At 38.5% G+C, this 144,179-nt stretch overlaps 5 protein-coding genes and 1 non-coding gene across 10 annotated transcripts in view; 3 read left to right on the top strand and 3 right to left on the bottom strand.

Moving 5' to 3' along the window:
- Positions 1-11,237: 11,237 nt before the first annotated feature.
- Positions 11,238-101,621, bottom strand: LOC125239332 (alpha-1,6-mannosyl-glycoprotein 2-beta-N-acetylglucosaminyltransferase). Of its 5 annotated transcripts, XM_048146879.1 has the most exons (14): positions 101,172-101,621; positions 78,177-78,340; positions 69,730-69,789; positions 68,250-68,348; positions 65,286-65,419; positions 43,493-43,636; positions 41,831-41,928; positions 38,263-38,408; positions 37,548-37,708; positions 33,643-33,777; positions 18,809-18,895; positions 15,835-15,965; positions 14,004-14,183; positions 11,238-12,085 (listed from the first exon to the last, which is right to left on the bottom strand). In XM_048146879.1, the coding sequence occupies exons 2-14, from the start codon at positions 78,280-78,282 to the stop codon at positions 12,016-12,018; spliced, it is 1,551 nt and encodes a 516-aa protein (XP_048002836.1). In that variant the 5' UTR covers positions 78,283-78,340; positions 101,172-101,621; the 3' UTR covers positions 11,238-12,015. The 5 variants fall into 5 exon arrangements, with proteins under 5 accessions (XP_048002836.1, XP_048002837.1, XP_048002838.1 ...); XM_048146880.1 differs by lacking the exon at positions 69,730-69,789; XM_048146881.1 differs by lacking the exon at positions 33,643-33,777.
- Trnat-cgu lies at positions 42,907-42,978 on the top strand. The gene has a single exon. It is a non-coding gene; the product is annotated as a tRNA-Thr (tRNA).
- On the top strand, positions 56,557-63,268 carry LOC125239333. Its single transcript, XM_048146884.1, has 5 exons — positions 56,557-56,642; positions 58,171-58,322; positions 58,966-59,037; positions 61,682-61,793; positions 62,942-63,268. The coding sequence occupies exons 1-5, from the start codon at positions 56,583-56,585 to the stop codon at positions 63,164-63,166; spliced, it is 621 nt and encodes a 206-aa protein (XP_048002841.1). The 5' UTR covers positions 56,557-56,582; the 3' UTR covers positions 63,167-63,268.
- Positions 101,622-102,155: 534 nt separating the features above from the next.
- LOC125239455 (EEF1A lysine methyltransferase 2) lies at positions 102,156-120,165 on the top strand. The gene is made up of 4 exons (XM_048147064.1): positions 102,156-102,405; positions 109,728-109,861; positions 111,764-111,920; positions 119,985-120,165. Exons 1-4 carry the CDS (start codon positions 102,210-102,212, stop codon positions 120,149-120,151), a joined length of 654 nt encoding a protein of 217 aa, XP_048003021.1. The 5' UTR covers positions 102,156-102,209; the 3' UTR covers positions 120,152-120,165.
- Positions 120,166-132,578: 12,413 nt separating this feature from the next.
- On the bottom strand, positions 132,579-134,236 carry LOC125239267 (motile sperm domain-containing protein 2-like). The gene has a single exon (XM_048146799.1). It carries the CDS (start codon positions 134,038-134,040, stop codon positions 132,664-132,666), a length of 1,377 nt encoding a protein of 458 aa, XP_048002756.1. The 5' UTR covers positions 134,041-134,236; the 3' UTR covers positions 132,579-132,663.
- Positions 134,237-142,351: 8,115 nt separating this feature from the next.
- The window catches only part of LOC125239298 (adenosine 5'-monophosphoramidase HINT3-like), a 9,017-nt gene continuing 7,189 nt past the window's right edge, over positions 142,352-144,179 (bottom strand). The window contains exons 2-3 of the mRNA XM_048146840.1: positions 143,911-144,104; positions 142,352-142,692 (exon numbers count right to left, since the gene is read on the bottom strand). Of these exons, the coding sequence (XP_048002797.1) occupies positions 142,666-142,692; positions 143,911-144,104 (221 nt within the window). The 3' untranslated portion in view covers positions 142,352-142,665. The remainder of the gene's footprint in view (positions 142,693-143,910; positions 144,105-144,179) is intronic.

The following is a 144,179-nucleotide window of genomic DNA, read 5'->3' on the forward strand; positions in this document are numbered from 1 at the left end:
TCGTAATCCTTCACTTTCCGCCCTTAATAAACAATGTAAGTACCTACTATTTTTAGAAAACCAAATTTTTTTGATCAGTATGGTCAATCTGGTCAGGCTAGAGACTTTCTCTTTAGAGTATGATATCTACTAGGGAATGCAATCCCGACTCGGGATTGAAATTTCGGGATCCCGCGGGATTAGAAATATCAATCCCGCGGGATCCCGGAATTTTCGGGATCCCGACTTGTTTAAAAAAATATAATATATTCGGATGACTGAAGAAGCCAATAACTGCTTGATGTTTGCGATAATTAGGTTAACTAAAATAACATATTACTTGAAAGAAAATAAAAATCTTTATTCTTTAATTTTACTAACTAAATAATTATCAAATTTTACGAAAATTAACATAAGTAAATTAGGTAATCAATACAATAAGCATATTTCAAGTTTCAAGAGAATAAGGAAGTAGTTAGTTACCTACGAGTTATTTTGAAAATGACTCCTTAAAAAACAAAGGGTATTAATTGTGTCATCTGCTAAACGACATCTTCCGTAGCAATGTACCCAGCTGCTGAGAATGCCCTCTCTGACTCTACACTGGTTGGCAACAGCGTGGCGAAGCAATTATATGCAAACTGCAAAAATCGCCCCCTTGTTCCTCCACACTCAAATAAATCCAATTATTTTTTTATGGTAGACTCTAATTTGACCAAGTTCGTGGATATACGTGTAAATGGACTTTTGGACGCTCTTAGAGTTTCTTCTAATTCCTCTTGCAGCGATGTATTAGTTTGTGCAGCACGTAAATTTAAATCCTCTGCAATCACTGAAAGAGGCAAGGCAAGTTTTCTAACGCTGTTTGGCGTACCTGCCGCTCGCGCCCCGAGTGGACGTGTGTAGCGTTGCTGACCACTGCCGCCCAATCCCGTCAATCCCGAACGGGATCTCGTCAAATTATGCGTCGGGATTGATCCCGAAAATTTACACGAGATCTCGCGAGATCGGGATCCCGCGGGATCGGGATTGCATTCCCTAATATCTACATATTTCAGGTTCATAGCAAACTAGATATTCTAAAGTTAAAACACCCAGAAAAATTCAATCTCTTTATTTGATACAAATTATACGTTTTCAGTATTAATATCACACTTTATTCATAGTGGCTTAGCTAACGAGTATTTATAACATTTTATACATTTACAGCTTGACAAAAAAAGAGTAGAAATGTTTTTTTTTATCATAGCAAGGCGTTTTCCAAATGAAATCCCGAATATCGAATTTCACCAGATCTGGGTGTGTTTGAGCTCATTCTTTCCTTGTACGTCACGATTTTAGTATGAACTTACTACGAGCGTGACGTATTGGAAACTCGAATTTTGTATGGAAAATTTGGGACACACTTTTTTATCGTCGGGATCGAATCAGCTCGTGATTCTGAGTAGAATGAGCCCAAACACGTCCAGGCCCCATAGCCGAATGGCATTTCTCCGACGCCAAACGAAAGCGATACGCCGCTGGCTCTGTCGCGCCAATACGCAAGCGCGATAGAGATAGATATCTACTAGCGCTTCGTTTCGTGAGCGTTTCGTGAGCGATTGTGCCATTCGGCTAGCCACCCGTGTCTGGTGAAATTCGATATTGGGGATTTAATTTGGAAAACGCCAAGAAAACGCCCAGCAACACTTGTCTCATAGGAAAGTGACTCAATAGTTGCCACATGCAAAACGGTTTACATAGACAGTGGCGCCCCTATTATTTTCTACTTTTTTGCCAGGCTGTACCTTCATTTCAATCATTTCTATGGACGTGGTCACTTAGAGTTGTTTGCTAGAATTTTTTATTAACCGAGCCTTAGCGTAGGTCTACGCTTTGGCTCTATCAACAGAAGAGCTAGTTACGGAGTGTGAATGATTGTCATTTCGGCTATGAATACAAGTGTAGTTAAATAAACAACTAAAATATTAAAAGCTAGTAAAAGTCCATAGAAATGACGCGTGGGGATACAACTTACAAGGAATGAGGTGTATGAAAATTTAGTTATACAGGGTGTTTTTTAGTCACTTGCGATCATTTACGGGGTGACTAGGTATATAGGTCGTTACTGAGCATCTTTTAAACATATGGGGACAACCTCTAATTCAGGCACCAAAAATGTATGATTTTTTTTTGGGATTTCGGTGTTTTCATGATTTCGTTTTCCTGCCCGCATTGATCCTTGAACAGTTTCATGTGCTCTGCCTACCCCTTTTGGGGATACAGGCGTGATTGTTTTTGGGAGCTTTTCATCCCGTAGTAAAAGTTGATCAGATATTTATCCCTTACATTATTACAGGTGACTTAATAAAACAGTAAGAACAACCTGTTATTATAAATTCTGTGAAGGATTGAGAAAATAAAAGTTTTTCGCGTAATATCTACTAAATAATGTATATATGACGCAAAAAAAATATTTTTGAATTGAGGCAAATTATAAAAAGAAAAATAAAACAAAAGGACTGAATTTGTATAAATTATATTACAATACAACAACCAAAAAACGATAAAAACAATTTTCAAAAAATACCTTTGTGGCCGGAAAGTAAGTCGGGAACATAATATACAACCGATGTTAAGTTTATGTATACTAAGGTTAGACCACATAATCTAGGCACAGGGGGCTCGTTTCTCGAAAGGTACAAGCGTTGTATTACAAGTGCGCGAACTGTCAAATCGTATGGGTTGTCATGGAAACACACTTGTAATACAAGGCTTCCCACAGACAGTCTTAAAAATTCATAATCTTAAAAAAAAATTGTATGCAAATTGACACTGACAGATCTGTCAGTGTCTTGTCAGTGTCAGTTTGAACTGTCAGATTGCATACATTTTTTTTAAGATTATGAATTTTTAAGACTGTCTGTGGGAAGCCCAAGGCTTGTACCTTTGGAGAAACGGGCCACTGGTCTCACCGCGAGCTAGTAAGCTATGGGATATCGGCTATAAAAACGAACAAAAGAGACACGGCGATGTTTATAGCTACTCGCCCAGCGGTGAGCTATCAATGAAGGAAGGAGAACGGACATGCCGGGTGATTTGTATTTCAGAATTTACCCCCCCCCCCCTCGTTGTCAGTTTTGTGACGACAATTAAGCCTAAAATCTGTCTAAAAAAATTTCTTTTTTCACATTCTCATTCTTCAAATCAAGAGTGAACAGGCATCTTCTGAGCGAGCTCACTCCATCGTAGGCCACGTCTTTGCCTTTGGCTAGTCTGTGGTCAAGAGTAAGCCCATTTATAAAAAAAAAAATCTGAATGTAGATTATCGCTTAAAGTTTATGTAATTAACACAAAAACAATATTTTTATTGCAATTTCATGCTTAATTATCGTCACAAAACTGACAGTGAGTTAATTTTTGTTAACGACTTATTTACGCTAATTGGGGGGTCCCAAATTCTCAAAATGGTAGATCGACGCCCCTATTGGGCTATTGGGCAATACACGCGCATCATTTCCATGTCATATTAAACATGTAAAATCGGACACTTTCGGCACAATTGGCGTTGGGTTGTACTCACTCACTACGTCATTCGCTACGGACTCATCCACACCACAGTATTAAAGAGTACTTACAGTATTGCCACTCCCGCTCCCCGCTGAAAGTGCCACCCACCCCCTCTCGGTTACCTCACAGTTACCGCCTGTCAAAAGCGCGAACAGTCGACCTGTCATATCTCACTCATACAAGCATGGTACGCGTTCACCTACACGAGCTTAGAATGTGTGTCGGAACGCGCCTCTTTTATATATTTGATCGCCAGTGTCCAAGATGTATCCACACGGACTACCGGCGTAGTACGTAATACCGTCTTCCAACTAGGGGGCGCTGACCAACCACAATCACGATTAAAATTCGGATGACGACTAGTTTCAATGGGATCCCGTACTTTGGGAAAATGAGGGTAGTTTCGCACCGCCCCTGCCGCCGCCGAGTCTACGGTCGCAGCGAGCTGCGGCCCGCATTTTGCGTCGGGATACCATCGGCATCGCGCGTGCTCAATGAAAATGCTCCTCGTTACGGAGCGAAACGTGTCGAGCGATTTTACATGTTTAATATGTCAGTGTCTCACGGTAGTTTTATCATTTCCATGTCTGTGTACATGCGAACGACCAGCGAGTTGTGTTACAACACAATGTGTGACAACTGTATGCTTAATGAGCTAACTGCGACCCGTCCGCCGGCGGTTTGTCCGCTAGTATTATTATGCCCTGAGTACATACAAAAAAATACTGATATTTGTGGACTCCTGGTTATTCGTATAATACTGGTTTTGTACAAATTTTATTATTTTTTCATTTCATTCTTCAGTATTTCATGTACGGTTAGTCTTTGCCTTAGTATAAGGGCGTTTTCAGAAATCGGCACCCAAAATTAGTGACAGTTGTTAAAAAAAAAAAAAACTAGTTGTCAGTCTTGTGACGACAATTAAGAATAAAATCTATCTAAAAGCTTATAGTTTATGTAATTAACACACAAACAATATTTTTATGGAAATTTCTAGCTTAAATCATTATCGTCATAAAACTGACATTGAGTTAATTTGTGTTAACAACTGTCACTAATTTTGGGTGCCTATTTCTGAAAATAACCATATAATTAAAATAGTCATAACATAACATACAAAGTATAGACAAGTTAAATAATAAAGACTATCTCCATACAAAACATTTGACCACCGGTTCAACCATTTTCAGAAGTCAAGGAGAACAGAAGTCTATATTATTTACCAGTCTTTGGTTAGCAACTGTTAAACAGTTCACTTCACAGTTATTATATTAATTTAGAGATAAAAATATGTTATTAATAATCGGCCATATTAAGGTGTATTTGGGTAATTTCGAACTATTTGTAAACATTTTCGGAATTACCAAAATGTACCTTATGTTAATTTCGGGCATTGGGTACAAGAAACAATACTTTTAAAAAGACTAGTCACCAATGTTTTTAAAACTAAAATCTATATCAATACAAGTTTTGTTCATTACAACGAACGATGTAGAGAAGTGATTTTAGGTTATTTTTAATGTCGAAAATCTTCAATAGTTATGAAAATACAGTCTTGCAAAAATAATTAATTAAAAACCGGCCAAGAGCGTGTCGGGCCACGCTCAGTGTAGGGTTCCGTAGTTTTCCGTATTTTTCTCAAAAACTACTGAACCTATCAAGTTCAAAACAATTTTCCTAGAAAGTCTTTATAAAGTTCTACTTTTGTGATTTTTTTCATATTTTTTAAACATATGATTCAAAAGTTAGAGGGGGGGGACGCACTTTTTTTTCCTTTAGGAGCAATTATTTCCGAAACTATTAATATTATCAAAAAACGATCTTAGTAAACCCTTATTCATTTTTAAATACCTATCCAACAATATATCACACGTTGGGGTTGGAATGAAAAAAAAAATCAGCCCCCACTTTACATGTAGGGTAGTACCCTAATAAAACATTTTTTCCATTTTTTATTTTTGCACTTTGTTGGCGTGATTGATATACATATTGGTACCAAATTTCAGCTTTCTAGTGCTAACGGTTACTGAGATTATCCGCGGACGGATGGACGGACGGACGGACAGACAGACATGGCGAAACTATAAGGGTTCCTAGTTGACTACGGAACCCTAAAAAGTGGCAAAATCTTGTCGTCCCTTTCAAATCAATATGTGTAAAGAAATGGGAAGACACTACTACAGACATTACGATGTTGACACTTTTTAACATTTACTATTTTTAACCCCCGACGCAAAAACGACGGGGTGTTACAAGTTTGACGTGTCTGTCTATCTGTGTGTGTGTCTGTCTGTGGCATCGTAGCTCCCTAACGAATGAACCGATTTAGATTTAGTTTTTTTGTCTGAAAGCTGAGTTAGTCTGGAGTGTTCTTAGTCATGTTTCATGAAAATCGGTCTACTATGTCGCGGTCGGGGGGTTTTTTCAAAATTTTGATTTTGTGGTTAGGTTAGGTTATTATGCAATTTAAAGTAACAAATATTAATTACAAATTATTTCTTTTAACCGAAAATCCCAATAGGTATTCTTTTTACTCACCGCTTCTCTACCTCGCTCAAGTTTAAGTTAAAATCTTGTTTGTGCGATCTACAAACAACACAATTCACCTTATTCATTACAAATTTGCGCTTTGGAATTAAAAAAAAAAGTATATACAGAGATAAGTCATACTAAGAGCCAGTTGCATCACACATTTGACAGACACATCATCGTCACGCAGCAGAGGTCTATGGAACTTCCCATACAATAACATTTAACGGTAACCGGCCCTTAGTTGTCAAAAACTTTGACCAGTGCAACTGTTATTAAAAAAAAAAAAAATTCTTTGCGCATTTCTTTAACTTTAACCCTTGGAAAGGCGAGGCTGTCAGAATCGCTGTCATTTTAACTTGGTACTCTTCTAGATACATATTTTTCCATGCATTCATAAACAAAATATAAACAAATAATTAATGAATACTATTCATATTTATTTAGAAAACTGCAATATAATAAGGAGTCATCCACATATTACAAAATAGCGTAAGGAGTTGGTTATACTAAATGGGACAAGCCATGATAAAGGGATAAAAAAGCGGGACAAAAAAAATGAAATTTTGCGTAACGTAATGTGTGGACGGCCCCTAATCAACACTGATTTTTTTTATGTGATAGATTTTACTGAATGAAGAAGAATGTATTCGAAATCATTGAAAATATAATATTAGGCATTATTCGATGTAAAATTAGGCATAAACACATATTTTTTTATAAATATTGAAATTATAAAATATTAAGTGGTTTAAAACGCTAAATAGTATTTTTGCCTACACATTAAAAGCATAACTAATAATTATTTGCTTTAAAATAGATAATAATTAATGATGAATTTTACTTTTGGACAATATTTACAAAAAAAGTCATATGACAAGTAGATATCACATAAATTTTATAAATATTTTTTTTTAAACGATTTTTGATGTAAAATTAATGTCAAACAGAATAATAGTGATTTATTTGTCAACCATGTTTTTAGGGTTCCGTATTTTATAGTACTAACGATTAACATATTATTTTAGTCCAGTTATAAAAACAATATTTTGCGACTAAATGTCAATATACTGAAATTTTCAGATTCATTATTAATATTTTTGTCATACATATATGGCGTTTGAATTTTGATTAAATTTAAAAAAGTACAAATGGAGGACTTAATGCCTTAAAAGGCATTCTATAGTCAACCAATAGTACCTAGTGTATAAGTAATGTGACTACTTATAACACAACTAAAAACAAAATAAAAAAATATGCGTGTCTATTTCAGTCCTAAATGGGAAAAAGTTTTTCCAGTTAGTGAATTTTTATTAAATTTTTATTTTATAAAATAAGGACAGAAAACAGTTTAATCAAAATACATTCAATACTAAATAAAATATTTGATACTTTAACTGTCGAAAATGGCTTACTAAGATCAGATCTTATTATACCTACAGTATTATAATATATAATTCAGTTTTTGCAAGCCATTTCTTTAGGACGGGATATTAATAAAATATATAGATCAAAAAAATGATTGTAGCAAATATTTGAACTATAATTGCACTCTTATGGCCGGACATAACGCAGGCTTTAACAAAAAAAAAAAACATTTAAACATACAAAACGTTCGAAAAAAAAGATATGGTAAATTATAAAATTAAACAAATACAATAGGAGCATACCACGAGAATGTCGCTTACGACACGCAATTCTTCTAATACTTTTGAAGACGCTAAGAAAGCGAAGTTGTGTCTGACAACCACCTGACAACCCTTCATGACTTGGTTAACAAATTGGCAGTATTTTCTCGAGGTTTATGGATTTGATTGAAATAGCTGCCATACAAGGCAAAAGCATGTCGTAAGCGACATTCTCGTGGAATGCCCCAAAAAAGAATAAAAAAATATAATACTTACAAATTAAATACTTTGAACAAACATTTCATCAATGGCGTTTGGTAACAAATTTTAACAAAACATTTTTTACAGAAATTCAAATCCTAACTACATTAAGTACATTTAATACGTATTATGAATACTTTTAACTTAATACTTTACAAAATTTCTAAATCGAATCTCGCTTTTCAAGCACTAGCTCTCAGTACCTCTAAAAAAACCCTTCGACTGCAAAATCGGTAATTTTGGTATCAAAATTTTATGTAAGGTACAGCGGGACAAATCTCGACTGGGGGGCAATTGTAACTAATACATTGTTTCTATTATTACACTATGATGTTAAGTAAAGCCGGTAATATATTACCGGTAACCGGTGGACGCTATGCAAACATTGTAAAACATAGAAAAAATGGACCAGTTACATTTGTTCCCCAGTCGAGATTTTCCCCGCTGTACCTTAGTGACATATTACATTCGTAGTTTTCTTAGGACCCAAAAACTTTGCTTACACACTGTACAGTCAAAGTTATAAACATACAGCGTGATTTTGTAAGTACTACTCAAACTTTGCATAGTGACTTTTGAAGTCATAATGAACTACTTTTATTATGGAACCAAAAGCTGAAATCGCGAAAAAAAATTTTTTTTCGCGATTTCGGCTTTGGTCCCATAATAAAAGTTGTTCATTATGACCTCCAAAGTCACTATGCAAAATTTGGAAGTAAAGCCTGAACAGAAAAATATGACTACTTGACTACGCGCCATCTTGCGGAATATCATAAGAAACTATTTTCTTCATACTATACTGAACTGTCACCGCATACATCCAGGGGCGGCTCACTCCGCGATTCTATCGCCGCGCTACAAGTACATGTCAGCGGCCGCGAGTTCGCGGCCCATTCATTGGCGACGACCTTCGCGCGGTGCAATAAAATTCAATGTTGGCTGCTCGCGTGCGGTCCGTTTGTTATTGTAGGTAAGAATTTAGAATGGCGGCATTTTGTGAACATCAAAGGAGTGAGCCTTCTGTACTTGTACTATTATATATTCTGTGATACATCAGAATAACCGCGCCCTTTTGGCAATAGTCATATATTTCTGGTCAAGCTTCACCTACAAAATCATTCCGTATAAGAAAAGATAAAAACGTGCAAAAACTCCTTTTTTGTCAACATTTACAATAACATACTTTGACTGTAAAATATAACCATAGATTAAATATAAGAATATCATACTATCCCATACATTAAAATGCGACTACCTAAGAACGCGCATACACTACACCACACATAGATGGCGCCACAGGAAAATGCCTTGTTGCCATCGATTATTTGTAGATTGGCGTTAAGTGTCACTTTCGAATCATAAATCTTAACGCTATTTACAAGTATAATCGAAAGCTACAAGACATTTTTTTATGGCGCCATCTATGTGTGGTGTAGTGTAACGTTCTTAGGCGGTCGCATTTTAATGTATGAGATGGTATGATATTCTTATACTGAATTTATTATATAACCGAGATGGACATGTTTTTATAGTTTTAACTCCTTGGTGTATGAATCAATTCCAATTTACAATTAAGTTATAACTACTCCACATTTTAATGTATGTTACGGTACTTAGTACAAAATCTTAGTATATTATTAGTCCGTCCCACTACAAATGATTATGTACTATACGATAAAGCATTTCTTTTTTTTTGCCACTTTTAATGAAATGTTATATTTTTCAAAAAAAAAACAGCTACTTCTACTCAGAATCACTAGCTTTTTCAATTCTAGTAGTTAAAAAAAACTGGCCAAGAGCGTGTCGGGCCACGCTCAGTGTAGGGTTCCGTAGTTTTCCGTATTTTTCTCAAAAACTACTGAACCTATCAAGTTCAAAACAATTTTCCTAGAAAGTGTTTATAAAGTTCTACTTTTGTGATTTTTTTCATATTTTTTAAACATATGATTCAAAAGTTAGGGGGGGGGGGACGCACTTTTTTTTCCTTTAAGAGCGATTATTTCCGAAAATATTAATATTATCAAAAAACGATCTTAGTAAACCCTTATTCATTTTTAAATACCTATCCAACAATATATCACACGTTGGGGTTGGAATGAAAAAAAATATCAGCCCCCACTTTACATGTAAGGGGGGTACCCTAATAAAACATTTATTTCCATTTTTTATTTTTGCACTTTGTTGGCGTGATTGATATACATATTGTTACCAAATTTCAGCTTTCTAGTGCTAACGATTACTGAGATTATCCGCGGACGCGGCGAAACTATAAGGGTTCCTAGTTGACTACGGAACCCTAAAAAATTGTCCCATACGATTTTTTCTTATTTGGTTACCATTTTCAGTACACGTTGTGTGGGGTAACAAAAGAGGAAAGTAACAAAAATGTATGGAAATTCTGGGACACTTTCTGTCTCTCAGTGAGATTGAAAGTACTCGTGATTCTGAGTACAATTGACCTAAAATTCCCTAAAAAAATCAAAATAATAAAATGGCAAGAAAAAAAAAGAAATGCTAAAGCGACATATTAAATGTCAAAATAGTACATTACAATACAGGTGCGGAAAAGTTTGCGAACATGTATGAAACTGTTGTCTGTGAAAATTCTTGACATTTTTAATAGTAATTTAATTCATTTAGAAATGAAAAATTTTCATCACCAGTGGTCTATTTCACTAAAGTGACATTGACACAACACTTGACACTGACAGTTTTGTGCCTATTTCTGGGTTGATAAGTAACATCAAAGACAATTAATTATAACTCCGTATAGACAGAAAAAGTCTAAGAAAAAAAAAGTAACTCAGTACCATACAGAAAAAGGTACGGTGGCCTAGATAGCATTACACCTTTGGGGTACATACGCTCAGCTATTTGGCGCTAATATTAATATTTGACATTTTAACACATATCAAGCTAAGAGTATGGGCCAAATTGTCAAAACTGAGGTCAAAGAGGATCGAGTATTATAGAGAGTTACTGCCGAAGTAAAATGTGTAATCACAGTGCATAGACTGCCATCTCTTGACACAGGCTTAAAACTTTTGAACCTGTTTTGACAATTTGGCCCATATTCTAGCTCGATATGTGTTAAAATGTCAAATATTAATATTAGTGCCATCTATCTGAGCGTACCCCAAAGGTGTAATGCTATCTAGGCCACCGTACCTTTTTCTGTATGGTACTGAGGTACGTTTTTTTCTTAGACTTTATCTGTCTATACGGAGTTATATATGTCTTTGCCGAGGTTCAAAATTTTAAGCCTGTGTCGAGAGATGGCAGTCTATGCACTGTGATTACACATTTTACTTCGACAGTAACTCTCTATTATACTCGATCCTCTTTGGTAAAATTGTTTCAGCGTCAATATTTCCTTGTTGAACAGGCAAAAAACGGCTAAGTGCGGTCGGGTAACAATTGTCACTGTTGTGAAATAGGCCACAAGTTTCACTCGAGTGGGACAGAGCTATTTCTGTCTCATTCTTGACGCCTAGCGTCTACTTTGACATGTCAAAAAGACTAGCACTACTCACTGCGATTTTCCGTCCTTTTCACACTTCACTAAACAGAAAGGTTATCGCGTCACAAGTTCTTTCAAAACCCTAATTTATGATCGTTAAATTTGAATTTCATACACAGTGGGCTTTAATAACCCGACAAATATAACTTTTTGCTTGTTATAATAATGGCATCCGACTGTTTTTAGATTATTTACTGTTGCATGTACATTTATTCCTTTACGGTATAAAATTACGCAAAAAATATTTTTTTTTACCTGAAGTACTAAATTCACGTTTCAAATTCTTACAAATACAAAAATCAAATAACATTTATAAATAAGTCTAAAGTTTGTCAGGTCATTCTGGCCCACTATGTATAGTCTGTTTGCCTATCTGTATGTAGTAAGGATGAAAACTTATACTTATCACTCATCTTTTTAGGGTACCGTACCAAAAAGGTACAAAAGGAACCCTTATGGTGCGACTCTGACCGTCTGTCTGTCTGTCACATTTTTTTTTTGTGTCGAAAGTGATTTCATGCTTTTTCCATTTTTAATTATAAACTATATTTATGCAAAATACGTATATTTCTTCAACTGCCGTTCTATCTTGGTCATGTTTGTGCACATCTCTTGATCTCTGAAAAAAAAAAAAACAAATGTACATAAATATAAGTAAATAAAATTCCGAAAAAATGAAGCACATAACTTTAATTACGGTAGACAACAGGCGGTTTTATCGCTAAAGAGCGATCTCTTCCAGACAACCTTTGGGAAAAACGATAGGTAGGCAACGTGGAGCGGAAGTTGAATACTGGGGGGTTACCATGACTACTAAAGACGTTCAGTTTAAGTTGAGAGAAAGGGACACAGCTATAGAAGTTACATAGCTCCGTCCCTCTCTCTCAACCTAAACTGAACGGCTTTAGCACTTCATGGTAACCCCCCTGTAAACGAGAGTAAGTTCTATTAGTTAAAAAAACCTGTTTATAAATAAATATTGTGAACTGTATTTAACCATGTCACAGTTTCGTTGTCTGGGCGAATCAACTTTTTGACCGACATTTTTGGTGTCTCTGGCGTTACTCAAAATGTCTCTGGAGTTACCAAGAAATCGAACTTCTAATGAACAAAGTTTCAGTTTATTGGATTTAACAGTTAGGGTTATGTTTTAATATACAGGGTAAAGTGAAAAATACCAATTAAATTCATTATTTAAGGGTGAAATTTCACAACTATGTTAAGAATGTGCGGACAGATTTGAGTCGGTCAAAAAGTTGATTCGCCCGTCTTTCAACCCCTCATTTGCCAAGAGTGGCACTGTAACTTTAGCAGTTTCATGTGCTCTGCCTACCCCTATATGGGAAACAGGCGTGATTGTTTGTTGTTGTTGTTGTTGTTGTATTTAACCCCCGACGCAAAAACGACGGGGTGTTATAAGTTTGACGTGTCTGTCTGTCTGTGTGTGTGTGTGTGTGTGTGTGTGTCTCTGTCTGTGTGTGTGTCTGTCTGTGGCATCGTAGCTCCCGAACGGATGAACCGATCTGGATTAAGTTTTTTATTTGTCTGAAAGCTGAGTTAGTCGGGAGTGTTCTTAGCCATGTTTCATGAAAATCGGATTGAAATTAATATTTGGAACAAACCCCCGACCGCGACATAGTAGACCGATTTTCATGAAACATGGCTAAGAACACTCCCGACTAACTCAGCTTTCAGACAAAAAAAACTAAATCTAAATCGGTTCATCCGTTCGGGAGCTACGATGCCACAGACAGACACACACACAGACAGACACACACACACAGACAGACAGACAGACAGACAGACAAACAGACAGACAGACAAACACCCCGTCGTTTTTGCGTCGGGGGTTAAAAAAGTGGAGAAAACTGCCTCGGGTAAGACTTGAGCTCACTGAATTGAAAAGAGGAAAACGGTGAGACTTTTACTCACTAGACTGTAAAGTGGAAAACGGTGAGCCTCGGGTGAGAATTGAACTTACTGGATTGAAATGTGGAAAATTACTGCCATGGGTGGAGACTTGAACTAGCGGCCTCTCGATTGAAAAGTAGAAATTACTACCGTGGGTGGAGACTTGAACTCACGGCCTCTGGGTTGACAGTATGACTTACCTCCGGTCCCCCCCCCCCCCATTTCCCTTTACCAGCTTCTTATTATGCTTGGCGCCCCCAGGGTTGATGGAGGCCGTCAGTCGCTTTTGGTATAGCAGGTGCTTCGTCGTCTGCAGAAGTTTCTGGACCTGGACTTTCTAAAGCTTAAATATAATATTTAAAAGTGGAATAATTACTACCTTGGATGGAGAAAATTACTGCCTTGGGTGAGACCTGAACTCACGGCCTATGGATTGAAAAAGTGGAGAAGTAACTGCCTTGAGTGAGATTTGAACTCACGGCTTCTGGATTGATGCCTTGAGTAAGACTTGTACTCACGGTCTATGGATTGAAAAGTGGGAAATTACTGCCTTGGGTGAGACTTGAACTCGCAGCCTCTGAATTGAAAAAGTCTGCCTTAGGTGAGATTTGAACTCAGGGTCTTACCTCCGGTCCCCCCACCCCCCGTTTCCCTTCACCAGCTTCTTATTATGCTTGGCGCCCCCAGGGTTGATGGAGGCCGTCAGTCGCTTCGGGTATAGCAGGCGCTTCGTGGTCTGCAGAAGTTTCTGGACCTTGCTGATGACTAGATTCGCGTTGCAGTTCGATTTCTTGTGGTGGAGGCCGCTGGAATGGGAAATGGTACATTACGATACAAGTGCGTAATAACCTGACCACAAAATTAAAATTTTGAAAAATCCCCCGACCGCGACATAGTAGACCGATTTTCATGAAACATGGCTAAGAACACTCCCGACTAACTCAGCTTTCAGACAAAAAAAAACTTAAATCAGACCATCCGTTCGGGAGCTACGATGCCACAGACAGACACACACACAGACCGACAGACAAACAGACAGACACGTCAAATTTATGACACCCCGTTTTTGCGTCGGTGCTTAAAAAAGGAAGTTCGAAACGAGTGGCGATAAATTAAACCACGACCGAAGGGAGTGTTCTAAATAGACACGAGTTACGAATTTCCTTTTCGCACCTGTATCGTACGACGTTATTCAGTACAGATGGCCCTCCGAAATTTCTACCTGACATATAATGAACCATTTCTCACACTAGTGCGTAAAAAAACACCGTCTGTACTGAAAAAATCGTTTTACGTCTGTTTCCCAGAATGCCTAATATTTCGTAATCGTTTGTCCCTTTCTATTACACCAATACATCGGAAAGGGACAAACGAGTCTTATCGGCTTGATAACATAACTAACTTTAGTGAACGTGAAAGTGATAAGTTTATGAATATGCCATACGAATAGACCACGTGACCCCCCCTCTGGCGCCTGGGCCTTTACCAAGTGCCCCCCCCCCCCCGGCACGAAGCTGGATCCGCGCTTGCAAAATGAAATCTCCACGCCCCCCCACCCTCCTAACTACTAGTTAGATAATGCGTGACGTGCATTGATCCCCATTGATAGTGTCTTACGGTCCTGCGCCTCCTTTACAGTGTCATGCGCTCCCCTGGGGGCGCCCCACAGTTTGAACGTAAGGTCATCCACATTTTTGGTTGATCTATCAGTGTAAGTTGGTTGATACCTAATAAATGAAATGAAACATTTGAATGTCAAGTTGTCAACTCACCATTCTCAAATGTGGAAGACCCTAGGGCTCTTACACATCATGACTTTGAACTTGCCCTTCCTGTTCTGAGAGAGATGTAGCAGCGAGTAGACCCAATTGTCGTCGTTATTCATAACGTTGACTAAAGTTAACAAGTCGATAAAAATCCTTTGTCCCTTACTCCCCCCTTTCTATCACACCAATACGCGGAAAGGGACAGTCAAGTGTAAAAATATGGATGTACATATCTTATTAAAAAATATGTCCCATTGCATCTTAGTCCGGTGTAATAAGAGCGTAGTACCATATTTATGAGACGATTATTTCGATACATATTTTTGCACTTGACTGGACAAACGATTGATATCGGCTTGGTCGACGGCTCCTAACTATTAGTTAGGTAATGTGTGATGTGTACTGGTCTGACGGCCCTGTGCCTGCCTTAGCCCGTCCCCCTTTATAGTGTTTGCGCCCCCCCGGAAGGCGCCCCACAGTTTGAACAACCCTGCTCAAGTGCGCTCACCATTCCCCAATGTGGAATTCCATCAAGTCATAAACTATTAGTTAGGTAATGTGTGATGTGCACTGGTCTGACAGCCTGTCCCCCTTTATAGTGTTTGCGCCCCCCCGGAAGGCGCCTCACAGCTTGAAGAACCCTGTTTAAGTGCGCTAGGGAATGTAAGGTCAGTCACATTTGTCAACTCACCATTCCCCAATGTGGAAGACCCTAGGACCCTTACACATCATGACCTTGAACTTCTCTTTGCCCTTTCTGTTTTGAGAGAGATGCAGCAGCGAGTAGTCCCAGTTGTAGTCGTCGTATTCGCAGAACTGATCCTGAAATACAGAATTATTAGTAAAATAAAGGAAGAATCTAGAGCACAGCCCAACTAAGTACCTCCGCCTTACAGAAGACCGCAGCCAAATAGCACTAGACCCTACTCATAGTGTTGTGTTCCTGCCGGTGAGTAAGGCTGCCAGAGCTCAACGAGGGTGCGGTGTGCTGGCGACTTACGGAACTAATTTGTTCCGTCTATTGTCCTTTGAGTCGTCGGCAACCCGAACCCTCCTTGGAACGTGTACACTCTTTTTTGCTGTGTACATACCACCGCAAAAGGGAGTGTACAAGCTTTTAATGTGTTGGCAACGCGCATGTGACACTCCTTGAGTTGCAGGCGTTCATAGGTTACGGTGACCGCTTTCCATCAGGTGGACCGTATGCTTGTTTGCCACCGACGTAGTATAAAAAGATTTTTTTTCGCCCTAAGGCGTTTAAGGATTGAGGGAAGGCATGGATAAATTTGCACACATCCAGCAGGCCTTCGTAGCGCAGTTGGGAGCGGCTGGCTCCGGCAAAGCCAGAGGTCGCAGGTTCGAGTCCTGCCGGAGGTGTGAATTTTTCTATTTTTCCTTTAATTTAAAGATATGTAAAGGAAGAAAAGTTTAAAAAAATGTGATCATTGACTTCACGACAGTATGACCCGGTAGTAACTCTTCTAACAAACTTCACGCCGCGCGGTGTGTCGGAAAAGGTACCCCTCGCACGCAGCGAGTACACGAAACTGGTAAATATTGGGATAGAACAGTCGGGGCCGCGTGGCCGCGTTGCGCGCTGTTGACGTGTTAAGTGCGTGAGAGAGCGGAATGAGGAGGCACACTCAAGGGTTATTACAGATGGCCAGAGATGTACAAAATGGTTTTAAAAAAGCATTTAAATACAAAATGCAAAATACCAAATAGTTTTGAGTTTTGTATTTCAAATGCTAAATGCAAAATAGGTATTTTCAAAATACTTTTTGAAAATAAAATACCTTTTGACCAAATCTCAGATATTTTTATTTATTTTCTTTATTAATAATCATGAGAAATAGAGTCACAATGCCGAACAAAAACGTTTAATAACATAGCTAATGAAAGTAATGAATGACATTTTGGTCATATTTATCAGTAGGCAATCAATAAATTATGTTATGTTATTTTATTTATTAATAACATAACAGAATTTATTGATCGCCTACTATTTTTAGGTATTATTATACCTATTATACCTACTCACTTAAATAATGTAAAAAAACTAGACTAACGAAAAGAGAGCCATGGCTCCATTTTGTTGATTGTGCATCTAGTTCTTATATTTCATACCTATATCACCTAAATAAATGCTCTTTATTTATTTTCATTCTATAGCTTAGGATTTTTACAATAGGAATAATAACTCAACACTTAAAAGTAGGTAGGTAATTAAATCAAAATCAGTCATTAGCACCAAATACTATGTAAACTCTACGAGTTAATACGTGCAGCTTGGTGCCAAAGTTGGCAACATGCGATACTAGCGCCCCTAGCGGCATAAGTTGATCAAAATAGTTTAGTTCATACAGTATAAAATTAAAAAAAGTCACAAATTCTTATTTTTTTGTTTTATTCCGTCTAAAAATGTTAAAGTAGATCAAGTAATCGCATTTTCTATTTTAATTTACTAAAATAAAAGTCTGACAAACTACTTTGAACAACTCGTACCGCTAGATGGCGCTAGTAAAATTGTTGCCGCTCTATTGTATAGGAAACGTCAGAAGCTGCACGTATTAACTCTAGAGTTTATATAGTATTTGTTAGCACTCAGCACCAGCAGTCCAGCAAACAATAAATCCGTTAAATCGTCGGCGTCAGTGGCGTCGCTTTCCATAGATAATATTCGTTTTCGTTTGACATTGACAGTGTCAAATTGACACTAGTCAGTCAGGCGCGCATGGCTAGCAGGCGCCTCTATCGGTCAAATTCGGCAATACAAGCGTCATTTGTTCACATTTTGTTTGACTGGTAATGTTGGCTAAACTTAATTTAATCATAAAGTATTTTGCATTTTGAAATGCATATTAAAAATGCAAAATACATCTCAAAAAGTATTTCAAATAAAATACAAAATGTTTTTTACTAAAAGGCATTTAAATGCAAAATACAAAATAGGTATTTTGCATTTTGTATTTGCATTTTAAATAAAATTATTTCAAATAAATCGCATCTCTGCAGATGGCGCCACCCTATTAGTCCATTGCACAGATAAAGAATTTCATACGTGAGAACGAGAAGATGATATGTTTTCTCTCTCTCACACATATGAATAACAGTGACATACCTAGGCACTTGCACAGGCGCCGCCTGGCGGGATAAAATGTCAGTGTGCCTCCTCATTAAAAATGACGTCAGTGCTGAGGACATTACGTTACTGTAGTATTTATGGGTGTATGGAGAACAGTACTAAAAATCCGGAAATAACATTCTTCAGCATTCCATCCATGGAACACTGTCCATTTATGGTTGTCAGTACATGCTCCAGTCTCCCATATATGGGCCAAATAGCATAAGTGTAAATATAATTGTAATTCAGTTGACATTTTAATTTATTTTGTTTTAATTTTACTTCGAATTAAATTTAATTTTACATCTAATTTAATTTAATTTTACATCTAATTTAACCTAATTTTACATCTAATTTAATTTTATTTTACATTTCATATTAATTGAATTTGTTTGTGTTATTTGTTGTATTTTAATATGGGCTCAAGGTCTGAAATAAATGTTTTTTTTTTTTATTTCTAGGCATCCACAAAAATAAGTGGTTGTTATGTTTTTGCAGTGTTAGGAACGTTATTGCTGGTACATTATTTATGATAGCATACCTGCAGCGACATGATGGAGTTCCACACGGTCCTGTTGAAGACCATCCCCATATTATGGATGCTAGAGTGCCAGGGCGTGATCTCCACCTGAAATAATATAAATTTTATATATATTTTTTAAATAAACGGCTTTTAGTTTATCAAAACAAAAAAAAAATAGCAATCTGAGATGAACAGAGTCACGAGTGTAATGGCCGGTTCACATTATTCCAGCACTGGATTGGATTGCTACTGGAATAATCTCACTGCTCAGCAGCATTCCAGACATTCCAGTCCAGTGACTGGAGACCGTCTACTGTTTCATTCCAGGCCCCGTAGTCGAATGGCATTGCCGAAACGCCGTAGAAATGTAGTCTGGCTCTGTCGCGCATTGGCGCGCTGGACTCGATTAACCCGGTAGATTACTGGGTGGCTAGCCGAATGGCACAATCGCTCACGAAACGCTCACGAAACGAAGCGCTAGTAGATATCTATCTCTATCGCGCTTGCGTATTGGCGCGACAGAGCCAGCGGCGTATCGCTTTCGTTTGGCGTCGGAGAAATGCCATTCGGCTACGGGGCCTGGTTCGTAACCGAATGGAAGAAACGCTCACGAAACGAAACGCTCGTAAATATCTATCTCTATCGCTCGTATTGGCGCGACAGAGCATGACCACCAAGGCTCGGAACCGGTTTATTTTTTACCGGTTAAAACCGGTTTATTTCGATTTTACTCCGAACTTTGTAAAGAACGCGAACGTTATGAGAACTTTATTTTAACCGAAATAAACCGGTTTATTCGACGAGCGGCGCGACGCACCGGCGCCGCATATATACGTACGTTCACGCAGCTACTTTTTTGTTTGGTTAGAACAGTATATTACCTATCATGCTGCGGAATAAACCGGTTTATTTCATTCTATACCGGTTAATCGAACGAAACCTTCATGAAAGTGTTCCCCTAAAAACCGGTTAAAAAAAACGGTTTTTCGAGCGAAACCAAATTTTATACATGATAACATGGTTTGAAAATTTAACCGGTATCCGAGCCCTGGTGACTACCTTTCGCGGCGTTTCGTTTTCGTTTCGCGTCGCAGAAAAGCCATTCGGCTACGGCACCTGTACCGAAATAATGTTACGTTCAGTTCAGACATAATAATGTCAAACTTATACAATTGTTAGTCATTTCAGTTACGAAACTGGCACCTTTCGTAACTAGGATAGAAATGTTTTTAAATACCAAATACTGTCACCAAACGTTCACATTTTCAAATCTGATTTATTTTTTGTTAAAAGGTAATTAAAAGCATGCAGAACCGTTAGTACGGTAAGTAAGATTTATAATAATTTTAGATTATTTTATAGTTATCAGGCAAATGAAACCATGAGAAGTGCATCGCAAGCAGTACAGCAAGCATGTGGCCTTCCTTGCGTAAACTTATTCACTATAAACATTTATGTTTCGAAACTCCGGTTTCTAAGGCTAATTTTAATGTCACCATAGATTAAATATAATATAAAAAGATCATACCATCCCATACATTAAAATGCGACCGCCTAAGAACGCGCATACACTACACCGCACATAGATGTCGCTACAAAAAATGTCTTGTTGCTTTCGATTCTACTTGTAGATTGCATTAAGTGTCACTTTTGACATAGATTTATGGCTCGAAAGTGACACTAAACGCCAATCTACAAGTAAGCGATGGCAACAAGGCATTTTTTTGTGTCGCCATCTATGAGTGGTGTAGTGCATGCGCGTTCTTAGGCGGTCGCATTTTAATGTATGGGATGGCATGATCTTATAAATTGAAATAGATATCATACACGAAAGAAAAAACGACAAGGCCCACTGGTGGCCGAGCCGGGAATCGAACCCGGGTCTTCAGCTTACGCGGCTAACGTCTTCACCACTAGACCACCCGCCCGCCCTACCCGTCCGTCTAGTGGTGAAGACGTTAGCCGCGTAAGCTGAAGACCCGGGTTAGATTCCCGGCTCGGCCACCAGTGGGCCTTGTCGTTTTTTCTTTCGTGTATATCTATTTCAATTTATAATTTATATATAGTAGTGTGACTACTTGAAAAAAAGAACAATCAAAAAATATTCAATAAAATAATTTGATTTGTTCCCTAGTCGTATAGTATGATATTCTTATATATAATCTATTGTGACACTAAAATTAGCCTTGGAACCGGAGTTTCGAAACATATGATCTCAAGTCACTAAGCAAAGTTTGAACGGCCCATTTATTTCACCCTGTATAGGAGCGGTCAAGTTGCTTAAAATATCTGAACAAGTGAACACACCTCTTATCAAGGCTATAAGGCGAGTTCAGATCTTTTTGCGCACTCCGGCCGCTCAGATATTTTTGATAGCGACTCGAAGCATAAGTAATACCCTTTTGTATAGAAAGCCACATTCTACTTAATTATGTTAGCGTGAAGTACACATTTGTTCAGCTGTCCTGGTATGCGAAAGAGATAGCTATACACGTGCAAGATGCTATCTCACTCCCACGCCGGAACTTATAATCCGACTCAACTACGTAAAAGCACTACTCTAATTTCTATAATTACATTTTAAATATAATTTTGATGTACAGGAAATTGAATTTTAATGATAATCTGCTAATTACTAGTTAAGATACTTATAGCAAATGAAATGAGTTTAAAGTACATAATGCACAAAATACAAAGTCATTTAGGTGAGACCGGGTAGGGTTGTATCAAGGTTTAGTCGTAACAGTCATAATAAAGGTGCGTATTCACTATAAACATTTTTGTTTCGAAATATATAGCACACAGTTTTTGAGAAACAATGTTTATAAACCGTGTTTCGAATCAAAACTGTTATAGTGAATACGCACCTTAAACGTAAATTGTGTAACTCAGGAGGTAAGGATTTTGTAAACTCGTGTCTATAACTCTTTCAAGCCTGTCTGTCGCGAGTTATTAACACTCGTTGACAAAATCCTACTTACCTCCCATGTTGCACTATACACTTGACTGTACAACTCGGTTCTTCAATTCGTCTGGATAAAGAGAGTATACAATATCCTGTTTAGGACGACTAAAATGTTTACAAATAGAAAACTAAAACAGAATAATCAACGTTAGGTACAATGTAAATGAAACAGATTCGGGGAAAATATGAGAAAAAATGATGGTTGATTTTTATTTAGAATAATAATATCAGCAGTACATTTATTAAAAGTATGCGTATAACGAATGAATGACAAGCAAGTTATGAATTAGATACTAACTTCTAGAGCACTATAAAAAATAATAGGTAATTTACGATACAAGTGCGGAAAAGAGGAAGTTTGAAACGAGTGGCGATAAACTCGACACGAGTTACGAATTTCCTCTACGCACGTATATCGTACGACGTCTTTTCAATACATATGGCCATTTGAAGTTTCGACATAGGCATAATGAACCACTTCTCGCATAAATGTTTGGTTGATATACAGCTAATCAATCAGTGTGTCCTGCCCGTCTTTCTTTATGGAATGGAAACCACCACATTGACAAATAAATCGGCTGAGAAACTGCGTGTTGCACAAAGAGCCATGGAGCGGTCAATGCTCGGAATCACGCTCATGCACCGAAAAAGGAACGAGTGGATCAGGCAGGTCACAAAACTTAAAGACGTGGTGGAGGAAATTGGACACAGAAAGTGGAGATGGGCTGGGCACATTGCCAGGATGGACCATAGTCGCTGGGCGAGACGAACTATGGTGTGGAAGCCCGCTAACACCCGCGGTCGCGGCAAGCCCCCCCTTAGATGGAGAGACGACATCTGCCAACTAGCTGGCGATAACTGGATGCGGATGGCAATGGACCGACAAGCGTGGAGGAATGGAGAGGAGGCCTATGTCCGAAGACGGGCGCTTTAGAGGCTGCTATAGATAGATAGAGATATACAGCTATGGAATATTTACAAAATGGGCATTTTCGCGAGAACAATCACCAAAAATATATTTTTCAAGGTAGGTAAATTTTATATTTTTCCCTTCACTAGCTCGGAAACACGTGTTTTGTCCTTTAATACCAGCGGGTAAAAACGCATTTTATCCACTAGTGGGTAAAGTAATTTGACCTTGAATAAAGTCAAATGAACCGCTTTAAAATTGATAAAAGTAGGTGAATCTAGTAATAAAGATGATTTACCACCTGTGGAACTACTGGAAGCAGTGATAAACGCATTTTTTGCGTTGTAGTTTCCTCGCTATAGTGAGGGGAAAAGTTTTGTGTTACACTCGGGTGCAAATGTATTTTACTTCTCGTGTGTTAAAAAACTCGCAAGTTCAGGATTCTATTCTCGAACCACTCGCTTCGCTCGTGGTTCAACTATAGGATCCTTTCACTTGCTCGTTTTTCAATTCCACACTCGGCGTTAAAATACAACTTTGCCCCCTGTATAACAAATAACTATTTCCTACTCAGAATCACGAACCCTTTCGATCTATGACAAAAAATAAGAGACAAAAAAATGGTCCTAAAATGTTCTATTATTTTGCATGCTTTCCACTTTGTAACCGCTGTATTTGATAAATGGTAACGAAGTGGAAAAAATAAATTTGGGACGCTTTTTTCCGCCTAGTAGGATGAAAAAGGTTCGTAATTCTGAGTAGGAAAAACGTTAAATTTGCCTATTTTAGAAAAAAAGTTTTTGGATCTTTTTTCGCGAATTTGCCCAAATGCTGATGATAACTACAACTAACCATAATTACTACAGTACCTAATAGTAACTACATAAATGCATACGATCATGGAATGGGTACTCTGGCAAAAAACCTGCGTTCGCCACCATCAACTAAAAAAACATACTATGTTCGTAAGAAGTAATAATAGCACAGATTATAAATGATGAAAGTAAATTAAAAAATAGCATATTCCATTTACGAAAACTATTGGAAATTCGTCCCAGTTTTGCAGCATTTGAACTAGGCATTGTAGAATAAGGTACCAGATAATTATGCTACCGCGAACATATCGGATATACCTATTTTAACTTTTTTTTCAAAAGAAAAAATGGAATTATTGTCCCGGATCTGCGGGCCGATTTTTGAGTCTCACGCGTTCGGATTCAGTAAATTGTCACTGAAAATAATAGGCAAGTCACCGTTTTCAACCGGTATTTTAGTGACAGTGAGACTCAAAAATCGGCCCCCTGTAAGTTCACATTTTTGTCACATTTGTTTTGAAGTACGTTGCGATGTAGCTAAGACGTATCGTTTGCCAAATCTAACGATTAATTTCGAATTGGTTGAATCGATTAGGCCCTATGTACTATCAGCTGCAAAAGTGCATGGAGAAATTATGAATGAATTCATTGATAAATTCGCCATGCACTTTTGCAGCTGATAGTACTTACAAGGAGGCGCTTAAACAAATATACAATTTCTATCAACTTACTGAAATGTCATTTGAATCGAAATGACAGACTCTGCTACAGCACTAGTTCCAAAATAAAAATGAATGATAAATGACATAAGTAAATCCTGCGTGATAAATTAATATCGTAAAATACTCACTAACGAAGATCCGCAAAAATGTAACATGTGTTAGATTATGTTTAAAGTAAGCGAAATATTGTTTTTAAGTACTTGATTTTTTTTAATATTATTACAGGATTTTATTTAAAATTTCATTAGGTTGCGCGAGTTTACGTTTTGTGGACGCTGTCATGTGTCAAAAAGAGGTTCTTACAGCTCTGGGACAATAGCCAACTGATGCTACAGTAAATTTCAAAAGCTTTTTGAAATTTGCTACAGCACACTTATTATATGATACTTTAGCAAATCAATATAGGTACAAATCTATATCATTGAATTGAGCTTGTGCCGAAAATGTGACATTAAGGTATACATTTTCTTCATGCCAAACTTCATTAACAAAAATATGTGGCAGTCCATAGAGATAGAACTAGGGTTGCAAAAAAAAAACGTTTTTTTCTAGCTTGAAAAAAAAAAACATGAAAAAAACCAGTTTTTTTTCTGGAGTATGTTTTTTTTTCTAAAGGACGAAATCTCAAAATTTGCAAAACAGTTAATACTTTTATACGGTTTTTAGACTTTATGTTAACTATTAAACGAATTTACATTTAATAACTTTAATTTCTCGTTTTATAAAACTAATATTTACACAATCTGTAGTTAGTAGTTGTCGCTATTTACTGTTGGCAACACCACCGCCTCTCCACTCTCCACGCCGCATCGGGGATTCCCCAATAAACGTTTTTATACTGAATGTTAATCGCATTAAAATGTACGTTATTGTTATTGAAACGTTACAAATCACGAAAAACCGTTATTGTCGTATTATTTGTTCATTTGGAAAAAAAACATATTTAGAAAAAAAAACCATGGCGCTTGGGTTTTTTTTTTTCATAATTCTGTTTTTTTTTTTCTATTTGCAACCCTAGATAGAACTTTCATAGAAATAAGAGATCAGAATCTTTTAAACAACACTACCTCTAGTTTTTAATTCCTAACCAGAAATATAGGACTATTGTATGACTATTGTCAAGAGGGCGCTGTTATTCTGATGTATGCAGTGACAGTTCAGTATAGTATGAAGAAAATAGTTCCAATAAAATTCCGCAAGATGGCGCGTAGTCGTATATTTCTGATCAGGAATAAAACATAATATACGTAATTTATTGTAAAATGCAAGCGTTTATATGCTCTTACGATCTAGTCTAAGTAGCAAATGCTATATACAATGCAAAGCTATATATTTAATCTATATACTTTTACCGTTATTCATAAACATATTACCGTAAATCCATACTAATATTATAAATGGGAAATTGTGTGTGTCTGTTTGTCCGTCTTTCACGGCAAAACGGAGCGACGAATTGACGTGATTTCTGAAGTTGAGATAGTTGAAGGGATGGAGAGTGACATAGGCTACTTTTGGTCTCTTTCTAATGCGAGCGAAGCCGCGGGATAAAGCTAGTAGTATATAACCAATAATCATACAAGTGCGTACATACACCTACCTATTTCCACATGTATTGTACGTTTTACCATAGATTAAATAGAAGATCATACCATCCCATACATTAAAATGCGACCGCCTAAGAACGCGCATACACTACACCACACATAGATGGCGCCACAAAAAAAAAATTGTAACTTTCGATTATACTTGTAGATGGCGTTAAGTGTCACTTTTGACATAGATTTATGGCTCGAAAGTGACACTTAACGCCAATCTACCATGCGCGGATCTAGTTTAGTCTAGGTTGGCCATACAAATAGACCACGTGACCCCCCCCCTGGGGACTGGGCCTTTACCACGTGACCCCCCCCCCCTGGGGACTGGGCCTTTACCACGTGACGCCCCCCTGGGCACGAAGCTGGATCCGCGCTTGCAATCTACAAATAATCGATGGCAACAAGGCATTTTTTGTGTCGCCATCTATGTGTGGTGTAGTGTATGCGCGTTCTTAGGCGGTCGCATTTTAATGTATGGGATGGTATGATCTTCAATCTATGGTTTTACAGCAAGATAGAAATATTGTTATGTTTATGAATAATAGCGTTAAAGCGTATTATATCTACAGCTATCCCTATTTACAATAAATTGAGATTTTGAGCAATGTTTTAGCTTTACACAGGTATTTAAACAGTAAACAATTCTTGTGTAGATTTTTTTTTAACCCTTTGAAGAAGCTGTAGAAATATTCGTGCGACTTTTAAATCAAAATCGCCCGCCTCATAGTTATTATTAGATAATCTGCGATAATATCATTAATATCGCTACAAAGGTACAAATTGAGATACATCATCATCCTCCTTGCGTTATCCCGGCATTTGCCACGGCTCATGGGAGCCGGGGTCCGCTTTGACAACTAATCCCAATATCTGGCGTAGGCACTAGTTTTTACGAAAGCGACTGCCATCTGACCTTCCAACCCCGGTAAACTAGACCTTATTGGAATTAGTCCGGTTTCCTCACGATGTTTTCCTTTACCGAAAAGCGACTGGCAAATATCAAATGACATTTCGCACATAAATTCTGAAAAACTCATTTGGTGAGAGCCGGGGTTCGAATCCGCGACCTCCGGAACAAAACTCGCACGTACTTACCGCTAGGCTACCAGCGCTTTACAAATTGAGATTATAATCGTTAAATGTCATATACAAAGAAAAAGTGACCAAGGCCTCCAAGTGTTCCGAGCTGGAATCGAACCAGCGTACTCCGTTAACCGGACGGATGCCTGTAAAACCACTCGGCCATCGGATCGGATCCGATTGAAACTCTTTAAACCGGTTCTACATTCCCTACCTACTCATTTTGTTTCCCTAAATCTAATCCGGGTTCGAATCCCGGTAAGGGCATTTATTTGTGTGATGAGCACAGATATTTGTTCCTGAGTCATGGATGTTGTCTATAGAATATAAGTAATTATATATATCGTTGTCTGAGTACCCACAACACAAGCCTTCTTGAGCTTACCGTGGGACTCAGTCAATCTGTGGAAGAATGTCCTATAATAATATTTATTTATTTATTTATATTTATTTAATTGAATAAGCGGTAATAGGCTACTGGGCCCTTTTTTAAAGTCTGTCTTATATGATTAAGCACTGTCCAATTAACCGAAATAAAATATTACCATATTTTATTATGACTTAAAAACAGCAAAATAGTACATTACGATACAAGTGCGTACAAAAGGAAGTTCGAAACGAGTGGCGACAAATTAAAACACGACCGAAGGGAGTGTGTTAAATCGACACGAGTTACGAATTTCCTTTTCGCACGTGTATCGTACGACGTTTTTCAGTACAGATGAGCCTCCGAAGCTTCGACCTGGCATATAATGAACCACTTCTCGCACAAGTGCGTAAAAAAAACACCATCTGTACTGAAATATATTTTTAAAGTATACTTTTACGTAATGAGGCGAAAACAACACAGTCATGTTAATCTATAGATTATCTGTGCATCAGGTCATTCTATTCGAAAACTATATTATTTGTGCCGTTTGTATATCCGAGGTCTTTATAGAGAGTACGTCGTAGACGTCGCATCGGACCGATAGATGGCGCCATCGTTCGTTGTAAGTCGCTCCGGCGTCTCACCGCCGCGATGTTGGTAGTCCCGTTTTTCCCCACCTGCAACACAAGGCCCCCCGCGCCCCGACTCGCCACCAGCCACCCTCATTGTTTCGTCGAACGCCGAAGTGACCGGTTGTCGCGTATTCCGTTCGAACATTTTTACAGCATGGTGTCTCGAAATTAATCTTTTAGTTTCTATTTCCTTGTTATTTCTGGTCAAACCAGAGTTATTCGTGTTTTTATTTAAAAAGTGGCTTATAACGTTTCGGAATTATGAAATTTTTCAATTTCATCCGTCAATTCTTTCTTCCCTTTTAATTTGCGCTCGTTCGTCTTGAATAATGAGATATATTATGCCTCGCTAGCGATCATTATTCGTCTTTCGGGGTTCTCACTATAGAAATGAACGAGCGGTGCTTTATGATTCTACCCACTTTTTTGTAAGAAAGTTCCATGCTGCAAAAATCGCTACCGTTAATCAGTTTTCTTTTTTTAAATTCGCATTTCCGAGACTAAAGTAGGAAGTGTTATCCGCGTATTAAAAGTTTCGCGCGAGAATATAAGCGGTAACGTAGGTAAGTTGCTCCGCCGGGGACCACGTGCTCCGGGGACCACGTGCTTCGCGACCGCGGGCTGCGCGACCTGCGGGCTGCGGCGGCGGCGGCGGCGGCGGGCGCGGTGGAGGAATACCGCGCTTCAAGGAGGTTTGAATTTCTCCGACGAATGGGTGAGCAGATTCATATTATTTTAGAAAGAATATGTTCGGTTTCCGATTCGGTGCGGAGGCCCCAAGCCACGTGTCGGCGCCGAAACTTACTGTAGCGCTGCGATAGCGCCGCTGACCGCGGCAGTGTTGTCCGCCGCGTCGGCGCCGCCGAGGTTGCGTAGAAGTTGCCTCCTCGTTAACGATGGCCATCTCTGCGGTGCCGCCGAACAACGTTGTGGCCGCCGCATAGGCGTCGCATGCGACGCTGTAAGTATGTCTGCTGCTGCCCCGACGCGAGCGCCGTGCCGTTAGTGATCAGTCGTCAATACGCAGGCTACCAGCGCGGCCACCTTCTGCCCCCGCCACAACGCCGCGATCCTGCTGAAGCTGTCCACCAGTATCGCTGGCCGCCACGCTTATGCTGGCGCCTCGATGGTGATGCAGAGCGTGCGTCTGCCTTGACAACGCCGCGAGCCTGCTGAAGCTGTCCACCAATATCGCTGGCCGCCACGCTTATGCTGGCGCCTCGATGGTGATGCAGAGCGTTCGTCTGCCGTGACAACGCCGCGATCCTGCTGACTGCCCACCTGCTGTAGCTGTCCACCAGTATCGCTGGCCGCCACGCTTATGCTGGCGCCTCGATGGTGATGCAGAGCGTGCGTCTGCCTTGACAACGCCGCGAGCCTGCTGAAGCTGTCCACCAATATCGCTGGCCGCCACGCTTATGCTGGCGCCTCGATGGTGATGCAGAGCGTTCGTCTGCCGTGACAACGCCGCGATCCTGCTGAAGCTGTCCACCAGTATCGCTGGCCGCCACGCTTATGCTGGCGCCTCGATGGTGATGCAGAGCGTTCGTCTGCCGTGACAACGCCGCGATCCTGCTGAAGCTGTCCACCAGTATCGCTGGCCGCCACGCTTATGCTGGCGCCTCCATGGTGATGCAGAGCGTGCGTCTGCCTTGACAACGCCGCGAGCCTGCTGAAGCTGTCCACCAATATCGCTGGCCGCCACGCTTATGCTGGCGCCTCGATGGTGATGCAGAGCGTTCGTCTGCCGTGACAACGCCGCGATCCTGCTGACTGTCCACCTGCTGTAGCTGTCCACCAGTATCGCTGGCCGCCACGCTTATGCTGGCGCCTCGATGGTGATGCAGCGAGCTCATCTGCCGTGACAACGCCGCGATCCTGCTGAAGCTGTCCACCAGTATCGCTGGCCGCCACGCTTATGCTGGCGCCTCGATGGTGATGTAGAGCGTTCATATGCCGTGACAACGACGCGAGACGCGACCCTGCCGAAGCTGTCCACCAGTATTGCTGGCCGCCACGCTTATGCTGGCGCCTCAGTGGTGATGCGGAGCGTAATACTGTTAACCGCTGCACAGGCGTCGCAATCCTTCTGCTGCGTCTGCCGTGACAACGCCGCAAGCTACTTGAAGTTTTCCACCGGTGTCGTCGGCCGACACGCTCATGCTGGCGCCTTGATGTCGCCTCGATCGCACGAGGTAAGATTGCAGACGCGGCGACCTTCATCGCGCCACCGAGCGCAATACTACGGCTGCCGCGAAGGCGTCGCTAATTTTCCTGCCGCGTTTGCCGTGACGACGCCGCGAACTCTGTTGATGCTGTTCACCGATGTAGCTGACTGCCACGCTGGCGCCGGTGCCTCCCGCGCTGACGGCGGCGACCTCGAGAGGGCCACCGAGCACGATACTGCGCGACGCGACAGGGCATCGAGACGCCTTTCGAGCTGACGACGGCCGTCTCAATCTCACCGCCGAACATAACAGCGTCTGCTGCAGTGACAAGCTGGTAAGATTGCTGATGTGGGCCCTTGGTGCTGCTAGCCGCCACGCTGATAACGCCCGTCGCGCCTAAGATGTCACGCTCACCGCGAACACTGTCTTCCCCTACAATGGTGCCACGACCACGACTATCCAGGCTCCGTCTGCTACGGTATCGTTGCAGACTCTGTTGCTGACCAGGCTGATACTACCCTCCAATGTGACGCCGGGCGCCGCTATCAGCTGACATCCCGTACACTATGGTATCCACTCTTCTCTTTCCAGTTCCCGTGAAGTACGACTGTATTTACACTCTATTTTGACCAAGGACTCCTCCGTCGCCGAAGTGAGAACAGATAAATTCTTAAGATGCTACGTCCTAACGTGGTTTGGAGACCCATAGTTGAACGAGGTAAGACGTCAATAACCGGACGAGGAGCCGCACTGCTGCGAGGGTGTCCTGACGATGTTCGCGAGCTATCTAATCGGAGAGGCGCCTCGCGAGAAGACCCTGTGATTCCTGTACATCGCTCATTGTGTAGGTCAAAGACATCGTAAAGGTTTGCGGAATTAAAAAAAAATCCCTTTCAGAATGTCCAGATCTGAATTCGAGCCAGCGTCCTGCATCCTGAGCGTGCGTCTGTTTACCGGGCGGACACCAAAACCGATCGGCAATCTGGCCGCGGGGGTTCCAAGTACACGACGATTTCCCGGAGGCTTGTGGCGCCCCCTGTCCATTCGAGAGATTAACTTATTCGCCGAGCCTCTAATAAACAAATTGGGAAAAATAAACCTGCTTCGCCTTAGTGAACTTCAGATTCCAGCTCAAAGCGAAAGGGGCCAGGAACTCAGGAGTACTTCAGTACTTATCATCTGGCTCGACTATACTCAATTAATATAGTGCTTGATTCGATCGTAGAACCTGATTTCATAAATTTCACAACTTTCGTGGTCTACAGAGGAAGGTTGCACCGCTGCAGTTTCCAGCATTACCTCGTACAGCTGCCGATAGCTGTAGGCCAATCGCCCCTGTTTTGCTTGCATCTGCAGCCCGATAAGACCTTCAATAATCGGAACATTGTACGAAGTAAAGCTCTTCCGATGGAGAATAATCTTCAACAGGCGGTGGCGCTGGCGACTGAAGTGACATGCAGCCGGCTTAAGGTTCGCATAGCACTATATGCTATGCACAGTTCAGTTGTAGGTTATGTTATACTGTACGATGGCAGGACTACATCTCTTCTGTTACGAGTAACTACGACAGTAACTGCTGACTCCAACAGACTGTCGTACGAGGTCAGTATGCACCCCCTGGGAGCCAAGTAAGTGACCTTCGGTGACCTCGCCTTCTTCTGCTTCGCCCGTCATCGTACCTCTTCGTCTGCGAGAGCCCTGCATTACGCCGTACAACGGTACGTATTAAGCCTCCGCCACACATAAAGCGCATTCCGCTTCGCTATCAGCGCGCTGAATGCGCGTGCATTCCGCTCGCGTCCCGCGCGCGTTGCGCTCGCTATCAGCGCTCGTTCGTTCCCGCTAGCGCCCACTGGGCGCAACGCCAGCGTTAGTGCGGTGCACCGCCATTATTGCGCTCCGCCTACGCTCTTAAAGCGCGCATGTGTGGCGGTGTTAAATTCACCCCTTGACCTGCTACCACGACGTGTTCAGCAACCACCAGCGATGCGACACTGACGTCTCCACCTCTCAGTCTACTCTGTCGACCTTCATTGCACGAAGTAGAAATCCGTCGCATCGGGTTTTGGATTAGGTAATGGATTACCCTAAGAGTCAATGACTGACTTAAAGAAATCGACTGATACCTCCGTCCAGTGTAGTAGCAATCGACAGCGCTCGTACTTTTCATCTTCTAGGCTAGTCTTACCGAGCGATCGGTATCCTCAAATGCCCTCACTAAAAAGAGTTCAGAGTTCAGGAGTCTCGCTTGCAACCGCGCTCGCTTGACGCGAAATAGTCTGATCGAAAATACCAGTATTGTAACAAATAGCCCTTGGGCACGTGAGTGATGACCTTTTTCTGTGTTTGATATGGACGTAAGACGTTGGACTTTAAATAGTCATATCAAAGCTAATATTGATTTAGATAATTTTTACGAAGGGTTGACAAAAGCAGTATCAATTACGTTACCCTGCTACAGTACAGATAGTTACACTACTTTTACAGTTAATTTCCACACTTTGTGTCTGAAATTGGGTTTATAACCTGATAAAATAACGTGTCTGTTAATAATAATAGTGTATCTAAGGTTTTTGTATCTTGTTCAAGTCAGCCTCGCCTACATCTTTTTTTTTTTTTTTTTTGTTTTGATCTGCGATGTATAATAATGTCATTTCTCTAACTATTCGCTGACTAAAGCTAAACGTCATCACGAAAATCTCTTTATGCGTTTCTGGCACCGAGATATTCGCGGATCGAAGGCTATTTCGACTGATACATCTGTCAAATCGGTTCAACTGATTCACTTATTCTTCTATGCTATGCCAATAGGGCTACCAAAGGCTTGCGCGCCAGCTGACTCGCCACCAGGAGATAATAAACAGGTCTCTATAAAGACCTCGGATATACAAACGGCACAAATAATATAAAAATTTTACCTTCCAATAAAATTTGTATTATTTTGCCTGGTATATCCGAGGTCTGAGTGATGCCTTCCTGGTAGGCTTAATATACCGTCGGCACTTCTCCTCAACAATGAGGGTGGCTGGTGGCGAGTCGGGGCGCGGGGGGCCTTGTGTTGCAGGTGGGGAAAAACGGGACTACCAACATCGCGGCGGTGAGACGCCGGAGCGACTTACAACGAACGATGGCGCCATCTATCGGTCCGATGCGACGTCTACGACGTACTCTCTATAAAGACCTCGGATATACCAGGCAAAATAATACAAATTTTATTGGAAGGTAAAATTTTTATATTTTCTGACTTTTTAAGTATGAAGGTATAAAGTTCAATATGTCAGTGATTGTTTTGACATGCAGTAAGGTTCGAATTCGATGACGTCACTAGATCGCTGACAGCGTTTTCGGTGGCCAAAATAAATAAAAAATTACACATTTTTAATCGAAAATACGTAGTCATCATACACTTTTAATACCCAAAATTTATAAATATTGTTTTTTTTTATGTCAAATATTTAAGACAATCATTTATTGTGCCAAATTCGATATGAGTCTAATAGCCTATTGAAAAGCCGTTTTTAGTCTCCTATGCCCCTGTTTAGTAAAACATGCTCAAAACTCCGAACCAAACTACTGTGCTAGCCTCAAGCTTAACCTTTTGCGTGTACCCGTAAAAGTTCGGGTACACCTGATAGTTCCAGCTGGCCATCGCGTCCATCTTCCGTCTCCGTCGCTCCTCGTTCGCGGCGCGCACTTGCTGGATGTAAGACAGAGTCAGCTGCTTCTTCCGCTGTTGCGTGTGAAATAAAGTTAGGGTCGCCAAAGAAAATATCTGTTTTGCAACTCTTTGGCGCGTTAATTTTTTAGGCCTGATTTAGACGGCGTGCGATATCGTATGCGACTTTAGTTACATTGCAGGCTGTTGAGGTTACATACATTTTTTTGTGGCGCCATCTATGTGTGGTGTAGTGTAAGCGCGTTCTTAGGTGGTCGCATTTTAATGTATGGGATGGTATGATAATATTTAATCTATGATACAATTTTGCACAGCCATCAAACATCGCAACGTAATAAAACTCGCATGCGAGTTCTCGTACCGTCTAAATGGGCCCTTAAGGTGCGTATTCACTATAAATATTGTTTCTCAAAAAGAAACATTGTTTATACACCGTGTTTCGAAACAAAAATGTTTATAGTGATTACGTAGCTTTAAAATTTTGTTTGATTTAAGAAAGCGTTTGTTGTATGATTCGATTTTTTCCTTGGCCAATTATAAACATACTCATTAAAGGAGACATTTTTAATATAACAGTAATCAAAATAATGTACTCATTCCAGTTTCACAACTTTTTAAAATCAAGTTTCGAATAAACTACAGCGGGACAAATCTCGACTGGGGCAATTGTAACTAATCCATGTTTTCCATTATTACACTATGATGTTGAGTTCTACATGTATCCACTGAACACGCCATAGATGTCATATAAACCATAGATCAAGCAAATGTATCTACTTAGCGTGTCAAATGAACTCAGTGAAATCCACTGAGTTGTCCGTCTTTGATCGCAGCTTGCAGCTTTCGGGCGTAAATTTTTGTAAGTTGAAGTCAATATAAACATTAAAAATGCCTCGTTACGTGATATTTAATTGATACAACACAAAAATTATGAACACTCAAGGGCCTGAGACATATTTAAAATCACAGGCAAGTAACAACTTCAGTGCAAAATCTGACACGCTCGGCCGCCATACAAATAGATGAACTTGTTTCTTCTACGTAAATCTAATTCTGTGGAACACGCCTACCATATATAGCCGGTGGACACTCTATTTAATGCAAACATTGTAAAACATGGAAATAATGGACCAGTTACATTTGCCCCCCAGTCGAGATTTGCCCCGATGTACAGTCACCGGCATAAATAAGTGATGATTTATGTACCTTGTCGCTTTTAATCATCATGCTCCTTGCGTTATCTTGGCATTTGCCAAGGCTCATGGGACCCTGGGGTCTGCTTTGACAACGAAGCCCAAAATTTGGCGTAGGCACTAGTTTTTACAAAAGCGACTACCATCTGACCTTCCAACCCGAAGGGTAACTAGATCTTAATGGAATTAGTTCGGTTTCCTCACGATGTTTTCCTTCACCGAAAAGCGACTGGCAAATATCAAATGACATTTCGCACATAAATTTTGAAAAATTCATTGGTGCGAGCCGGGGTTCGAAGTTCGAACCCGCGACTTCCGGAACGAAAGTCGCACGTACTTACCGCTACCAGAGTCATTGACAATTTCGTATGACATTTCAAACTAGACGTCAATGTGACAAGGTATAGAAATCATCACATACTTATGCCGGTGAATGTACCTTATGAAATATTTTCTAATAAAGTTAAAAATCGTCACTACTTTTAAAAAATCTCGTATCTCACGCTGCTTCTCAAAGTTAAAACGCAGTAAGTCTATATGCATTCCATACATACTTACTACAATTTTCTTTTCACATCAATCAATCAATCTTTTCAATTTTATTTTCTACAGACGAAGATACAAGTTTCATTAAAAAGTAGTGACGACATATTAGTTATTTCAAATGTATACGTTTCTCCTTTTAATGAATATGTGTTGTTATTGAAAATAGTGCACTAACAAAAACACAATTGCACTCGTATTAATATATTTGCAATTTCAGTGAATTTCGAATTAAACAATAGGCTAGTTTCCTATACTTAAAATATTTTATGCAGTGCACGAAATAAAGCACCACATAATTAGAAGAAAAATATGGACAGTAGTTATGTTTAAATCAAAGAGAAAGATATAAAGTAAATGAATTGACCGTGACGTCACTCCTCAGTATTTCATAGTAATATTTTCCATATTAGCAAATCGTTTTGACAGTTCTTAAAAAGAAGCTGATTTGACTAGTAGGAAACTGGCCTATTTTCTATAAATTTCTTGGCATAACGTATGCTTGGTTTCAAGCAAGCTATTGTTTAAAATTAATAACAAAGCACATTCAGTGCTACGCACAGTTAGCAAGTGTCAACATTAAAAAAAGCTTGTGTTATCAAAACAAGGAACAAAAAAATTAGTTTTTGTTAAATCTTATACTATTAAACGAGCAATTCTTGTATATTTATTTATTTATTTATTTATTTATTTATTTATTTATTTATATATACCGACGATCTCGGAAACCGCTCTAACGATTTCGCTGAAATTTGTTTTGTGGGGGTTTTCGGGGTGAAAAATCGATCTAGCGTAGCCTTAGATCCCGGAAAACGCGAATTTTCGAGTTTTCATGAGTTTTTCTTTCGCATTTGTAAACGTAAAATATGGTCCTTAATTTCGCCGCGCGCGCATCGATTCCGCGTAGCTCAGTCGCACGAGGTCGGTCTAATGTACGCAGATAGATCGTAGGTGTCAGGGTTTCGAATCCCGGCCAGAAATTAAGTTTTTGTTTTTTGTCTTTTTTTTTGTTTTTGTATTTATAAGAGTTTTTTTTTTATCTAAAGACGTGATATATTAAAATAGAACCGAGCGAAGCTCGGTCGCCCAGATATTGTTGTTTATAAATTATGACGACGGTACAGTGCGTCGAAGTTTCGCGTGACGTCACGCCTAGGTACAATGTTTACTTAGAAGTGACGTCACAAGCTCCGGAACTTTGATGCTCTATATCTTTGTATTTTTTTTATTAATTAGAAAAAGCGAAAAGTAATTATGTGTTTCGTATTTTTGGACGATCTAACTGACCATAGAGAAATAAGTAACGAGAGATTTGTAATTCCATATATCAGTCAATGCAAGTTATTTGAAGTGACATCTAGCGTCAATCTCGCGTCAAATAGCGTAAATTATCAGTACCACTACTCGACACAGTGTCGCGTCTGCCAAAAATGTAATATTAAAACAGTTTACAACTAATATTACAAGCAGAAGGAATTGAAAACAGAGTACTGATTAATACTATTGTAATATTAGCTAAAAATTGTTGAGCATTAGAATTTTTGTTCGTCGCGACATCTATTGACAAGTAGCAGTACCACAGAACTTAATTTAGATAGAAGAAACAAATTCATATATTTGTATAGGGGCCGAGCGTGTCAAATTTTGTACTGAAGTTGATTCTTGCCTGTAATTTTAAATATGTCTCAGGCTCTTGATTGTTCATAATTTTCGTGTTGTTGCAATTGAATATCACGTAACGAGGCATTTTTTATGTTTTGGTTGACTTCAACTTACAAAAATTGACGCCCGAAAGCTGCAAGCTGCGAGTAAAGACGGACAACTCAGTGGATTTCACTGAGTTCATTTGACACGCTAAGTAGATATGTTTGCTTGATCTATGGTATATAATGACATCTGTGAGCAGTACTGATAATTTACGCTATTTAACGCGTGATTGACGCTAGATGTCACTACAAATAACTCTCATTTACTGATGTACAGAGTTACAAGTGTTACAACTCTTTCCTTGCCCATTCCTCTATGTAACTGACGGTCTAAACAGAATGCCATTTTCTTATGCAGTCGTCATCCCTAATACATAGTTACCTTATCAGCGGTGGCGTGGTACTGGTACGTTTTGAGATACGTCCCTAGTGAGAGCAGCTCGCACTGCGGACATGTCTTGTCAGCTGTGGTCCTCATGAGGTTCAGGACGTGGAGGAAATCTTCGGCCACGTAGTGATCTTCCTCTAGGAATACCACCATGCCTGGAAATTATTCATTTATAAAAAAAAAATGGGTTAACTCGCGTACTGAGGGTAACTTACAAACTTTATACAGCGTCTCGGCAAATTATTAAGAGGATATCCTACTACAACTTCTGACTGACAGATAAGGGACATATAGCTGACAGATGGGTGACAGATAAGTACATATGGCTGAAGTAGAAGTGACATATGACACCTGTAAAGGAGGCTGTGCTCTTCAGCTGGTTAAGACCCTGTTAGACTGGCATATGAGTGACATATGAGTGCCATATGGACGACATATGAATGACCTGTATGGGAGACTGTGCTCTGCAGCTGGTTGTAGACCGCGTTAGACTGACATATAAGTGACAGATAAGTGACATATGGCTGGCATATGACTGACCTGTATGGGTGGCTGCGCTCTTTAGCTTGAAGAACCGGTTAGACTGACATATGTGTAACATATGACTGACCTGTATGAGAGGCTGTGCTCTGCAGCTGGTTGTAGACCCTGTTAGACTGATATACATATAAGTGACAGATAAGTGACATATGGCTGACATATGACTAACCTGTATGGGAGGCTGTGCTCTGCAGCTGGTTGAAGATCCTGTTGGCTTTCCACCACCAGTGGTGCTTGGTCTGCGTGTATTTGGCTTCCCTGTAGTGCCCGTGTAGGTCCGGGTGTAAAGCGTTGTTGCATTTCAATTTTATTGCCCTGAAAAATACGAGATTGAGTATTGAAATAGTACATTACGATACAAGTGCGTAAAAAACGAAGTTCGAAACGAGTGGCGATAAATTAATACGAGTAGTAAATCGACACGAGTTACGAATTTCCTTTTCGCACGTGTATCGTACGATGTTTTTCAGTACAGATGACCCTCCGAAGTTTCGACTTGGCATATAATGAACCATTCTCGCACTAGTGTAGTAAATGTGACTTGTAAATTTCTAATATTAACTGTTTATCTCAAAATTTGCAAAGTAGTTAATACTTTTATACGGTTTTTTAGACTTAATGTTAAAGTAACTATTAAACGAATTTAATCAAATAAATTTAATTTCTGGTCTTATAAAAGTAACATTTACGACATCTGTAGTTGGTAGTTATCACTATTTACTGTTGGCAACACCACCGCCTCTCTACGCTACACGCAGCATCGGGGATTCCCCAATAAACGTTTGTATACTGAATGTTAATTGAATTAAAATGTACGTTGTTATTGTTGAAACACGTTACAACTCACGAAAAACCGTTATTGTCGTATTATTTGTTCATCTGAAAAAAAAACCATATTTAGAAAAAAAAACCACGGTGCTCGGTTTTTTTTCATAATTCTGAAAAAAAAAAACATTTGGTTTTTTTCTATTTACAACCCTAAGTAGTAAGCATGAAATCTGTACCTGTCATCAGTATTGTATCTTTTTTGTGATTCTGACATTTCTGACTGTGATATTTTAGGCTATATTTATTTCATTTATATTAATAATTTGTTGTGTTTGTTTTATTATATTCTGTTGATTTTCTTGTGTGTCATTTTATAATTGTATTTACATGCATTTAGTTATGTTTTATTACAAAAAAATAATGATTGATCGATTGAGTGCATAAAAAAACACCGACTGTACTGAAAAAAAAAAAACATACGCATGTAAAATAAGAAAACCGTTCGCCAGTCCGCAACGAGCACCTACTTTCCTCTTATATGGAGAATGAAAAATACTGTCTTATTACATTTAGTCTTGAAAGAAACCAGGCAGGCAATAATGGTCGCGCGATAAATGATAAAATAGCAGGCCGTCCCTATCGCACTATTTGTAAGTGCGATTGGGACGGCCCGATGTTTTATCATCTATCGCGCGACCATGATTGCCCTACAGAAAATGAAAAGCACTTTTTAGACATCGTTTCTATTTTATATAGGGAAAATGAAATGAAAAAATAATAAAATTTGTACAAAGCCAGTATTATACGAATAACCAGAACTCCACAAATATCAGTATTTTTTTGTATGTACTAGAGCATAATAATACTAGCGGACAAACCGCCGGCGGATGTGTCGCAGTTAGCTCATTGAGCATACAGTTGTCGTTGTGTGCGTCCGTGATGACGGCCATTTTCAGAATTTTAGCCCCCCAATTAGCGTAAGTCGTTAACAAAAATTCTGTCAGTTTTGTGACGACAATTAAGCATAAAATCTGTCTAAAAATTTACTTTTTTCACATTCTGAATGTAGATTATAGCTTAAAGTTTATGTAATTAACACTACACACTGAAGCAACTAAAGTGGAAATGGACTGGTCACATGCTCCGAGATAAAAGAGAAAAATGGTCAAAGGACATAACATCATGGTATCCAAGAGACGGCAAAAGGAAGGATGGTGGACAAAAAATGAGATGGGAAAATGAATTCAGAAAGGTAGCTGGAGCCTTGTGGAGAAGACAAGCTCTAGACAGAGAAACATGGAGAAATATGGGAGAGGCCTATGCCAAAGGCAACCAGACAAAACGTCTGCGGAGAAAGGCTAGCAGTAAGCAGTAAGTAAGTAAGTAATTAACACTAAAACAATATTTTTATAGAAATTTGATGTTTAATTCTGACAGTGAGTTAATTTTTGTTAACAACTTGCGCTAATAGGCTAGTTTCCTACTAGTCAAATCAGCTTCTTTTTAAGAACTGTCAAAACGATTTGCTAATATGGAATTACTATGAAATACGGAGGAGTGACGTCACGGTCAATTCATTTACTTTATATCTCTCTCTTTGACTTATTAAATATATGTCGGGAAGTCATCAGTACGGGACATCAATTGATTACCTACGAAACGCAAGCGCAGCGTTGGCGTGCTTCTACTGAGTCTGACTTGACGTACCTGCACGACCAGTGGTAGGGTTCAGGTATAAAACCAGTGTCGCCTGACCGGCAACGGTCATTATGATTTTGTAATTACTTGGTTACTGGTCACTGGTGCGTGCAGACGTATCAGGACAGGAACAGTATCACGTTTCGTATCATGTCCTGTTGTTAATTAATTGTTCTAAACCAAGTCGTTTACCTATCAGTTACTGTAAAATTGAAAGTGTGTAAAATAAATCGTTGATTACTATCGTCTTCGTCTCAATCCTCGATGACCCAGCAACGCCCCGATGTCTGAAAATGGTGCCAATCCTGACATATCCCTGACATATAAATTATGTTTTAAAGAGAATTACTGTCAAAGTAAAATGTGTAATCACAGTGCATAGACTGCCATCTCTCGACACAGGCTTAAAACTTTTGAACCTGAGTTTTGACAATTTGGCCCATATTCTGAGCTTGATATGTTTTAAAATGTCAAATATTAATATAAGCGCCATCTAGCTCACCGTACCTTTTTCTGTATGGTTTTGGGGTACGTATTTTTCTTAGACTTTATCTGTCTATACGAAGTTATATAGGTCTTTGGTTTAAACATAACTACTGTCCATATTTTTCTTCTAATTATGTGGTGCTTTATTTCGTGAACTGCATGAAATATTTTATTTTAAGTATAGGAAACTAACCTGTTGGGGGGGTCAGATTCTGAAAATGCTCATAGGTAGAAGATTGTACAAATACTATAAGACGCTGCGTCATCCAACGTCGCTGGTGGTTAAAATAGTACATGTTACAACCGTCCCCTAGTGTTTCCCTGGCTTTAATAGAGGCAGGCTTGGGCTGTGGTAGGGCATAGCACAGCGGATATCGTCTCGCTCGAATCTAGAGCAGAGCCCAACTGGGGTAGTACCTCCGCCTTACAGAAGACCGCAGCCAAATAGCACTAGACCCTACTCGTAGTGTTGTGTTCCTGCCGTGAGTAAGGCTGTCAGAGCTCAACGAGAGTGCGGTGTGCTGATGACGGGAGGACTTACGGAACTAACTTGTTCCGTCTATTGTCCTTTCAGTCGTCAGCAACCCGAACCCTCCTAGAACTTGTACACTCCTTTTTGCTGTGTACTTAACACAGCAAAAGGGTATGTACAAGTTTCTAATGGGGTGGCAACGCGCATGTGACACTGTCTGAGTTGCAGGCGTCCATAGGTTACGGTGACCGCTTTCCATCAGGCGGGCCGTATGCTTGTTTGCTACCGACGTAGTATATAAAAAAAGGCTTACTGTTCAAATTTGGCGTCCCTCGGGCAATCGTTGGGGTCCACCCCTGGAAACTCGTTTGGATGCGTCTGAATCGAGAACGGGTAGAAAATCTGCATCACCTGCAACAGTCAATGTCATAGGTATATAGCTGAAACCTAACCACAAAACTAAAATTTTGAAAAACCCCCGACCGCGACATAGTAGACCGATTTTCATGAAACATGGCTAAGAAATACAAAATACAAATACAAAAATACAAAAATTCTTTATTTCTTTAAACACATGGTCATAATTTAGGGGATGGAGCCGCCCGGTAAGCAAGGAGTTGCCTGTGTTGGGAGGCCCCGCTCTTCCCTAGGTTAACAGTATCTACATTTTTTTTTTTTAGAACACTCCCGACTACTGATGTGCCGACGGAAAGTTTCCAAAATTCTGAAATTTTGACATAGGAAAACTTCGGAAACTTTCCATGATTTGTACGGACAATTGTATGGGTGGAAATTTTCCATTTCATAAATTTAAATTCCCATTATTTTTCGTGAAATTTTCGTGAATTTTTCAAGAAATTTTAGATTTTTTTGGAAAGTTTTCGCAAATTGCACATCACTACTAACTCAGCTTTCAGACAAAAAACTACGGGAGCTACGATGTCACAGACAGACACACACACAGACAGACAGACAGACAGACACGTCAAACTTATAACACCCCGTCGTTTTTGCGTCGGGGGTTAAAAAGAGTTTACAATAACATACAGTCTGAACGGTCTGGCCTAGCGCGTAGCGACCCTGCCTGCTAAGCCGCGGGCCTAGGTTCAATTTCCGGTAAGGGCACTTATTTGTGTGATGAGCACAGATATTTGTTCCTGAGCCATGGATGTTTTCTATGTATATAAGTATGTATTTATCTATTTAAGTACGTGTATCGTCACTTAGCACCCATAGTACAAGCTTTGCTTAGTTTGGGGCTAGGTTGATTATGAAATTGTTTTCTTAGCTTGGTGCAAGCACTAATTGCTCGCCCTTAGAGTTGGTCAAAAGGCGCCTAGCCTTATCAGAGATAACATACACTAGAGAAATTTCGTCGAGTACCACGGCGGGCGGGTGGTCTAGTGGTAAAGACGTTAGCCGCGTAAGCTGAAGGCCCGGGTTCGATTCCCGGCTCGGCCACCAGTGTGCCTCGTCGTTTTTTCTTTCGTGTATGATATCTATTTCAATTTATAATTTATACCGGGTGCCGGGTAATTAATGGACAACCTTTTAACCACCAAGAGGGCACGTTATACTGGTCCATAAAATCGACTTTCAGGTTTACACTTTTTAAAACTTTAGGTAGTATTAAAATTTTAAAAATTGTGAAAATCTCGAAAACCAGGCGACTTTTACTAAACATTAATGTCGATTTTCTGGACCAGTATAAGGTGCCCTCTTGGTGGTTATAAGGTTGTCCATTAATATCCATTGAAATTTTAAAAAGTGTGAAAATCTCGAAATCCAGGCGACTTTTACTAAACCTTAAAGTCGATTTTCTGGACCAGTATAAGGTACCCTCTTGGTGGATAAAAAGTTGTCCATTAATTACCGGGCACCCTGTATATAGTAGTGTGACTACTTGAAAAAAGAACAAATCACAAAATATTCAATAAAATAATTTGATTTGTTCCCTAGTTGTGTTTTAACTTACTTTAGTAAAGTCTATAGTCCGCACCAAGCTGTTGATTTCTTCGTCATAGTAATCGTGTGAGAAAACGAGTAGCGTGCGTTCAATGTCGCGCGCCTGCGCGAGAGACACTATGAGGTGGCGCAGGTAGGTAAGACGCGTGTGGACCTGCAGGCAAAAAAAAAGTAAGTTATTAGCTTTTGTATACACCTTGCTTTTATTGAATTCTGTTAACTTTAAGGGATGACAATTATAATGAAAATATTATTGCATGCTCTTGATGGGTAGATTATGTGTTACTCAAGAAATGTACCTTACACCTTTACTATTATTGTAAATACCATAATCTTGCAATAAAACATTTCTGATTTCTGATGGTTCGTTAGATCAAATACAATAAATTTCTCTAAGAAACTAGCGTCTTAACTCTACCGGTTATCGAGTTATTAAAAAAAAATCCACTTTAAAAATCGCGTCTATTCGTCGATCCGTTTTGCCGTGAAAGGCGGACAAACAAACAGACGCACACTTTCCCATTTATAAAATCTTAATTACCCATTTATGTAATATTATAACATTACTAGCTTTTTCCCGCGGCTTCGTTCGCGTTAGAAAGAGATAAAAAGTAGCCTATGTCACTCTCCATCCCTTCAACTATCTCCACAAAAAATCACGACTATTCGTCGCGCCGTTTTGCCGTGAAAGACGGACAAACAGACACAAACACTTTCCCATTTATAATATTAAATAATTAGCTTTTCCCGCGGCTTCGCTCGCGTTAGAAAGAGACAAAAAGTAGCCTATGTCACTCTCCATCCCTTCAAGTATCTCCACTTAAAAAATCACGACTATTCGTCGCTCCGTTTTAACGTGAAAGACGGACAAACAAACAGACACACACACTTTCGCATTTATAATATTAAATAACTAGCTTTTCCCGCGGCTTCGCTCGCGTTAGAAAGAGACAAAGAGTAGCGGATGTCACTCTCCACCCCTTCAAGTATCTCCACAAAAAATCACGACTATTCGTCGCTCCGTTTTGCCGTGAAAGACGGACAAACAAACAGACACACACACTTTCCCATTTATAATATTAAATAATTAGCTTTTCCCGCGGCTTCGCTCGCGTTAGAAAGAGACAAAAAGTAGCCTATGTCACTCTCCATCCCTTCAACTACCTCCACAAAAAATTACGACTATTCGTCGTTTCGTTTTGCCGTGAAAGACGGACAAACAAACAGACACACACTTTCCCATTTATAATATTAAATATGGATATGGATTATTTAAAAAAAATACTGTCTTGTTGTCTATGAGTCTGTAATTAAATTGCACCAATTTATACAAAAATAATCCTACATGAAACTACTGAAGCTTTAGTAGTTTCATGAGCTCTGCCTAACCCTTTATGGGATACAGGCGTGATTGTATGTATGTATGTATGTAATCCTACATGAACGCACGAACATAACTCGCTATTTTTATATTCAAACCATAGAGAGAAGTAAGGAAAGAGTTGTAACCAAAGGTTTTTTTTTTTTTGCTTTGGCTTTTACTCCCTGCCAATTGCACAGGGTGAATTTGCCAATGTCAGTGTTGACCAAAGATTAATGCAAGTTATTTGTAGTGACATCTAGCGTCATCCACGCAATTAAATTATTCCGCAATTTTCAAATTTAAAGCGAGCGAAGCCGCGGGCAAAAGCTAGTTTAAAATATCAACAATTTGGTTAGACACAACACGCGTCGTCGCGTCGTGTCTTATGTGTTCCGGCCTTTACAGAAAAAAATCCTCAACGTCTCTATGACAAGAAAAAAAAATTGCCACATGTCAAACTGACTTCTGAAAGTTTCGATTTCGTACAAAATATTTACACAGTTTTTTTAATAATTTAAAATGCCAGAGGTAAATATCATTGGCGAAATTGAAATATTGCCGTATTTTAATTTATTTTTGTTATTGTAGGATTTACATCGGCACTCTAGGTTAGGTTTTTTATAGTAAATATCACAGAACTATATTTAGATAGAAGAAACAAGTTCATCTATTTGTATAGGGGCCGAGCGTGTCAAATTTTGTACTGAAGTTGTTTCTTGCCTGTAATTTTAAATATGTCTCAGGCTCTTGATTGTTCATAATTTTTGTGTTGTTGCAATTGAATATCACGTAACGAGGCATTTTTTATGTTTTGGTTGACTTCAACTTACAAAAATTGACGCCCGAAAGCTGCAAGCTGCGACTAAAGACGGACAACTCAATGGATTTCACTGAGTTCATTTGACACGCTAAGTAGATACGTTTGCTTGATCATATGTTTGTATGTATGTTTTGTATCCATACTAATATTATTGATGGTTGACTGGTAGAGAATGCCTCAAGGCGTTAAGTCCGCTATTTTTAATTTTTTTTTGTAAATTTGTGCAATAAAGTTTAAATATAAATAAATAAATGAGAAAGTGTGTGTGTCTGTTTGTTTGTCCGTCTTTCACGGCAAAACGGAACTACGAATTGACGTGATTTTTTTACTGGGAGATAGTTGAAAAGATGGAGAGTGACATAGGCTACTTTTTGTCTCTTTCTAAGCCCCCACTTCTCAAAAATGGAAGGTGGAAGTTTGAATGGAACACTCCACAATTTTCGAAATTTAGCGCGAGCGAAGCCGCGAGGAAATATTTTATAATTATGTACATGTTTTTATATTTATTACTAGCTTTTCCCCGCGGCTTCGCTCGCGTTAGAAAGAGACAAAAAGTAGCCTAAGTCACTCTCCACTTCAACTATCTCTACTTAAAAAATCACGTCAATTCGTCGTTCCGTTTTGCCGTGAAAGACGGACAAACAAACAGATACACACACTTTCCCATTTATAATATTAGTATGGATTATAATGGTAAATAAATACAGAATTTCACCACCGTTCCTCCCGTGGGTGTCGACGGGAGGAACGGTGTTCCACGATTTAAAAATCGTAACAATGATTGTTACAGGAAGAACCTTCGAAGAAACCCAAACGTGAGCCGTTAGTGATACCACGAAGGAAACCCTCGGTGATCATACCCGGACGTAAGGTAGCTATATTCTGTCAAACAAGTCTGTCAGTAAATAAGAACTAAGAAAACTATAGGTATCCTTTTTTCTAGCACCCTAAAGAAAAGGATGCATATAGTTTTCGTTGTTCTTATTAACTGACAGAGGAATAAGTAAGGGAAGAGTTGTAACTTCATCAGTAAATGCGAGTTATTTGTATAGGCACTAGCTTTTACCCGCGGCTTCGCCCGCGTAATTAAAGTATTCTTATTGAAACGTTTACAAAAAATAAGATTTTCATTTGGATCCGTAGGTTTCTTTGTAGGTACATCTGTCCGCGATTATTTCGATTAAGGTAAAGCGGGGCAATTCTCTACTGGGGGGCCATTGTAACTGATCTATTTGCTGTACGGTCAGCCAAGAACCTTACACTGCTTTTTGGCTGACTTTACCTTACACATTCTACTATTGTTTTAAAAGAAATTCTTGCAATGATTGTAGAATTGTTATACAGCGACCACAGCGTAGGTAGTAGGTACGAATATGTATGAATTTACCTATATAAATATTTATACTGGGGAAACTTCATACAACCCACATAGCCAGTATCTCGACGCTATGGTCGGTAGGGTAAAAAGTTCTTCCTTGCATTATCGCTTACAATTTTTTCCATTTTGCTTATACTTATTGCAAATGTAAACATATAAAAGGCAAGCAAACGACGATCTTCTTACAGCACATTGAATATAATAGTTATCACGGATGCAGGATACTCGCCGATGCCTACTTACTAATCCCTTCCCACTGAGCCACCTGCATTTTACACTGCCTATATTATATCGATTGCCGACCGATTATTCCGACCCCAATCCCTATTCTTATCCCCGTCCCTATCTCTATCCTTGTCCTCGTCCCCGTCCCCGTCCCGTCCCTGTCCCCATCCCTCCCCTATCCCTATCACCGTCCCCGTCCCCGTCCCCGTCCCCTATTCCTATCCCTATTTCTATCCCTATCCCTATCTATCCCTATCCCTATCCCTATCCCTATCCCCGTCCCAGTCCCCTATTCCTATTCCTATCCCTATTTCTATCCCTATCCCTATCTATACCTATCCCTATCCCCGTCCCTCCCCTATCCCTATCCCCGTCCCCGTCCCCTATCCCTATTTCTATCCCTATCCCTATCCCTATCCCTAACCCCGTCCCTCCGCTATCCCTATCCCTATCTATACCTATCCCTATCCCCGTTCCTCCCCTATCCCTATCCCCGTCTCCGTCCCCTATTCCTATTTCTACCCCTATCCCTATCCCTATCCCTAACCCTAACCCTATCCCGTTCCTGTCCCTGTCCCTGTCCCTGTCCCTGTCCCTATCCCTGTCCCTGTCCTTGCCCCTGTCAAATTATCATGCTAGGAGGTGTACTTTGAAAAATCCTTTCTTAGTTAGACTTATATTGACCGGGATATAGACCGTGATTACCTTTTTATATCCCGGTCAATATAAGTCTAATGAAAATAACCGTGAATCATTCAAAACTCTTATCCTTTCTTAGTGCTCCTCTTATGGCTATTTTGGATATTTTAACCCTATTGCACTACAACAGGGGAGAAAATTTATTTTCCACCTCATTAGATTTTAAAATCGTTGTATTTATCGTGATCAGCGACCCGATAAACCATAAAAACGATACCCATATTGATTTTTTGACTTTATCACCCCCTTTTCACCCTTTTAGGAGTTAAATTTTCAAAAAACCTGAAACACGTATTCAGTCATATGTCTTAAGGAATCTTCCTGTGAATTTTCGAATAAAATAGTCAAACTAATCTTGTTTCCCCATACAAACTTTGAACCCCCATTTGACCCCCTTAGGAGGTGAATTTTGGAAAATCCTTTCTTAGTGCTCCTCTACACTACATAAGGAACCTACGTGCCAAATTTGAAATCTCTAGGACCAGCGGTTTCGGCTGTGCGTTGATATGTCAGTCAGTCAGTCAGTCAGTCAGTCAGTCAGTCAGTCAGTCAGTCAGTCAGCTTCTTCTTTTATATATTTAGATAGTTAAGTGACATCTAGCGACAATCACGCGTCAACTAGCGTAAATTATCAGTACTGCTACTTGGCAATAGATGTCGCGACGAACGAAAAGTCTAATGCTCACCAATTTTGAGCTAATATTACATTAGTATTAATCAGTATTCTGTTTTCAACTCCTTCTGCTTGTAATATAAGTTGTAAACTGTTCTAATATTAAATTTTTGGCAGACGAGACACAGTTGCCAACTATTATCGAGTAGTGGTACTGATAGTTGCTATTTGACGCGTGATTGTCGCTAGATATCACTTAACTATGTGTGATGTCATTTACTGATGTATGGAGTTACAACTCTTCCCTTACTTATTAGATAGATATTTAGAATACTCTTTTCCCCTCACTAGCTCGGAAACACGTGTTTTGTCCTTCAATACCAGTGGGTAAAAACGCATTTTATCCACTAGTGGGTAAAGTAATTTGACCTTGAATAAAGTCAAATTAACTGCTTTAAAATTGATAAAAGTAGGTGAATCTAGTAATAAAGATGATTTACCACCTGTGGAACTACTGGAAGCAGTGATAAACGCATTTTTTGCGTTGTAGTTTCCTCGCTATAGTGAGGGGAAAAGTTTTGTGTTACACTCGGGTGCAAATGTATTTTACTTCTCGTGTGTTAAAAAACTCGCAAGTTCAGGATTCTATTCTCGAACCACTCGCTTCGCTCGTGGTTCAATTATAGAATCCTTCCACTTGCTCGTTTTTCAATTCCACACTCGGCGTTAAAATACAACTTTGCCCCCTTGTATAACAAATAACTATTATTAGCACACCTCAGCAAAAGATACAGTGGAGACAAAACAAATGATTAAAAATAGAGGCAGACAACAGGCGGTCTTATCGCTAAAGAGCGATCTCTACCAGACAACCTTATTCCTCTATGATACATCGTAAGATCGTAAGCCCGCGAGATATTATTTGTGATCAGAGTGTAAGGGCCCCCTCATCACATCTAGCGCCTCGCGAGCGTAGCGTCGGGCCAACTGAATGGCGTGTGGCGTGACGTCGACGCGGCGTCTTTTTCCATAGTTCCATACAGTTGGCGAGACGCTATTTACGCTCGCGAGACGCTAGATGTAGCTCTTATGAGCAATAAGTAGTATTTTTTAGGGTTCCGTAGTCAACTAGGAACCCTTATAGTTTCGCCATGTCTGTCTGTCCGTCCGTCCGTCCGCGGATAATCTCAGTGACCGTTAGCACTAGAAAGCTGAAATTTGGTACCAATGTGTATATCAATCACGCTGACAAAGTGCAAAAATAAAAAGTGGAAAAAAAATGTTTTATTGGGGTACCCCCCCTACATGTAAAGTGGGGGCTGATATTTTTTTTCATTCCAACCCCAACGTGTGATATATTGTTGGATAGGTATTTAAAAATGAATAAGGGTTTACTAAGATCGTTTTTTGATAATATAAATATTTTCGGAAATAATCGCTCCTAAAGGGAAAAAAAGTGCGTCCCCCCCTCTAACTTTTGAACCATATGTTTAAAAAATATGAAAAAAATCACAACAGTAGAATTTTATACAGACTTTCTAAGAAAATTGTTTTGAACTTGATAGGTTCAGTAGTTTTTGAGAAAAACACGGAAAACTACGGAACCCTACACTGAGCGTGGCCCGACACGCTCTTGGCCGGTTAATTTAAGTGTTGTATTATACTGGCCGGTAGCTTAATGTACAATAACTTTTGATATCATAATCTTGACTTTACAGATCGTGTTTCCGACTCCAGACAAGACTACATGTGCTGAATGCACGTGCTTTCCAAAAGATGCACCGTATAGGAAACCAGCGTGCGTACATTTAGAAATACTAGCTTTTGCCCGCGGCTTCACTCACGTTAGAAAGAGACGGATAGTAGCCTATGTCACTCGCCATCCTTACAACTATCTCTACCTAAAAAATCACGTCGAATCGTCGCTCAGTTTTGCCGTGAAAGGCGGACAAACAAACAGACACACACACTTTCCCATTTATAATATTAGTATGGATAGTATGGATGGTGGTTAAAGCCTCCGCCACACATGAGCGTTTTGATAGCGTGGCGTGAGCGGCCGCCAGCGCCGCGCTCTAAAGTCAAGTTCTTGTTACCTTTGCTGTACGACCCAAATCAATTTTGCAAACTCTAATCACTAAATCCATATAATAAAAAAAGTGACAACCCTATAATAATAGCTCATGCGCACCCCTGCTGGCACGGCGAGCGCGCGCGCGCCTGCGCGTGCGAGCTGCTCCAGCTGGTGGAACAACATACCTACCTGGGCCTTGTCATTGATAACAACCTAAACTGGAAGCCTCACATTGAACATAAGCTACGATCACTGCGTTGTAAATTGAACATACTTAAGTATAAACTTCCATTTAACATACTTAAGATTACTATATCTGTCCCTGGCAGACTCGGTAATAAGCTATGGGCTAAGTAGTTATGGACGTACATATAAGACATACATAGATAACATTTACAAACTACAGCTTAGCATACTTAAAACTATCCTTCCAAAATACCTACATAAATTTGAAAACGAATGTGATATCTTTAAACGCTGTAAAGTAATGTCTGTCTTTGATAAAATAAACATGTCTATAGTACTTGACGAATTTGACAAAATAAAATTACTGGAGAGAAAAATTAGACAAACAATTACGTAACACTGTAGTTCAACCTAGATATATTCTACCAAGGTTCGTAAACGTATATGGCAAAAGGACATGGCAATATATGCTACCTAATATTCTGAATAATCTTCCTGAAGATATATATTTAAATAGCCTAGGGAATAAACATAGTTGTAAAAACGCGTTTAAGAAATTTTATATTAAATAACAGGCGTGTGAGGACAGGTGTTACCACCTGCCATATGCTTGTTAAGTACCTAGATATCTTACTTTATTGAAATTGTAATACGTAGGTACCTACATCTTATTTATTATTTAATAAATGCACCACATATAGAAACTCTAAGCATAAAACTTTTTTCTAGCTTGAAAAAAAAAACATGAAAAAAAAACCGTGAAAAAAAAGTTTTTTTTCTGGAGTATGTTTTTTTTCTAAAGTACGAAATCACAAAATTTGCAAAGTAGTTAATACTTTTATACGGTTTTTTAGACTTAATGTTAACTATTAAACGAATTTAATCAAATAACTTTAATTTCTGGTCTTATAAAAATAATATTTACGAAATCTATAGTTTGTAGTTATCACTATTTACTGTTGGAAAGACCACCGCCTCTCCACGCTACACGCCGCATCGGGGATTCCCCAATAAACGTTTGTATACTGAATTAAAATGTACGTTATTGTTATTGAAACACGTTACTATACTCACGAAAAACCGTTATTGTCGTATTATTTGTTCATCTGAAAAAAAAAACATATTTAGAAAAAAAACCAAGGTGCTCGGTTTTTTTTCATAATTCTGAAAAAAAACATTTGGTTTTTTTTCTATTTACAACCCTAAGTTGACCTAATCCTAGAATAAGCCCTTGGGGCATTGTACCAATTACTTACTCGCCGTAACCTATAATATGTAGGCATAGCTGGGCACCGTTAATCAAATAGTTAACTTCGATAATCGTTAATCCGTTACTTAAAAAGTTAACTTCGTTAATCGTTAAAGCGATATATTTCGGTACATTTAACGGAAGTTAAAGTTAATCGATAATCCGTTAACACGTTATAAAAATAGGACTCCACTGTAGGTATTATGTATTTCTATTTACTAAGTATCCACCAAAAACCATTAAAACCTGTGACGCCAATCGGTAAAAAACCGAAATGTAATAATTACGGTCTCTTCGGGCTTTTACCGCCGTTGGTTGGCTAAATCCTAGGTTTTACTTCGGATTGGTAATTATTGGGTCATTCATGCGGTCGCGATCGTGGTGCGTCGGTTCTTCAGATTGAGATTTGAGATGACAACTCGATGTTGTGGGCCACGATAACCGTGGTAGAGTAATCTAAGGCCCGCGCCGGACTCTAACTCGTTGCGTCGGTTGCGCGATTTGTCTGTCATGCCTGATGATTGCACTCTATTCCCAGGTTAGTGATTCGATCTAGCACGCCTAATAAGATTTAGAAGATCTCGAATAAGTGATCCAAAGTCGCCAATTGGTCTTTAGACTGTTTATAACCGACGGATCTGCTTTTACCGATAAATCCTAGGTTTTGCCGTACTACGGGCTATTACAGTAGCAGTAAGAACGTGGTTTTCGCGGCGCAGCGAGCCGCTTGGGGTGCTGTATTAACGATTAACGGACTCTATGAAATTTAACGGAAGTTAACGAATCCGTTAACATTTTTTAAAGTTAACTTAAAAGTTAATCCGTTAATCGAAATGTTAACTTCGTTAATTAACGATTAACGGATTAACGTGTTAATGCCCAGCTATGTATGTAGGTACCTACTAATTGTCTGTGCAGTTGAGCGGAGTAATGCATTTGCACCACGCTTAATCTTCTTACAAGTTTCTGTGGCGCATCTTAGTTCTTAAGATTTTTGTAATTTTCTATATGATTTAAATAAATTAAAAAAAAAACATACTAATATTATAAATACTTAAATAAATACTTAAGTAATTGTACCTTAAAATTATTTGCGACAATAAATGACTTTTTATTTATTTATTTTATTTATAAATGGGAAAGTGTGTGTGTCTGTTTGTTTGTCCGTCTTTCACGGCAAAACGGAGCGACGAATTGACGTGATTTTTTAAGTGGAGATAGTTGAACGGATGGAGAGTGACACACGCTACTTTTTGTCTCTTTCTAACGCGAGCGAAGCCGCGGGCAAAAGCTAGTATTAAATAAATAAATATTATAAGACATTCTTACACAGATTGACCGAGTCCCACGGTAAGCTCAAGAAGGCTTGTGTTGTGGGTACTCAGACAACGATATATATAATATATAAATACTTATATACATAGAAAACATCCATAACTCAGGAACAAGTATCTGTGCTCATCACACAAATAAATGCCCTTACCGGGAATCGAACCCGGGACCGCAGCGTAGCAGGCAGGGTTACTACCGACTGCGCCAGACCGGTCGTCAAGATAGAAAACATCCATTGACTCCGAAAGAAATATCTGTGCTCATCACACGAACAAATGGCCTCGGGATTCGAACCCAGGACCTTAGCAGGTAGGGACGCTAAGCGCTAGGCCATACCGGTCGTCAAATAAATTTACGATTTATGATCAGTATTAAACATTTAGCCTTTCAATGTAGGGAACAAATCAAATTATTTTTATTAAATATAATTTATTTTATTTGTTTTTTTTTTCTCTTTTTAACCCCCGACGCAAAAACGACGGGGTGTTATAAGTTTGACGTGTCTGTCTGTCTGTCTGTGTGTGTGTCTGTCTGTGGCATCGTAGCTCTCGAACGGATGAACCGATTTAGATTTAGTTTTTTTGTCTGAAAGCTGAGTTAGTCGGGAATGTTCTTAGCCATGTTTCATGAAAATCGGTCCACTATGTCGCAGTCGGGGTTTTTTTCAAAATGTTATTCTCTAGTGTATGTCGGCGGTCGGGGTGGTGTAGCGGTCGAACACGTCAGCCGCGTTAGCTGGAGACCCGGGTTCGATTCCCGGCTTCGCCACCAGTGGGCTTGATCGCTTTCTTTAGTGTATGGTATCCATTTCGGTTTATCATTTAGCCTTTGTTGACAGGAAACTGAGAGCCTGCCTAAAAACACCATCCACACTGTACGAGCTAGCACTTTGTTGACAGGAAACTGAGAGCCTGCCTAAAAACACCACCCACACTGTACGAGCTAGCACTTTGTTGACAGGAAACTGAGAGCCTGCCTAAAAACACCACCCACACTGTACGAGTTAGCAGCGGAAATAGTGGACCAGCTGAAGTTTCCAGAAGCTTTCCACTGGTTCGTGGAAGATGTTGCTCAGTGGATGGAAGACCAACTCGGTCTGCCGGAGTACAAGGTCACTCTGCCAACGATCAAGGCTCGGAACCGGTTTATTTTTTAACCGGTTTATTTCGATTTTACTCCGAACTTTGTAAAGAACGCTAACGTTATGAGAACTTTATTTTAACCGAAATAAACCGGTTTATTCGACGAGCGGCGAAACGCACCGGCGCCGCGTAAATACCTACGTTCACGCAGCGACTTTTGTGTTTGGTTAGAATTAGAACCAAGGCTCGGAACCGGTTTATTTTTTACCGGTTAAAACCGGTTTATTTCGATTTTACTCCGAACTTTCTAAAGAACGCGTTATGAGAACTTTATTTTAACCGAAATAAACCGGTTTACTCGACAAGCGGCAAGATACACTGGCGCCGCGTAAATACCTACGTTCACGCAGCGACTTTTTTGTTTGGTCAGAACAATATTACCTGCTGCACTGCTATCCATGCTGCGGAATAAACCGGTTTATTTTGTTCTAAACCGGTTAATCGAACGAAACCTTTATGAAAGCGTTACCCTAAAAACCGGTTTAAAAATAGCGGTTTTTCGAGCGAAAACGAAATGTAAAGGTTTTGCCGCAAGTACATGATAACGGTTTGAAAATCTAACCGGTATCCGAGCCCTGCCAAATATTTTGTAGCGTTTTTCAATACGCCGCGTATAGTCAACCAATGGGTTACTTCACCACAGTGACATTAACGGCCCAACTACGAAGTTGGTCTAAGCGCGGCAGCGGTGAGCGGCAGCCATACGTGCGAATGAAAAGTCCCATCGCTGTGTCTCGCTCCAATGTATGGCCGCCGCTCACCGCTGTCGCGCTTAGACCAATGTCGTGGCTGAGCCGTAACACTTGACACTGACAATAGGGAATATGCACGTAACTCCAAAATGGCCAAAATATTTTTTAACCCCCGACGCAAAACCGACGGGGTGTATAGTCCATTTCAAATACGAAGGCCCGATGGCACTTGAGACGGTCAATTAGCGTTAACAATAGGATTAGTGATAACAAAAGATACCTGATTGCACCGACAAAAAGATTGCACCGACGCGTGCCAATTTGAAGTGGGCCTGGGTGAATCACTTTTTTCTTGGTTGTTATTGCCATGGTTACGGTCCCCTGGGTCACCCTGGTTTTATGCAAAATTATGCTACTTTAATTATGCAAACATGCATGTAGTCCATGTTTGTAGATGTCCCATTAAGAAAGGGATGTATTAACAACAGAAAAATGCTTGTTTGCATAGTTTAAATAGCATAATTTTGCATAAAACCAGGGTGACCCAGGGGACCGTAACCATGGCAATAACAAGCAAGAAAAAGGTGATTCACCCGCCTAATTAGATAACAAAAGGCAAACATTATGAGCCCTATTGTTAAGTTTCGAGTGCAATCGGGCCTTCGTATTTGAAATGGACTATAATAAGTTTGACGTGTCTGTCTGTCTGTGGCAGCGTAGCTCCCGAGCTGATGAACCGATTTAGATTTAGTTTTTTTGTCTGAAAGCTGAGTTAGTCGGGAGTGTTCTTAGGTAACATTGTCACTCAGCGTCAATATTTCCTTGTTGAGCAGGCTGTGCGACTTAGGCCTGATTTAGACGGGGTGCGAACTCGCATGCGATTTTAGATACATTTCGGACTAAGGTTACAAACAACTCAGCGCACCAATCAAATACGCAATGTAATGAAACTCGTACCGTCTAAATGGGCCCTTATTAGGCACTGCATGGTCCCACCGCGAGCTAGTAAGCTATGAGCTATCGGCTATAAAAACGAACAAAAGATAAGCACTCCCGTGCAAATAAAAGAGACACGGCGATATTGATAGCTCACCGCTGGGCGAGTAACTATAAACATCGCCGTGTCTCTTTTATTTACACGGGAGTGATTATCTTTTGTTCGTTTTTATAGCCGATAGCTCATAGATTACTAGCTCGCGGTGGGACCAGTACCTTATGGTCGCACGCTTAATGAACAGCTAAGTTTTATACGTTCTGAGGTTAAGACCCTTTGTTTTTCTTACAGGACTGTATGTTAGACAACAAGATCAACGGACGGAGACTGCTAATGCTGGAGCATGTCTCTCATCTCCCGCCGATCGGGGTACATAGTTTAGAACATATTCAGGTGAGTGTTACTGTAATAACCTAACCACAAAATAAAAAATTTGAAAAACCTCCGATAACGTCTACCTATTCATACTAAAAAAAAATAGTGGACCGATTCCCATGAAACATGGCTAAGAAGACTCCCGACTAATTTCGCTTTCAAACAATAAAACTAAATCTAAATCTTACAATTATCAAACAATAAAACTAAATAAAAATTTCCTCACTCGTACTCATATGTTGCATTCCTTCTGGCTCACTTAAAGATTGTACAAGAGCAGTAACTTTAACAAGTGTTTATGTTTATATGTTATTTTATTTCTGCTTTTGTCTCAACCGTTATTGCCTAGTGTCTACTTCGTTTAAGTTCATAATCTTTAACATGTCTTTACATAAATATAATTGTCAACTTATCTGTAACAATTTTGCGCCAAATTTGTAACTCGGATGTAAGCTGGTTACCTACAGCACAGGCCTCTCCTAGTGTAGGAACCAGGTCAACGTTATAAGGGAAAGCACAAGCGATGTTCTCTCAAATTCTGTATTGTTTAGGTTAATTTCTTCCTTTTTATGATGAATGTTGAATTTGTGTAGATAAAATAAATGTTTTTAATAAAAAAAAAAATTATTTCTTTTTTTTTTTTAATAAAAAAAATCGGTTCATCCGTTCGACCCGGCGACCTTCAAATCAAGAGTGAACAGGCATCTTCTCTTCTGGGCGAGCTCACTCCATCTCAGGCCACGTCTTTGCCTTTGGCTAGTCTGTGGCCAAGAGTAAGCCCATTTATAATTAAAAAATAGAGCTACGAAACTACGATGCCACAGACAGACACGTCAAACTTATAATACTCCGTCGTTTTTGCGCCGTGGGTTAAAAATTAAATGAGTAGTAGTCACAGGGCATCATCATATTATTTAAGAGCCAGGCTCTTGTCTGTGGAGTAATCGCCATTCCGTTCTTTTCTCTGCCGCTTTTTTGAGGTCCTGATACGTCACTACGTTGGTCTTCTCTTTAAGTTGGTCTAAAAACGCACGCCTCGGTCTTCCCCTCTCCTCTCTCCTCTTTTCTATTCGCCCTTCGATTATTGATTTTATGTAAGTATCGTGCCGTATCAGGTGCCCCAACATGTTTCCCCTTCTATTTTCAATTATTGTTAGCAGAGATCTCTTCTCTCCGACTTGCTCCAATACTTGTTCATTTGTTTTTCTCTCTTTCCAGCTTATACCTTCCATTCTTCTCCACGTCCACAGTCACAGGGCATAGACTACTATTTTGTTTTGTTTTCCGTTAAATTCGACACACAGTAAGGTTCATCATCACATCAGGGACCTATAGTCCCGGTGCTTTAAGTTCCTCTTTTTGACACATGACATCGTCCACAAAACGTAAACTCGCGCGACTTAATGAAACTTTAAATGAAATCCTGTAATAATATTTAAAAAAAAATCAAGTACTTAAAAACAATATTTCGCTTACTTTAATCACATGTTAACAAACGTTAACGGAATTTATTAAAAACACGGTGTATATATGTCATTTGTTTCAGAAAATAACTTCAGCGGTCCACAATCTCTTCAGCACGGAGTTCATCAAATTCTGTCGCAGCATCGGTCTACCGAGACGATATCCGCTAACCCATTGTACCTGGTTCAAGTCCCGGACCGGGCCCAGTTGGGGCATACGACAGAATTGGACAAGGTATGCCATAGGACGAGATTGGCTGAACAGAAATTAAAATATTTTGCAATCGTCTTTTTTAGGGCTCCCTACCTAGAAAGAAAAAAAAACGGAACTCTTATAGGATCACTTTGTTGTCCGTCCGTGTTTCTGATTGTATTTTTTTACGTAAAAATACAGCCAAAAAAGCAAACAAAATTGCAAAAAAAACCTTTTTTGGGTAATAATAGCTTAAACGAGCATTTCTTTTTTTGTCAATTTTTTTATTTTGATTTTTTTAGGGAATTTTAGGTCAATTGTACTTAGAATCACGAGTACTTTCAATCTCACTGGGAGACAAAAAGTGTCCCAGAATTTCCATACATTTTTGATACTTTCTCTTTTGTTACCCCACACAACATGTACGGAAAATAGCAACAAAATAGGAAGAAATCGTATGGGACAATTTTTTAAACTACTAGCATTGAAAAAGCTAGTGATTCTGAGTAGAAATAGCATATTTTTATTCAAAAATATCACATTTTATAAAAGTGGCAAAAAAAGAAGTGCTCAATTTACTCGTAACATTTTTTCTTTCTTTTGACCTCAGCAATGCGCGGTTAAAATTATTCGGATTCCTCATGCTACACGGTGTATAACCCAAAAACAACCTAATAAATTACAGGTGTGACGTCCTAAGAGCCATGGGGATTATAATGCCTGAACCTGTCTATATGGACCACTGGGACTTAGTTTGGTAAGTGACACCATTTATAAAACTACTTTTTGCCCGTGGCTTCGCTTTCGTTAGAAAGAGGCAAAAAGTTACCTATGTCACCCTCCATCCCTTCACCTATCTCCACTTAAAAAATCACGTTTATTCGTCGCTCCGTTTTGCCGTGAAAGATGAACAAACAGACACACACACTTTCCCATTTATAATATTTAGTATGGACTAGCTTTTGCCCGCTTACATTATGATACAAGTGAGATTGTTGATCACACACGAGGTGATATTGTGCGTGTGAGCAAAGCGAGCGCTCATAAAAAACCCGATGTGTGTAATGACCAAGTAATATTTTATTGGGTTAAATTGTGGCGTAGGCGAGAGGCTGGCAACCTGTCAGTGCTATGTCACAATTTGGATTTCTTTCAACCCCTTTTTGCCAAGAGTGGCACTGAAACTTAGTAGTTCATGTGCTCTGCCTACCCCTGTATGGGATACAGGCACAGAACTTAATTTAGATAGAAGAAACAAATTCATATATTTGTATAGGGGCCGAGCGTGTCAAATTTTGTACTGAAGTTGATTCTTGCCTGTAATTTTAAATATGTCTCAGGCTCTTGATTGTTCATAATTTTCGTGTTGTTGCAATTGAATATCACGTAACGAGGCATTTTTTATGTTTTGGTTGACTTCAACTTACAAAAATTGACGCCCGAAAGCTGCAAGCTGCGAGTAAAGACGGACAACTCAGTGGATTTCACTGAGTTCATTTGACACGCTAAGTAGATACGTTTGCTTGATCTATGGTATATATGACATCTGTGGATACAGGCGTGATTATATGTATGTATGTAATATTTTATTACTTACTAGCTTTTGTCCACGGCTTCGCTCGGGTTAAATTAAAAAAAAAATGGTGGAATGCTCCATACAAGCTTCCGACCCCCAATTTAGAGAAGTGAGGGGGTTAGAAAGAGACAAAAATAGCCTATGTCACTCTCCATCCCTTCAACTATCTGTACGCCGTGAAGGACGGACAAACAAACAGACACACCCTCTTTCTTATTTATAATATTGAGTATCTCGTCCCTATTCACCTCGGCATCCCTATTCACCCCTTTTTAGGGTTCCGTAGTCAACTAGGAACCCTTATAGTTTCGCCATGTCTGTCTGTCCGTCCGTCCGTCCGTCCGTCCGTCCGCGGATAATCTCAGTAACCGTAAGCACTAGAAAGCTGAAATTTGGTACCAATATGTATATCAATCACGCCAACAAAGTGCAAAAATAAAAAATGGAAAAAAATGTTTTATTAGGGTACCCCCCCTACATGTAAAGTGGGGGCGGATATTTTTTTTCATTCCAACCCCAACGTGTGATATATTGTTGGATAGGTATTTAAAAATGAAGAAGGGTTTACTAAGATCGTTTTTTGATAATATTAATATTTTCGGAAATATTCGCTTCTAAAGGAAAAAAAAGTGCGTCCCCCCCCCTCTAACTTTTGAACCCTATGTTCAAAAACTATGAAAAAAATCACAATAGTAGATCTTTATAAAAACTTTCTAGGAAAATTGTTTTGAACTTGATAGGTTCAGTAGTTTTTGAGAAAAATACGGAAAACTACGGAACCCTACACTGAGCGTGGCCCGACACGCTCTTGGCCGGTTTTTTTTATATCATATAGAAAATTACAAAAATCTTAAGAACTAAGATGCGCCACAGAAACTTGTAAGAAGTTTATGCATGGTGCAAATGCATTACTCCGCTCAACTGCACAGACAATTAGTAGGTACCTGGTACCTACATATTATAGGTTACGGCGAATAAGTAATTGGTACAATGCCCCAAGGGCTTATTCTAGGATTAGGTCAACTATTAAGTTTTATGCTTAGAGTTTCTATATGTGGTGCATTTGTTAAATAATAAATAAGATGTAGTGTAGGTACCTACGTATTACAATTTCAATAAAGTAAGATATCTAGGTACTTAATAAGCATATGGCAGGTGGTAACACCTGTCCTCACACGCCTGTTATTTAATATAAAATTTCTTAATTTGACGTACCTAGTTAGGTTTTTTAATTCTTATTTTTTTTTTTTAAAAACAACATTCCACTGCGATAGATCTACATCAATTGCTGTTGAGTGATGCGATACAGGCTTTGTGTGTTCGATATGAGCTTGACATGTCATATTAGTTTTGACATTTTACTACTTAGTAAAGTTAATTTTAAAGCTTGTTTCCCAAAAGCAATTGATGTAACATTTATCGCAGGTGTATGATTTTTTTCTTTTCAGAAAAAAAAAAAGAATTTAAGAAAACGAACTATGCCATTCTGTTTCCTATAATTAACGAACTATGAAGTTAGCGGGATTCAATAAAAACATACATAACAACATACAATCACGCCCGTATCCCATAAAGGGGTAGGCAGAGCACATGAACTACTCAAGTTTCAGTGCGACTCTTGGCAAAAAGGGGTTGAAAAAAAAAACGAAAATTGTGACATTGCAGTGACAGGTTGCCAGCCTCTCGCCTACGCCACAATTTAACCCGTATCCCACAGTCGACTTCTACGACACCCACGGGAAGAAAGGGGGTGGTGAAATTCTTAACCCGTCACCACACGGGCACACAAAAACACGGTGTATAATTATGTACACTCTATTTTTAGGTACCAAAGGCCAGATTTTCCCAAAGTAAAATTTGCGAGAATCCCCAAGAAACACAAAGGCGACGAAATACCACATTATACCGGGAAGCAAGATGTTTGGAACGAAATGTTGGTGAGTGATGCAATAAATAATACCAATCAGGTGTGATCGTGGTCAAACGTCTACCTATTCATACAAAAAAAAAAAAATATCTGTGGGTATTCTGTAGTGTTTATAACTGGGTGAAATAGAACCGGCCAAGAGCGTGTCGGGCAACGCTCAGTGTGGGGTTCCGTAGTCGCCCGTATTTTTCTCAAAAACTTATGGGTGTGTATGTATGAAGCAGCCAAAATTTATTTCGCGATTTTAGCATTGGTCCCATAATAAAAGTTGTTCATTATGACCTCAAAAGTGGCTATGCAAAGTTTGAATGGTCCTTTTTCTACTCGTCGATTGTAATCTGTCAATTAGGACACTACAGATTAAACTATAAGTGCTAACTTTTCAGTGTTGGATACTCTATGGCAGTTCCGACTCAACTATAATAATCTCATTATAGTTGACTTTAGTTAACTATAATAATTTCAAAAATAGAACTTCATACAATTTCTATACTAATTTGCGATGCCTGGCAAATTTTTCTGCATCTGAAACACATTTTTTTTTATCTGTCGCGTTATCGTCGTTATCGGCCAATCAGAGACGGTTATTACAAACAATTGGTTGATAGGTAATTCGATGTTGATACAACGGTGAACGACGCTATTAACATTAATTTTAACTTGCATGAATGATGATATTTCTGTCCATTGATGATGAAGATGATGACTCATAGAAAAAGTATTGTATACAATAGTGATATAATTAAGCTTTTCACTCTCGTACCTTACTATTAGGCCATTCAGCAAGCTTCGTGGCCTAAACATGGTACTCGACTGAAAAGCTTTGTATTATATCACGATTGTATAAAATACTATATTATTTCACTCTGTATTCGAAAATACTCTTACCATAATGAAATCACACCTCGGACACTGGCGATCAAATATATGAAAGAGGCGCGTTCCTAGCACACAGTCTAAGCTCGTGTAGGTGAACGCGTACCATGCTTGTATGAGTGAAATATGACAGGCCGAATGTTCGCGTTTTTGACAGGCGATACTGAGAGGTAACCGAGAGTGGGGTGGGCGGCACTTTCAGCGGGGAGCGAGACCATACTGTACGATAGTACTCTTTACTATACTGTGGTGAAATTCACTGATTTACATCAAAACTTGCAGGTACCAAGAAAATTCATCCTAGAAAAGCATATCAAACCAGAGTTGCAGCTGATCTGGATGCAGAAGATAGACTATCCCCCCCTCATTCCTAAAGAAGAGAAAAAGAAGAGGAAACCTGCGAAACCTTCGCGATTGGTTCCTAAGCCTGTGAAGACTGAGGGTCTTAAGGGGAAACAGCTACTACTTGCTAGGAGGAAGATGCCTCAACCGAAGTTCCTACCTTAAGACAATCTACGCAGCGTCGACTCAGGACCAGAGGGCGGAATTTAGGCTTGTGTCGTTCACGAACTATGAACTGTTAGGAATAAAATCCCATCAATGACCGAAATGAACTGAATCTTTCCGTGCTCTGAGAATCGGTCTTTGCTCATTTAGTTCAGTATAGGATCGGCGAGCGCGAGCGGTTTGGATCGAGAACGAGTGTGTGACTGCGCCGACCGAGAGCGAGAGCTACTTAGCAGAGCAACAAAAAACGTCATGTTTTCATATTGAACTTCGTTTACTTACAACCTTTCGGCCCGGAATGTTACTAACTGTGGATTATTCGTATCATTTTGACACTATTCGGTCCCATTCGTTCTGATCTTTCCGACCGCAGTGGTCGCTGGTCTGGCTGAACTAAATGAGCAAAAGACCCAAAAGAGCGAACTAGTTCGTGGGAGCGATTGAACGAGATCGGAGCGCTCCGATCAACGAACGAAACGGCACAAGCCTAGCGGAATTGCTCATGGCAAAAATCAAACGTCAATAGACTTGGAACGTTAAATTTTATTGACATCTTCAGCTATCAATAAATTCAGTCACCTTTTACATTTCTGTCTTTAACATGGACCCCTGATTAGCTATTCGACCATTTGATCTTGAGCTTTTTGATTAGATTAAAAGTAAATTGTGTGACATTTGATCACCAGTCTGTCACTAGTCGTTTTGCAACTAATTCACGTTTGAAAAAAATGGTTAATCGAAATCAAAAAACAGTCAACAAATGGATACAAAAGTATCCTTGTCTTACTAACGACGAAAACAACTGAACAATATACCTACTGATAATTTCAGTTTAATCGATAGTCGATAAAATTTAACGTTCCAACTCTATTGACGTTTGATTTTCGCCACGAGCAATTCCACCCTCTGCTCAGGACACTTGTATGGTGGTGTTACCCCCTTATGTACTACGTCCCTACGACACTTTAATTTTAATAATTTTTTTGGAGTTATGTTCACATAAAACGTAAATTTTATCTATAAAGTTGGCACTTAATGAGTTTTTTCATTTTCAATCATGCGATTTCTTTCCGTCATACTTCGGATGCGTGCTAAGTATGGTTATTTTTCAGATGAACAAATAATTCGACAACAACGGTTTTTCGTGAATTGTAACGTGTTTCAATAACAATAACGTACATTTTAATTCGATTAACATTCAGTATACAAACGTTTATTGGGGAATCCCCGATGCGGCGTGCAGCGTGGAAAGGCGGTGGTGTTGCCAACAGTAAATAGTGATAACTACCAACTACAGATTGCATGAATGTTACTTTTATAAGACCAGAAATTAAAGTTATTTGATTAAATTCGTTTAATAGTTAACATTAAGTCTAAAAAAACCGTATAAAAGTATTAACTGCTTTGCAAATTTTGAGATTTCGTACTTTAGAAAAAAAACATACTCCAGAAAAAAAACTGTTTTTTTTTTCACGGTTTTTTTTTCATGTTTTTTTTTTTCAAGCCAGAAAAAAAACCGTTTTTTGCAACCCTAGGTATATCATATATGATATATCCTGCTCGGCTTCGCTCGCGTAAAATTCAAACATTGCGAAATCCTCCATACAAACTTCCACCCCCCATTTTAGGGAAGTGGGGGGCTAGAAAGAGACAAAAAGTAGCCTATGTCACTCTCCACCCCTTCAACTACCTCCACTTAAAAAATTGCGTCAATTCGTCGCTCTGTTTTGCCGTGAAAGACGGACCAACAAACAGACACACTACTCTATCTATTACTAGCTCTTGCCCGCGACTTCACTCGCGTTCGGAAGAGACAAAAAGTAGCCTATGTCACTCTCCATCCTTCAACTATCTCCACTTAAAAAATCACGTCTATTCGGCGCTACGTTTTGCCGTGAAAGACGGACAAACAAACAGAGACACACTTTCCCATTTATAATATTAGTATGGACTAGCTTTTGCCCGCGGCTTCGCTCGCGTTAGAAAGAGACAAAAAGTAGCCTATGTCACTCTCCACCCATTCAACTATCTCCACTTAAAAAATCACGTCAAATTCGGGTTTTACCGTGAAAGACGGACAATCAAACCGACACACTATCTATTATTTGTAATCACTGACCTGTATAGCAATAATGACGGTGTCGTTAAGCACGGGCCCGTAGATGTCCTCATTGTAGATGGTTTGCGCGTCGTTGTACCGTTTGATGGCGCGGCGGATCTCCGTTATGTTCTTGGGCAGATCTGTGGTGTTTGCTGGAAAGAAAAAAAAATGTTTATGATCATTTGTTATAAGTACATATATAACCTAACCACAAAATTAAAATTTTGAAAAGACCCCCGATCGCGACATAGTAGACCATTTTCATGAGACATGGCTAAGAACACGGGAGTTCTTTCGTGTATGATGTCTATTTCAATTTATAGAATAATCTGTGTTGAAAAAATCAGTCTACCTTCAAAAACCAGGGAGCAAATAGTCGAGAGCGTTGGTATGGAAATTGAACCGTCCTGTATCGTCTTAAAAATATAATCGATTGTCGATTTAGCCCCGCTCCCCAGCTGCCAGCTTGCGGACCTGAGGTTGACTATGATAAGAGAAGCATCTTAGCAGGTTGCCTCAAGGGCCTACTCCAAAATCCTGCCAGATTTCCGTCCATAGTCCATAATAGTGCGTAATTTTATTTTCACGAATTTATCGGATTCGGTTCGGACGTAGTTCGAAAGCGCTCTATTTTTAACGTAGGTACCTATCGTCATATTCAGATAGAACGAATATTTTCTTTACCTATGTATTTACAAATTGTCAAATCTTTTGGGAATTACATAAAAGTCATAAAATTATTTATTTAATTAAATTTTGAAAAAACCCCCGACCCCGACATAGTGGACCGATTTTCATGAAACATTGCTAAGAACACTCCCGACTAACTCAGCTTTCAGACAAAAAAAACTAAATCTAAATCGGTTCATCCGTTCGGGAGTTACGATGCCACAGACAAACACACACACAGACAGACGGATAGACAGACAGACAAGGATAGTTAAGCTTAGCAAAAAAGATAAGGATAGTTGTAATAAAAACTATGATCTATTATTTTCTTTATGTAAAATATTACCGGTTGATAAGAAAGTGACATATTTAGTAGGATTAGAATATTACTTTCAAGATTGCTATAAACTAACGGTAACAAATAAGTATAATACAAAAAGCGTCAGAGAAAAACGATTAATACAGCCGAAGGTAAATAATTATTATGGAGAGAGCATGTCCCAATACGTAGTACCTAACACTTTTAATAAAATTAGTATATTGAGACAAACGCCTAAATTGTCTAAAACAATGCTTAAGTCGAAACTGAGGTCTTCTCTCCTCGATAACAAGCCAAGGTCAACAGGTGCAAGCTATTAGTAACGTAAACATAACAGCCGACGAGAACGCCGCACGCATGTTATCGAGGAGTGAGTATTGTATGAATTTTCTGAGATGAACTTTTTGGTTTTGCCCTAATCTGCTAAACAAAGGCCTTTGTTTCTATTATTCGCCGCGGTTAGCTCTCGTTTCCACAGCACGTGCTAAAGTCTCAGTGTAGTTAAAAAGCAACTATCATGATAGCAATAAGGTTCAAATCCATAAAACGCTCGTAATATCTATCTCTATCGCTCTTGCGTATTGGCACGACAGAGCCAGACTACCTTTCGCGGCGTTTCGTTTTCGTTTCGCGCCGTAGAAATGCCATTCGGCTACGGGGCCGAATACAATAAAAACCGGCCAAGAGCGTGTCGGGCCACGCTCGGTGTAGGGTCCCGTAGCTTACCGTATTTTTTTCAAAAACTGTTCAATCTATCAAGTTCAAAATATTTTTCCTAGAAAGTCTTTATAAAGTTCTATTTTTATGATTTTTTTTTCATATTTTTTAAACTTATGGTTCAAAAGTTAGAGGGGGGGGGGGGGGGCACATTTTATTTTACTTTGTGTATTTCCGCAAATATCAACAATATCAAAAAATGATTTTCACAAACTCCTATTCATTTTCAAATACCTAGCCAACAATAAATCACACGCTGGAGTTGAAATGATAACATTTTTTTCCTCTTTTTATTTTACCACTTTGTCGGCGTGATTGATATTGATATTATTTGATACCAGTGGCGGGGCGTCGATACAACTCGATTCCCTACGGGTTCCCTAAAATTCTCCAGTACCTATAGAAGTTCATATAGAACAGATCCCGAAAATCCCTCCGGCTTTATTAACGAAAATTTTCACGCCACGCCACTAATTGATATACATATTGGTACCAAATTTCAGCTTTCTAGTGCTAACGGTCACTGAGATTATCCGAGGACGGGCGGACGGACGGACGGACGGACATACATGGCGAAACTATAAGTGCGTTTTTCACATTATCCGATCCGATATCGGCCCAATGTCCCATACATTACAGGCGCCATCTGGGATTTATTCTATTGAATTACTTCCGGCATCCGATATCGGATCGAATAATGTGAAAACGGACTAGCATTTCTTTTTTTTTTGCCACTTTTATGAAGTGTGATATTTTTGAAAAAAAAAAATGCTATTTCTACTCAGAATTACTAGCTTTTTCAATCCTAGTAGTTAAAAAAATTGTCCCATACGATTTTTTCTTATTTTGTTACCATTTTCCGTACATGTTGTATGGGGTAACAAAAGAGGAAAGTAACAAAAATGTATGGGAATTCTGGGACACTTTTTGTCTCCCAGTGAGATTGACAGTACTCGTGATTCTGAGTACAATTGACCTAAAATTCCCTAAAACAATCAAAAATTTTTTATTGGCAAAAAAAAAGGTTAAAAAAAGGTTTGCCACTTCTTCCCTAATGCGAACTGCTAAGGAATGGAACATGCTCCCCTCGTCTGTATTCCCGGGCGAATACAATCTGGGTGAATTCAAGTCAAGAGTGAATAGGCTATTACTGAACCAGTGAGCTACAACCTCGGCCTTGTCGTCACTTTCCATCAGGTGCGACTAAGGTCAATCACTGGCCAGTTTATAAAAAAAAAAAAAGAATGTTGCTTAAGGGTTCCTAAAAAGCCACTCACCGGTATTGTTCTTAGGGTGAACGGTGAGATATTTATGCAGTTCCTGCGGCACCAGGGCTAGCACCTGCTCCGACGTGTCATTCCCGTTCATCAGCTCTTCTGGAAACGAAAGGGACAGCATGAGAGGAGAAATAAACGTACACATAATCATATATAGACGGTCAACCAATTGGCATTAGAAATGTGGCAATTAACCATTTTCATTGCTTAGCAGTAACACTTTCGTTTCATCATCCTCCTTGCGTTATCCCGGCATTTGCCACGGCTCATGGGAGCCTGGGGTCCGCTTTGACAACTAATCCCAAGATTTGGCGTAGCCACTAGTTTTACGAAAGCGACTGCCATCTGACCTTCCAACCCGAAGGGTAACTAGGCCTTATTGGAATTAGTCTGGTTTCCTCACGATGTTTTCCTTCAGCGAAAAGCGACTGGCAAATATACAATATAAGTCGCACTACTTACCACTAGGCTACCAGCGCTTTAATTTTAAGTATAAGTTATCTAATTACATTTATTATGACACCATCGAGATTCGCCCGTATTCGATTTACACAAATACACACTGTATTAAGCCAATGATAAACATTTTTTATTAGTATGAGAATACGTGTCAGCACATTTTCTTAGCATCAAAATTGCACATTTGCTTACTTAAAATTAAAGCGTTAAATTTCCACCACCTTAGGCACCACCACCGCCCACCCCCACCGCGAGCTAGTAGGCTATGAGCTATCGGCTATAAAAACGAACAAAAGATAATCACTCCCGTGTAAATAAAAGAGACACGGCGATGTTTATAGTTACTCGCCCAGCGGTGAGCTATCAATATCGCCGTGTCTCTTTTATTTGCACGCGCGGGAGTGCTTATCTTTTGTTCGTTTTTATAGCATATAGCTCATAGCTTACTAGCTCGCGGTGGGACCAGTGCTTTTAGTACATAAATGCATGCAAAACAATAGTGTTTTTGTATTTTAGCCGAAACCATTCAATGGAAAATAGATAAAACATTATGAAGTAAAGGTATTATGCAGAATTTTAACAATGGAAATTATAGATTTAATTGTGAAGATTTTAAAACGTCTATACTGCATAAAAAATATATTATTTATACATTGCTAGCTCTTGCCCGCAGTTTCGCTCGCGTTGAATTCGGAAATACGGAATGCTCCATACAAACTTCCAGCCCCCATTTTAAAGAAATGGGGGGTTAAGTAGGAGGAGACAAAAAGTAGCCTATGTAACTCTCCATCCCTTCAACTATCTTCACTTAAAAAATCACGTCAATTCGACGCTCCGTTTTGCCGTGAAAGACGGACAAACAAACAGACACACACACTTTCACATTTATAATACTAGTATGGATAGTATGGATAAGTATGGATGGATTATAAAAATATAATTTTCCAGCTTTCTCTTTGTATGTAAATATGTCCTCCACCAAGCAAAACAAAAAACATGTATAAGAAATAAATAAAAAAACCTCTTTCTGTTGTTACTAATACAGTCTCACTATCTACTACGTTTACTCCGCTAGAGGAATCTGAAAATTAGTAGATTATTGTCAAAATTAGTAAAATGTTGCAAAATATAGGCCAATTAAATTAAGATCTAAAGCGCTTTGAATACATTTTAGGTAATTTTAACTAAGGTACAGCGGGGCAAATCCACACTGGGGGCCAAATGTAACTGATCCATGTTTTCCATGTTTTAAAATGTTTTCATTATTAAATAGTGTCCACCGGTTATATATGGTAGGCGTGTTCAGTGGATACATGTAGAACTCAACATCATAGTGTAATAATGGAAAAATGGATTAGTTAGAATTGCCCCGAGTCGAGATTGGCTCCGCTGTACCTTATAAAACTCCCGTGAGACTCAAAACATATTTAAAACATTTTAAGCGGGTTACTCACGTGTTATGTCTATACTCTATAGGTATATAACGCTCGACATGTTTCGATCCATTTCCGAGGATCTTTTTCAAGAGTAGCGACCCTGCCTTTACGCGTCGAGAGCACGGCTCATATGTGAGTGTGCACGGAAAAACGTCCCACTTTGTCGATTGCTATAAAACCGCTTTGTCAGTTTATTCATATAAAGATACAAGTAAATCTCGCCTCAATGGTAACCCACAAAGTGGGACGTTTTACTAAACACACTCACATATATCGTCTTAACATGTTAGTAACCCGCTTAGAATATTTTTAAATACATTCTAGGCAAGATACATTTTTCTAACATTAGAATATTACACACATTTAGGACAAAAAATACTAAAATTACTTCCTCGCCTTTCCTTTTGGAAAAAAATCGAATTTGATTGGCCTACTAATGCTACACATGCAAAAACATAGTTTTTATAGGCGGTCAACCAAGTCTTAGCACTCAAAAGGCGCGAAATACATATTTTCAATGGGATTTGAACCTGCTAAAGTTTTCAATAGTATTTTATACATACATACATACATACATACAATCACGCCTGTATCCCATAAAGGGGTAGGCAGAGCACATGAAACTACTAAAGCTTCAGTGCCACTCTTGGCAAATAAGGGGTTGAAAGAAAACGAAACTGTGACATTGCAGTGACAGGTTGCCAGCCTCTCGCCTACGCCACAATTTAACCCATATCCCACAGTCACCTTCTAATACAATCGTGATATTTTATATAATCGTTGACCACGAACGCTGTAAAGAGTTCGAAACGTCGGGATGTATTTTAAATTCATTATACGCGATTTAATCCGTTTCCATAGTTTTATTTCATGAGTAACTATCGCGGTAACCCGAAGACAATAATCGTGATATAACTAAGCTTTTCACTCTCGTACCGTACTATTAGGCCACTCAGCAAGCCTCGTGGCCTAAACATGGTACTCGACTGAAAAGCTTTGTATTTAAGTGTCATGGTTCGTCGATGATTCCGCCAGCGCCAAGGTTTAGGAAGGCACGCGTTTTATGAAGATTATTAGCTGCTGAGTCCTATATTTATTCAAATTTGTAGTTATTTTTAGTGCCAATATTTGGTTGACCGTCTATAACGTCAAGGTGGAAGGTTTCCACATAGACCTTACTATAAATAAAAAGAAAAGTGCTCAAAAAACAGGCCTGTACATGCATTAGTGACGTTTTCAAGTAAAAGGTTTCAAATAACGATTACCATAATGACGAAATTTACTCGTGTCCTAACACGACAAACTTATAACAAACTAGCTTTTGCCCGCGGCTTCGCTCGCGTTAGAAAGAGACATAAAGTAGCCTATGTCACTCTCCATCCCTTCAACTATCTCCACTTCAAAAATCACGTCAATTCGTCGCTCCGTTTTGCCGCGAAAGGACAAACAAACAGACACACACTTTCCCATTTAATAATATAGAGAACTTGTTTCTTCTATATATAATCCATGAATATAATTATACGGTAAATTATCTTATAGACATATCGTCACTATTAAAAAATCTCGTATCTCACGCTGCTCCTCAAAGTTAAAACGCAGTAAGTCTATATGCATACATACTTACAATTTTCTTTTCATTGACAGACGAAGATACAAGTTTTTTTTAAAGTAGTGACGATATATTATATTCTTATGCCAAAACAGACATTCATTATTTGGAAATACATTTGAACTATTCTAAATTCTAAACTACGACGTTGTTTTACATTTCCTATTTCTGTTTTCCATAATGTTATTATTGCATTATCATCTAAATTACGTAACTATTTATATGCATAATGCAAAACATCAATAACATCATCTTATACGGATTATGGACATTTGAAGACGTCAAAGATTTGTACCAAATCTTTATTAAGGTAATAAAACTTAAATAACAAATAAATAATAAGCTAACTCTAAAAAATAATAAAACAACTTAAAATTAAATTAAAAACTAATCTAAACTAAAATAAATAAATAAATATTATAGGACATTCTTACACAGATTGACTGAGGCCCACGGTAAGCTCAAGAAGGCTTGTGTTGTGGGTACTCAGACAACGATATAATTATATAATATATATAAATACTTATATACATAGAAAACATCCATGACTCATAAATGCCCTTACCGGGATTCGAACCCGGGACCGCCGCGTAGCAGGTAGGGTCACTACCGACTGAATACATCTAAAACTCCTCCTGCGGCATTGTGCCAAAGATGCTGGCAGCATTCCCTCGCTGAATAGCAAGTGTTAGTATGACCACAGAATATATAATAGTTGGTATGACAACGCCCGCTCGTTAGTATAAAGGCCCATTTACAAGTTACAATAACTCGATGCTCGCAATTTCATTACATTGCGGGAATTTAATGTTGAGCTGAATTGTTAACGCTTGTAACTTGTAACTTTCACTTTTGAGAAATGGGCCCGTGTGGCCTATTTCTATTCTCGAAGCTACAAGTTACAATTTACAAGTGGTTGTCAATGTCTAATATGACAAGTTGGAAAGAGACTTCCGCTTAAAACTTTCAGTTATGAGTTATGAGAAATAGGCCCCTGTGGCCCATTTCTCGAAGCTACAAGTTACAATTTACAAGTGGTTGTCAATGTCTAATATGACAAGTTGGAAAGAGACTTCCGCTTAAAACTTTCAGTTATGAGTTATGAGAAATAGGCCCCTGTGGCCCATTTCTCGAAGCTACAAGTTACAATTTTCAAGTGGTTGTCTATGTCTAATATGACAAGTTGGAAAGAGACTTCCGCTTGTAACTTGTAACTTTCAGTTATGAGAAATGGGCCCCTGGGCCCGTTTCTCGAAAGGTACAATCCTTGTATTACAAGTGCGCGAACTGTCAAATCGTATGGGTTGTCATGGAAACACACTTGTAATACAAGGCTTGTACAGTCGACTAGAAAGATATGTACCACTTTTTCACCTTATTACAATGCAATAAAGTTAAAAAGTGGATACATCTCTTTGTAGTCGACTCTACCTTTCGAGAAACGGGCCCCTGGGGCCCATTTCTCGAAGCTACAAGTTACTAATTATCAAGTGGTTGTCAATGTCTAATATGACAAGTTGGAAAAATACTTCCGCTTGTAACTTGTAACTTTCAGTTATGAGAAATGGGCCCCTCAGGCTTTATGTATTTTTGTAACTAATAAGGATGAAAGGACATCAGAGCAACAATAACCGTTAGTCTACCAATACTCACTGGCCTTGAGACAATTTATGTTAATTATTCTCTCATTAACATACAGTTGAAGGAAAAATGTTACAAATGCATTAGTTATAGGTAGTTCCAGCTAGCAGCAGAAGTGTTAAACCACACCTCGGACACTGGCGATCAAATATATGAAAGAGGCGCGTTCCTAGCACACAGTCTAAGCTAGTGTAGGTGAACGCGTACTAAGCTTGCGTGAGTGAAATATGACAGGTCGACTGTTCGCGTTTTTGACAAGCGGTAACTGTGAGGTAACCGAGAGGGGGTGGGCGGCACTTTCAGCGGGCAGCGAGAGTGGCCATACTGTACGATAGTACTCTTTATTATACTGTGAATATTGACACTGACAATTTCTGCGTTATTAAGTACAGCTGGCGGTCTAGCACATACAACATAATAACATGGTTTTTGAAGATAGAGCAATGATTTTCTCAACACAGATTATTATTATTTTTATCTGTGTCGGACCATTTAGATTTTTTTGATATTGTTATTTTTAAAGACGCTAGAGCCCGTCAAAAATTTCCAAAAACGGCCTTATTGATTATGGCGCAAAAAAAGTTGTGGTATTCAAAATTGGTAACAATTAGCCAAAAAAAACTAAACGGTCCGACACAGATTATTTCATTGTTATTCAGATTCACAAATTTCGTTACGATTGATTAAGTTTTGAAGGAGGAAACAGAGAGATTTTTAACTGAGTTGTTCTGATTGGTAATTTGTTTTTCGATAAATGTAATTAATTACACTGTACTAGTTTATTTAACTAAAATTCTCAAATTAAAAGGGGTGCGGCTCTTTTCCATTTTAGCATTTTCGCTACTGCAGCGCAGCGTCTAACAGTAGTCGTATTTCTAGTCAGGCTTCATAGGTATATGTACTGTAATAATATTTTCAATTTACAGATATAATCAGGAATTCAGAACAGCGTGACGTGATGAGCTAGTAACAATAGAGCTGTACACATACGCACATGTACAATATGTACATACACCGTCTATTGTACACATTGTCTATTGTACACACACTCCTTTAACATGTGTAGCTAGACTGTAAGTGTTAATATAAGGATTAAATAAATGATAAATGAATGATAAATGACATTACCAAGGTTGTCACAGTAATGAGTCATTTTCATTGCCGCGGCACTTTCAGGTTAATTGGAAAACTGTCAGGGGACGGTCAGTTTGATGTTTTAAATTAAATATCTGGGCAACCGAGCTTCGCTCGGTTCTGTTTCGTATCCTTGACATGTGTCGCCATCTAGTTCAAAAATAAATAGTACCTACATCGAGCGAAAGAATTCTCAGCCTTAACAACACAACTACTCCACACGAGATGGCGCGCATTTCGCCACAAAAACTCAAATAGTGTATTTTCTATTCGTTTTAGCCTTGACCTGTGTCGCCATCTAGTGTTTGCAATAAATAGTACTTACATCGACCGAAAGAATTCTGTCTTAACAGTACAACTACTGCACACGAGATGGCGCGCGAAGAAAAACGCATGAAAACTCGAAAATTCGCGTTTTCCGGGACCTAAGGATAAGTTAGACCGATTTTTCACCCCCAAAAACCCCCACATAACAAATTTCTGCGAAATCGTTAGAGCGGTTTCCGAGATCGTCAGTGTAAATAAATATATATATAAATAAATAAATATACAAGAATTGCTCGTTTAAAAGTATAAGATTTATAATACGGGTCAATTTGATTTATTAACTGTGTCGGAAAATGTCTGCTTTTTAACTAGGGAAATAGGCCACAATACATAACCGTCGATCTTTTTTGGATTTTTCTCAAATAACGGATATCTACTTAAATATATACATTCTACAATCACGCCTGTTTCCCAGAGCGGTAGCACAGATCACGGATTTTCCATTTGCTACGATCCTGACAAACCAACTTTTCAAGTCGGTCGGTCGGTTTCAAGACTTTCAAGTACTTCTGACCTGGGGGCCGATTTTTGAGTCTCACGGCGTTCGAATTCAGAAAATTGTCACTGAAAATAATAGGCAATTCACCGTTTTCAACCGGTATTTTAGTGACAGTGAGACTCAAAATAAAAAAAATTCCCCGATTTGGTCGAAACAGTTCGCCTAGTTCTATGGTTTATATTATAGGGTTTAACATTAGGGTTGCTTAAAACTTACAATATTTCCACTATATTTGATTTGTAAATTTTTTTGCCGCCTCTGTCACATCTGACAATGCTATGTCACAGCTTTCAAAACATGTGGAATCGAGAGCCACTACATTCATTAACATCGTGACAAGCATGTAAACAGTTAACCTTAGAAACAAAGACCTATTAATATTTATAAGTGTACGTCGTTTGCATTAATGTCATCCAATCGATGGATCATGCCATCCACGAAGACGCGTGCCTTGGCGTGAGATTAAAGGTGAGGTTTGTCTAGGGTTGCAAAAAAACCTTTTTTTTTCTGGCTTGACAAACTGAAATGGGACTGGGCAGGCCATGTCTGCCGTATGCTCCCACAGAGGTGGGCTAAAATAGCCACCGTATGGGTGCCGCAAGACGGGCGGGGATCTGGCAGGCCCAGGCGGAGATGGCGGGACGACCTGGACGTGTATCTCAGCGATTGGCCGGAGACCGCTCATAACCGGGACGAGTGGAAATCGAAGGGCCTTTGCCCAGCAGTGGGACACGGCATAGGCTTTAAATTGTTTTTCTGGCTTAAAAAAAACATGAAAACAAACTGTGAAAAAAAAACTGTTTTTTTTCTGGATGTTTTTTTTCTAAAGTACGAAATTTCATCAAATAACTTTAATTTAGCACGCAAAGTACAGCGCCCTGGAAGCAATGTACAAATTTGTGCCACTTGCTGTGGAGACGGCGGGACCCTGGGGAACTGAGGCTAAAGCCTTTGTTAGGGAACTTGGTCGCCGACTTAGGGATAGGGGCTGCGATCCGCGTTCCGGGTCGTATCTGGTGCAGGGGATTTCATTGGCTATACAGCGTGGACATGCTGCTAGTGTGATGGGAACCTTTGGGCCCGGTACGACTCGGGCGGGTCCTAGTTAGTTTGCGCGTATGTTGTTGTTGCAATAACCCACATATGGGTAAATGACGAAGCCTGTTGCGGATAGCTTTATTGTTTGTGTGTAAGGACGATGCCTGTTGCTGATTTAAGGCTGTAACCTCATGACGAAGCCTGCGTTGCGGATAATGGGTTGTAAAATATTTAGTGTTATTTTTGTCCAATAAATAATTTAACCTTTAATTTCTGGTCTTATAAAAGTAACATTTACGAAATCTGTAGATGGTAGTTATTACTATTTACTGTTGCCACTCCACGCTGCAAGCCGCATCGGGGATTCCCCAATAAACGTTTGTATACTGAATGTTAATCGAATTAAAATGTACGTTATTGTTATTGAAACACGTCTCAACTCACTAAAACCGTTATTGTCGAATTATTCGTTCATCTGAAAAAAATCCACATTTAGAAAAAAAAACAATGGTGCTTGGGTTTTTTTTTCATAGTTCTGAAAAAAAAAACATTTGTTTTTTTTTTCTATTAGCAACCCTAGGTTTGTCATATGCGGGCGACATCGTGAATGGCACGGTTATTGAGTAACTGTTTTTCTGCATTCTATTACTACTAGCTAGTAATGGATATGTGATTTTCTGTGCCTTAACGGTCCTTATGCTTCATCTGCCAATAAGTACGAATTTATGTTAATATTCGCGATACATATTAATTTATACACCGTGTTTTTTTTTTGTTTTCCGTTAAATTCGACACGCAGTTAGGTTCATCATCAGGAACCACCCCGTATATCGCTTTTTGTTAAATTCGGAAGAAAAAATATTTTTTCGTTTCCCTACATAATAATTAATAAATGGATTAATTAGTGTGAGAGGACCTTAATCATAACATTAAAGTCATTGCCAAGTGTTAGACGGCACATATCAAAACAAATAACATTAGGAAGTGGTAAGGGATGCCACACACGTGTTCAGTATTTTTTTTTTTAATAATTCGATAACCATAATAAGAGTTAAGAGGCTAGTTTCTTAGAGAAATTGATTTTATTTGAACTAAAGAATCTTCCCTTAAAGTTAACGGAATTCAATAAAAACAGGGTGTATTAAGGGGCTGCGTCAGCAGACACACCTCGTATCGTAGGGCCCATAGTTAGTTTTCCCATTTTGAATTTGAACCTTGTTATATAAATAAATTGGTGAGAATTTCGTTTGTTTCAAAAAGTAATGTAACAATGGAAATTTCACTTTATTTGGTTAATGGAGGATTTAAATTAGATTGCAACAACTATGTACATTGTAATGTACATTGAGCCTTACGAGGTTAACGTCATACAGCGGAAGTCTATGGAAATTCCCATACAAAAAATATGCGAATGGACTGTCAACCAATTCTAACTCAAAACCAATAGCAAAGTTAAAACTAGTTTTTCATACAAACGTAGTTCTTTCTTGCCCTGGATATTGGATAGAGAATAGACACAAAGTTTTGAGGCCACAGGCAGGACAGCCAGGAAAGAGACAAACATACGCTGGATACCATAGTATCCATAGTACAGAACAATCAGGTGTTCCTTCTCACTCACGAAGGTCTGTATGTGTACTAGCTGATAAGAAAGAGACAGACATACCTCTGTCCCTCTCCAGTGCGCTGTTTACCATAATATCCATGGTGTGTAACAATCAGGGGTTCCTGCTCACTCACGAAGGCCTGTGTAGTAGCTGACAGGATAGAGACAGACATACCTCCGTCCCTCTCCAGCCCGCTGGACACCATGATCTGGAGCCACACGCAGAACAGCCCCAGGATGACCAGCACTCGGAGGAAGGTCGCATACTTTAGCCGCGGCATCGTACATTTCGGAATTGGAGCTCACGTCGACAAGATGGCGGCGGCCGCCATTTTGATTCTGTAACAATATGGTTCCGTTCAGTTTGACGTTTAGGCATATTTTTATTTTGATGTCGATTTCACTTTTTTTATTCTTGGAATTTATTGCACTTTTTCTACTTAGAATCATGAACTTAGATTCTATTAGGAGACAAAAAAATGACCCAATTTTCCATACATATTTTTGCCCTCCTCTGAATTACGATCAAAAAACTTGTGTGAGAAATTGTAACTCAGTGGAAAAGTACAAAAAATCCCACATGTGGAAAAAAAAGTAAAACAGACAAGAGAAAAAAATGCCCGTTTACCAAAAAAAAAAACGTAAAAGTTTTAATCTTAATAATACCTGCTTACAGAGAAATTTCAAAAACCCAATTCGTGAGAATTGTTTTATCTTTATCATATATTATAAGAAGTTATAACTTTTTCCCCTCACTAGCTCGGAAACACGTGTTTTGTCCTTTAATACCAGCGGGTAAAAACGCATTTTATCCACTAGTGGGTAAAGTAATTTGACCTTGAATAAAGTCAAATTAACTGCTTTAAAATGGATATAAGTAGGTGAATCTAGTAATAAAGATGATTTACCACCTGTGGAACTACTGGGAGCAGTGATAAACGCATTTTTTGCGTTGTAGTTTCCTCGCTACAGTGAGGGGAAAAATTTTGTGTTACACTCGGGTGCAAATGTATTTTACTTCACGTGTGTTAAAAAACTAGCAAGTTCAGGATTCTATTCTCGAACCACTCGCTTCGCTCGTGGTTCAACTATAGAATCCTTTCCCTTGCTCGTTTTTCAATTCCACACCCGGCGTTAAAATACAACTTTGCCCCCTTGTATAACAAATAACTATTACCTCCACCATCAAATAAGCCCTAGGATTCTACAATATAATTGGTGGAAATAGACTTGCGACAGTTGACATTGTAGCAACTAATAAGGATACCGTAATTGGACAGTGTTATGGAATAAGCGATCAAGCGACAGTTAGTTGAAATCGAGAAAATGAGCTAGAAAGATTTGAAATTTGAATCAGTTGTTGTAAGTTCATTTATAAAGTAAAAAAGTTAATTTTGACATTGAACCTATAAAAGTGTTCATAATTTAAATAGATAAAAAAAATAACACCATACCTATTCAAGTTTCGAAGTTATTAACGTTTTTCCGCTTGATTCTTTATTGAACTAATACTGGGATGAGGTTAATTTATTTCGTCGTAGCGTACTATGAGACATATTTTGTCGCTTGATTCTTTAATGCAAATTGTTAGAGGTAAAGTGAATACTGGAATAAAATAAAATTCCATATATTTGAGTAAATAGTGCCATTGTAAATAAATCAACAACAATGTTTTCCTCCACAATGATTAGGACTAATCCGTCTAACAATTTAGTTTTGTTCTCCAATCAACTTTTTTTAATAAATGTCAAAAAAATCAGCATATATGGCAAAATTGGCATTGTAACTAATAATAATTCATTAGTACTAGCCAGGATTACACACATAAGATATTATGATATAACAAAACCTCTTGATACTTAGTTCTCATTAAGCGAAATATCCTGCGATTTCAAATATGTAACAACGAATTAAACGACACTATTAGGGCGGTTAAATCGATATTGCGTTTATAAATAATCAAAACTTTAAACCAAAACGAATTAATAACATTTTTATGGCGTTTAACTCGATTTTGCGATTTAGAATATACGCTTATTATAATTTGTAAAAGTAAATTTGGCGTTCAATTCGTTTTTACGTAACGACTTAGTACACAGGGCCATACAAATTTTAACGTGTCGCTTGATTCTACCCCTTAAAATAAGGCTGTAAGCATGATTTTTCAACAAAGAAATAGTCAATACTATAGATTATCACATTTATATCCGAACTGCATTCATAACTTTTTTTTCGAATTTTGGCGCTTAGTTCGCTATTCCATAACACCGTCCAATTTTCCCTATAATTCGTCATTTATATAAACTGTGCATTTTAATGTCGTTTTCCGTATGAACAGGTTTTTTTTGAGGAAATTTAGATACATAATTAAAAACCAGTATTTATCGGGTGTTTCCTGTATGTAACACTAGCAAATAATTAAAACATTGTACGTACCTACTCCTCAAACGATTACGACTATATTTTTTTGTTAATAAAGTCGATAATAAACTAATAACCTAACCACAAAATTAAAATTTTGAAAAAACTTCCGACCGCGACATAGTGGACCTGTTTTGAAACATGGTTAAGAACACTCCCGACTAACTCAGCTTTCAAACAAAAAAAAAACTAAATCTAAATCGGTTCATCCGTTCGGGAGCTACGATGCCACCGACAGACTACACACAGACAGACAGACACCCCGTCGTTTTTGCGTCAGGAGTTAAAACAGTACATATATGGTGGATATTACCTCTATAGCTACTTAACTTATGTCTGTCTTTTACGGATAACTTTGACAATTTTTATGACTTAATCCCCCCGTGGCGAAAAACGTCAAATTAATGTTAAATTTATAGTTTTAGTCGGTGAAATACTATACTTTCCGTTGTCAAATAGATATATTTAATTTCTTTGAAAATCTACATCACATCGAAATTATTTTCGTACTAAATTAATCTGAAACATTTACTAAAATTGCTCTTACGTGTTAGTGATTATAAATTTGTATTATATATTTTTGGCAATTTTTTGATAACGAGCCTTCACCGTCACAATTATTACCACTTCTGGACATTTTCTCATATTTTGTTAGACCAAGTAGAAAAAGTCCTATGATATGTTATACTATATTTGCAAACTACTCGCAAAGCCCTTTAATTTGATACCACACACGGTATGATTAAGCGCTCGGTTGCTTAAAATAGTATCCATACTAATATTATAAACGGGAAAGTGTGTGTTTGTTTGTTTGTCCGTCTTTCACGGCAAAACGGAGCGACGAATTGACGTGATTTTTTAAGTGGAGATAGTTGAAGGGATGGAGAGTGACATAGGCTACTTTTTGTCTCTTTCTGACCCCCCACTTCCCTAAAATGGGGGGTGCAAGTTTGTATGGAGCATTCAGCGAAGCCGCGGGCGAAAGCTAGTATATTATACATTAATAATTTATGCGTTGTCTATTATGTGCAGTACAGTAAGCCCTTACCCGACTATTACCCAACTAGGTACATTAAAAGGTCAACGAACTTTGCTTTTACCAGCCCAAGGCTGGAATGTCGTCGTTTCCACATAGGTATCTATCGTATACTCAAACTTTAACGATCACTTCAGTCCCAAATAAGTTTAATATATAATCTTTAGACGAGAAGATTTAAATTTGAATGCCTTCTTTACTTTTTACTACTATTTATCCATACTTAATATTATAAATGGGAAAGTGTGTGTGTCTGTTTGTTTGTCTGTCTTTCACGGCAAAACGGAGCGACGAATTGACGATTAGCCTAAGAACGGTGCGATATTTTTGAAAATAATTCTACAGTAGTAGTTTTTTTCATATACAGCGTTTAATCGCAATTTAAAAAACCTATATTTTCGAATCCACCAATAGTTTGGAATGGAAGATATTAAAAAAAACTACGCCCAAAAAATAAGCGTTTTCTTTCGGCAAAATACCTCACAGTAATTTAATGGTGGACACATGTAAAAAAAAATCAGTTTTAAGGTTTACAACCCGAAGCCACCTAAATATATGACGGGAAATAAGACTTTTTTTAATGATATAGAATTTTTGAATTTTTTCTAACGTGCTCTAGAGCAAATATAACAACAGATATTTTTAAGCAGAAATGAATAGCACATAATATTTCAGATATTTAGCATATAAAAACCACCAATATATTTATATGGAAATAAAAAAATCTAAATATTTGACCGGGCAAATTAGTAACAGATAATAGTACGAGGTTGACTTTTACTGTCCCTATTTAACAATATTAACAGCATGATAATCCACCCAATAAGTTTGACCTTTATTTAATACTTTAATTTAATAATATATTTACATTTTTTGCGTGGTTTGGTTTGGACCTTAGTGTCTTACATTTAGGAATTCATATGGCAAACCACCACGCCAGTGAAACTGGGCCGAGAGTAGGTGATGAGCCGTGTCGCATGCTTTTTATTCTGTTCTTCTATTACACATTAACGTAAATGAGGAGGCACACTGACATTTTACCCCGCCAGGCGGCGCCTATGCAAGAGTCTAGGCATGTCACTGTCATTCATATGTGAGAGAGAAAAAACATAATTATCAGCTTCTCGCTCTCACGTCTCACGGACTAATAGGGTGGCGCCATCTGTCGTATCCTTTGAGTGTTCCTCCTCATTACATGCCTATTTCTACATAAGTAATATTTTAGGTAGATTAAAAACAGACGTTTCCCACCGATAATAAAGTCCAAAGTAATTTAAAAAATTACATATTTATTTTAGGCATGCGATTTGACAGTCGTCGAAAAGAGTATATACTTGTCAGTACATACATCTATCTCACGTTTTTCTCTTCTACCATTTGACAGATCTCCGTCATCTTGTGAAATGTATTCTTCCATTCTTCAGAATCGTTGAAGCAACGCTTGTTACAAACACGCGAAAGCTATGCAAAGTCTAATTTCGACCCATATGTCACGGCCAGGTATAGCCCCGGCGATTATCGTTAGACTTACAAGCCACAGGTCACGGGTTCAAATCTCAGTCGTCGCATACGTAGGTGCGGATATTACAGCTTTTTTAATTCATTTTTTTTAATGTTTTATTTATATTATAAGTTGATAAGTACAAGCTACTGCAATGACATTAAATACAAGGACGCACAATTCATAACAAAAATGTTTTAAAAACCTGGGTCTAAATTGCATTTATACCATTCTTGTTGATGCTAATAACGTTAACTTCTTATCTGCTTAGGAAAAAAATCGTTCATGCCATAACCAACTTAGTGTATAAAGACCTAAGTATCAAAATTGCAAATAGAACTGTGACACACTAAAAACTCTTTATCAAAATACCTTTTGTCATAATATGCTCAAATGACTTAAATGTCAAAATGAATTGCGAACGGATATTGAACGAATGGAGCCGCTACCAATATATAATAAGTATAGAAATACCTAAAAAAGGCCGCAATTTTACTTCTTCATTACATAAACTTTAAAAATACCCTACTGTATCATCTTTATCTTGGTCACTTGTACTACGTTTATTACAATAAATGTATGTAATGTATGTATGTGTAAATTTCCTGACATGTCATATCTAGTTGTCACAAAGAAAAATTTACAGGGCTTCCAAGAATCTCGAGCTGGAAGGATACAAATTAAAATATTTTCTATGAAAATAATTAAATTCGACAGCAGACAACCCAAAGGTTAATCGGATTTATTTATTATAGACATTTGTTTTAAATTAAATACCAGTGGCTCTGATCTGATAGTGGGATATTCTTTAAAATTTATTTTCAAAAGGAGATTTAATGTTGGTAATGCCATTCAAATAATATTAGAAGTGTCTACGCGAGTGTCCGAATTTAATTATAGGATAGCACATATTGAAAGTACTGTAATATGGGTACAGAAGCCTGCCTATTGAAATATAAAATACATAGCAAAAAGTATAGAAAGAACCTACTACTTTTCGACTTTTTATTTACACTACATACCGACCATACAACTGACTCTAATTAATCTTGGTTTTCAAAAGTGTAAAATGTAGACCTAAGTGCGTTTTCGCATTATCCGAACCGATATCGGATGTCGGACCGATATCCCATACATTACAGGCGGAATCTTGGATTCATCTATTGATATCCTTCCGACATCCGTTATCGGATCGGATAATGTGAAAACGGTCTAATAGCGACTCAATTAGTTTTTGTTCCTTGACGGTCATTAATTTGAACTAATAAAATTATTTATTTAAATCTTTACAATTACAACGAGTATTATACATTCATTTTGTAATGTAATCCAACGAAATAACTTATAGAAATATATTCTACCCTTTTTGCTTGTTTTCCGATTACTATTTAGCCAATTTTTCATTGAGTCATACCATGGACTTTCAATAGGGACTGAGCTCACACTTTTTTTGCCATAATAAATTGAACTTTATCACCGGTGCAGAAAAACGTTCTTATTAGGATAGTAAAAGTGTATCCACATGAGAGGGTCAAAGTTGGGGCTGGTGTCCCTCTCGCACGTGTGACCAGTGTTAAAGAGATTACTATAGTAGTAGTGTTTTTACCTGTATGATAACTAAGTTAATAAACTTCTTAAATTATTTTTGTATTATATCGAGGCAAGGATATTAATACCTTGTAGCGAATTGGTAAGTCATTATTATGAAGCCATAAAACCAAAGATTTGCGCAATTAAAAAAACCTTTAATTTCGGTATTAGTAGATTTGGTAGTAACTTTGAATATTGACTGGTATCCCTAAATAATGACAGTGATGACGTCATTCAAATAATTTTGACAGTGGCAATAAGTGCGAGAGGGACACCAGCCCCAACTTTACCCTCTCATGTGGACACACTTTTTGGCCTAACAACTCAATCTAGCTTAATAATATATAAATCTATGAGTCATACCGGACAACTGTCACTGTACATTTGTAATCCTTATTACAAGGGCATAACGTCTAGCGATGGTTAGCTAAGACAGAGTATTGCGGTTGCGGGGAGGAACGATGTTGAACCTTAGGTTACCTTCAATCAATACTAATACTGAAATACAGTTTTCGACCTTATTGCATTACATGTGTCTAATAACATTTTAAAATGGCTAGGGAATTAAATATCTTGACTGTACCTAAATTACTCACAGCATTAAATAAAATGTTATATACAACAAAAAAAAAACAATATTTTAAATAAAGGGGGTAAAAAGGCGGTAAAAGAAAAATAAAATAAAAATAAAAACCAAAAAAAGTTCATTTCGACTGCCGGGGATCGAACCCACGACATCAGGACCGTCCGTCATTTTACGTTACGCTAGTACAACCTGAGCTATTGAAGCGATAGTAGTGGCGACGAAATATATTATTATACCATGATATATTGAAAATGCGGTTGAACACATGAGTCACTTTTGAAATAATGCAGGAAATTACATCGTCAATGGTAGAGAGTTTGTAGGCAAGAAGAATATGAAAATACTTATTTCAGTACGTACGTATGTGGTTTTAGCGCTTCTTGGCGAGCATTTAAAGGTGGATTAATTTTTATTCTTCTTTATTATGATCCTAACGAAAAGTCTGTTCCATTTTTTTGCTTATGTAATTTTTGCCGTGAATGTTATTCCGAGCTAGTAAAATATTGAACATCCGTCTTGTTTTTGGGGTGGTTTCAGTTTTCATAGTGTTTCAACACATAATGTATATACAAAACAACCATAACTTCACTTGTCCTTTTATTGCTTGTGTCATAACTGATTTAATTAGTCCGCTTTTTGCTACTACGAAGTATCATTCACAAAAATAGGTGGTTTCTTAATGTGTTATAAAGGTCATAAATTAAAGTAGTCGAATTTAAAACAAAAGTCCTGATTCCATTTTCGCCTGATTTTTAGTGAATTAAAATAATTTTTTTTTTATTCTATTATACGTTTTTTGTCACAAATTTTGGTGGCTTAACTAAAAAAACTATTTCAAATTACCAAACTTAATTTTTGGTGACATAAAAAGTACTGTTATAGAATTAAGTTATTTTCCCAGTAGTAGCAAGACCGGATGGTTCCTAGGCTAACAAAAATTATGAACAATCAAGAGCCTGAGACATATTTAAAATTACAGGCAAGAATCAACTTCAGTACAAAATTTGACACGCTCGGCCCCTATACAAATATATGAATTTGTTTCTTCTATCTAAATTAAGTTCTGTGATGGCCACTCCCACTCCCCGCTTAAAGCGCCGCCCACCCCCTCTCGGTTACCTCACAGAACTAGGAAGAAACAAGCTCATTTCACCTCTGGTGTTTCGGGTGTCCATGGGCGGCGGTGATCGCTTACCATCAGGCGACCTGTCTGCTCGTTTGCCTCCTATCCCATAAAAAAAAAATATTTGTATGGCGGCCGAGCGTGTCAGAATTTGTACTGAAGACACACACACGTTCCCATTTACAATATTACTAGCTTTTGCCCGCGGCTTCGCTCGCGTTAGAAAGAAACAAAAAGTAGCCTATGTCACTCTCCATCCCTTCAACTATCTCCATTTAAAAAAATAAAACCGCCTTCAAAAATAAGCGCGTTACAAAACACGGAGAAACTAAAAAGCAAAAAATAATAAACCTTTGAATTCAGATTTCTTATCGTATTGCAATAATAAACATCCAAATTATAAACAAATCAATTATTTTTGTAGTCGGTACCAGACCTGTTCGTCGCCTTGCTATTGCCTGTTTGCTGCCATACACAGGCTGGTACCGACTCCAAAAATAATTGATTTGTTTATAATTTGGATGTTTAGATTATTGCAATACGATAAGAAATCTGAATTCAAAGGTTTATTATTTTTTGCTTTTTAGTTTCTCCGTGTTTTGTAACGCGCTTATTTTTGAAGGCGGTTTTATTTTTTGTTAAAAAGTTTATTTATTTGTTGATTTTTAGTGGTTCCTATTGATATTATATGTATCAGTCCGAATATATGCACACTAGTGAAAGAATTATCCTTTAACTCCTAACCATTGAGGAGTTGACCTTCCATCAGCTCAGCCACATAAAATTATTACCATCAGACGTAAATACTGGTGTACCTTTGAAAAATACACTAAAAACATTACATGTGCCTATAACATTTGAAGAGTTTCCTCGATTTCTCCAGGATCCCATCATCAGACCCCGACTTGGTGCCAATGGGACCATCTCGGGGTTATACCCGTACGATCAAAAAAAAAAATTGTGAAAATCGGTCCACAATTCTCGGAGTTATCGAGTAACATACATACAAAAAAGAAATAAAAAAATAAATAAAAAAAAACATTCAGTCGAATTGAGAACCTCCTCCTTTTTTGAAGTCGGTTAAAAAATCACGTCAATCGTCGCCTCCTTTTGCCGTGAAAGACGGACAAACAAAGAGACACACACACTTTCCCATTTATAATATTAATATGGATTATATTATATACTAGATTTTGCCCGCGGCTTCGCTCGCGTTAGAAAGAGACAAAAAGTAGCCTATGTCACTCTCCATCCCTTCAACTATCTCCATTTAAAAAATCAAGTCAATTCGTCGCCTCGTTTTGCCGTGAAAGACGGACAAACAAAGACACACACACTTTCCCATTTATAATATTAATATGGAAATAATATGGATTATATTATATACTAGATTTTGCCCGCGGCTTCGCTCGCGTTAGAAAGAGACAAAAAGTAGCCTATGTCCATCCCTTCAACTATCTCCACTTAAAAAATCACGACAATACGTCGCTCCGTTTTGCCGTGAAAGGCGGACAAACAAAGAGACACACACACTTTCCCATTTATAATATTAATATGGAAATAATATGGATTATATTATATACTAGATTTTGCCCGCGGCTTCGCTCGCGTTAGAAAGAGACAAAAAGTAGCCTGCATCCCTTCAACTATCTCCATTTAAAAAATCACGTCAATTCGTCGCCTCCTTTTGCCGTGAAAGGCGGACAAACAAAGAGACACACACACTTTCCCATTTATAATAATTATTAGTACGGATTGTATATATTATCAAGATATAAGGATTGTCTAGAGGGCGCTGTTATTCTGATTCTGATGTACTTATGCGGTGACAGTTCTGTATAGTATGAAGATAACCTAACCAAAAAATTAAAATTTTGAAAAACCCCCGACCGCGACATAGTGGACCGATTTTCATGAAACATGGTTAAGAACACTCCCGACTAACTCAGCTTTCAGACAAAAATAACTAAATCTAGGTAGGTTCATGCGTTCGGGAGCTACGATGCCACAGACAGACACATACACACACACACACACACACACACAGACAAACAGACACGTCAAACTTATTTAACACCCCGTCGTTTTTGCGTCGGGGGTTAAAAATAGTCCTAATGAAATTGAAATTCCACAACATGGCGCGTAGATATTAAAGTAAAATCCATAATCCTACGGACTATGGAGATTAGCTACGGACCAAATTGACAAGTAAGTGTGAACAAATGTTGCCACAGTTTGGCCAGTGTCGTTCTTATCGATATTAAAATTATTATTACATCGTAGATTTATGGTGCACCCAGACGGGACAATGAAATTGGCAATTTGATCGGCTAATCAATATACCAACTTTTTCTGTGATTTCGACAGATCAAAAGGTCTGTAGACCCCTAATTAGAGATTTTTTTTATTTCAAAGCAGCAATAATATTATACGAAAATTATATAGATATTCATGATATACTTGCCATAGCGTGACGGATACTTTATTATCGTCGGACATGGTATTTGATTTTTTACCTACAGGCTCGGAAACCTTTTTATGTTTTAAAACTAGTGGGTAAAAACGCATGGTATCCATCCACTACCTCGAAGATACATAGAACAAACCAAAATGGGTACTTCTTATTTGAAACTAATATACTTATTCTTGATTTAAACTTGTCTGTTGTATGTACTTTACAACTTGTCGATATATTGTTATCGACATATACCTTCCCTATTTTTATTTTGCTGTTCCTGGTATCACTTTACCTGTCAGCCATTTGTCAATTTAGTCCGTAGGATTATGGATTTTACTTTACCTAAAACTTTTTGCCATTAGTCCGTAAGATTGGACTTAACAAACACAAGGTTATTCGTAATCTCGAATTCGTAATAGCTATAGATTAAGTGCTTTTATCAGTCCTAATTAATAATCCATATCTTTGCGGCATTACGTTCTTATCGCTAAGATTTAAATTCACAACACAACACATCGCCAAATAGGGTTGTGTCGTTCACGACTTATGAACTGTTAGGAATAAAGCTAGGAACATACTACGTGGATGTCCGCGGTTGCGCGACCGCGACCGATCAATGCACACGGTCTTCGGGACGTGGCTTCGGCTGACCAAAATATCCAGCGAGCCAGATTTCGATCGGACGTCCGTGCGCTCAAGGCCACGTCCACGACCAACGAGCGATAGTTTGCACGGTTAAGTGTATATTCATTGTCTAGATCCGCGCCCGCGTCAGAAATATACGACTATTGTCAAGAGGGCGCTGATTCCGATGTACGCGGTGACAGTTCAGTCACAGTATAACAAAGAGTACCTACTATCACTACTATCGTACAGTATGGCCGCTCCCCGCTGAAAGTGCCGCCCACCCCCTCTCGGTTACCTCACAGTTACCCTGTCAAGAACGCGACCAGTCGACCTGTCATATCTCACTCACACAAGCATGGTACGCGGTCACCTACAGGAGCTTAGACTGTGTGCGTATTAAGGTAAAATTCGGATCTAGGCCGTACGAGCCTCTTTCATATATTTGATCGTCACTGTTCGAGGTGTGATAAGTAGTATGAAGAAAATAGTTTAATTCGTTCCCATTTTAGGAAAGTGGGGGGTTAGGAAGAGACAAAAAGTAGCCTATGTCACTCTCCATGCCTTCAACTATCTTCACTTAAGAAATCACATCAATTCGTCGTTCCGTTTTGCTGTGAAAGACGGACAAACAAACAGACACACACACTTTCCCATTTATAATATTAGTATGGATTGACGATAGATATCATCTCTTGGCCTTGGCCGTAAAGCCAGCCCTTTAGATACACATCGATGTTGTGTAAAAACTAGGGCGTTGCGTGTTTTGTACTTAATGTTAGCATGTCGGTAGCAGCATGCTATTTCCGGTTAGAATCATTTTACAAAATATTATAATTTTCCCCTCACTAGCTCGGAAACACGTGTTTTGTCCTTTAATACCAGCGGGTAAAAACGCATTTTATCCACTAGTGGGTAAAGTAATTTGACCTTGAATAAAGTCAAATTAACTGCTTTAAAATTGATAAAAGGAGGTGAATCTAGTAATAGAGATGATTTACCACCTGTGGAACTACTGGAAGCAGTGATAAACGCATTTTTTGCGTTGTAGTTTCCTCGCTATAGTGAGGGGAAAAGTTTTGTGTTACACTCGGGTGCAAATGTATTTACTTCTCGTGTGTTAAAAAACTCGCAAGTTCAGGATTCTATTCTCGAACCACTCGCTTCGCTCGTGGTTCAACTATAGAATCCTTTCACTTGCTCGTTTTTAAATTCCACACTCGGCGTTAAAATACAACTTTGCCCCCTTGTATAACAAATAACTATTATCGAACGTTCGACCGTGCGTAGCCTAGCTAGCGGTAAGAACATGCGAGAATGTTGTCCCGGGCCCGGGTTCAAATCTCGGATCGTACATTTTAGTTACATATTTTATTTATTTACTAGCTTTTGCCCGCAGCTTCTCTCGCGCTAAATTCGAAAATAGCGGAATGCTCAATACAAACATCCACCGCCCCGTTTTAGAGAAGTGGGGGGTAAGAAAGAGACAAAAAGTAGCCTATGTAACTCTCCATCCCTTCAACTATCTCCACTTTACTACATAGTATAAAACAAAGTCGCTTTCTCTGTCCCTAATGTATGCTTAAATCTTTAAAACTACGCAACGGATTTTGATGCGGTTTTTTTAATAGATAGAGTGATTGTAGAGGAAGGTTTATTCTTTATTCTTTCTTTATTGCACCATGGTAATTACAATATGTTTTTTACATGCGAAATAGTCAGTACCTCATGGACCCAAGATGGGTATGGCAATTTAAATCTTAAAATTAACTTATGTGCTAATACATAATTATGTGCATGTATATCATTAAAATTAATTAAGAATTACAATGAATAAAATTTTAAATATGAACATAACTATTAAAATACTAACATCATTATTATTAGCAACATACTTTAATTATTACAAATAGTACCGAATGTGATAATCAATTTCATAATATTTATTAAAATAGTAATAGGTATAATTAATCAGTGCTCATGTCATATCATTATCATTCATAAAATCCTTAACAGTATAATAGTTTTTATTGATAAGAAATGTCTTCAACTTATTTGCGTAGCTTTTGTCGTTCTCCTCTGACCTAATGTAATTTGGAAGTTGATTATAGATTTTTACAGCAGCATATTGAGGGCTATTTCGGAATAGTTCCAATTTCGGTGCAGGTAGTTGCAGTTGCAGTTTATTTCTTAAACGTTCATTTTGCTGCTTTTGAAATAGATGCATATTTTTCTTTACAAACATAGCCAGTTCAAAAATGTAAAGGCATGGTAACGTAAGTATACCATGATTTGAAAAGTAAGGCTCGCAACTTTCATTATTATATTTATTAACTAATATGCGTATACACCTTTTCTGCATTACGAACAAGTCGTGTGCGTCAGTACTATTACCCCACATTGCGATACCGTATCGCAGCCAAGAATGTGCATAAGCATAGTACGCAGAAAGTGCTGCAGCAAAATTCGAGTATTTACGAAGTGTGAATAATGCGTACTGGAATCGGGATAATTTGGATTTAATATCTAAAATATGGGCTTTCCAATTCAAATTGCTGTCGATTGTCACACCTAAAAGTTTAAAATTATTTACTTCTTCAATTTGTTTGTTGTTTAGCGTTAGATTTAGTTGTAAAGGGGTTCTTTGGTAAGGATAAAACTGAATTAATTTTGTTTTATCAGAATTTATGCTAAGATTGTGGTCATTCATCCAATGGTTTATTTTATTTAAGGTTTGTGCTAATGTCGCGTTAAAATCGTCATTGCTATTGAATTCAAAGAGGAGGGAAACATCGTCTGCAAATAGGGTACATTTAACGTCGATTTCTTTTGGAAGGTCGTTTATGTATATTAAGAAAAGCAGGCAGCCAAGCACGCTTCCTTGGGGGATAGATCCGCTTACTTCCTTAACATCACTGCGGACAGTCTGCAAACAGGCAGACGAAGGGTCGAGATACTCAATCTGTACAAGCTGCGATCGGTAGTCTAGGTATGACTTGAACCAGTCGTAAGCGATTCCCCTAATACCTGATCCGTATAGTTTTTGAAGCAAAATTTTGTGTGAAACTTTATCATATGCCTTGGTGAGGTCTAGCAGAAGTCCTACTGCAACGCATTTTTAGGGTTCCGTAGTCAACTAGGAACCCTTATAGTTTCGCCATGTCTGTCTGTCCGTCCGTCCGTCCGTCCGTCCGCGGATAATCTCAGTAACCGTAAGCACTAGAAAGCTGAAATTTGGTACCAATATGTATATCAATCACGTCAACAAAGTGCAAAAATAAAAAATGGAAAAAAATGTTTTATTAGGGTACCCCCCCTACATGTAAAGTGGGGGCTGATATTTTTTTTCATTCCAACCCCTACGTGTGATATATTGTTGGATAGGTATTTAAAAATGAATAAGGGTTTCCTAAGATAGCTTTTTGATAATATTAATATTTTTGGAAATAATCGCTCCTAAAGGAAAAAAAAGTGCGTCCCCCCCCCTCTAACTTTTGAACCATATGTTTAAAAAATATGAAAAAAATCACAAAAGTAGAACTTTATAAAAACTTTCTAGGAAAATTGTTTTGAACTTGATAGGTTCAGTAGTTTTTGAGAAAAATACGAAAAACTACGGAACCCTACACTGAGCGTGGCCCGACACGCTCTTGGCCGGTTTTTTGTTGATAATGTCCATGATTTCTTGCGTGTACTTGCTTACTGCAAGGGTAGTAGATCTGTTTTTCCTAAATCCATATTGGTCGTCATGTAATGCAACATTTTTCTCTAAGAATTTATAGACTCTAGTACACATTGACTTCTCAAAAATTTTGGATAGAGTGGGCAGTAGTGCTATTGGCCGATAGTTGTTGACGTCAAGAACATTGCCTTTTTTGTGTATGGGTTTAATTAGTGACATCTTTAGCTGTTGTGGAAAGCACCCTTCATTAAACGATTGATTAATTAATATACACAACGGGAATGATAGTTGAGTGGCACACAATTTTAGTAAAGTCGATGGGATTTCATCTATCCCAGTACTATGTGTTTTCTTAAGTCCACGTATAATTTTAAAGACCTCGTTCTCCGTTACCGGGTACAAGTACAGAGATTTTTCTTTAGTATAGTACCCGTGCGAAGCCGGGGCGGGTCGCTATAGTAAAGAATAAAGGTTTTGCCGTGAGAGATGGAAAAACAAACAGACACACACTTTTCCATTAGACAGACAGATACGTCAAACTTATAACACCCCGTCGTTTTTGCGTCGGGGGTTAAATAGAATTTTATCGCTTTGAAACTGTCACAATTTAACCCATACCCCAGTCGACTTCTACGATACCCTACGGGAAGAAATTGGGTGGTGAAATTTTTAACCCATCACCGAACGGGGTACTTGAGTAGTTTCATGTGCACTGGCTACCCCTTTAGGGACCGTCCACACTCAAGAGACGCATGTCCGCCGACGCGGAACGGACGTCAGCGCCACGCCGCCTGAATGTAATTTAAAAAACCGGCCAAGAGCGTGTCGGGCCACGCTCAGTGTAGGGTTCCGTATTTTTCCGTATTTTTCTCAAAAACGACTGAACCTATCAAGTTCAAAACAATTTTCCTAGAAAGTCTTTATAAAGTTCTACTTTTATGATTTTTTTCATATTTTTTAAACATATGGTTCAAAAGTTAGAGGGGGGGAGGGACGCACTTTTTTTCCTTTAGGAGCGATTATTTCCGAAAATATGAATATTATCAAAAAACGATCTTAGTAAACCCTTATTAATTTTTAAATACCTATCCAACAATATGACACACGTTGGGGTTGGAATGAAAAAAATATCAGCCCCCACTTTACATGTAGGGGGGGGTACCCTAATAAAACATTTTTTTCCATTTTTTATTTTTGCACTTTGTTGGCGTGATTGATATACATATTGGTACCAAATTTCAGCTTTCTAGTGCTAACGGTTACTGAGATTATCCGCGGACGGACGGACGGACAGACAGACATGGCGAAACTATAAGGGTTCCTAGTTGACTCCGGAACCCTAAAAACGTCTCCTCAGTACATTTTGTAATGAAGGACGCGCAAGGGACACGCAAGGGACGTCGCTTGGCGCGCCCCAGGCGCGTCTTACGTCCTTCCTATACAAAATGTACTGAGGAGACGTTTTTTAAATTACATTCAGGCGGCGTGGCGCTGACGTCCTTTCCGCGTCGGCGGACATGCGTCTCTTGAGTGTGGACGGTCCCTTATGGGATAGAAGCGTGATTGTATGTATGTATGTATGAAACTAATCAATAGTAAAATGCTATAGTAGTGTTCCTTCTTGTCTTATAAAAGGCTTAATAGTTTTTCTACACCATGCAACCATAACCTTTATCTAATATTTATTGAAATGCACAGCCTTGGTCCATCAGTTTTCATTACTAATGCTTGTCCTTGTCTATGGTTCGGTAGCCATCTTTAAAAAAAGTTGCCTGTGAAGAAAAACCGCTCTAGCGTGTACAATTCATAGATTTAGAGTTATTAAACTAGATTGTGGAATCACATTTTTTGCCATACTAAATTGAACCTTATCACTGAGATAGAAAGGTGATCGTATCAGACTAACGAAAACGGTCCACATGAGAGGGCATTGTTTGGGCTGGTGTCCCTCTCGCAGGTGTGGCCAGTGTTAATGAGGTTACCATAGTAGAAGTATTTTTATCTGTATATTACCTGACTTTATAACTTCTTATATTATTTTAGTGTTATATTCAAACTAGGGTTTCGATATATTTCAAAGAATTGGAAAATAATTATAATGTAATTATTTTGATGCCAATAAATCAAAGATTTGTATAATTAAAAAATATGTTCAAATGGGTATTAGTAGATTTGGTAGTTGTAGTGTATTGATGTTCCTAAAACCTGTCTCAAGCGCAGACGTCAGGACCTGAGGAGTGGGAGGCGGCAGTTGCCGATAGACCACCACACGGAGTGCAAGGCTTGATGGTGCGTTGCTGAGCCAGTTCTATGTTTACAGTGACGAATAGTGGAATCCTACAGTAGTAACTTTGAAAATTGACTGGTATCCCCAATGTATGACAGTGATGACGTCACTGAATAATGTTGACATTGTCAGTAAGTGCGAGAGGGACACCAGCCCAAACAATGACCTCTCATGTGGACACACTTTTTGACCTAACTACTCTTTTTTTTTTTATACTACGTCGGTGGCAAACAAGTATACGGTCCGCCTGATGTAAAGCGGTCACCGTAACCTATGGACGCCTGCAACTCAAACAGTGTCACATGCGCGTTGCCACCCCATTAGAAACTTGTACACTCCCTTTTGCTGTGTTAAGTACACAGCAAAAAGGAGTGTACAAGTTCCAAGGAGGGTTCGGGTTGCCGACGACTCAAAGGACAATAGACGGAACAAGTTAGTTCCGTAAGTCCTCCCGTCATCAGCACACCGCACCCTCGTTGAGCTCTGGCAGCCTTACTCACCGGCAGGAACACAACACTATGAGTAGGGTCTAGTGCTATTTGGCTGCGGTCTTCTGTAAGGCGGAGGTACTTCCCCAGTTGGGCTCTGCTCTAGATTCGAGCGAGACGATATCCGCTGTGCTGTGCCCTACCACACAAAGCGGAATATCATTCGCTATGCCCTACCTCCTAACAACTCTCACTCTCCCTCCTAACACTACTCATTCTGGTTTAACTGTAATTCTGTGGTACAATTCGCTTTTTCTACCACATAAGCAGGGCCGGATTAAGGGTAGAGCGAGTGGAGCGGCCGCTCTAGGCGCCACATGGTAAGGGGGCGCCAAAATCGAGAATGTGGAAAAATCCATACAAAAAATTATACGTTGCGTAGGCGCGCACATATCACCAAATGGCGAGAGGAGTCGGGAATGAATCCATCTATTGAAAATCGAGATTTGTAGGTATTTCAGATTAAGTGGAAAGTTGCACCACATTGCCATTCATAAGGGCGCTGTTGCTAGGGCGCCGTAAAAGGAGGATTCCAGCCCTTGACGAACCACGTTGTTGTGCGACGAATGGCAAAGTTACGTCGCTATCCAAATGCAAAAATATGAGTCTACCCAAAAGTCCAAAGTGGAGTTCCTCATAAAGCCAAAGGCGCAAAACGTCTCAGAGAGGCGCAATTTTGTGAGTCACAGCAGATGGTGAGCGAATTTGAAAGCACTCAGATCAGTTAGTGGCAAAATACCGAAATGGGCATCCCGACGGTGACGATCGAGTCCGCAGTTAATCTCTTAATTAACTCTTAGTACCTACCTATTATAAAAATAATAGTGATAGCGAAATATAAGGCCTAAATAAAAGTCGGGAACATAGACGCCCTGTGGAGTCAAAATACCCCAAAATATGTCAAAGACCGCAGCTCTGCAGTCGTTAAAAGCTTAAAAGTTCGCGGATTCCCCGCTGGCGGGTTGTCTTAATTAATCGAGTGAATAGGAAAAAAAATCGCGCTCGCTTCGCTCGCACTTACTATTTATACGTCTTATCTTCTCTTTTAGTTAAGAACAAATTCCGAATCTGCTTTCCTGACTTGGCCACTATAGTGCTCCATTTTGTTTGTTATTTTATGTGCTTGATATCCACGTTCAGCCACACGTAACTCTACTAGGGTGCGACTACGAAAGTTCAACCATTTGTCCCTTTCGCGTTATTTGCCTTAACCTTCAAATTACGGCATTACTATGAAAAAAATTTCGCGCTCGCTACGCTCGCGATATATTTTCCTACGTAGTGAAACTTCTTCCCAAGGGCGCCGAAACTCAAACTCGCTCTACCCTGATCAAGTGCACGGGCCGGCGCTGCACATAAGGTAAAGCTGGCATAATTGATTAAGGCTGAACTTGACAGCAAAAACTGTAGAATTAATGTTTAATAACCTAACCACAAAATTAAAATTTTGAAAAAACCCCCGAGCGCGACATAGTGGACCGATTTTCACGAAACATGGCTAAGAACACTCCCGACTAACTCAGCTTTCAATCAAAAAAAAACTAAATCTAAATCGGTTCACCCGTTCGGGAGCTACGGTGCCACAGACAGACACACACACAGACAAACAGACAGACAGACAGACAGACAGACAGACAGACAGACAGACAGACAAACAGACAGACAGACAGACAGACAGACACGTCAAACTTATAACACCCCGTCGTTTTTGCGTCGGGGGTTAAAAAGGTTTAGATAGAACTAGCTTTTGCCCGCGGCTTCACTCACGTTAAATTAGAAAATTGCAGAATGCTCCAAACTTTACCCCCCCCCCCCTTGTAGGGAAGTAGTGTAGTTAGAAAGAGACAAAAACCGGCCAAGAGCGTGTCGGGCCACGCTCAGTGTAGGGTTCCGTAGTTTTCCGTATTTTTCTCAAAATCTACTGAAGTTACTGAACCGATCAAGTTCAAAACAATTTTCCTAGAAAGTCTTTATAAAGTTCTACTTTTGTGATTTTTTTCATATTTTTTAAACATATGGTTCAAAAGTTAGAGGGGGGGGACGCACTTTTTTTTCCTTTAAGAGCGATTATTTCCGAAAATATTAATATTATCAAAAAACGATCTTAGTAAACCCTTACTCATTTTTAAATACCTATCCAACAATATATCACACGTTGGGGTTGGAATGAAAAAATATATCAGCCCCCACTTTACATGTAGGGGGGGTACCCTAATAAAACATTTTTTTCCATTTTTTATTTTTGCACTTTGTTGGCGTGATTGATATACATATTGGTACCAAATTTCAGCTTTCTAGTGCTTACGGTTACTGAGATTATCCGCGGACGGACGGACGGACGGACGGACAGACAGACATGGCGAAACTATAAGGGTTCCTAGTTGACTACGGAACCCTAAAAAAGTTGCCTGTGAAGAAAAACCGCTCTAGCGTGTACAATTCGCTTTTTCTACCACATAAGGTAAAGCTGGCATAACTGAACTGATTAAGGCTGAACTTGACAGCAAAAACTGTAGAATTAATGTTTAAAAAGGTTTTAGATAGAACTAGCTTTTGCCCGCGGCTTCACTCGCGTGAAATTCGAAAATTGCAGAATGCTTTACATACAAACTTTACCCCCCCTGGATACTCTATAGTTTTGGGGCAAGAACCATATAATACGGGACAGGCAAACCCCATACAAAAAAGCGTACCCCTGAAATCTATGTGACTTTTAGGCTAAAAACTAGATGGCGCTGTTTAGCAGCCTGGAAATTGTTTTTTTTTACGCACTAGTGCGTGAAGTAGTTCATTATATGTCAGGTCGAAACTTCGAAGGCCATCTGTACCTACTGAAAAACGTCGTACGATACACGTGCGAAAAGGAAATTCGTAACTCGTGTTGATTTAAAACTCTCCCTTCGGTCGTGTTTTAATTTATCGCCACTCGTTTCGAACTTCCTTTTTTACGCACTTGTACCGTAATGTACTATTTTCCACTTTAAATACAATTTCTAAGCATGGTTGACTGACATTTTAAAATATTTTAAAAAAATTGTCACATTACAATTCATTCATAATTCTAAACATCTGAATTATCATAATCAGTTCTGATATGATTCATGGCTACCAAATCATAATAATGGATACTAATGACCGGTCATTGCTACTAATGTTTAATATAAAATATAATACAGTTTTATGGGATAGGCTTGTGTAGTACATGTACTAATAGTACAAAAGACACGATTCCCTGTACTGTACTAGACCGAACTACTCCCAAATGATTCTGCTCTCTAGTACATTTAGTACAGTCAACAACACAGCTGTGTATACAGACAAAGTGCCAAAAATATGTATACACACCTTTATGTACAGGTAATAAAGTTCTGTATACATATTTTTGGCACTTTGTCTGTATACACAGCTGTGTTGTTGACTGTACACACACACGCGCAACAGAATGGGAGCGAAAGGAGCGAAGAGCCTAGAAGTGACAATGACGGCAAAGCAATCCGTGTGATCCGACCGCAACCGAACTAGAACCGACTGACTCGGACCGAGAGCGCGCGAAAACGGCCGATCAGCTCTCGGCTAGTACGATCGAGCGTTATTGTACGCCATATACATACACAATTTATCTCTCGCTCTCTTGGTGTACTACTGTACTAAATGTCCTAAAAGAACGAACACACTTCGGAGATTGTACTAGTTGGGAGCGATCTTTTCAGTGAACGAGCAGGCACAACTCTATTATGGGATATGTTATGCCTTTTATTCCACCAAGTATATGAACCAACTGGGAAAAATTATAAATACCTATTATAGGACATTCTAAAAATAGGCTAGTTTCCTACTAGTCAAATCAGCTTCTTTTCAAGAACTGTCAAAACAATTTGCTAATATGGAATTATATAGGAGTGACGTCACGGTCAATTCATTTACTTTATATCTTTCTCTTTGACTTATTTAATAGAAATTATATTTAAACATAACTACTGTCCATGTTTTTCTTCTAATTATGTGGTGATTTATTTCGTGTACTGCATAAAATATATTATTTTAAGTATAGGAAACTAACCTATTAATAATCATTTGTTTTGTCTCCGCTGTATCTTTTTTCTGTATCTCTTGCTGAGGTGTGCCAATAAAGAGTATTCTATCTATCTATCTATCTATTGTAAAATAGGGATTTATTTTCTTAATTTATGATTATGACTAATATTGTGCCACACAAAGTTTCAATTCAACAACACAATTCTTTTGGGTCACAGGATGTTTCAAATTTCTACAATCTCACTGATGAAAATATTTACAAACAAGTTTCACAACGTGAATCTTCATGAGCTCAAGAAATCTGATCATTTATTTACTTAAACTTTATTGCACAAATGTACACAAAAATGTACAAATGTTTAAAATTGCAAACGGGACTTAATCACGTATTTACTATGTGTTACTGTTCAAGTGGGTAGTCAGGACCAGGTGCGGGTAGTTCGAAAAACTCGTACAGCTAGAAGATGTTGATGTCAACTTCAGCCAGTCTGCTCCGAGACCACGGGGAAAATGCCGTCCTTGAAACGTCGGAGGTTAGTGTTTAAAACATAGTAAATACGCGATTAAGTCCCGTTTGCAATTTTAAATATGTGTAAAAATCGTGAAAGTTTGAATCAGTGTAATGTACAAATGGCGGACTTAATGCCTAAAGGCATTTTCTACCACCATAGGGCCAAAAAGAGATTTCGTAGACAGAAAACAAAAAGGTGCTGAAAATTAATTATCCATAACCATCCAAAGGGGTAACGCCATAAGTATTTTTATACTTATTTTTGTTGACGATTCTTATTGGGAGATATTATTTTTACATTGAAATTTAATAATGACATTATATTTTCATCTTTTATCTTTGTGTGTGACATTCCTTTAATAATCGATTTGTATTTTGATTTGTAAATATTTACATACTTATGTTAAATTTTAATTTTTATTAATTTGTTTTTATTGTTAAATTTTGGAAAATGACGATCCTTATTGGGGGACACAATATGATCATTTATTAATATTATTCCTGTTATCCCTAAGTTTTTAATTTTATGACGATCATGATGGGAATTCTTATATTTTTGTACAGAAACGCAATCTTATATTGTAATTTTTTTTCGTGAAATAAATCATCTATCTATCTATTATGGGTACTTTTGCACCAGAAACGATAAGGAGCGGGGTTTAATAGTTAGTTTATTTGTAAATATTTATTTTAAGTTACCTTTTATTAAAATGTTGTATTCTTTCCTGAATTTCACAAATAAAATGTTTTGATTTTCATTAAATTAATCTTAAAAATTAACATTATTATATTTAAAGTTACCTAACTTAATCTTAAATGATTACTCACCAAGTAAACCGCTTGTAAACAGTTTTCTGTGCCCCCGATACGTGTGTTGTAACTTGTATCACATTACAAGACCACTAGTTAAGTAGTTACGTAAAAAAATCGCACTTCTGTACACATGTAATTTTATAGTAACGAGCACGTAACACTGCATTAAAGCATCTCTTAAATTTAATAAAATTACCAACGAGATTTTCTCTTAGTCATAAAAGTTAAAACGAGTAATAACAAGTGTTTATGACGAACCTAAGCACCACCAAAATATTGATTATTGAACGAATTATTTTATTTATTTATGCGTGCGGATAACAGTTTTGTGCAGAGTCTAAATAAGTTTATGCCGCTTGGACAACTGTTTCACGGTCACATGATTCTAATTAACTCGTTTGTCACTCGTAAATTGTTTTATACTGTGTGGAAATTCGAAACATCGTGAAATGTGCAGTAACTGGAGTAGAGTAGCGGAGAAACCTATCAACCTACATTTTCATGACAGTTTTAACAGTGTTGCCGCGAATAAGCTGCAATGATCGCAATAAATAAACATGAACAAATTCGAAAAAGCAGCTCATAAAATCTTCATATCGTAAAATTTAATAATAAAAGGCGACATAAAAATACTATATATACTGTACATTAATCCAATATAAGGCCAAGGCCTAAGTGTTTTTTGCTTACAGCAACTTTAACAAACTGTCATTTTGTGACGTTTCATTTCACGCACTATTCCCACACGCTGACTCCTCACGGACTCAGTTTTAATTAATTGTATAATCTTGATCCTTATATTTTAAAGACATACTTATAAAAAAATATGAAATCAATTGGATAATTCATTAGTTACAGTAAATCAAAGAAAATAATCATTTGATAATCATATTCTAAGAGAATTTGTCGTCTTTTTTACGCGTAGAACGGAACTCTAATTTATTGTCAACTTGACATTTAGGTAAACATTGATACCATATGAATCTTAAGATTGCTTGGTTATCTTTTTCTATCACTAAAATCTCTTGTTTAGCCTTTACATTTTCTTTATAAATGGAAGACTCTGAGTTGAACTCATCGGAGCTAGGTACCCAGTCGTACTGGCAACAATCGTACACAAAGGAAATAAGTAATTTTGAGGAGCATGGCGATCCGGGCGATGTCTGGTTCGGCGAAGACAGCGCGTACAGAGTCGTGGACTGGATTTGTAGAAACATTGAGGATAAAAATACAGCTATTATAGATTTAGGTAAGCTAATGAAGGCGTACGTCTACTTCTGCTACAATTTTATAACTTTTAAAACTGTTTTATGTAAGTGGGCTGATTATTCTCTTACTATTGATTTGGGCTCATTACTCTCCAATTTTCATCTAATCAGCCAAATTGCAGCTTTACCTATTTGCTAGAGCGAGACTGCAATCTTTTAATGTATTTTTTTTTTAATTATAAATGGACTTACTCTTGGCCACAGACTAGCCAAAGGCAACGTGGCCTACGATAGAGTGAGCTCATGTCATCCTCATTCTCCATATAGATGGATGTCCGATTGTCTGTAACCCTGTTTAGTGTAAGGCCTGAGTGGACACTTGGAGCGGAGCGATCAGCAGGGCGTGCAGTGGAGTGGGCCAGCGTGCGTCTACAATATCCTATACAGGGTTAACTTAACCCTTCGTATGCTCAGACACGGTTCCGTGCGTGGGAATTTTAATCTATTGTTTTTAGGGTTCGAGGATATATATCAATGGATATATATCAAGATATATATCGGATATATATCCAGCTGGGTTTGACAATATATATCAATGGATATAAATATCCAATATAATATCACTTTTTTAGGGTTCCGTAGTCAACTAGGAACCCTTATAGTTTCGCCATGTCTGTCTGTCCGTCCGTCCGTCCGTCCGTCCGTCCGTCCGCGGATAATCTCAGTAACCGTTAGCACTAGAAAGCTGAAATTTGGTACCAATATGTATATTAGTTAGAAAAAGTGTTCACTTTATATAAATGACAACTGCCGGCGAGTAGATGAGGTGAAATTGAATGTTTAGAAATTTTATATTGTTATATTTATTAGTATATTATCATTACTTATATATTCAGATAGTTAGGTTTATATACGCTACTCATATTATAGTTACAAACTTGTACTTACCATGTCAGATTTGTTAAATGCCAGTTTAGAAAGAGAATTCTTTTCTCTTTCGTCCTCTAGCCAGTACGACTCCTTGAGCGATGCTTCAGATCTGCCAGACTTAAGTGATCGGTTGCACTGCACTTTTCAATCCGCCGTAAAAAACTTTAACGTTGTTCACATTAATGCACAGAGCATTCCTGCTCATTTTCCTGATTTGCTTGCCACGTTTAGCACAAAGAACATTCACGCCATCTTGATCTCCGAAACATGGTTAAAACCATCGCTTCCATCTACCCTCTATCCATTACCGGGTTATCGTTTATTTCGTAATGACAGGACGGGTACTAGGAACGGTGGAAACAACATAGTTCGAGGTGGTGGTGTTGCCATATACATTAGAGGTGATTTTTCTTGTCAAGTGGTTTCTCAATCCCCAACTACCTATTCCAACTCGCCGGAATATTTATTTCTTAATGTCACTTTACATCATAGTAAAGTACTCTTAGGAGTCTTCTACAGCCCTTCCTCTAATGTTAACTTCTTTGACGTTCTCGACAATGAATTAGCAACTCTTGCCCCGCAATTCGATCATTCCGTTGTAATGGGTGATTTCAATACCTGCCTAGTAAAAAACGACCACCGAACTGTGAAGCTTCAGCAACTCGCTACTTCTTTAAATTTTCATATTTTACCTCTTGGCCCCACTCATTTCCCTCACAACGGTCCTCCATCCCTTTTGGATTTAATCTTGACTTCTTCCCCTAATCTTGTATCATTTCATGGCCAATTTAATGCAGCAGCTTTTTCAAACCATGACCTTATTTATGCTTCTTTTAAAATTCGCCCCCCAAACGCCGGCACAAAATAGTTATGCGACGCAATCTTCAGAATGTGGATCGACAGGCGCTTCTCGCTGACCTAAATAAGATATGTTGGAAGGATTTGGAAGAGGCCCCTGACGTAGACTTGAAGATAGATACTTTTAATGGTTTGTTGCTTGCGGCTTTTGACAAACACGCTCCTTTAACACCGATGCGTGTTAAACATCTCCCTGCGCCATGGCTTACCCCGGACATCAAGGAACTGATGGCGAAAAGGAATCGCGCTCGAATAAAGCTTAGACATAAGCCTTCAGAGACCAACCATCAAAATTATGTTAAGCTACGAAACCGCTGCAATAGGGCTTGCAGAGATGCTAGGCGTAGGTACATTTATAAAACAATTGACGAATGTCCCCCCACTAGGTTATGGAGCTTCCTGAAGTCCCTCGGGGTAGGCAAAGCTCCGAATGATTTTGCGAATGTCCCAGACCTTGACAATATTAATCTGCACTTTAGCTCGTCGCCCGTTAATCTTATCCCTGCTACAAAAGAAAAATCTTTAGCTCTTCTAGCTAACTCCCGGCACCCAAACTGTACTACCTTTGAGCTTGGTAATATCTCACCCGAAGAAACACATGCTATTCTCAAGTCACTTAAAACGAAAGCCGTTGGGGAGGATAATCTTAGTTTAGATATGATTATGCTCGTAGCAGACTTTATCTCCCCCATCATATCTCATATTATTAATTTTTCCTTTTCGTCCGGTATGTTTCCTTCTATCTGGAAACTCGCGAGTGTAATTCCTCTCCCAAAAGTCTCCAACCCTTCTTCTATCTCCGAATTTCGTCCTATCTCTATTCTGCCTATTCTCTCCAAGGTTATTGAACACTTTGTTAATCGACGCCTTACTTCACATCTCAACCAAAATAACCTTTTTAATCCACTTCAGTCGGGTTTCCGCCCCGGGCATAGCACAGTCACAGCATTGGTTAAGGTCACTGACGATATTCGTTATAATATTGAAAATAAAAAGGTCACTATCTTGGTTCTTTTGGACTTTAGTAGTGCCTTTAATACGGTGGACTTCGATATACTTCTTGCGTTTCTTAATAATCTTAATTTTTCCCCTATATCTCTGTCCTGGTTCCGTAGCTACCTTTTTGGGAGGCGGCAGCGAGTCCGGATTGATGACAAGGTCTCCGAATGGACTGAACTTTTGGCCGGTGTCCCCCAAGGAGGTGTACTGTCACCATTACTATTTTCCATTTTTATTGATAGCATTACTAAGCGTTTGAAATCCTCGTATCACCTTTATGCGGACGATTTACAAATATATTCAGCGTCAAACCTTGACGACGTCAGTTCTCTAGTAGGCCAAATTAACTCTGACTTGGAAGCAATAAGTGAATGGGCATCATCGTTTGGGCTGAAAGTTAACACCGCAAAGTCGCAAGCAATAATCATTGGTAGTCCTTACTCCATCTCCAAACTGCCTCACCAGGTTCTACCAGATATATTGTTCGAGGGAACTCCGATTCCGTTCTCTTCCACTGTCAAAAACCTCGGTATTGTTATGGACCAAACGCTTTCATGGGACCCTCAAGTCTCCGAAATAAGTCGTAAGATTTTTGCCTCTCTACATTCCCTCAAGCGTCTGCAGAACTTCCTCCCGCATCAGACTAAGGTTATGTTGGCTCAGTCTCTTTTACTTCCTCTTCTCGATTATGCCGATATTTCTTTTCTCGATCTAAGACAGGAACTGCTTGACAAACTTGAACGCCTCCAGAACGTGTGCATAAGATTTATATTCGGGCTAAAGAAATTCGACCATGTTTCCCTCTTTCGCAGTCAACTCAAGTGGCTTCCCATCCGCCGTCGCAGGGATCTGCATATTCTTTCTCTCCTATTTAATGTTCTGTTTAATCCTTCGTCTCCTCTTTATCTTTCACAAAAATTTAAATTTATGGCGGACGGTAGTGGCCATCGTCTACGTTCTAGTTCTAATCTTGCACTGGCAACACCTCATCATAAATCCCGTGCGTATAGTAAATCTTTTGCAGTGCGAGCGGTTCAACTTTGGAATGAGTTGCTTCCGTCCTTAAGGAAATCGCAGTCCGTTGCCTCGCTCAAGGGGCAGTTAAAAAAGCTGTGGCTATCGGAACATGGATGACTTGTTTGTAACTAGTTATAGATACTATATATAAATATATATTTATTTACTATATATATTGTTATATATTCTTTATATTTGATGTACCTTTTATTCCAATTTTATTTTATTATTTTTTGTTTTAGTCTCTTTTATATTTTTATGGGCTTTCCTATAAACTGTTGTACTAAGTGCTATATTTGTCTACCATTCTTCATCACATTTCACCTACTCAAAGGTTAGCTGGAAGAAATCCCTTAAAGGGATAAGTTCGCCTTTGTACTGTCTATCCTGTGTCATATTTGTGTTTTGTGTTTTGTACAATAAAGAGTTTATACATACATACATACATACATATATCAATCACGCCGACAAAGTACAAAAATAAAAAATGAAAAAAAAAATGTTTTATTAGGGTACCCCCCTACATGTAAAGTGGGGGCTGATATTTTTTTTCATTTCAACCCCAACGTGTGATATATTGTTGGATAGGTATTTAAAAATGAATAAGGGTTTACTAAGATCGTTTTTTGATAATATTGATATTTTCGGAAATAATTGCTTCTAAAGGAAAAAAAAGTGCGTCCCCCCCCTCTAACTTTTGAACCATATGGGTTAAAAATATGAAAAAAATCACAAAAGTAGAACTTTATAAAGACTTTCTAGGAAAATTGTTTAGAACTTGATAGGTTCAGTAGTTTTTGAGAAAAATACGGAAAACTACGGAACCCTACACTGAGCGTGGCCCGACACGCTCTTGGCCGGTTTTTATAATTATTGCAATACAAAAATGGTAAAAAAAATGTAACATTGTTAAAAATATAATTTTTATGTGTTTGTTACTCTTTTTCTACTAAATGTTATGTTTTTTAGTAGATATTCCTTATCTAAACTAGTATTCATAAATAATGCAACAAAATAATAATATGCCTTCCATACAAAATGGATATATATCATAAATATCCAATATTTTGATATTTATTATAAATATCGGATATTTTCGAACCCTGATTGTTTTAGATGTCAAGGTCATATTTTCAATGATCAAAATTGACAGGCCGCATACGAGGGGTTAGGGCTTAAGGGTATGAGCTTCAAGTGTTTGACATGCACACCACTCCCACTGCCTGCTGCATGCCCTACTTAATCTTATTACAGAATTCTCTCATTCACTCAAAGGTTAACTGGAAGAAATCCCTCAAAGGGATAAGTTCGCCTTTGTACTGTTCTTTACTGTAATTACTGTGTTTTTTGTTATTAATTGTATAATAAAGAGTTTACTACTACTACTACTATATAAATAAATAAATAAATATATTGGGGACAACCTACACAGATCAACTTAGCTCCAAACTAAGCAAAGCTTGTACTATGGGTGCTAAGCGACAATATACATACTTAAATAGATAAATACATACTTATATACATAGAAAACATCCATGACTCAGGAACAAATATCTGTGCTCATCACACAAATAAATGCCCTTACCGGGATTCGAACCCAGGACCGCGGCTTAGCAGGCAGGGTCACTACCGACTGAGCCAGACCGGTCGTCAAATAAACAAAATTAAGATTTTGAAAAAACCCCTGATATAGTGGACCAATTTTCATGAAACATGGCTAAGAACACTCCCGACTAACTCAGCTTACAAACAAAAAACTAAATCTATATCGGTTCATCGTTCATCCGTTCGGGAGCTACGATGCCACAGACAGACACACAGACAGACACGTCAAACTTATAACACCCCGTCGTTTTTGCGACGGGGATTAAAAAGTACAAGTATAGAAGACTCATTGTCAATGAACTGCATGCGACATTAAGTTCTATTGCGCAGCGAGAAGTTCGTCAAACATTATGGGCCTGCCAAACCGTATAAACGTATAACTATAATAAGAAACGCGAAGTGAGCAGCCCCTAGCCCCGTAGCCGAATGGCATTTCTACGACGCGAAACAAAAACGAAACGCCGCGAAAGGTAGTCTGGCTCTGTCACGCCGATACGCAAGAGCGATAGAGATAGATATCTACAATCGTTTCGTGAACGTTTGTGCCATTCCGCTACGCACCCTGGTCTTATCTAAGTTTTTTCAACTAGTCCGTAGCCAAGCCTGTTATGAACAATAGAGTTTTTTACGGGCTTATTTTATTTATTTAATACATGAATAGCTATACAACGCTGGTGGCCTAGCGGTAAGAACGTGCGACTTTCAATCCGGAGGTCGCGGGTTCGAACCCCGGCTCGTACCAATGAGTTTTTCGGAACTTATGTGCGCAATGTCATTTGATGTTTGCCAGTCGCTTTTCGGTGAAGAAAAACATCGTGAGGAAACCGGACTAATTCCAATAAGGTCTAGTTACCCTTCGGGTTGGAAGGTCAGATGGCAGTCGCTTCCGTAAAACTAGTGCCTACGCCAAATCTTGGGATTAGTTGTCAAAGCGGACCCCAGGCTCCCATGAGCCGTGGCAAATGCCGGGATAACGCAAGGATGATGATGATGATGACATGAACAGATATACAAAAATAACTGAAGACATACATAACATGAACTTGCAACAATGCATTTGTTTATAAATTAAGTATCAGTTTATTTCTGGTGTAACGACACGACGCTCAATTATGGGAATTTTTCAAACCATTTTCTCGGTGAGACAAAGAGACGGAACAGGTAGGATAACGCAAGGAGGATGATGGTTGTCGACTTGCGGAAATTGCCCACTAAAAGCAAAGAGGATTGAATATTATAGAGAGTTACTGTCAAAGTAAAACGTGTAATCACAATGCATAGACTGCCATCCCTCGTCACAAGCTTAAAATTTTTGAACCTCAGTTTTGACAATTTGGCCCATATTCTTAGCTTGATATGTGTTAAAATGTCAAATATTAATATTAGCGCCATCTAGCTGAGCGCACCCCAAAGGTGTAATGCCATCTAGGCCACCGTACCTTTTTCTGTATGGTACTGAGGTACGTTTTTTCTTAGACTTTATCTGTCTATCAGTGGCGACGCGTGAAAATTTTTGTTGGTAAAGCCGGAGAGGTTTTTGAGATCTGTTTTGTATGGTATCTGTTTTGGAGATACTGCAGAATTTTGGAGAACCCGTTGGGAATCGAGTTGTATGGACGCTACGCCACTGCTGTCTATACGGAGTTATATATGACTTTGCTAAGAGTAACTATTATAACCACCAATTACCAAACTAAAGTGGAGTTGGGCGGGACATGTTGCTAGGCAGAGTGATGGTGATGGCAGGTGGACGAAAATGTTAACGGAGTGGTGGCCGCTTACAAATGTTGCATCCGTTGGCTCGTTGGGTCGATGACATCCGGAAAATAGCGGGTCACAACTGGATGAGACTAGCCCAGGACCGGGAAAAGTGGTGTACTAGAAGAGAGGCCTATGCTCAGCAGTGGGCGATAAAGGGCTGATATGATGATGATGAACTAACCACCTGTTCCAGGATGTGGGAACGGCTATTCCCTGTGCGAGCTGGCTCGGGAGGGGTTCACCAGGCTGCTGGGAGTGGACTACTGCCAGGAAGCCATCACCCTCGCCCGGAAGGTGTCCCAGGAGTTCCCCATTATTGACTTTAAGGTATAGGCAGAATGTATTCAAGTCTATTTAGCGTAGCGTGGCGTATCGAGAGGCGAGGGGGGGAGGGGGGGGGGGCATAGCCCCGGGCGGCACATGACAGGGGGCGGCAGAATCGGCAATTAAACACCCATCTTAAATCAACGCACCTCCAACACCTTTGGTGTTTCGGGTGTCCATGGGCGGCGGTGATCGCTTACCATCAGGCGACCTGTCTGCTCGTTTGCCTCCTATCCCATTAAAAAAAAAAAAACTATAACATACATAGAGACAGAGAGACATAGTCGCACTATAAGTGTTCCTTTGTACCTTTTTGTTACGGAACCCTACTAATAAATACAATTTTAAATTATGAGACCAACATTTTTTTAAATGGCGCTGAGAAACGCGCCAATTGTCTGTTTTGTGCTGGCGCCAAATGCATTATTTAATGCAATAATTTATTTATTTGTATTTTTAATGCTCGTTAAACCTTCGTGAGACATATTAAAGTAATTAATGAATCTACGGTTGTACTCACGTTATTATATCGCTATTGCTGCGACATGTTTCGGGCCCATTCGGAGGCCCCTCTTCAGGCGTATAGGAGTTCACGCGGCGGCTAAACTCCGTGAACCCGAAACATGTCCGTATGTATGTATGCGATCCGAATTGGCCCGAAACATGTCGCAGCAATAGCGATATAATAACGTGAGTACAACCGTAGATTCATTAATTATTTAAGTATTTTTAATGTGTTTTTAATTCATTTTTATGTTAGTTAATTTTTCTATTCGTCAACCAGATCTTGGCACTTAAAAAAGGGCGGCAAATTAGAGAAATGTAGGGTAAACAGGCCAGTTGTCTTCATCAAACATCATAACTTCACAAAAATCTTTGTACAACGTTTTTGACTTAGCGCATCGACTTTGTATGAAATTATTTTGCACGACTTGTCAGGCTTGGATCTAGGGAAGAGCGAGTAACGGCGCCATGTCTAAGAGGGGCGCCAAATTTGAACTTCGTCAAGTCCAAGGGGCGCCACATTTGATATTTTCTAGTTTTTGCCCCCCTCGAAAAAAGTCTAGATCCGGTACTGACTCCTGTAGGGGCTGTAGGTAAAATGCATCGTTGTCATTCGTTTTTCAAGTATTAGTAAACATATTTATGCAGGTATATAAAATATTGTAATACCTGGAAGTAGCAATTTCCGCGTTGTGGTGGACATCTCGGAAGAATAAGACTAATTGATTTGAGATCTCCCAAAGAAATAATCACAGATCAAGCAAACGTATCTACTTTTCGTGTCAAATGAACTCAGTAAAATCCACTGAGTAGTCCGTCTTTAATCGCAGCTTGCAGCTTTCGGGCGTCAATTTTTGTAAGTTGAAGTCAACAAAAACATTAAAAATGCCTCATTACGTGTTATTTAATTGCAACAACACTAAAATTATGAACACTTAAGGGCCCGAGACATATTTAAAATCACAGGCAAGTAACAACTTCAGTTCAAAATCTGACACGCTCGGCCCCTATACAAATAGATGAACTTGTTTCTTCTATCTAAAGCTAGTTCTGTGGAAATAATAAACCTGATTTACGTTATACTAATTTTTTTTTTTATACTACGTCGGTGGCAAACAAGCATGCGGTCCGCCTGATGGAAAGCGGGCACCGTAACCTATGAACGCTTGCAACTGAAGGAGTGTCACATGCGCGTTGCCAACCCATTAGAAGCTTGTAGGTACACTCCCTTTTGCTGTGAGCAAAAAAGAGTGTAAGTTCCAAGGAGGGTTCGGGTTGCCGACGACTCAAAGGACAATAGACGGAACAAATTAGTTCCGTAGATGCGTCACCTCACCAGCACACCGCACCCTCGTTGAGCTCTGGCAGCCTTACTCACCACTTCCACTAATAACTTTCCAGGTATTCGACATAACGGAAAACTCGGTCTCCCAACTGGGCACATTCGGGGTTGTACACGACAAAGGAACGTATGACGCGGTCAGTCTTCATCCGGAGAGCGCTAAGGAACGGCGGCAGAAGTATATAGACCAGGTGGCAGCCATGATGGATCCAAAAGGTAAGATAGGTTTTATCATTTCTATGCGATTATTTTGTAAAAAATTGAGTATCATTTCTATGCGATTATTTTGTAAAAAATTGAGTATGACTATTACAGGTGAATAGTTCATAGCATTAAAATATTATCTATTAAAATTATAACTATTTATATAAATATAGATACAAAAACTATAAAATGATTTGTTTTGTATAGTTTGTAGCTGCGCTCTCTCGGAAGGGTCTCCACGGAAGACCAGCGTCCCTTGGCATGAAGCTGCATGAGTGGAGACCTTTTCAGTTACGCTTTAATACAATAATATTTATTATATTAGAGGGATGTCACGAATGTCGCATGTGTCACATTCGCGAATGCGAATGCGAATATTCAGAATGCGAATGTGCGAATGCGAATGCGAATATCGCTGAATTTCATAAAAAACCAAAATAAAAACCAAGCAATCACCAACAACCCGCTAGGTAAAAAATTTAAAATGCTTACTATTGGTCTAAATAAATGCCGAGTACGAACTTCACGCCGTACGAATTTGACCTATCTGCGCATGCGCGAGTCGACAGTCGACAAGTAGCAATTGGAGCGGCCGGCGCGGGCGAGGAACAAGCTGCGACTTGCACACATTCGCATTCGCATCGTTTGAAGCGAATGCGAATGTCAATGCAAATGTTTAAAAGAATGCGAATCATTCGCATATGCGAATGCGAATGCAAATATTCGTAACATCCCTATATTAGTGTTATTAGTTAAGTTTAAATTAAGCGTTTTTGAATAAAGTTCTTCTATTCTATTCTATAAATATTGACACTTTCGCAACCAAGAACCCGCCTGGCACTCGTGAACTTTGCTCAGATGCTGGAGAACTCGCCGGGCGTTCTCGCCATACAAGCGGGCGGTTATTAATTACGACCGGTTTTTGACGTATTGCGCCATTTTTTGATTGGCAGTCAATGTGTTAACAGAAAAAAATACGCTTCCGGCGGGACTCGATCCCGCATTAACCCACAGAATATATAAAAGTACAAGTACAGAAGGCCCACTGCTTTGATGTTCACAAAATGCCGCCTTTTAAATACCTACAAAATTCTAACAAAGAAACGAGCCGCACGTGCGCAGTGTCGGACGATAGGGTTGCCTATGGATTAAAACGAATTAATACTCAGATAAAATGTTATACTATTATATTCAAGTCTTAGGTACTTTCTAGGTATATATATATACACAGTATTTATTTATTTATTTAAACTTTATTGCACAAACAAAGAAACATGTACAAATGGCGGACTTAATGCCAAAAGGCATTCTCTACCAGTCAACCATTGGGTTAAACAGAGACATATATGTTGGCGCAGGAGAAATAATAGCTACCAGAGACATATATAATCGTGTATATATTTTTGTTTAAGTCCCAACATCACAAGCCTCGTTGAACTTTTCCGTGGGACTTAAGAGGATACGATACCGAAGCACGAATTCAAATTTGAGATTTTTAGGTCTTTATCGCCGTCGCGCTGACGGGGGTGGAACCCACAGAGAGGCCCTGTGTGCGTGCGCGCGGCGCACGCACACACCCGCGTCCGCGGCCGGCGCAAGTACTTACTCGCGCTCAAGCGCTTTCTATAGTTGTCTAGTTTCGGACTTCTGCCCCTCTAGCACAACTTGCATGTGACTTGCCTTGTCGCGCGCGAGTCGAGTCCATACTTGAAGTCGCGCTTGATGTATGGACTCGCGCGCGACAAGGCAAGTTGTGCTAAAGGGTCTGATGCATAATGTTTTGGACTCCGTGAAGATATTAAGTGTACTGATTTGACTAAAATGCAAATTTGTAATGTTTTAAGGAATGGTAGAAACAATTCCTTATCTTATACATAATGTGATTATCTTAAAAGATGATTTCTTTTAAGATAGTCACATTGTTAGCGAAATAAAGTTATTCAGTATGTAAAAAGCTAAAACCTTTTCGATTTCAAAGAGAAGCCATATTGTAGGAGTAGGTACGTACAATCAACCAATTAATCTGAATCCTAGGTCATAGGCCAATCTAGACCCTTTCACAGTAAAAGTAAAACTGACTTCTGTAGCAAATAAAGGACGGTGTCGATACGACAGGGTTCTAGAGTGGCCTAGGATTCTACATAATTGGTTGACAGTATCTACGTACCAAAAATGTATGTGAATCTTATTCTTTTTTTTGCACATGTTTGACAGAAGTGACAGCGTAGGAAAATTTAACTAGGTAACAATTTGGTACCTATTATACTTACCAGACACCGGATTATGTTCCAAGGTAATTAGAACTTTTTAGCAGAATTCTAACAAAAAATCTGCCAAAGCATAAGGACCTTTTTCAGATGGAAAGCTACATATGCATCTTATATTTCTAATTTTCTAGGGTTGTGTATACATATTACCTACCTAGCATTAGAAATATAACGTATATAACACTCATTTCATCTACCAACTAAGGGCATCTGTAATCTACATACAAATAAGGCCCGGTTAAAAATCTCGAAATGTTATGTACATTTTATAATTAGATAAGTGTAAATGGGTCAAAAAATTGGGTCCATGTGCAATTGTGCATTAAGTAGGTGCACTTTTCCCAAATTGCTGCATGTATGAAATAAGGCCCATCAGTAACTTAACAAAAAATAAGGTATTTACATACCGAATTAAGCGTAATTGTGTCGCTTAACTTGAAACCTGGATAAATTTCTGCTACAAGGTTAATATATATTTTTTATATATTCAATCTTAAAGCAGAATGGATTTAAGTACCCAAGTTTGAAACTAAGCGACACAATTGATAGTATGTATCTAGGAGATATTTTCTTTACAAAATCGTATTATTCAAGAGCGCTATGATAAACGCACGTCGAAATAAAGTAAAATTTACAATATTTAACGATGAGATTGTGCTCTGTGTGTAATGGTAAACATTAATAATATGAAAAGTAATTGTTTCAGTCAGAGCATCTTCACTCGTCAATTTCGTCTTACTCTTTAGTTGTGAAACATGGGTGACAAAGGACGGTCGCCGGAAGGAAAAGAATAAAAATATACGGATACCTATATATATTATAATATTTATCCCGTAGGACAGCAGGTTACTTCAAAGTACTTTAATTAACTACCTAATTTTAATGTTGTCTTCGGTTCCCGTCGTCGTTCGTCGTTCGTCGAATCCCGGTAAGGGTATTTATTTGTGTGATGAGCACAGATATTTGTTCCTGAGTATGTATTTATCTATTTAAGTATGGTTTTGTATTTATCTATGGGATATGGGTTAAATTGTGGCGTAGGCGAGAGGCTGGCAACCTGTCACTGCAATGTCACAGTTTCGTTTTCTTTCAACCCCTTATTTGCCAAGCGTGGCACTGAAGCTTTAGTAGTTTCATGTGTTCTGCCTACCCCTTTATGGAATACAGGCGTGATTGTATGTATGTATGTTATCTATTTAAGTATGTATTATTTATTTATTTATTAGTAAAAACATGTTTACATGACATTACAGTAAAACCAATGCGTCACGAAACTTAGATAACAAAAAAGAAAAAAAAAACAGTAAGTAAGAACATGAAAAAAAAACAAACAATAAAGTTTAAAACTAAACAATTTATTTGGGCGATGACGTAACAGCGTGGCTCCGTTGCGTCGTTTGCCCCGGTGTAGGATTCGGCAAGTTGCCCCGGAATCGCCGAAAAACCACACCTTTCGGCCAGAAGTCTGCGCTCGCGATGGTGTCCTGCGCTATATCGTCGCCTAGCACCCATAGTACAAGCTTTGCTTAGTTTGGGGCTAAGTTGATCTGTGTAAGGTGTCCCCAATATTTATTTAATTACTTTACCATAATCATAATGTAATAAAATGTGCATTTTTTCGTGGTTACCAACATGCATACCAACCATAAAAATGCTTAACTAATTTGCCAGCTAAATTTAAACCTAGGCTATTTAAACGTATAGAATCTTTATATACTTTTATTATTTAGATCTTATTTATACTTTTCGGCAAAGCATTTTTGTTACCGCAGAATTAAAACGTTGGTAATACTCATTTAATCTACCTACTAAGGGCATATGTAATGTTGCTTGTGCAAACAAGGCCCGGCTATTAAGTTTCGAAATGTTATGTACATTTTATAACTTGATAAGTTTAGTGTAAATGGTTCAAAATTTCGTGCAGTAAGTAAAAAAGTAAGTATTATTAAACAGAAAAACTATGGGTCTTATTTGATGCAGGTATGAAATGGCCCATGCCGCCCATGTGTCCACATGTTCACAACCTTCGATACCCAAGAAGTAGCGTTGCGGAAATAGAGATGGATCGGATATAATCTTCAAAGATGAGCTATCATCAGCGCCAGTATTTGAGTGGTGGCCTCAGAGTGGAAGGCGACCCCGCAAACGCCCAGTACTTATGATACACAATACACATAAACACAATACATTATAATATATATTGCCCCGTAGGACAGCAGGCTACCCCACACTACTTTAATTAAGTACCTAATTTTGTCCCTTTAAACTTAATATGAAATAAAGTCTGCATATCTTGACCACATTGACCTTGACGCACTGCTTGTTAAGACTTGAGCCCCTCTAATTTAGAGTACCATATCCTAAATGCATAGTCCTGAATAAATGTGTTTTAGACGACAGACCGTAGTATAAATACTTATCACAAAAATTGATGATTGAATTCATGAACACAATGTTTACACAAAGTTATAAAACTTAAGAAGCGAGCGATGGGCCTTATTTAGAGAAGTAACTATTTAGGGCATTTTGTGATTCTATGTCTGCGAAGAAAATATACAAAACGGCATGATTGATAAAACTTAGAAGAAATATAAGCACTGGGCCTTATTAAGGGCAGGTACTGGAACAAACTATGTATTACTAAATAAGGCCCATCGTTTTTTTTAATATTTTAAAACATGACTTAAATTATTAATATTATGCCTGTTTTTATTGTGTGTAAATAAGTACATATAATATGACTAATATAACTACTTACCTAATTGGTGTTCGGCAGAATAGTAATAAATAAACAATGATGACCGAATACCAAATTTTCGGCAAAATGGCTGAAAAGACCGAATACCAAATAGTTGCCTAATATTCGTGGAATCTATCGTAAAATACAGCATAACTTTATAATTGTTACTAGTAAACCAATGACGAGAAAAGTTATGCATGTATAAAATAAACTTATACCTGTATGCAATTGTTACGTACCTATACTTATAAAAATATGGACTTAGTATTGCCACAGAATATATAATACAGATTCAAACTTTCACGATTTTTACACATAATAATATTTAAAATTGCAAACGGGACTTAATCGCGTATTTACTATGTTTTAAACACTAACCTCCGACGTTTCAAGGACGGCATTGTCCCCGTGGTCTCGGAGCAGACTGGTCATTTTTGGACCACCAATTTTAAATATGAACATATAATAGTACGTATTTCTAACTAAAAAGTTCGTCAAACACGGTATGTCGATATTTCGACGTAGTATATCGATAACTTTTCACATCACTAGATTATCGACATTAGATGTCGAGTATTTCCCATCACTTTATTTCAGTGTACGTATATAAAAACTTAGCCCCGCCCCTAAATTTGGTGCGATAGGGACAACTGCAGCTCAGGCGCAAAATCCCGCGTAAAAACTGCAAAAATCGAGGTTCCGCTCTCGACTGTTTCCTCCTCCAAAACTTAACCAATCGTTACGAAATTTGGAAATCAGAATGACAAGGAAATTATCTGTGTCGGACCGTTTCGTTTTTTTGGATAATTGATCTCAGTTTTGAATACCACGCCTTTCTTTCTGGCAAATTCAATTAAGCCGTTTTGGCCAACTTTGAGAGGCTCTAATTCCTTTTAAAACAAAAATATCAAAAAAAGCAAAACGGTCCGACACAGATATTGATAATAAAAGTCTGTGTTGAAAAAACCATTGATCTAGCTTCAAAAACCAGAGAGGAAACAGGCGAGAGCGTTTGTATGGAGAAATGAGGGGTATCGTAGCGTCTTAATCAATATTAGATCTGTGTAAGATTGTCCTATTCTATTCATGATGTCTACGTAACTATACATTATTAACCATTCACACGTGGACATCGCATATGAACCTAAAAAAAACGTGCGTAAAGTAACAATAGAAAGTACGAACGTGCGTTCCGTGAGAACGCGCGCTACCCCTGATTATGCCGCGAACTCGCGGCCGCCAGCATGTACTTGTAGCGCGGCGAAAGAATCGCGGAGTGAGCCGGCCCTGATTAACCGCGGACCGGACGGCCGCTCTAAACCAATAGGCTAGTTTCCTATACTTAAAATAAAATATTTTTGCAGTGCACGAAATAAAGCACCACATAATTAGAAGAAAAATATGGACAGTAGTTATGTTTAAACATAATTTCTATTTAATAAGTCAAAGAGAAAGATATAAAGTAAATGAATTGTCCGTGACGTCACTTCTCAGTATTTCATAGTAATTCCATATTAGCAAATCGTTTTGATAGGTATTAAAAAGAAGCTGATTTGACTAGTAGGAAACTAGCCTATTGAGCTACGGGAGCCGTGCTGAACTCTTCGCTTTTTCAATCCTTTTCTTAGGGTACGCCCACGGACGACAAACTTAAAAAAAAAAATCATTTATTTCAGACCTTGAGCCCATATTAAAATACAACACATAACACAAATTAAACTAAACTTACTAACCTTACTAAGCTTTTTTTGTCGCATCTACTCTATGGGCTGGTATGAAAGAAATTATAATTATATAGCTATTGGTGATAGGTTTCGAATGAAATTGGAAAATATCAGTTATACACATAAGAAGAGAACCGTGAAATTGAATATTTAAAAACACGATAAAAGGGGGAGGCAGGTCGCGAGGCAATGTGTTCGCCTAGTACTCCAATGTAGATGTTTCTCAGCCGAGGCAGGCCGATCGATACGTACATGCTGCCTCGGCCGAGGCACCTCTATACTTCGTTTCTTTTAAGATTAGAATTATCTGTCAAACGGGTAAACAAAGAAGCAGTGGTCGTAGACCTTCCTTCTTCGATTTCGGCCGATACCACTGATTTCTTGGAACTTATGTACATAGTATTATAAGTTATAAGTTCCAAGAAATCAGTGGTATCGGCCGAAATCGAAGAAGGAAGGTCTACGACCACTGCTTCTTTGTTTATCCGTTTGACAGATAATTCTAATCTTAAAAGAAACGAAGTATAGCTAGACTGCTCATAACTTTAACTTACACAACTTTCTGACACTTTAATTTTATAATGACCAATGAAAATTTCATTGATACTTGATTAGAGCTCATCCATTAATTACGTCACAACAGTTTCATGATTTTTTAACCCCTCCCCCCCTTGTCACACACTAAACTACCCCCCGCCCTAGTGTGACGTCACATTCAGATTCTTAGTGAAGGTAAAAAAAATCACAAGAACACTTTGAAATTGTCTTAATAACCGCCATCATCATCATCATCATTTCAGCCATTAATCGCCCACTGCTGAGCATAGGCCTCCCTTCGTGTACGCCACTTATCCCGGTCCTGGGCTAATCTCATCCAGAAGTGCCCCGCAGTTTTTCGGATGTCGTCCACCCAACGAGCCAACGGATGCCAGGCGCTTGTTACATCCGATAACGGCCACCATTCGGTCAACATTTTAGTCCACCTGCCATCACTCTGCCTGGCAACATGCCCCGCCCAATTCCATTTTAGTTTGGAAATGACGTCACCCACGTCCCGCACCGCCACATTTCACTATCTGTAATAGGTATTGAGATTGATTGGCGTGAATTGCGTACCAAGCTACGTTATTTTTAAGTAATTTGGGCTGTTAGATTGGTGTTTGTTGGTGAAATTTGTACGGTCAACATTTAAATTGAACACAAACCATTGAAATTGAATTTCATTTAACTTTGCAAATATTTTGTATGTGTAACTGTGTAACATGGAACTCCCCCCCCCCCCCCCCCGTCTAGGTTGTAATTAATGGATGAGCCGTTATCAACCTCGTGTTTTTATTATTTCCAGGTATATTCGTAATAACATCCTGCAACTGGACTGAAGATGAACTCACCACCCATTTTGCCCACCGGTTTAGAGCGAAGTGCGTCATCCCCACCCCCCAGTTCAAGTTTGGGGGGAAAGTGGGAGGGGTCGTGTCGTCTGTCGTGTTTGTACATAAGGATAGTAAATAGATTGGTTACATGTGTACACTAGTTTTATTTTAGAAATACCTAACGGTCAAGCAAAACTTATCACTGAATAAAGAATAAAAACTTTTTACAAAAACCGGCCAAGAGCGTGTCGGGCCACGCTGTGTAGGGTTCCGTAGTTTTTCTCAAAAACTACTGAACCTATCAAGTTCAAAACAATTTTCCTAGAAAGTCTTTATGAAGTTCTACTTTTGTGATTTTTTTCATATTTTTTAAACATATGGTTCAAAAGTTAGAGGGGGGGGGACGCACCTTTTTTTTCCTTTAGGAGCGATTATTTCCGAAAATATTAATATTATCAAAAAACGATCTTAGTAAACCCTTATTCATTTTTAAATACCTATCCAACAATATATCACACGTTGGGGTTGGAATGAAAAAAAATATCAGCCCCCACTTTACATGTAGGGGGGTACCCTAATAAAACATTTTTTTCCATTTTTTTTTGCACTTTGTTGGCGTGATTGATATACATATTTGTGCCAAATTTCAGCTTTCTAGTGCTTACGGTTACTGAGATTATCCGCGGACGGACGGACGGACAGACAGACATGGCGAAACTATAAGGGTTCCTAGTTGACTACGGAACCCTAAAAAATACAACCGACTTCAAAAAGAACAATCATCATCATGAGGTTCACTTTATGAAAGTGCTAGTTTTCGAGAGAAACTACTCGAGTTACTTCATAAAACACCGAAATCACCATGCCTTTAAAAATTGAGGAGTTCCCTCAACTCTTCATGGATCCCATCATCAGAACAGCTCCAGATTAATATGACCACCTTGGAGGTAGCTCCTTTCAAACAAAAATTTAAATCGGACCACAAAAATTGAAATCAGGTAACATACATAAAATAAACCCGAATATATAACCTCCTTCTTTACTTTCGGTAAAGACATATAACACCGTATAGACAGATAAAGTCTAAGAAAAAAACGTACCTCAGTACCATATATTATAGAAAAAGGTACGGTGACCTAGATGGCATTACACCTTTGCGGTACGCTCAACTAGATGGCGCTAATGAATATGTGACATTTTAACACATATCAAGCTAAGAATATGGGCCAAATTGTCAAAACTGAGGTTCAAAAGTTTTAAGCCTGTGTCAAGAGATGGCAGTCTGTGCTGTGATTACACATTTTACTTCGACAGTAACTCTCTATAATACTCGATCCTCTTTGATAGTAAATGTATTGAAGACTCGATTCGACGTAGTCACTTCACCAAAGAGACACCAGCCCTTACGGCTCAGCCACGACATTGGTCTAAGCGCGACAGCGGTGAGCGGCGGCCATACATTGGAGCGAGACACAGCGATGGGACTTTTCATTCGCACGTATGGCTGCCGCTCACCGCTGTCGCGCTTAGACCAATGTCGTGGCTGGGCCGTTATAGTGCCTGCGCTAATCCTTCGAGTTAAATTATTAGGAGCTAAGATTGGTATGCAATCTAGTTATGTAACTACTAAGAAATACTCGCTTGTATCGAATATAGGTTTCAGCTAGGAACATACTACGCGGACGTCCGTTAGTCGCGCGACCGCGGACGCGGATCTGGACAATGAATCTTACTTTTAAACGAGCAATTCTTGTATATTTATTTATTTATATATACCGACGATCTCGGAAACTGCTCTACCGATTTCGCTGAAATTTGTTATGTGGGGGTTTTCGGGGGTGAAAAATCGATCTAGCGTAGCTTAGATCCCGGAAAACGCGAATTTTCGAGTTTTTCTTTCGCGTTAGTAAACGTAAAATATGGTCGTTAATTTCGCCGCGCGCGCATCGATTCCGCTTAGCTCAGTCGTACGAGGTCGGTCTAATGTACGCAGATAGATCGTAGGTGTCAGGTTTTCGAATCCCGGCCAGAAATTAAGTTTTTGTTTTTTGTCTTTTTTTTTGTTTTTGTATTTATAAGAGTTTTTTTTTATCTAAAGACGTGATATATAAGTATTATTATAAAAATAGAACCGAGCGAAGCTCGGTCGCCCAGATTTATACACTTAACCGTGCAAACTATCGGTCGACGGTCGTGGACATGGCCTTGAGCGCATGGACATCCGATCGAAATCTGGCTCGCTGGATGTTTTGGTCAGCCGAAGCCACGTCCCGAAGACCGTGCACACTGATCGGTCGCGGTCGCGGTCGCTCGACGGCGGACGTCCGCGTAGTATGTTCCTAGCTTTATTGTGTAATATTACATGGCAGCTGCAATCAATCAATCAATCAAAATATTCTTTATTCAAATAGGCTTACAATAAGCACTTTTAAATTGTCAACAGTGTACAATATTCATCTTATTCTAAATATCAGAGCAATTTATATATTCATATAATATTATGTTATACCTGCAACACAAGCCTTCTTGAAGTTACCGTGGGACTCAGTCAATCTGTGTAAGAATGTCCTATAATATTTAAATATACTTAATATTTAATCTAGTTAATGTACTAAGAAGTAGGACGTCAGAATAAAACAAACCCACATCTGTGATATGAATATATTAAATTCTGCATAACCCTTAAAATATAAGCATAAATAACATAATTGCATAACCCAAAACTACCATCCATCTACATTAAACTTAAAGTGTATTAGGGCAATTCCAAGTACGTTTTAAAATTAACCATAATAAATATATAATTTTTTCGAAATGTGGTTTTCTAAAACTCTGAATGAATAGGTCTTGGGACAATTTCGACTGCGACCATTTTAATATAATAGACAATATAACGTGATATATATTCCACATTTTAAAGTTTTAACTAGAGTGCTATATCTGTCCACTAGGTCACATATCGACGACAACAACGTACAAAGCGCAATCTGCGATTTTTTCTTGTAGCAGATAGCATCCTGTACGTTGGTGGGTAAGGTGCAATTTTCTGAAAAAAAAATTGCAGATTGTACCCTATACATTGTTGTCGTCGATATAGCACTTTAGTTATTAGTGTAAAACATGAAAAATATTTCTATTAGATAAAATTGCCCCGCTGACCTTTACTTAGAAAACGTTAAGAATATAAAATTGACGATCTTAGCGCCATCTGTGTATTTGCGTGGCTCATAGCCTAACATTCTGAAGTAGGTACTATGAAATTAACTTTTTTTACCTCCCTAACCAAAACTATATTAAATAAACTAAATGCATTTACTAATATTTTACTATAATATGTAGAACTGTAAAATTCTCTCTTTGAAATGCTAAACAGGAAAATAATGATCACTATTGTAATAATATTTGACGTTCTACGAGAAAAGGTACTTTGGTTTTTTTATTTATATTTGACAGGAAATCTTATACATTGTAGATCTGTGCTTTAAGTTTGTTAAGTATTTGAGTAATTTTTTCAAAATAATCCAACGAAACATCGATGTTATTATGAAGGCAAGAAGGTTTCAACTCTCATAGGTCTTTTTTTTATTTCCTCAAATATTACATTGTAGAGTTATCATATTCTAAAATTGTGCTCTCACTAAGTAAATGCATAAAAAACTGAAACACAATATATTAGTCATCTCAAATCAAATTACTTACGTTTCCCCTCACTAGCTCGGAAACACGTGTTTTGTCCTTTAATACCAGCGGGTAAAAACGCATTTTATCCACTAGTGGGTAAAGTAATTTGACCTTGAATAAAGTCAAATTATCTGCTTTAAAATTGATGAAAGTAGGTGAATCCAGTAATAAAGATGATTTACCACCTGTGGAACTACTAGAAGCACTGATAAACTCATTTTTTGCGTTGTAGTTTCCTCGCTATAATGAGGGGAAAAGTTTTGTGTTACACTCGGGTGCAAATGTATTTTACTTCTCGTGTGTTAAAATACAACTTTGCCCCCTTGTATAACACATAACTATTACTTACTCCGTTGGCTCAGTGCCCCAAAATGAGACTTGGCCTCTCATACAAGGTCTAAATTACAATGTTTCCCAATAAAATAAAACTATGGAAACGTATTAAATCGCGTATAATGAATTTACAACTGATCCCGACGTTTCGAACACTTCGTGGTCAACGGGTGTCCGTTTCCATAGTTTTATTTCATGAGTAACTATCGCGGTAGATAACCGAAGACATTATGTTTCCCAATAAGTTGGAAATAGTAATATTACAGAAGACAAAGGAAACCAAAAAATATGAGAAGTTATCAAATTATTTGAAGATCGGTCACGCCCAGGGTTTGAATCCCGGTAACATTTTATTTGTATCATTTCATAGATAAAGTGGGTAAGGAGTATTCGGGTAATGCCGTTAATCGGATAATTCCGAAATTCAAATGATAATCACCCGTGATTCCATAGTAGGGATCATATATGTATTTTCACAGTGCTTTGGTTTATCTGTCATGCTGTGTTAATTATTATGAATAAAAATAATAATAGTAATAAGGGTCCCTTTTCGGCATTTTCCGACGGTTTTTAACGTTCGGAATTACCCGAGTACACCTTATGTTATATTACATCGTCCTGTCGTAAGGCTTAGTTTGAGGTTAGGTCGATAATTTGACCGGTCTGGCCTAGCGCATAGTGACCCTGCCTGCTAAGCCGCGGTCCCGGGTTCGAATCCCGGTAAGGGCATTTATTTGTGTGATGAGCACAGATATTTGTTCCTGAGTCATGGATGTTTTCTATGTATATAAGTATGTATTTATCTATTTAAGTATGTATATCGTCGCTTAGCACCCACAGTACAAGCTTTGCTTAGTTTGGGGCTAAGTTGATCCGTGTAAGGTGTCCCCAATATTTATTTATTTTCTTGTAGAAAACATTTGTAGAAAACGTTTCTAATGGGTCGGCAACGCGCATGTGACACCCCTTGAGTTGCAGGCGTCCATAGGTTACGGTGACCGCTTTCCATCAGGCGGACTGTATACCTGTTTGCCACCGACGTGGTATTAAAAAAAAAGTTTTCGAAACTTTCCAAGTGGGCACTAGTAGTAAATACATTTCATAAAATTTCCATGAAAAGTATTCACAGATTAGATAAGATATATATAATCACTTAATGAGTGTTAAAAAGATAACATGTTTCAATATATATTGGCTAATAATTCGACATTGGAAATTATTGAAAATCTTATCAATAACATATTACTTATAATTAGACATTGTATATAAAATGCTACAGAGTGCGAAAAAATATGTGATGTTTTTTAGTAAAATGTACCACTATGTCAGTTATGGCAGGGGCGGCTCACTCCACGATTCTATCGTCGCGCTAAAAGTACATGCTGGCGGCCGCGAGTTCGCGGCCCATTCGATGGTGACGACCTTCGTGCGGCGCAATAGAATTCAATGTCGGCGGCTCGCGTGGCGGGCCGTTTGTTACTGTAGGTAAGAATTTAGAAAGGCGGCATTTTGTGCACATCAAAGGAGTGAGCCTTCTGTACTTGTACTATTATATATTCTGTGGTCATGGTACAGTCACCTGTGGCCTATTTTACAACAGTGACAATAAAATTGTCGCCCGACAGTGATTCGCCGTTAAAGCCTGGCTAGAAATATAGGACTACGCGCCATCTTGCGGAATTTCATTAGAACTATTTTTAACCCCCGACGCAAAAACGACGGGGTGTTATAAGTTTGACGTGTCTGTCTGTGGCATCGTAGCTCCCGAACGGATGAACCGATTTAGATTTAGTTTTTTTGTCTGAAAGCTGAGTTAGTCAGGAGTGTTCTTAGCTATGTATGTTGCATGAAAATCGGTCTACTATGTCGCGGTCGGGGTTTTTTTTTAAATTTTAATTTTGTAGTTAGGTTATACCAAAGGCGGCTCACTCCGCGATTCTATCGCCGCGCTACAAGTACGTGCTGGCGGCCGCGAGTTCGCGGCCCGTTCAGTGGTGATGACCTTCCCGCGGGGCAATAGAATTCAATGTCGGCTGCTCGCGTGCGGTCCGTTTGTTAATGTAGGTAAGAATTTAGAATGGCGGCATTTGTGAACATCAAAGGAGTGAGCCTTCTGTACTTGTACTATATACTCTGTGGTTATACAAAATTGTCTTCATACTATACTGAACTGTCACCGCATACTTCAGAATAACAGCGCCCTCCTGACAATAGTCATATATTTCAGGTCCATCTTTAAAATGTGTAATTACAGTGCACAGACTGCCATCTCTTGACACAGGCTTAAAACTTTTGAACCTCAGTTTTGACAATTTGGCCCATATTCTTAGCTTGATATATGTGTTAAAATGTCAAATATTAATATTAGCGCCATCTAGCTGAGCGTACCCCAAAGGTGTAATGTCATCTAAGGCCACCGTACCTTTTGCTGTATGGTACTGAGGTACGTTTTTTCTTAGACTTTATCTGTCTATACGGAGTTATATATGTCTTTGCTTATCATCCAAAAATAGGCATAGAATTGTCAATGTCACTGTGGTGAAATAGACCACTGTTAATACGACCAAAAAAAAACAGCAACTTCAACTTCTAGTAGAACTTTATGAAACAAAGTTTCCCGTAGGCACAACTCAGTCACTGGCGATCAAATATACGAAAGAGGCGCTTTCCTAGCACACAGTCTAAGCTCGTGTAGGTAAACGCGTCTATGCTTGTACGAGTGAAATATGACAGGTCGACTGTTCGCGTTTTTGATAGGCGGTAACTGTGAGGTAACCGAGGGATGGGCGACACTGTCAGCGGGGAGCGGAAGTGGCCATACTCTACGATAGTGCTCTTTATTATACTGTGCCATAGGTGTGCGTGGTCAATAAAAAAGGCATTCCTACTTTATTGATTGTCAATGGCATTTTTAACCGACAAATTAGCACATTTTACTTAACACATACACAATATAATTTAAAAAACTACGCGTTTTTGACATTACATATTTATTAAATAGAATCTCTTATAAACCCCACTTTTCTACCACTATTAGAATTCTTTACATAATTTAAATAATGTATACAATAAGTATACATATATATTACATTTATTTCTGACATTTTTAAGCAAAGGGTCCTATTCTAAGCCCAAAGCCTTTTTCTACCCCTTAATATATTAAAACTTATATTTTTAACAATATAATTGATAATTTGGAATGTGATGTTTATAATTATAATATTAGTTTTATTTCATAGATAAGTTAGTGTTTGAATACCACATATTTTAATATGAAAATGATAATTTGTTAGGATTTTAATAATATTCTATAAAAATTAAAAGTGTAATTAATAGATCACGGCATTAAACTGACTGAAATACATAACAGTTTTAATATATAAAAACATTTCATATTTAAATATTTACATAAAAAAATGATCAATTTTCAGTAGCATAATTGTCATGTTTTTTGTGGTCTCACACTCAAAATCAACAACTTAAAAAATATTAACTATTTTCTGCGATATTTTTAAAAGAACGGAATAAAGCCACAAGAAACTAGCTATCACCATACAATCCTTCACTTACATTCATTAAGGGTGCGCGCCCACGGGTGACAAAATTGCTCGGTGACTTACGTATTTGTATGAAAAGTTGCGTCGCTTCATGAGCGCACTTTCATACTAGGCCATGGTCGCGACAAAAAAGTCGCTGGCAACAGTTGCCCGTGTGCGCGCTCTCATGAAAACAATATTCTGAAATATAAAGCCGGCAACAGACAGTCTTAAAATTCATAATCTGAAAAAATCATAATCTTACAAAACTCAGTAATCGAGTGCACGGAGTTCCATACATTTTCGCGACTGTCCACACACACTCTTGATTTTTAAGATTATGAATTCTCAGATTGATCTGACAGATTGCATACAAGTTTTTTTTAAGATTATGAATTTTAAGACTGTCTGTTGCCAGCCTAACACAAGTTCTCCCGGTTTGTACACATTTTTAAAGACACAACACGGATTGGACGCGATAGAATAACATTTTACTTTTTATCCAACGTTATATAAAAGGTAAAAATGTTGGACCCGTGTTGTTTTAAAAATATTCTGAAGTGACATGTTTTGTCATGGACATTCAAGTAGCATTTAATAGTACAGTATTTTTACTCAGAATAGCAGGTACAGGGCCCAGAGGCCAATTTCGACTGGCGGTTATTTTGAACTAACTGATTTTTTCCAAGTCCTACACTACTAACTTGAGTGTCCATATATGTCTACTGTACAGACCTAACATATGTGACCAGTGTACACTCTATTTAATATTTTTTTAATTGTAAACATGAAAAAAAATCGATTACCTGTCAGTCGAAATAGCCCCCTTGTACCTTACGTATCCTTATACCATTTATTTTATTTATTTGAAAACATCATAAAGTGAAAAGTATAAAATCCATTATTTAAGTGTGAAATTTTACAACGAAGTTTAAAAATTAAGGACAGATTTGAGTCAGTCAAAAAGTTGATACATTCAATATTATATTGTTTATTGATAACAATTCCAAAGTTAAAAACGTAATGAACAGTGTACAACTTTGTATACAATGGCCCAGTTACAAATAACCGGAGCAATTAACAATTAAACTAATGGCACTTTAATTTATAGACATAGAACACGCCAATAACAATCCTCGGCTATGATATTTAATATTCTACTATAAAGGTACCGTAACCAAGCGTAAGGACTGTACGCTCATGTTAGTAGAGGATTTGTATGGTAGCAAATACTATATAAACTCTAGAGTTAATACGTGCAGCTTGTGACGTTTCCCATACAATGAAGCGGCAACGATTTTAGCAGCGCCATCTAGCGGTACGAGTTGTTCAAAGTAGTTTGTCAGTATAGGCGTAGTACGTAAAACACAAAATGCGATTACTTGATCTACTTTAACATTTTTAGACGGAATAAAACAAAGAAATAAGAGTGTGTAACTTTTTAAAATTTTAAACTGTATGAACTAATGAAATAAAACTATGGAAACGGATTAAAATATTTCTTACGGGAATATTTTCTACGGATTGAAATATTTCTTGTAAGTGGGTAGCTTTTGCACATTTTAATTTTCCTCAGTCACCCGTTGACCACGAACGCTGTAAAGAGTTCGAAACGTCGGGATGTATTTTAAATTCATTATACGCGATTTAATCCGTTTCCATAGTTTTATTTCATGAGTAACTATCGCGGTAACCGAAGACAATATTATGTATGAACTAAACTATTTTTATCAACTCATGCTGCTAGAGGCGCTAGTATCGCGTGTTGCCAACTTTGGCACCAAGCTGCACGTATTAACTCGTAGAGTTTATACCGGGTGCCCGGTAATTAAAGGACAACCTTTTAACCACCAAGAGGGCACCTTATACTGGTCCAGAAAATCGACTTTTAGGTTTAGTAAAAGTCGCCTGGTTTTCGAGATTTTCACACTTTTTAAAATTTTAGGTAGTATTAAAATTTAAAAAATTGTGAAAATCTCGAAGTCTCAGTATAAGGTGAGTCTTGGTGGATAAAACGTTGTCCATTAATTACCGGGCACCCTGTATAGTATTTGATGGGAGGAATCATAATAACTCCCACAGAACCGAAGTTCGTTTTTTTTAGTTCTTTGTGTGTGGCTTTTTGACATAGAGTTCATAAATATGTGTACATTTCTTCACCTTAATTTGTTGCAATAAGGTGAAAAAATGTAGGCATATTTATGAACTCAACTGTACAATTCTACATGAACAGCAATTAAAATAATACTTATGTAAATAATAGTACTTATTGGGTTATTACTCAACCACTACTTAGCTGATTAATTAAAATTGGGTAATTATTACTCCATGTGGTGACGGGTTAAAGAATTTCACCACCCCCTATCTTCCCGTGGGTGTCGTAGAAGTCGACTGTGGGATATGGGTTAAATTGTGGCTTAGGGAGAGGCTGGCAACCTGTCACTGCAATGTCACAATTTGGATTTCTTTCAACCCCTTTTTGCCAAGAGTGGCACTGAAACTTATTAGTCCATGTGCTCTGCCTACCCCTTTATGGGATACAGGCGTGATTATATGTATGTAATTGTTACTCAGTGACCTTGAAGTTATGAAAAAAATAAAGTTTTAGAGTTAGACACAGTATTGTAGCCATTGTAGGTAATAGGTAAGTAATGCGCATTGGAAAACTGTTGGGAAGCAATTTTTTTTTTGATCTTCATCACACAAAGTAAATCTAAGTAAAGAAATGTCCTTTCTTATTTTCATAAGATGTGGAAAAATATTTTATGGGACTATAAAGAAAATTTCATTTTGGTAATTATTGAATATTTCATACTACACTAGCTTGTACCCGCGGCTTCGCCCGCGTACTAAAACAATTATTCAAACGAATACAAAAATTTAGATTTTCATTTGGATCCATATGTTTCTATGTAGGTACATTTGTCTGCGATTATTTAGATATACAACTATACATATAACTATTTTTTTTAAATAAATGCTTGCAAAGATTGTAGAAATGTTACACAGCGACCACGGCGTAGGTAGTGGGTACGAGTAGGTATATGTATTATATATATACTCTGGGGAAACTTCATACAACCCACATAGCCAGTATCTATGGTCAGTGGGTAAAAAGTACTTTCTCGCATTATCGCTTACAATTTTTTTGCATTTTTCTTATACTTATTGCAAACGTAAACTTATAAAAAGCAAGCAAACGACGATCTTCTTACAGCACGTCCCTATCCCTATCTTTATCCCTATCCCTATCTTTATCCCTATCCCTATCCCTATCCCCTCCCATCCCCTGTCCCTGTCAAATGATCATGTTAGAGGTCAACTTTGAAAAATCTTTTCTTAGTGCACCTCTAAGGAAATCACGTGTCAATTCGAAATCTCTTGAACCAGAAGTAAACATAAAAACTAAATGCATATGACAATTTTGATATTTAAACCCCATTGCACCATAATAGGGGAGAAGGTATTTCACTTCCGCCTCGTTAGATTTTAAAAGCGTTGTATTTATCGTGATCAGTGACCGGATAAACCATAAAAACGATACCCATACTGGTTTTTTGACTTTATCACCCCCTTTTCATCCTTTTGGGGGTAAAATTTCCAAAAAACCTGAAACACGTATTTAGGAATCCTGTAATGTTTCGAATAAAACGGTCAAACTAATCTTGTTTCCCTATACAAACTCTGAACCCCCATTTCACCCCCTTCCGACATGAATTTTGAAAAATCCTTTCTTAGTGCTCCTCTACTCCATATAAAAAACCTACGTGCCAAATTTGAAATCTCTAGAACCAGCGGCTTCGACTGTGCGTTGATATGTCAGTCAGTTTGTTCTTTTGTATTTTTTTTTTATATTTTAACCCCATTGCACCACAACAGGGGAGAAAGTATATCACTTCCGCCTCGTTAGATTTTAAAAGCGTTGTATTGATCGTCATCAGCGACCCGATAAACCATAAAAACGATACCCATATTGGTTTTATGACTTTATCACCCCCTTTTCACCCTTTTAGGGATTAAATTTTTAAATAACCTGAAACACGTATTTATTCATATGCCTTTAGGAATCTTCCTGTGTAGTTTCGAATAGAACAGTCAAACTAATCTGGTTTCCCCATACTAACTTTGAACCCCCATTTGACCCCCTTCGGACATAAATTTTGAAAAATCCTTTCTTAGTGCTCCTCTTCACTATATAAGGAACCTATGTGCCAAATTTGAAATCTCTAGGACCAGCGGTTTCAGCTGTGCGTTGATATGTCAGTCAGTTTGTTCTTTTGTATTTTTTTTTAATATTTTAACACCATTGCACCACAACAGGGGAGAAAGTATATCACTTCCGCCTCGTTAGATTTTAAAAGCGTTGTATTTATCGTGATCAGCGACCCGATAAACCATAAAAACGATACCCATATTGGTTTTTTGACTTTATCACCCCCTTTTCACCCTTTTAGGGGTTAAATTTTCAAAAAACCTGAAACACGTATTTAGTCATATGCCTTTAGGAATCCTCCTGTGAAGTTTCGAATAGAACAGTCAAACTAATCTTGTTTCCCCATACAAACTTTGAATCCCCATTTCACCCCCTTAGGAGGTGAATTTTGAAAAATCCTTTCTTAGTGCTGCTCTACACTATATAAGGAACCTACGTGCCAAATTTGAAATCTCTAGGACCAGCGGTTTCAGCTGTGCGTTGATATGTCAGTCAGTCAGCTTCTTCTTTTATATATTTAGATACAAAGTTTAGAGTATATTTCCCATACTTTTTTATATGAAAAATTTTCCATTTCTAGAAACATTACGCCACTACTTTGAAAAAATCTCGTATCTCACGCTGCTCCTCAAAGTTAAAACGCAGTAAGTCTATATGCATTCCATACATACTTACTACAATTTTCTTTTCATTGACAGACGAAGATACAAGTTTTTTTAAAAGTAGTGACGATTAGTAAATCTAAGTAGCATGCAACCGCTCCACCTTACGCACTAACTGGCAATATATAACAAAGATAACAGTGTTCGTTATCAATATAAACATTAGGAAACCGTTTAACAACACATTGACATCAACAGTGGTATCTAATACCACTATTTCTATGGGCTACATACGCTCACAATACTTATCGTCGTTAGAACTCTTATACACAAGGTATCCAAGCAGAACAGCGCAGGCTGTCAGAACCAACGTAAACAACTGATATATTTTAAGCATCTTAACCTGTTTGTGCAACATTTCGTAGTTTACCTGCAAGTTGTTTAAAGCATTCGTAACTGAATCGGGCTTATCCTGACTCCTACCGTCTACCATGCTTCCATTCTTCGGCACATCCTTCTCCGGGAAGTAGCATTTCAGCCTGTATTCGTCAACTTTGCTGCCAGACGACTTCTGCCAGATGTCAGTGAGCTCCTTTGGTGTTGCATCTAGCTTCGGGATTTGTACGGACATGACCAGGAATCTGTCCTTAGCGACAGTACGGAATCCAGGCTGCACCACTATTTGCACAGTTTGTGAGGAACCGGTGGCTAGCGTACCAGAGCTGGGTCGTACTCGAAACTTCTCAGGGGAAGTAGTTCTTATTTTAAATGATACCGCACTTTCATCCATATTGGTTATTGTGAATTGTCCTGATATCTCATCATTTTCGCACTTGAAAATGATTGTATCGTTGGGATTGAGTCGTAGCATTTCTCCGGGAGAGTGCTGGTTGTCACCTTGCTCTGCAAATGTTACCTTTTTCGGTGTATGAACATCATTAGTACCTCGGTTTTCCGGAACAAATTCAAACACATATGGGTCCTTGCCACCCCAGCATGTCAACGCCTGCTCAGGGGCCACAACATCCTTCAAATTATCTTTAGTTTGTTGTTTCATACGATCAACAGCTTTGGCTGGTAACAGCGACTTGACCACCTTAAATGCAGCGGACAAGACCCAAGGCATTTGGAAAATGACGATATAATGCAGAAAATATGGGTAGTACAGCTTCATCAAACTAATTAAATACTTTATAAGTTCCATATCCATGTTTCCGAGGCCGCAGCCATCCATATCAAAGAATAGAGTGATGGGTTTGCCCTGTTCCTCTCTTTCTACGCGATCAAACCAGTATATAATTATTTTCTTAAGATCCTCAAAGTCTTTTTGACCTTTCACATGCTGTTTCGACTTGATTATAAGCAGCAAATTACCGTCAACGTCCCGCCCGTGAGGGAAGAACGCACCTTCTTTGACATAATCCATTCTTATGGTGTTTTCATTGATATCGTTCACATTATTCGTTTTCCGCCACACAAGGATGTCCCATAACATATCGGCAGCCATCTTAACGTCATTATCATGGTGTAATAACAACCTTGTTAAGTATTTATCGTCCTTCACTCTTTCCAAGTCTAGAGGATGAAACTCGCCTGGAGGATTGGGGATTCCTTCTTTCAACTTGGCTTCGAACGCCGCACGCACGTCCGCAGGAGTCGCCATCGCGATATGGCACTATCGTAACATGTATTCACTCACAGTTTTGTGGATTTATTGATAATTTTATTTACTATACGGTAGGATCACAGTCCATATGTAATGTGCAAGTCTAATGTCATGACATGACATTTGGCCTTAGGGATACCAGTGCAATATTTTCAAATATCGTGCAAAAATAAGAACAGTCAAGATTATACTCCTCAAACGAAGTCGATTTTGCACAAGATCGAATTACCTTTTTAAAAACAAAATTAGAAAAAAACGATGAAATAATTTAAACATAGATGATACTCCGCAAACGTTTGGATTTTGTTCAATATCTTTTAAATAATATGAGATCTTTTATCTTAAGGTTTAGATTTTCTTTTTTTCTTACAAACTAAATATTACTATAAATTTACGCTGTTGTCAGTTTAAAGTACCGAATAGACGTAAGACATTAACTAAAGGTAGACAGGTATCGTATGAAATTTAAATCGGAAAATAATATAAACTTCATTTTTGCACTAAATATCGGAAAATGATTGCTGGCAACTCCATATTGATACAACAGATAAGATAAAATAAGGCGGACCTAATTTCATTTGCGGATCATTTTTAGGGTTCCGTAGTACGTAGTAACGTGGTAGTAACTAAACTAGGTTTAAGCACTGACATGTCCCAGATACTAAATTGACTGTTTTATTAGTACCTACCCAATAATGTCCCTATTGTAGCTGCACTACCTGTGGCCTATTTAATAAAGCTTACAATCCTGCAGTGCTGCGCTTCATAAGGTGTTAGTGTCCAAGCTTCTTAGCAAACGTACTAAGTTACGGATCTACAAGACCGTGATCCGCCCCATCCTAATGTATGGGTGTGAGGCTTGGACGCTTAAACTTAAGGAGGAGAACAGTTAACAGCTTGTTAGTCACAGAGCGTAAGGCATTAATGAAGATTCTGGGACCCGTTAAAAGAGACGATGGCAGTTGGAGGATTCGCAAAAAATACCGAAATTGAAAAACTGGTAGCCGAGCCAATTAAATACGTGAAACCAAAGCACATCGTCTCCGTTGGCTAGGTCACCTTGAAAGAATGGGAGACGATCGGGCAGTCAAAAGGGCCTACTTGGGGAGACTGATTGGACGCCGTTCTGCTGGACACCCAAAATATCGTTGGGCGGATAGAGTGGAGGTTGACTTCCGTGAGCTCGGGCGTCGGCGAAAGCTGGCGCGATACCGCTCAAGACCGAGTCAAATGGCATGCTGTGTTGTGTTGGAGGCCCAAACTCATTTTGGGTTATCGCGCCAGCCAAGTATAAGTTACAAAAAAAAATGATTTTTTTTTTATATACTACGTCGGTGGCAAACAAGCATACGGTCCGCCTGATGGAAAGCGGTCACCGTAACCTATGAACGCATGCAACGCAAACAGTGTCACATGCGCGTTGCCACCCCATTAGAAACTTGTACATTCCCTTTTGCTGCGTTAAGTACACAGCAAAAAGGAGTGTACAAGTTCCAAGGAGGGTTCGGGTTGCCGACGACTCTAAAGGACAATATACGGAACAAGTTATTTGTAAGCTTTTTGTACTTCTTTTGTATAGATATATAATATAGATTAAGGTACTAGTGCGACGAAACTGCGTCCTGTGACGGCTGTGACACAGGGTTTCCTAGCTCAGGGCACAGGGTAGTGATTTTCTGTCATTGTTAATTTATATAATAAACTTTTTTCATTTTTATTTATAATCCTACAATTTTGTAAATATCTAACGTGTCATGGCCGCTGTACACATATGGCCAACGGTTCCACCAACCCTTTGTGAAACCCCTTGGCCAAGATAAGAGCCGCTGTTTACACATTGGCGAACCAATCACTTGGCATTGGCTCTTCATGAAAGATGGACGTGGAATGGAAAAGTCTAGGAAATTCTAGGTCATAGACGTTGTCAGAAAAATTTGATTAAAAAATAATAACCCCGTCGTAAAATTAAATTATTTGAAATATTAACAATTTTTTGAATATTCTGATAAGAACATTTATCTTTTTTAGGAAATACATTAAACATTTGCAAGGTTATTTTATTTCCTAAAATCTACACTATTATTGGCATAGATAAACTTATTATTTTCGTAAATATTTCACTACTGTCCTCTCTGACGGCTGACGACCAACTGAATGAAGCGCCAACGTGTAAACGCAGTTGGCCATTGGCGCCAAGATCCTTTGATGTGTGGACAAAAAACCGACACCAATCGGTTGGCCGGCAAGCGCAAGCGCCAACTGCCAACTTACGGCCAAGTAGCCCTCTACACGCTTGGCCAAGGGGGTTGGTGGAACCGTTGGCCATATGTGTACAGCGGCCATCAGGAAAACGTAGGATTTTTTTTCATGTTTATGACTTTTTTTTTAATCTGTCAGAACAGTACCGTTTTGTTTTAGGTTCTGGCTTTACGAATGTGTGAAAATTTAGTTGTTTTTAATTACCTACTTAATTGATATTTCTGTTGATAACATATCATTTTAAATGTACAGAAATGATAAAGATGTCAGAGGCAAGTTGACTGGTAAAACTGCTACAAAGAGTAATATAATATATGAACTGCTAATCAACTGCTAATAGGCTTATAGTTAGTTTCCTACTAGTCAAATCAGCTTCTTTTTAAGAACTGTCAAAACGATTTACTAATATTGAATTACTGTGAAATACTGAGGAGTGACGTCACGGTCAGTTCATTTACTTTATATCTTTCTCTTTGACTTATTAAATAGAAATTATGTTTAAACATAACTACTGTCCAATTTTTGTTTCTTATTATGTGGTGTTTTATTTTGTGCACTGCATCAAATATTTCATTTTAAGTATAGGAAACTTACGAACTTAGAGTGCGAAGTTATACAACGTTACTCTTTTATTTAAGTGGTGGAATTTCACTAAATAAATTTAGGCACATGTAAAATGTTGCCAGGACCGTCGTGGCTGTCCCCGCTGGCCTCTCAAAAAGTTATCAGATCTCACAATAGAGGCACAGTACCTATAATAAAGAGTACTATCGTACAGTATGGCCACTCCCCGCTGAAAGTGCCGCCCTCTCGGTTACCTCACAGTTACCGCCTATCAAAAACGCGAACAGTCGACCTGTCATATTTCACTCATACAAGCATAGTACGCGTTCACCTACATGAGCTTAGACTGATAGGAACGCGCCTCTTTCATATATTTGATCGCCAGTGTCCGAGGTGTGATAGAGACAAGCTTCTAACTCCAGACACCCTACTCAATTACATTAGTGGCATACGTGGCTCAGCAGTTTTGTTGCTAAAATACCTATTGATTAACAAATTACAGAACAGAAGACTACTTACCTACATTTTGACGACCGGTCTGGCTCAGTCGGTAGTGACCCTGTCTGCTGAGCTGCGGTCCCAGGTTCGAATCCCGGTAAAGGCATTTATTTGTGTGATGAGCACAGATATTTGTTCCTGAGTCATGGATGTTTTCTATGTATATAAGTATGTATTTATCTATTTAAGTATGTATATCGTCGCTTAGCACCCATAGTACAAGCTTTGCTTAGTTTGGGGCTAAGTTGATCTGTGTAAGGTGTCCCCCAATATTTATATATTTATATAATTTAATACGGCAGCGAAACGGCCATTTACCCCGACCAAACCTTTAGGTAAGTGTCTCCTCACTATTGACAATCTTCTTTTTTATTGGTATCTGAGTAATGTAATACCGTTCGCCTCATCTCCGCTCCTGTGTCCGTATTCATAAATATTTAGGAATAATAATCTTTTGTCCGACGTAGTATGATGGAAAGGGATAATAGTTATTTGTTATACAAGGGGGCAAAGTTGTATTTTAACGCCGAGTCTGAAATTGAAAAACGAGCAAGTGAAACGATTCTATAGTTGAACCACGAGCGAAGCGAGTGGTTCGAAAATAGAATCCTGAACTTGCGAGTTTTTTAACACACGAGAAGTAAAATACATTTGCACCAGAGTGTAACACAAAACTTTTCCCCTCACTACAGCGAGGAAACTATAACGCAAAAAATGCGTTTAATCACTGCTTCCAGTAGTTTCACAGGTGGTAAATCATCTTTATTACTAGATTCACCAACTTTTATCAATTTTAAAGCAGTTAATTTGACTTTATTCAAGGTCAAATTACTTTACCCACTAGTGGATAAAATGAGTTTTTACCCGCTGGTATTAAATGACAAAACACGTGTTTCCGAGTTAGTGAGGGGAAAACTATTTTTATCGGCTTGTCTACTTTAGTAAAATAGATTAGTAGATTTACCCGAGTTTGATGTTCAGCGACACATTTCTTCTACACAAAAATAATACAAGAATGACTGTTTTAAATGACACAAAATATTACTTTAACCGTTTATTATATTATAATTTATAACTTATAACCCAATAAATAAATAAATACGATTACATTATACAAGTAATAACAACCTATACAAGTTTTTATTGCAAATAAATTGTATATGCAAAAGAACCTTACAGCCTGGCCTGTACAGTCAAACAATTGGACCCTTAGGCCACTGTAGAACTATGTCATAGCACAGTATAATAAAGAGTACTATCGTACAGTATGGCCACTCCCGCTGAAACCCCGCTCGGTTACCTCACAGTTACCGCCTGTCAAAAACGCGAACAACGTCGACCTGTCATATTTCACTCATACAAGCATGGTACGCGTTCACCTACACGAGCTTTGAATGTGTGCTTGGAACGCGCCTCTTTCATATATTTGATGGCCAGTCTCCGAGATGTGGTCATAGTGACGTTATAAAACGTATAAATCAGATTGTAAGAAATCTCTTAGGCCGGCAACAGACAGTCTTAAAATTCATAATCTGAAATAGTTATTTGTTATACAAGGGTGTAAAGTTGTATTTTAATGCCGAGTGTGGAATTGAAAAACGAGCAAGTGAAAGGATCCTATAGTTGAACCACGAGCGAAGCGAGTGGTTCGAGAATAGAATCCTGAACTTGCGAGTTTTTTAACACACGAGAAGTACCTAAAATACATTTGCACCCGAGTGTAACACAAAACTTTTCGCCTCACTATAGCGAGGAAAGTACAACGCAAAAAATGCGTTTATCACTGCTTCCAGTAGTTCCACAGGTGGTAAATCATCGTCATCACTAGATTCACCTACTTTTATCAATTTTAAAGCAGTTAATTTGACTTTATTCAAGGTCAAATTACTTTACCCACTAGTGGATAAAATGAGTTTTTACCCGCTGGTATTAAATGACAAAACACGTGTTTCCGAGTTAGTGAGGGGAAAACTATTTACTTTAGTAAAATAGATTAGTAGATTTACCCGAGTTTGATGTTCAGCGACACATTTCTTCTACACAAAAATAATACAAGAGGGACTGTTTTAAATGACACAAAATATTACTTTAACCGTTTATTATGTTATAGTTATAACTTATAACCCAATAAATAAATAAATACGATTACATTATACAAGTAATAACAACCTATTAGGGTGTTTCATTTTTCCAAAATTTTGATTTATCTTTGACTTCGCTTTTCTTCTTGTTTCTACACCTATACAGAGCCCATATACCAAAAATCAGGGAAATCGGACAATATTTAGAGGTCGCACACTGTGGCAACTTTTGTCTGACGAAGTTAGTATGGGCGCAGGAAAGGCTAGAAACAAAACTTATGTAACTTTTTGTGTAGGTGGTTTTAAAAGTGATTTTAATGAAAAGTTTTTATATTGAAGCAAGTTCTTTTAAAAAAAATTACTAGTTGACGTGGCATTTAGTTTCTAGGCAAGGTTCTTTATGGTATTTTTTTGGACGCTCGACTTCCTTCTAAGGAACAAGTTTTTTTGGATTTTTGTCCTGTTTTTGGCATGAAGCAGTGGTCTCTCGGCCCTCTCAGGGCACTGATAACAGGATAGGTGGATGATATCAAGCGGCACATTGGCTATCACCAGGTCCGCCATGGACCGGCTCCGCAAAATATGGAGAATCTTCATCACAAATGCCACTAAAATGCGACTTGTCAGGGCATTAGTATCTCCCAATTTTCCCATATTTCTTTACGGTGCTGAGACGTATACTTCAAGGGAAAAGAAGATAGATTTCCTAGAAATGTGGTGCTGCAGAAGAAAGCTAAGAGTATCCTGGACAAGGTTCAGACGCGATGGACCAGCCAAGTCAAGGCTGCACTTAGTGGCCCACTCTACGAATGCGTAAGGAATGTCGATGCATTGTTAAGCTTGCTGCCACCCCTGATGTGACGACCACGACCACTCTGCCAAGAGTGTGACGACAAAGAAGAAAACAAGATCGTTCTTTGACTTAAGTATATTGACCGGGATATAGACCCTACTTACCTTTTTGATTTTTGTCTTCGAACTATTTAATGTCCAGGATGTTTGCGATTATTGTAGCCCTAACACCAGACTTGGTCGATAGTCTAACAATAGTCTATCATACTGCAAAGAAGAGTAAGTATACCTATATATTTAATAATAAAAATTAACGCTCCAGTCAAAGATGAAGAGCAAAACGGTTCTCGCTGAAAGTCGTCGAACATCACAGAAAATGCGTTACTACTTGCGAAGAAAAGATAAGGTTGCGGCTTACACATGTAAGCTAAATGATGATGATGACTTATTTTATCAAGAATGGATGTTACAACTGTTGTATTTTAAGTTTAATAAGTTTACTTTTACTTTCAAATATGTTACAACTACTCTATTGTTTTATTTGAAAATAAAATTGAGTAACATTACTTTTTAGCGACTTTTTTTCAAACTGTTCATCCAGTGCGACCTCTAAACAACGTCCAAATCACTTGAAATTTGGTATATAGGCATTTAAGATAAGCTAGAACCGAAAGCTGAGCGAAGTCAGAAAAAATATCAAAATTTTATTTTTCCCATATATGAAACACCCTACAACCTATACAAGTTTTTATTGCAAATAAATTGTACATGCAAAAAAAACTTACAGCCTGCCCTGTACAGTCAACCAATTGGAACCTTAGGCCACTGTAGAACCATGTCATAGCACAGTATAATAAAGAGTACTATCGTACAGTATGGCCACTCCCGCTCCCCGCTGAAACCCCCGCTAGGTTACCTCACAGTTACCGCCTGTCAAAAACGCGAACAACAACGTCGACCTGTCATATCGACGGTGAAGTACCATGAACTTCCCAACTACTTAGGTTTTCGTACTTAGTTAGGAGTTCATGGCACTTCGCCATCGATATTTCACTCATACAAGCACGGTACGCGTTCACCTACACGAGCTTTGAATGTGTGCTTGGAACGCGCCTCTTTCATATATTTGATGGCCAGTCTCCGAGATGTGGTCATAGTGACGTTATAAAACGTATAAATCAGATTGTAAGAAATCTCTTAGGCTTCCCACAGACAGTCTTAAAAATTCATAATCTTAAAAAAAAATTGTATGCAATCTGACAGTTCAAACTGACACTGACAGATCTGTCAGTGTCAATTTGCATACAATTTTTTTTTAAGATTATGAATTTTTAAGACTGTCTGTGGGAAGCCTTAGGCCGGCAACAGACAGTCTTAAAATTCATAATCTGAAATAGTTATTTGTTATACAAGGGTGCAAAGTTGTATTTTAATGCCGAGTGTGGAATTGAAAAACGAGCAAGTGAAAGGATTCTATAATTGAACCACGAGCGAAGCGAGTAGTTCGAGAATAGAATCCTGAACTTGCGAGTTTTTTAACACACCAGAAGTAAAATACATTTGCACCCGAGTGTAACACAAAACTTTTCCCCTCACTATAGCGAGGAAAGTACAACGCAAAAAATGCGTTTATCACTGCTTCCAGTAGTTCCACAGGTGGTAAATCATCGTCATAACTAGATTCCCTCACTTGTATCAATTTTAAAGCAGAAAAAAATACTATATTCAAGGTCAAATTACTTTATCCACTAGTGGATAAAATGAGTTTTTACCCGCTGTCATTAAAGGACAAAACACGTGTTTCCGAGCTAGTGAGGGGAAAAAATCATTATCTTACAAAAATCAGATCGAGTGCACGGAGTTCCATATACAATATCGCGAATGTCCACACACTCTTGTTATTTGAGATTATGAGTTTTCAGATTGATCTGACAGATTGCATACAAGTGTTTTTTTAAGATTATGAATTTTAAGACTGTCTGTTGCCGGCCTTACTGCTTGTCATTTTGACATGGTTGTAGAGTGGCCTAGGGTCCCAATTCCCAATTGGTTGACTGTCCATACAAGCCGATTCCCACCGGCTTGCCTAAAATTGATTACCTACTAGTAAAGTACCTAATGTTGAAGGTAGGTTTCTTTTTGCTTTGGTGTTACCTAGCAGAAATTTTCACCAGCCGCCACTGCTGTACATGGAAAAGAGTAGAAATGGTCCTATTTTTTTTTTATCATAGCAACACCTCAAAGAAAAGTGACTCCATAGTTGCCACATGCAAAACGGTTTACATAGACAGTGGCGCCCTCTATTGTCTACTCTTTTATGCCAGGCTGTTCACCTTTCCCGGGCTCAAAATCAAATGACAAGCTGTCCCCTAATAAGGCAATTCTCCTGTACTATGCTCAGGTGCATGGAATATTTATAATAGCTCCGTCATAGTCTTGACATCACGTAGTTAGGCTGAAACAGAAAAAAAACATGTAAAATAGTACATTACGATACAAGTGCGAAAAAAGGGAAGTTCGAAACGAGTGGCGATAAATTAAAACACGGCCGAAGGGAGTGTTTTCAATCGACACGAGTTACGAACCTTTTCGCACGTGTATCGTACGACGTTTTTTCAGTACAGATGGCCCCCCGAAGTTTCGATCTGACATATAATGAACCACTTCTCGCACTAGTGCGTAAAAAAACACCATCTGTACTGAAAAAAATTTGCAATTGTTCTGACAATTTGGCCTATATTGATAACGTGATATGTTTGGAAATTGTCAATTATTAATATTAGCACCATCTAGCTGAGAATCAATTCGCCAACAGACTGTTCCGCAGTTTGGCGAAGTTATTTTGGTAAGTTTGGTAGTTTGGGTTGGTAGGTTTGGTAGGTTTGGTAAGTGTTTTGTCTTACTTAGCAATAAAAAAAAACCGGCCAAGAGCGTGTCGGGCCACGCTCAGTGTAGGGTTCCGTAGTTTTTCGTATTTTTCTCAAAAACTACTAAACCCATCAAATTCAAAACAATTTTCCTAGAAAGTCTTTATAAAGTTCTACTTTTGTGATTTTTTTCATATTTTTTAAACATATGGTTCAAAAGTTAGAGGGGGGGGACGCACTTTTTTTTCCTTTAGGAGCGATTATTTCCGAAAATATTAATATTATCAAAAAACGATCTTAGTAAACCCTTATTCATTTTTAAATACCTATCCAACAATATATCACACGTTGGGGTTGGAATTAAAAAAAATATCAGCCCCCACTTTACATGTAGGGGGGGTACCCTAATAAAACATTTTTTTCCATTTTTTATTTTTGCACTTTGTTGGCGTGATTGATATACATATTGGTACCAAATTTCAGCTTTCTAGTGCTAACGGTTACTGAGATTATCCGCGGACGGACGGACGGACGGACGGACGGACGGACGGACGGACGGACGGACGGACAGACAGACATGGCGAAACTATAAGGGTTCCTAGTTGACTACGGAACCCTAAAAAACCAACACTGTCTAGTCTACCATAGATTTTTTTGATGGTTCCGAGGTAGTTTTATTTGACGTTCATATGCGCATTGTAATATGCCTACTTGAAAAATAAATATTTCATTTTCATTCCATTTTCATATGTTTTTTTCTCAGACTTTATCTGTCTATACAAACTTATACATGTCTTTGATCTTACCGAAACAAACCAATAGGAGTCCTTAAAAAATATCAGTCTGCCGATGAACCCCATTTCACTCTCCGGAGCTATAGTGTGCAGATGGAGGTGCTTCACACTCCGGAACGGTGGCCAGTGGTACCCAAACCGGGCCTCGTCTTCCGACAGGCTGTTCTTGGACAACATCTCTTTGGCTATGGTTAGCAGCTTTTCAACTGGAATAAATGAAGTAATGGGACTTCCGGTTCGAATCCGTCTTAGCGGTATCGTGTCGAGAATAATATCTCCTT

Source organism: Leguminivora glycinivorella, chromosome 25 (assembly GCF_023078275.1).
Source record: "Leguminivora glycinivorella isolate SPB_JAAS2020 chromosome 25, LegGlyc_1.1, whole genome shotgun sequence".
In the NCBI taxonomy this organism is placed as follows: Eukaryota; Metazoa; Arthropoda; class Insecta; order Lepidoptera; family Tortricidae; genus Leguminivora; species Leguminivora glycinivorella.

Excerpts from the sequence above, each read along its gene's own strand:
- LOC125239267 (XM_048146799.1), bottom strand. The coding sequence starts at position 134,040 with ATGGCGACTCCTGCGGACGTGCGTGCGGCGTTCGAAGCCAAGTTGAAA.
- LOC125239455 (XM_048147064.1), top strand. The coding sequence starts at position 102,210 with ATGGAAGACTCTGAGTTGAACTCATCGGAGCTAGGTACCCAGTCGTAC. Across the intron at positions 102,406-109,727 it reads TACAGCTATTATAGATTTAG|GATGTGGGAACGGCTATTCC; the intron begins GTAAGCTAATGA and ends CACCTGTTCCAG. Across the intron at positions 109,862-111,763 it reads TCCCCATTATTGACTTTAAG|GTATTCGACATAACGGAAAA; the intron begins GTATAGGCAGAA and ends ATAACTTTCCAG.
- LOC125239333 (XM_048146884.1), top strand. The coding sequence starts at position 56,583 with ATGCTGGAGCATGTCTCTCATCTCCCGCCGATCGGGGTACATAGTTTA. Across the intron at positions 58,323-58,965 it reads ATACGACAGAATTGGACAAG|GTGTGACGTCCTAAGAGCCA; the intron begins GTATGCCATAGG and ends AATAAATTACAG. Across the intron at positions 59,038-61,681 it reads GACCACTGGGACTTAGTTTG|GTACCAAAGGCCAGATTTTC; the intron begins GTAAGTGACACC and ends CTCTATTTTTAG.
- LOC125239332 (XM_048146879.1), bottom strand. The coding sequence starts at position 78,282 with ATGCCGCGGCTAAAGTATGCGACCTTCCTCCGAGTGCTGGTCATCCTG. Across the intron at positions 65,420-68,249 it reads TCACCCTAAGAACAATACCG|CAAACACCACAGATCTGCCC; the intron begins GTGAGTGGCTTT and ends TTTTCTTTCCAG. Across the intron at positions 37,709-38,262 it reads GAGCACAGCCTCCCATACAG|GCATGGTGGTATTCCTAGAG; the intron begins GTTAGTCATATG and ends AATAATTTCCAG.